We start from the raw sequence: 144,179 nt of genomic DNA on the forward strand, positions 1-144,179 counted from the left end.
AAAATTAGATCTTGTGTATGTTAAGTTGTTTACTGAAGAAGCCCTAGTTTTGATGGAGCTTTTGGCTAATACGTTTGATTGTTTTAACCAGTATCTGGTTATATCAGCTTCTGGTGGATCATTAACCAGTATCTGGTATCATATCAGCTTCTGGTGGATCATGTTTAAAACAGCTGTTCAATGTTAGCTAAACATTTTATGGTACATAAAATGCATAAGTGAGTTTCTTTAAGAAAAGAAGTAATTGGAAAACACTTTGAAAAATGAAGGGTTCCTACCTGGAATGTAAGGAGGAGACATGAAAGCATTTGTTTTGAGTTTACTTAAGGAGGTTTTGGATCTAAGTCCAGAGATAAATGTACAACTAAATTAATCTTAGTAACATGACAAGAAATGTTTTCACAACTAGAAATCTCTGAGGATGGGAGATGTAATTATATTAAATGTTTTCTTATGTCTTATTGATGGAATGGGTCTTGAGACAACACTAAAAGTGAACATTTATATTAGATTGGTTGGCACAGACAAGGCTGATTCATCCATTATTCTGTAAATCATAAGGAAGCTTCAGGCATTCAAAAATATTAGTCCTAGATACTAGGATCTGCAGACATCCTGTAAAAGGAACGTAAAAATGATTCTTCTCCTCATTCCGGATAAAATAAAGGGTTCCTGCATCAGTTTAATTTGGGAACGAATGCCAGTTGCTACATTCTGGGTTGTGTTGGAGACTGGCTCAGTTGGGTGTTTGTGTGTAGTATGTTTAAGTGCTTCAACTATGAGTAACAAATATATTAAAAAAAATAGTCCATGTCCATATTATTTATTGGCTTTTTATTTAGTTATTACAAATGTGTATGTGAATTTAGTGCTGTTCATTAGTAGTGAATTGACAGCATGGGAATTAAGTCTTCTAGCCATGGAACAGATTTAGTAGAAGTACAAGTTTTCCCCTTCACTACCCAGCCATTGTACTGCAACTTGATCTGAAGAATCCATCCATCCATCCAGATGAAAAGGGCAGTTCAATCTCCATTCCAGTTCAGGCCTTTGAGCCTTTTTCCATCTGCAAGTTCTGGTGGCTGTGTTCATGATGTGGTTTTAGATGGAGACCCAGCCCATTTCACAGAGGTCACAGAACAGCTATCTGATGATAATTACTTTCCCTCACTACTGTTATGGGTTCCACAGTATTATTACCATAGCCCATTACAGTGATCCAGCCCATACTTTCAAACATTCATTTTTTTTTCATTTTTTTTCAAACATTCAAATTTTTTTTCTTTCTCTTCAGAGTTGCAGGCCTGTAATCTGATGAGTTCTAGCTCAGCACATATATGCAGTAGCTGGCCACCCTCTAGTAGATCTTATTTTTATGCTGGTATTGGAGTTGAGGTTGTTGGGTGGATGTTACATCCCTCTCACTATTTTCTCCATTTTGCAAACAAGGCACAACTCTTGCATTGCACAGGTAGTAAGCCCTACTTTACCAGTCCGCCTATGGACACTACTGGAATATGGTGTCAGGTGGCCTTAAGGAAGACTTACATGCAACCAATGGACCATTCCAGTGATGGCGTGATGTGACATTATGCCCATCTTTATTTGCTACAGAGGTCCCAAATGCCCACTTTTTTTGTACTGTCCTCACAGGCCACTGTGTTATACAGGCAACCTGTGACAGATGAATCAGGATGGATGGAGGGCTGAGCACTGGTGGCAGAGAGCAAACTCTGACTTCCACTAAATGTGACATATAGTGGAAAAATGAGAATCAGGAAGGGGGAGCTCTCACAGCATCAGTTAAGGAGGGTGGGGCATGGCAGGGAGGGACAAACTGCTTACGTAAACCAGGGAGAGGAAGGGGAAATGTTATTCCATGACTATATTAACCATGAAGGATGAGTCTCCTGCTACATACACCAATAGCCTCTGTTACGTCCTAGTCAGCATAACAAATCTGCTGTATGGCCAGCCTGGGGACTATGATGTCACTGTAATGAGCAAATCATTAAGTGTAGAACTTGCAGGTCATTGCAGCATACAGGCTTAAAATAAATGAGCTTTCTGGCATGTAGCACATCTGCATTTAAAGCAAACCTTGTTTTAAATTTTTTTTTTGAAAAATGCACTAGACCCTTTAATGAATTGTGCCTTTGTGTCAGGCTTTGAGCCAGAGAAAATGCTGTACCACTGGCTTTTCAGGGAAAGACCAAAGTTATTATTCATGGGTGTGGGGCAGCTACTATACACTGCTTTGAAGTGAAACCTTTCAAAGACAGTTTAAAGCTTCAGGTAAGCCACATTTATTTTTTAATATAAAATGTTCTCAGCCAGTAAAACTATGTGTAGCGTGTCAGTAAGAAACCTTTAAAAGGAACAGTTTTATCAGAGGCAGGGAGAGGTGGCTTCCATGAGTGGTTCACTTCTGTGGGAGCTGAGAGTAGCCTCAACACCTTGCGGAATCAGGCTCTAGGTCTAACTTTTCCATATGTATTTGTATTTATCTAGAGTGAAATGCACCCCTGAGCAGAGGGCCAGCCCAAAGTCTATGCCCATGGGTCGTGGTAGAAACACCTATGGAGCTCTACGTTCCATTCCAAGGATAGTGTCTTTGGACACAGAAATGCCATCCAGCAACCTGCTGAAATAAGTCTCTGTGATGATCAGATATGCTTGGGGAGGTTCCCCTGCTCTGTCATAGTACCTTGAACTTCCTGAGATCAATATCCTGTTGTCCTGAACATCACTGCTTCAATACGGTGGTGTCATTTTGGTCCCCTGCTGGGTGAGTAGTTGCTTCTGCAAACCAACTTCCAGGAGCATCAGATGAGCATCTGACAAGGCCCTGCTCCCTACTCATGTCCAGGCCACCTGGCCAGTGGCTTGGCATGAGCAACTCTAAGGCTTGTAACTATGATAACAACCTTGCAGAACCTCCTTGTGTGTATGAATGAATGTGTGAATAAATAGGAGATTGAATGGAATGTTATAGCTATAACTAACTGCTTACTATGATTCTTTCTGTAGTCACAATAAATGTGGTATTTTGCCTTTTCCCCTTTAATAAGATCCTGCTGGTTTTTATTTTATTGGTATAACAGAAGGTCTCTGGTTGTCTGTCATGGACCCTCTTCATGATAGCAGCAAACATGCTCTGCTGTCTGAAAGTACAAACACTAGATCTCAGCTGGGGCGTAAACACCCTCCCCTTCTTCCAACATTTCCGGGGAGATTTGGAAAGAGTATTTGGCTGGTGAACTTTTAAATTTTTTTGTTTGACTTTTGAAAAATGTACAAAAAATGAAATGTGGTAGGCGAATCCAAATTCTTCAGTCTCTCTCTCTCCTCTCACTCTCTCACACACACACCCACCCACCCACTCTTTACATCTCAGGAGCTGCATGAACATGGGTTTCCCAATAGACTGAAAGATCCATTCATGGATTCTAAGCACATGTATCATAGCATCATAAATTAAAGATGGGAGAAACCCATTACGTCAACTAGTCCATCCCCAGAGCACAAGATGGTTCAGTCTATTTTTAAATGTCCTAATCGACAGAGCCTCCTTTGCAGACTCTTTCACAACCTAACAGATTTTACTGTTGGGAATTTTCCTTATACTTAGTCTACTCCTTTTTCTTAATTTCATCCAAATATTCCCAGCCAGATTATCTGGTACCAGGCTAATTCCTCCCTTATTTGGTATTTATACCCTTCAAGGAATCACAGCCAGATGTCTCTTCTTTAGTTAGCAGTTACTATGTCTGTTCCTACACAGAGGGGAATCATTGGAAAAAGAAACACCTGTAAGACAGCAATGGACAAAGAGAGGCTTTGGAGAGCAAATCAAATATGAGCTTGCAATGTAATATGCAGTAAACCCAGACCAATGCAATGCTGGCATGCATGAGGAATTATCTCCTGGAACAGGGAGCTAGGGAGTGGTTCTATCCATCCAGATACTATTATAATGTGATGAGTACTTAGGGCTTGTCTTTACTACTGTGCCACATCGGTGCAGCTGCGCCTGGTGACCACACACTATGTTGAGAGGAGAGCACTCTCCCATAGACATAGGTACTCCACCTCAATGAGAGGTGGAAGCTATGTTGGTGGGAGAGCATCTCTGCTGACATAGCATGGTGTAGACACCACTTTAAGTTGATGTAACTTAAGTCACTCAGAAGCATTTTTTTTTCACACCCCGGAGAGCCGTAAGTTACAATCGACTTAAGTGGAAGTGTAGACCTACCTTGAGACCTTCTGTCTGGAGTGACAGTACCTGAAATATCATTTTCAGTTTCAGAAAAACCTTGCCAAAGTGGGGGAGTTTAGAGAACAACAATAAACATGGGTGGGCAAGGGGCAGAAGGGATTTATTTATGAGGAAGATTAAATATGGTTTCTTCTGACCTAATAGGTATTTGGAATATTAACGTTTAAGGTAGCTCTTCACCCAGATTATTATGTTGAGACATGAGGAGAAAAAATAAAAGCTCTCTCTATGCTGCACTGCAGTGCAGACTCTGGGGTGGGGGGGTGAATTGCAGAGCACCCTAAACTGTTCTGCTCCCACTGCTCTATGTGGAGGTTCCTAGCATGAACTAAAAGATAGCTGATCCTGGTTGAAAGAGGACTATGCTCACACAACCTCGGTACCTTTCATTTTGCACAAGCAGCAGCTACATAGGGCACTTAGAGCACAGCATGCTAGTAGTAAAGATCTTAGAGTAAAATATGCCCAGCTTGGCTAAGCAACAGCCAAGTGGGAAGGGCATGAGAACAGTTACATAGTGTGTGGTGTAAATATCCAGGAGAAAGAGGAAACATTTGATATAATGAACAGTGTATAACGAAAGGTAATGGGAAGAAATTAAGAAAGGGAAAACTTAGCCTGAACACAGGGAAATCTTCCTGCCAGTGAGAACTATTAGGGGTTGACAGATCTCTCAAGCGAAGTAGTGGAATCCCCATTGCCTGGCACCGTTAAACTTCTACTGAACAAAGCTTTAGTACAACAACAAGCAATTCTGCACTCCCAGCAAGATGACATAATAGGTTTTTACTATATCTAGATTTTATAATTCATCAGTAACATTTCAGTTTCTTTGATCTGTCTAAAGGCAGTTTAAAAATCAGGTAGATGTGGTTAAGAAATCCAGTGAAATCATAATGTTGGGCAACCTTATTAAAACAGGGGTGTATCACAACATATTCTAACATGGTTTGGTTTTGGCTTACATCTCTGATGTAGGTAACATGGCTGCCTTAATATGGTTTGGACTGGTCTGCATAAATAAAAAAAAATCCATGTTATAAGACAGTTGGAGCATTGTAACGGGGTTCCCCAGTTACACAGTTGTTTAGATAATTCTTTAATTATCAAAGTGAGGCAGCTGGCAAATGGGAACTTTGATTGATGTCTGCCCTAAAATACAAATTAAGCAATGCCTTGATATTTGGCTGAAGCTGAAGTACAACCACCATGAGCATATAAAATGGCATGACAGTCACAGATACAGCTAATTCAAATTAATCCGATAAAGCAGTTCTACTCAATACTTCATTGTGAAACCAAAAATTTAGATTTTCATGATTGTAAGGAGAGATTTAACAGATTTTGTTGATTAAAGCCTTGAAACACTGTTTGATTGTTGGAATTTGCTCTGCAAATGTAGCTACCCTGCAAATGCTCACCCGAAATAATATGACAAAAAGAATTTAAGCAGTGCTATGCTTAGTAAGCACAGTATCACAGTACTTGTGTTTTAGGAATACTGGAAGCTAAAAATACACAAGGCTCTGAGCCATTAAGAGAATCACAAAAATCAGAACAGGATGTAATCTATCCCACACGGTCAAAAAAGTTCTTTTTAATGTAACCTTAATGGAAATATACTAACATTCATCTGGTATGAATGACTATTTAGGCAGATTAAAAAATCCAAAAAGCCACTAACTGATATGTGGTTACAAATGAGCATGCCCCCAAAAAGTCTAAAGTAAATGATCCATTCAACAACATTCTCAGGTCTTCCAACTAATTTCCCCTTCTGCTACTAGGCAAAATGTGCACTTGAACACCAACAAGATTAATTTATGCTGGGTTGTATAAAGAGCAGTTGTGGGACCTTTCAGCTATGCTATAGTCTCCACCAGAACCACAATCATTTTATTTGTAAATGAAGGAGCATATTTGGTTTATAATACCAACTAGCCAGGAATTTGCTTGCTAACATGGGCATTTTATGCATGAATTAGTATGTTGAGTGCCAAGTAATTTTATCCTAAAATATACTATTAAAATACAGTATGGAGAAGCAAAGGTTTTGCTAGATCAAATTATTAATTGACTCATGATTTCAATTCCAGGGGGTTATTTTATTCTTTGTCACACGATTTTTATATAGTAAGGGGTACTATGACTCAGAGAAGGAAAAATTCAAAGTTATAGAGTTTTCTTTATAAAAGAAAATAGATAGTAAGTAATGGAAGTGTTAATGTGAAAATCTGTTCTCTTACTACTTCATACAACTGAAATTAATACCTTTTATATGTATGAAACCCATTTACCACGGATTCGTCTCTGGTTAGACATAGTTCATATCCCAAATCAATAGGTGGATTCTGTTTTCTTATCATAGATAATCCAAGCAATTTATAGAAATATTGTCCCCCAGAAGTAAGTCCAAGAATCATATAGGTGCCAGCTTGCCTTGAGAAATTCAGTATCTGTTGGAGATTCGTCAACAAGTTACTTCAAGAAGCTATTGGAAGACTATTCACTTAAAAAGAGAGGTTACTTACCTTATACAGTAACTGGAGTTCTTTGAGATGTGGGGTCCCATGTTTATTCTTTTTGAAGTGCACATGCACCTGGAACTGGAAGATTTTTCACCAGCCGTGTCCATTAATCCACACCTGAGACTTCTTCCTCCTGGTGTCCAAATTAAGGGTATAAAGAGCAGTGTGTGCTGACTGCTTCTCCAGTTTCTTCTCTATCACAAATAATCTTCAGGGTGAGGATCTGAAGCAGAGGGGAAGGAGGGCAGGTAATGGACTACATACTGGAACCACACATCTCAAATGCCTGTTACTGTACCTGGTAAGTAACTTCTTTCTTGTTTGATTGGTGTGTATTCAGTTGAAGCGACTCTCAAGCAGTGTTCGCTGAGCAGGAGGGTGAAAGGAACCCTGCTGTGCCACGGATTGGAGAACCATTGATCTGAAGGATGTGTATGCTGTAGAAGCTGATACCAGGCTGTCATGTCTTGCTAAGGTACCCACAGAGCCCCAATTTGCTACTCTACAGCCCTCCAGAAGGGGAACATCACGGAGTGAAGCTACCAACATAGCCTGGGCTCTGATCAAGTAGGATCTCACACCTTGTGGGGGAGAGGTTGCAGCAGGATGCAGCCTGAGTTCCATTTAGAGAGTCTCTGTAAAGAGATTGTGATTCCTCTTATGCATTCAGCAGAGACAAATAATTTGGGAGAGTTCCTGAAGGGTTTTGTCCTTTGCAGATAGAATGCTGAAGTTCAATGGCCATCCAAAGAGTGGAGTTTCCTGTCTGTCCTGCTGGCATGGGTTTTCAGATAGAAGACAGGCAGGTGGATGAGCTGGTTAAGATGACATTCTGAGATTACCTTCAGAATAAATTTAGGGTTTAACCTCAAGGAAACTTTAACCTTGTGGGAGACTGCACAGGAAGGGTCCACCATGAGACCTACTCTTCTGACTAAGGTGATTACAACCAGAAAGGCAACCTTCACAGATAGAGGAGCAAAGGAGCATGAGGCTAATGGCCTGAATGGAGGGTTTTTAATACTGAAAGAACTAGATTGAGATCCCATGATGGTATAGATTTCAGCATCAGAGGTAAGGTTCTGTCAGATCCCTTCTGAAATCTCACAGTAGTAGAATGGGCCAAGACCAGAGGGTGAATGGCACTGCCAGGCGTACTTGCAAGAAGCTAAAGGATAGCCCTGACATTTTTAGAGATAGGAGTTAGTCCAAAATAGTAGGGATTTCAGAATAATTTGGGGTCATTTGATGATTCTGGCACCAGATACAGAATCTTTTCCATTTTGCTGTGTCACATTTTCTTGTGAAATCTTTTCTCTTATTGCTAATGATGGATTGCATAGCTTCTGTGCAAGACCTCTTAGATTCATCAGCCATCCAAACACCAAGCTGTTAGCTGGAGAGATGCTGGGTTGGGATGGAGGATCTTGCCCCTTTCCTGGGTCTGGGAAGTACTGGCTGGGGATGTGTGGGCACAAGGACTACTGAGGGATGCTGATGAACCAGAACTGCCTTGGCCACCATGGAGCCACTAGGATCTCCGTCACTGTGTCTTGTTTGATCTTCATCAGGACTCAGGTAAGAGGGGGATGGGTGGAAATGCACATGTCAGCAGTTATGATCATATCCACTCTGGATTTGTGGCCCTTGACTCCTGGATGCTTGGAGTAGGCCAGGCATCTCTTGTTCTCTTGAGATGCAAAAAGATATCCCATGGCAGAAATCCCTACTGTTGAAGGATGATCTGGACTTGTGAATTGTGTAGTTTCCACTCCTAGTCTATGGCGAGAGCTCTGTTGGGGCTGTCTGCCAGAGTACTGTGAACTCCAGAAGGGGCTCTGCTAAGATGGTGACCTGGCGATGGATGCACCAATTCTAGAGATTGACGTCTTCTATGCAGAGGTAAGTCCCTCCCTGTTTGCTTTGTTGATATAATAAACTACTGTCATGTTGTCCAACATGATTTGAATATGTAGGGTCAGAATAAATGGCAGGGACCATTTGCAGGCTTCATGTACTGCCCCCAGTTTCAGGTGGTTTGTGTGCAACTTGGATATTCTTGGGTTCTGTGCTCATCTAGATATGCTCCCGATATGCAGGGAGGCATATGTAATCAATTTTTTCATGGACAGAAGGTGCAGGGGTGGGGAGAAGGAAGGACCCCCCCACACACACACATTCTCCCATCAGCTGAATGAAATCAGAATGCTGTGGTGGAGACAGACCTGTTTGTCCAGACTGTGCTTGCTTGGCACATAGATTATCTGCAGATAACGCAGACAAAATCTCACAGAGGGGCATCACATAAGTGCACAAAGCCATGTAGCCTGGAAAGACAAGGCAAGATCCCACTGTCAACTGAGGGCTCAGTCAAAGATGAGTGATGAGATCCTTCATAGCTTGGAACATGTCTTGAAGTAAGTATGCTTTGGCTCTGATAGCATCCAGAGTCATTCCATTGAAGTCTATAGCAGGTGTGGCCAAACTTACTGACCCACTGAGCTGCATACGACAATCTTCAGAAGTTTGAGAGCTGGGGTGCACCTGCGAGGTCTTGGGGCTTCAGCCCTGCTCCTGCTGAAACCCCAACCCCCAGCAGGTGCACCCCGCTGGGCAAAAGCCCTGAGACCTCCCTCTCCACTGGTGAGAAGCCCCTACCCCACCACCCTGCTGCAAGGGAGGGGTCCCAAGCTCCCATGCAGTCCGGTAGGTTGAGAATGGGGGGCAGGGGGAGTGCCTAGGGGGGTTCCACAAGCCTCACTTTATTGGGAAAAGAGCCGCATGTGGCTCGCGAGCCACAGTTTGGCCACCTCTGGTCTATAGTCTGCATAAGTGGTCTTTTCTATGTTTACTTGGAGTCCTAACCATCATGGCTGGGATACGGTTGCTATCTGCAGTTCTTGAGGACTTCCCTGTGAGCAGCCAGTCATCAAGGCATGGTAATACTGACATATCTTGATGATGCAGGTGAGTTTCCATGAATGATGATGCCTTTGTAAACACTCTTAGCACCGTCAAAAGGCTGAAAGGGAGCATTCTGTACTGGTAGTGATCTAGGCCTATGGTGAATCATAGGAACCTCCTGAGTGCGGGTGGATATCTGCGTAGAAAAAAAGTGACCTTCAAATCAAGAGCTGTAAACCAATCACCTTTGTATAATCCCCTGAATAAACAGGCCAGCGTGATCATTCTGAACCTCAGGCAGTGGATGAAGATGTTCAGTTGACTAAGATCCAGTATAAGTCTCCAGCCCCTTTCTTGGGGATGAGGAAATGTCTTGAGTAAAAGCCTTTCCCCCTGGGTTGCAGAAGCTTCCAGAGGGAGCAAGGCTTCTAATTCCTGTCTGAGCATCTTCTCATTAACAGGATCCCTGAAGAGGGACAGGGGTAGAGTTTTTTGAAGAGGGATAGACAGGAATTATTTTGTGTTACTGGCAGTGATTATCTCCAGCACCCATCTGTCTGATCCTATATGGCGGAGGAAGAGTGAATTAAGTGGCCAACAAATGGGGGTGAAGGAATCTAGTCTGAGTGGATTTGGTAGGAGCACTGATTTTCTGCTCTCAAAGGCCACATCAAAAGGACATCTTGCAGAGAGACTGGGGATGACAAGAGAATGAAGGGAGAACATTTTGCTTACTGAACTGCATTCTTTGGTATTTCCTAGGAGTTCTGTAAGCCCTCTGGTAGCAAAATGGTAGGGGAGCTAGTCATTGTCTGTAAGTGCTGAGATAAAGATATCCAGAGAGCAAAGCAGTGTTCTTGAGTGCTTGACGGTGTGTAATGATTCATATTTGCTCATTAAGTTTATTTCCCTCAGAAGTCAGATCCTCCGTGGTGGATTGAATTTCTTTGGGAAATCCAGAGAATTGGAGCAACGAGGTCTGCTTCATAACCATGGATGCTTCCATCGAGCAGGAAGCTGTATTTGATGCGTCCACTGATGGAAACCTGGAAGGCAGAGCCGGCTATCAATTTACCTTCTTTGATGATTGCTTGGAATTGACGTCTGTGTTCTTGCAGCCCTTTGTTGGTGAATTCCAGAAAACATATCTTAATATCATGTGTGACCATCAAAGCCTTGTAGTTTGCTAAGCAGAACTGTAAACTTGCCAAAGTTAAGCTCTTTTCCCCAAAGAGGTCTAGACATTGGCCTCTTTGTCTGTGGGTGTAGATCTAGGTTAGTGCTGCTTGTTTCTTTCAGTGACAATGTGCATGTAAGAGTTTGGAGCAAGGAGGGAAAATATGTATTCCACCCCTTTTAGCTGGTACAAAGTATTTTTTCTTTGCTCTTTTCAGAGTGAGCGCACAGGTGGCTGGAGTGTGAGAAACCATGATGACCTATTCTAAGATGACCTCACTGATTTGCAAGTGCCACTGTATGAAAGACCCGCACTCTGCAAGATATTCAGTAGCTTAGGAGGGGTTGGCTGTGCTTCCTTGAGGGGGATCTAGAGCATATTCATGATTCTCCTCAGGAGGTTCTGGAATTGTCTATAGTAGTTAGGCAGTGATGGTGAGGCTGGCATGAGTGCCTCATCTGGTGAGGATGATGATAACCCTGCAGGGGCAAGTGGGTCCAGCTGATCAAATGGTTCCTGTTCAAGAGCATTTCTGAGTTGAAGTTCCTCCCCCCACCTAATCATCATCAGGATTTGGAACATCTCATATCTGGATCCCAAGGCCACTGGGAAGGTGTGAGACACTGTACCTCAGAATGGCACCCTGCAACCCCTATATTCATTATTCATATACGGTTGTAATATTTCATACAAAGCCTGCCATGTAAGCTATCCTATGAAAGGTCATGATCTGCTGAAGCCCATTCTGTCCAAATATGTATAGCATTAGTGTGTATAGAGCTATGAGATTATGCTTTATGGTTCTTAATAAAATGCTGTAAATTTGCTAGTAGCATGCCAAGGATCCCTGCCCAGATAGGTGTTGACTGTCCATTAATCATCTGAGAGACTCAAGTAGGCAAGCCCCACATAATGGGAACTGATCCATCACTGAGACTCAGGGGCTGCTTGTTCACTGTAACTCAGCAAAGCCCACCAGGACATGCCTGGGCTAGTGTCTGCCAGGCACATGGGCCAAGGGTATAAAATAAGAAACAGTGCAGCATAAGGGGGACTTTCTCCTCTACCACCTATGCTGGAAACAATCACAATGCCAAGATGATGACGATCAGCTGAGGAGACTGGTCCAGACTTCAGGAGGGAAGTCTGTGCATTAAGGACTATAATATCTAGCGGGTGAGACTATTACTTGATTCAAATTTTGTTTAGTTTCTAGAATACAGATTAGGTGCTTATTATTTTCTTTGGTGAGCATCTTGATCCTTTTATGCCTACCACTTAAAATCAATTTTTCTGTAGTTAATAAACTGGTTTTATATTTTGCCTAAAACAGTGTGCTTTGCTTGAAATGCTTGGGAAACAAGGCATTCCACTGCCTGTGGGTCTGATCCCATAGGTGTGCTCCGAGCTTGCAGACAGGCTCGGGCTCCCAACAAAAAACATCCAGTAAAGAGCAGGTTGGGAATTTTTGTACGTGTTCCAACAGTCCAGTGGCTAGGACACTCACCTTAGACACGGGGAGTCAGGTTGAAATTCCTGCCCAGACTTATTTTAAAGCAGGGACTTGAACTCATATCCACAACCCAGTGCCCTAACTACTGGACTATCTCAGACAGGTTGGGCTGGATCTTTTGCAAATCTCCCCTGCTGAAGCTGCTCTACTTTGTATAAAATAGTTAAATACTAATTGGGCACTAAGGAGGAGTAACTTCATAGTTGAGTGGCTAGTACACTCTCTTGGGAGACCCAGCTTCCAGTCTACACTCGAGTGAACACAAGTATTTTATACAAAGCAGGAGAGATCAGAAAAGAGTAGGGTTGGAAGAGACCTCAGGAGATCTAGTCCAATCCCCTGCTCAAAGCAGGACCAACTAAATCATCCCAGCCAGGGCTTTGTCAAGCCAGCCCTTAAAAACCTCTAAGGATGGAGATTCTACCACCTCCCTAGGTAACCAGTGTTTCACCACCCTCCTAGTGAAATAGTTTTTCCTAATATCCAACCTAGACCTCCTCCACTGCAACTTGAGATCATTGCTCCTTGTTCCATCATCTGCCGCCCCTGAGAACAGCCTAGCTCCATCTAGATGGAGAGAAACCCTCCACTCAGAGGACTAGATGACAAGAGGGAAAATGACCAGTACCTGGACAAGTTATTGCCAAACAGTTCCCAGTAGTTACATAATAAAGTGAAGCCTAGCATCTTGTGTGTCTTCCTGCAGTGCCTGGAACAAAGGATAAATGGAATGACTCAGGTAACCACAGGCTGATTAGCTTGACATGGATATCAGATAAAACCATGGCAAGGTTAACACAGACACAATCAGTAAAGAATTAAAGGATGGTAGCATACTTGATACCACTTGCCATCATTTAATGGAAAATAGGTCTTCTGAAACTCATGTCAGTTTTTTTGCTTATGAGTTTGGTTGACAAAGTGCATTAACATAAGAGACTTCTGTAAGACATTTGACTTTGCACTATACAAAGTCAATACATAATAAGTGGTCAGGCTGATGAATATTCTCTTTTGATGATTTGCATTCTATCTCATGAGGATGCTTTTAGTGGGGTCTCCACAGTGATCTGTTCTTGGCCCAATGGTATTGAATATCTCTATCCGTGATCTGGAAGAAAATATAAAAGCATTGCTGATAAAGTTGGGGAGTGGAAAATAATCATAAGGTCAGGGCTGTTCTGCAGAGTGATCTGGATCACATGGTAAGCTGGGGCTTACTTGGAGAACATGTGATTGTAATACAATTAAATGTAAGGTCATACTTCTAGGAAGGGAGGCTCTATATTGGATGTCAGGAACTCAGAGAAGACTTAGGGAGGACATAGTTGACAAACAGCTGAACATTAACACAGTGTGATGTGATGGCTAAGAAAGCAAATGCAATCCGTGCATGTATAAATAGAGAAACATCAAGCAGAAGTAGGAGGGTGTTAACACTGATGCCATTACTACAATACTGTATCCAGTTGTGTCCACACTTTAAAAAGGATGTTAACAAATTGGAAAGTATTCAGAAAAGAGATAAGAATGACTTCCTTACAGAACCTAATTTACAGGAAGAGATTAAAAAAGCGCAATCTATTGGATTTACTTAAAAAAAGGTTCAGAACTTACTTGGTATCAGTCTATAGTTACACAATGTGAAGATTTCTGATACTAGACTCTGAAGATATTGCTAGCCTGAATTTGTCTAAGACGGAATTTTTAAATCAAGGTTGGATGTCTTTCTAAAAGAAATGATTTAGCTCACCCTGAAGTTATGGCCTTGATGCAAGAACCACTTATTGAAAGTCTTTTGGTCTTAAAATCTAGTAACCTGATGGATGGCCTTTGAGTGTATTCATTTTAAATTAGCCAAAAATTGTGTTAAAATACTCAGACTGTGGGTTATTTGCAAATTGTTCACACCAACCAGACATCCTTAATTTGCACAAGGAGAGCAATGACTGGAACATGTTAGGATGAATAATCATTTGTGCTAAAATTAGTGAGACATTTGAGATTTATTAACATTTTAAAATGCTCAGCAGCCATCCAAATAGTCAGACAGCCTTACTCCAGGAATATTTGAGATCACTTTCACTATTCAACTAGTTGTAATACTACAGAGCATGGACAGAATATTCTCTTTTTGATAGCGATTGATAACTCCCTTTAATGCTAAGGGCCATATTCCTCTATGTACTGAGAAGCAGAAGAGGGAAAGTACAAGGCTTGTGTATCACTTAAGCCCTCCTCTGTGTGAGGAGGAAGGAAGTGACTTTTTCTAAAAGGAGGCAAGGATGACTATATGACTCACAAATGGAAAACTCATGAGTTGTCATGCCATCTCTAACTCACCAAAGAAAGGCATATTCCAGAAGAATAAATGCATTTTTCCTTTTATAGCAGACTTTGTTCAGTATTTTTTTTTTATTAAAAGAGCACAAGATCAAGGGTTTTTTTTGTTTTATATTTATTAAAAGGTTCTGACTGATTTATAATCTCTTTGAAGACAACAGTTCTCCTATTAAACTCTTTCCTCATATGCACATATCTCTTACTTTAAAATAACTGCTTGTCACTTTGTACATACTCAAAAAAACCTGATTTTTTTCCCCTCAGAGGAAATGTTTACACATTTTTCATTCAGAATATGGAGCCCTATAAAACAAAGTGAACACAAAAGTGTTAAGTCAAATATTGGGCCTATCAAACTCAGGTTTCCTGGTATCAGACTATCTGGTTAGCAAGTGGTGTCTAATCCAACACAACTGTTAATTGTTGCTGACTATTTAAAATGTTGATAAGCTGCCAGTTACCATTCTCTGTGTCATTCTGATACAGAACTACAGTTCAAATGTATGTTTTTATATACAGCACCAAATTGTCTCCATGTGCTTGTGTCTAACACTTTGGAAATTCCAAAGTCCACAGTGGTGAAATCACAAAGCTTTTGCCATAGACAAAGAACTGTTTGTAGTGAAAGAACATACATATCAGCTACATTCATATGATTATTTTATTACCATATATTATGTTTTACAAACATTGCTGAAGGTTAGTAAGAACACTACAAAAAACATACCCTAAGCCAAGAAACGTACAGCATGGCATGTGCAGGCATCGCAAATCAGAAATAAGAACTTAAAGCAAAACAAGCCAAGAAAACTGGTACAAAAATGGGTAATAATACTGATTAACAATGGGTTATATCTTATATCATAACAGAACTGGAGGGCTAATGAAGACATTCAAAATTTCCTGTGCACTTTTGAAGTAATTTGGTGTAGATTAATAGTTCACTAATACACAGTCAATCATGGGTTTGTTGTAGGCACAGCTACAGAAAAAAACTGATATTATGTATAACACAAAACTAATGTTTATAATAAGGTAGTACACTAGTACTGCTGCTTCCTTGGCACTTAGTGATAGAACAAGAAGGTTTTGGTTTAGCTAGACTGATCAGATACATTTTTATTTATACTGATGTAAAAATGTACATTATCCCTTTGAATCTTTCAGTTTTACAGAATTTATATAACAGATTGTCAAATTCACTCTCTTAAAAAGTGATACACTAACTAGAAATGCAAGAAATTGGTTAAAACTTACCTTAAATTAAAAATTTAAATGTTAAAATGTGAATCCAGATGCTATTAAAATCAAAACTTTTTGTTTTCAGCATGAGATATCACAAAGTTTGAAACTTTTAAAATTTTAATTTCATGTCCCAAGCCAATTTCTTTTTAGGGCTTTCCTGAATAATGAAGAGTATTAATACAAGTTATTTCCTTGACATCCGTTTCTCCCTTGGTAACTTTATTTAAAGGAACTGGTAGAGTCATGCATCTGAAATTCTACAACTGAATTTGATATTCTGTCTAGCAGATCATATTACACTATAGAAGGAAATGAGTTTTACTTTTGGAGAGTGTGTTTCAAAGAAGAAATCAAAGAAATGGGATGAAAATCTAATGCACAGTATTTAGCTTTGTAGTTATTTCAGTGCAGATTGCACAAATGGTGGAATGAAAGCTCCCGCATCATATTTTCAACAATTTTGCAAAATATTCTCTCTCCTCAAGTTAAAAAACTCCAATAGTCCTTGTATTAAACAATATGAACATCAACCAGGAGGAAGGTGGTTTATTTTTGTTTCCTTTTTAACAAACTGCCTACACTGTAATTTATATTTATACATAACGAATGTAAACATTTCATCTTTATATATATGATGTAACACTTTAAAATTAACTGTTTTAAAATATTTTACAAAGACATTACATATGAACAATACAGCACACAAGAGTATGCAATAATTTGAACATATACACGTTTCTGTATTTTTCCATTATGCTACTGTTTTGCACCAAACATTGGTGTCTACAATTCTAGCAATTCTCTCAAATAAAAAACCCAAAGCAATATTTTTAGCTTTTCTGAAAACAAAAAATACAAACATCTTTTTCATTACTAGGATAATCTCTAATTTGAACTAATTTTTTTTTCAATTTTATATTTTGCACATAGCTCTTTTCAAGTGGGTTCACAAATGAAAAAATGATCACTTTCTTTAGAGTGCAATTTATCAGGGATAACATTTAATAATAGCAGACCCTCCCTTCCCCCCTGCAATGTTAAAAACTGCAATCAATCGAACTTTGACCATCAGTGAAGACATTTTTTTACAAAAGTAAACCTCAATACTATTTACTATTGAGACAGCTCTTCCCCCATAATTTAAAAGTTAATCCTTTTTGATAACCATTCTAGTGAAAGTATTTGCATAGAGCAGCCTTGTTCTTTTATTTCCGAAGAACATTACAAGTGTTTTAACACAAGATAAGGCACATGTTTTTCAGCCTTGAAAATCTGAAACTAATCTTGAGGAATCCTCCCCCATGCAAAATCTCTGTTTTTACCCTGTTTTACCTGAAGAAAGCAGATGTGTAGTACAGAACAACAAAACCCTTTACTTGAACTAAATGTAAAACATTTACATCTCCAGATAAGTGTTACAACTCTGCAGACTCAGAACTGAGTCTAATTCGAAACAGCAATAGCTAAAAACTTTATAGAAAAAAGAAAGCCAATAGCACTGTATATGTTACTTAAAAGTTCACACAATGTCGATGACTAATTTATGGTGAATGTTTTCCACAACAAGCTTCCTTTCAGAAATAAGGTAGCTAAGTTGTGAGGCACTTAAGATTGTCAGTAAAGGAGGAATGCAATGGATTTGTTTATATAAAACCTCAAATTGCATATCAAATCCTTGTTTTAATCCATCTATTAAAGTGCTAGAACTGGAAATTAAAACAAAAGGAGCTAAAATAACAAGCAATTAATCAAAGGAAAAAGCTTAGTATGCAGTAAAAAATAAGTGCTTCTGATGCTCTTAAATTTAGATCATTCTTTTTAAATTTCAATTTTTAAAAAATAAAATCTGGCAATAATTCAAGCGTGAAAACATTTTCCTTTGTGCCATTACTAGGTAGGTCGTCAAAGTGCCCATTTATTTTCTAAATAATAAAACCATTTACCTTATCTTATGTTCTACAACGCGATGTATGTAGTACATAATCCATATTGCAGCAACATCACGTTTTCAATCTGACTGACAACAGCGCATGCACACTTTTAGTCAAAGTATAGTTCCTATTCCTTCCCCAAAAAGTCAGGTTTTGGTTTACATGTCCTATTGGTATATAGTGCAACCAGCCTCAACTACTCAAAATGTATTCGGGGCTTTTAAGCCCAGTGTCCATAGCCTTATCAAGCTCTCCTTCACAGGCCAAGGTGACAGCCATCAAAAACCACAAATGGGATATTGGCTCTGAATTACATAAATCCATTGGATGCCAAATCTGAGAAAGGTCTGGATTCTGTTGGATGATGAAGCGGCTGAAGGTGTGTAGCAGTCTGTGTGTTATTGATGACATCTAACTGAGAGGGATATGCTTCATGTAAGTTTATTTCACCGAAACCATTTTGGAACTGGAAAAAAAAATTACAAGGATTATGGACTGCTTTCTTTAAAAAACTTCAAAAGCATTTAGTAAAATGCACAAGGAAGATTAGAGATTCCTAATCCTAAAATAAAAAGGGACTCTTTCTGCATTCTCTGCCTAAGCTTCTGGTGGTGTTTACCCGCCCCCGCCCCCCAAAACCCCACTACAATCCTGAAAGAAATGCTTCTTCTATAGGGGCAGAAACTAGTCATAATCAGCTAACCTAGCTCCAGGTCCACAAAGTGACTCAGGTGCCTAAACCCAAGATTTAGGCACCACTGCAATCCACAAAACCCACGATAAGTGGCTATCGAACCATGTAAGTGTCTAAACTTACTTGAGGACTATATTTTTTTCTGTAAAAGTCCCCTAGGTGCCTAAGTTTCTGTACGTGACTGGATGCCTATCTCAGACCTAAGACAGGACTAGATCTTAGTTCTTTGAAAGTGGACTAGTCCTAACTGGCACATTAATGAAAAGTTAATGTGCATCAGCATGGTACCCACCACAGCTAGAGCACAGTAGGCTAGTGCAGAGTAGATTCATACCTTACTGCAAACTAAATACGCTTGTAGACAAGCCCTTTGCATTATGGCTGGGGCCAATAGAGAGATACAACATGTTGGGATGGGTAAAGAGGGAAGTACAGACACAGTAAAACAGTCATGTTTAACATAAGCAGAAGTCACAGCACAGAAGGCAAACTCATGGTCCTGTCAACAAGCCTTAAGTCTATAAGCTACAGGCAGGGATTGTCTTTACTACAGGTGTGTACAACCTCAAGCACAGATGGATCTTGACCCTTAATTGAGGCCTGTAGGCACTGCTGCAATACAAATAGTAAATTAACCATCACCACACTGGGTATGTCTGATATCTAAAGGGAATGGTCTAGCTATTTCTTTTTGTTGAACTCAGTAAAATATTTCAATCATACCTTTCAATAAAAGTTTTTATGCGATACCCAATAAAGGATTAAAAGCTTAATACTGTATACAGAAAAATCCTATACTGTGTCTGATAGCAACTATGTGTCACCTTATGAATTGGACATGTGAATCCATGAGAGCTATCTATGGAAAAGAAAAGAACTCAGTCCCCCAATAATACATTTTTCATATTTCCATACATCTCAAAGATTACCCTAGTCAGGGGCAAGAACTGCTTTTGCTTAGGACAGAGTTTGTGGACTTATGTTTTTCCCCCACCTCTCGTTCTTCCCCCCAAATTAAGATTACACAAAGATCACAGACAATATTTTAGGATTATGAAAACTTTTCTGGCATCTAAAATTAAAAAGGAGTTGGCCGTTCCAGAAATTCTGAAACTGGTTCTGAAGAATTAATTATCAAACTTCTGAAGTAGTAAAATAAGCTTAGTGGTTTTTGAATGTAAAGCATTCTTAATGGCACAAGACTCAAGTATTTCATTTTATAAATAATAGATATTTAAAATGTTAAAAGTTTATTTTCCCCTATATCCTCAAGACTGTTTGGGGGACTTTTTTTTAGAAAAATATTAATAGGGGTTCCTATATATAAATATATTTTGGTTCTGCACTGCAAATCTGCGGTCATTTTTTAAAATAAAAAATTTTCAGTATGCCTTGAAACTTGTTCAGTTCTAACTTTTTTTTAATAGTAAATACTAACACTGCACATGTTGCATAATAAAATCATAATAAATCCTGATTTCTGTGGTCAGTTGCAAACAGAACACACTGGACTAGTGAGAGAAATGGAAAGTTAAACAAAGATCATGGGCACAATCCTACTTTTGTTGAAGTTAATGGGAGTTTTGTCACGGACTCCAATGACAGAAAGAGCAGACACCTAGGTCTTGAAAGTTTCTCAAAATCAGATTTTTAGTGTGATTTTTTCCCCTCACCTCAACACTACCAATTTCCTTGTCAAGAATGTTACAATTTCAAAATCCACCTAAGGTCCTATTTTTGAGTGTGTGGTGGTGGTCAGCTTTTATGGTTCTTCCGTGAGTGCGTATTCAGTTCACTTATAAATTGGAACGTACCCCACTTAATGCAGTTGGGTTTTTTTGAATGACTGACGATGATCATCACCATATCTAACAAAATCAAGTGAGAGTGCTGAATTTTTTTTATTAGTCTTGACATACTGCATTTCAACAATTCTCTTCAAAAGCATTCCCCCTCACCCCCTGGATTATTTTAATCATTTATATGCAAAAAAATCATTATATGCACAAATATTCCATATATTAGTGGAAAATAAAGCAAAATACTTTAAAAATTACATGAACTCTTTACAAACTAGCCTTGATTTAACAGGGCATGAGGTGCAGCCAAATTAGTTAAGGCCTGCCTTAAAATAGCACATACTTGATACTACAAGCCATGCAAGTGTGCACAGCTCTTTTCACTCTTGAGTTTCTAATGACTACCGGCAGTAGCTGTGGATTTAGCTGATTTTCTGACTGTGACAAATCCTTCTGAGAGTATTTCTCTTTAGAAATATTCACAGAATCTTAAATCAGAGATGGAAAATATCTACTAAGTCACTAGGACAGGATTATTTCAATGTTTTTTACTAAATCCATTTTGTGGTGAGATCACTTAGTAATATGTGCATTGTCTGGCAGACTTTGCTGAGCATATAGTAGTAATTAGTAAGGGGGAGTAGTCCCTGTTTACTAAAAGGACACTGGTCTTACAACCATTGGAAGAACTTTCCAAAGGTTGTGGTAGCTTCTTAATCACTAGAAACTTTAAAATCAAGTTTGAAGATTTTTCTAAAAGACATGCTCTAATTTAACCAGGAATTAATTCAGAGAACTCCTATGGCCTGTGTTATGCAGGAGGTCAGACTAGATATGCTCAGTGTATGACTACACTGTGATAAAAACACCCATGGCACTGAGTCTCAGACCCCAGGTTAGCTGACTCATGTTCATGAGGCTCAGGGGCTACAAAATTGCAATGTAAACATTTGGGCTCAGGCTGGGACCCAAGCTCTGAGACACTCCCCACTGCAATTTTATAGCCCTGCAAGCTTGAGTCAGCTGCCCTGGGCCAAACATAGCTGTGCCATGCATCTGCATGGCTTTTATTGCAGTGTAGACATAGACACAGCAGTCCCTTCTGGACCTTAACTACAAATCTTGTCATATAGAAACTAACTAGGGATAGAAGGATCATAAAAAGGGTAACTGACACAAAATGCTTGTCCATACACTTTTTCCCACCTGTTTTATTACTGTAACCATTGATAACTTCTCCCTATCTACAGTAACCATGTCTCAAATTCATTTTATTTACAGTCATGGTTTTGGAACGGAACTTATTTCATGTCATTACGACTACAAGTATACACCCATTTCTCTCTCACATACACTTGTTTGGAATCATTCACTCTTCTGACAGCCACAGTAAATATAGACATGACATAAATATATTTTAACATAAGACTGTCCTGGTTGCTCGTCTCCCTTTGATGCATTAACATTACTACAAAAAGGTGAAAGCAGAACACAGTATTCTAGCGGTTTAACCATTTTCATGGACTAACAACTAGATTTAATTTTAACTATTTATAATATCCTATTAAGTATGACAGTACATTTTGTTAGTACTGTGACAATCCACTAGAGTACTCTGGCATGATATCTTTGCTGAGGAGCGGGAAGAGAAAAAATTTCAAAATGAAGTTACAAAAATGGGAAATAATTAGAATGGCTATGAGTATTATAGTGAGAAATTAACAACCTACAAGTTAAAAAAGAAAATTTAAATTGGTTATTAAAAATAGGCATCAACATAACAATGCTCAAGAGTATGTGTGTAAATGACAATCCTGTACTATTGGAAGGAGATTAACTTGGATGATGCAGGAGATGCTTTCCAACACTATTATCTAGGACTATGAAGGATTAATAGCACCGACTAGAGTGAGACACAGTGCAGCCAAGTGTTGTGTAAGTTTCCTTACTGAACTTTGCCAAAGTATAGTCATGCTATTCCAGTCATGGGTCTCTCAAGCAAAAGCTATTAACCTTGCAGAAGCATGCTACATTTTAAAGGAAGTTTTATAATTTTATAATTATATTTTATTTAATTAATGAAAGAATTAAGAAACGTAACAAGTCTTCATTTTCCTTCTGATATGATGTAATATAGACTGTACATTTTCTGATTGTATTCTTCTTCCTTGCTCTGTGTATGTTACATGCCAGTTAATGCTTTAATTCTGCAAATACCTACACGCATGTGCACAAGCATTTGTAGGATCATGGCCTTAGAATGTACACTCTTTGGAAAAAGAATCATGCCTTTGTATTTTTGCTGCTATTACAGTCAAATGATTGTATTGAAATTGGAAGGTTTTTTTCCAAAGCTGCTAATGTACTCAATTCTACCCAGGAAGAATTTTGCTGAAGATGTCCTCTAAAGAATGGCTACACTATTTTAATGTGTTACATTATTTTGTTTTGCACTCTCCTTGGCAAAATATGGATATGGCTACCATTTTCAATGTTCAGATAATTCTTCCTTTCTGTTGCATATAAACAAAACAAAAAAGGTAGAGAAGACCTGGGTTTTTAAATCAGTAACTTGAGGAACAGGAAATAATTGTTTTGACCTTTTTCTGCTGCCGTATCATTCCTCTTTCACTGAGGTGCAATATAGCTAGTGACTTTGCACATTCAAAACAATTAGCACATAACTCCTAGTTTAAATCAGTATTCAGTCTGGTTTTGCTTGAATGTGCCCTAAAGAGCAAACTTTTCTGTAGCATTAAGGTATGCTTCTGAATAACCTTTTAACCCTTTTAACAGTTTTCTCTTTTGGAAGTTTTTTAAACTAAAAATTGTATACTCCTAAAGAAAGGAAAATTGTGTTTTTATAGATAGGTGTATCTTAAAATAATTTATGTTCATGCTCTGCTTAGAACTTCCTCCACTAAGATAATTAGTCCCACCAATCAAGGCCTAACCAATATTTAATTTTTATTTTTGTGTGTATGCCCTATTTATGTAGCTTGTGCTAATTTTTCTCATATTCTTAACATTGCTCTAAACGCTGCAAAAGAAATACTTTAAATTTTTACAAAAGTACATGTATAACATATTTATAAGTCTTAGTTCTTAAAAATGTTGTGGTATTTCATGAGTAAAATATGTATAGGCCAGTTTCTCAACTTAATGGTGTACCACATGTTGCCCCACAGTTTGAAACCACTCTCACAATACCTCCACATATGTAGGACAGGGATTCATATGATTCCATGCAAGTTATGTAAAATCAAAATTTGTATGTTAATGTGGTCTTTAAAATATATTAAATTAAGCAGTGAGATTCTGTTGATTTAAAGAGAAGATTTGTATTTTAAGAATCCAAACAATGAAAGTTTACCTTTCTTATTGTAAAGTAATGAATTGACAATTAAATGTGCCAGACAATTGTACAGTCACCAATCTATTTACCTACAAAATAGATACACACATACTCCAAGCTTCTGCCACACTTCTCAGCCTTGGCCTGGAAGAACTAATTTTAGGTTTGAGAGGAAGCATATTTTGTAAGTATAAGTTTGACAGAGGTAGAGGTTCCTGTGATATGGACACATCCCCTGGGACCTGGACTGAGCATGGCTCATGTCAGGCTAATGAACAGAAGTTACAGTACCTCTCATTCATTACTACAACTGCATCAGTTTCAGATCCAATGACTTATAAGGTCTGTATCCCATAAACCATCTAGTTTCCTGCTAAAAACTATTAGAACATGGAAGAAAATTTAACAATGCCCTTTATCATACCTTATTTAACAATAGTTGACCCTCCATCATAGAATTATATTGCATTTGATCCATAGGGTTGGGTTGAGTTTCTGGAACACACTGGTACATAGACACAGCACCTGCATAGCTTGTTTGAGGAGTTACCATAACTGGCTGAGAGTTTATTCCACACTCTTGATTCTCGGGGACTTGTTGTGAACAACTGAGAAAATCCTCCATGCTTGAAGAACCAGGATAGATTGATCTGTCAAAATGTCCAATGGGGAAATCTATTTGGGTAAAACTAGAGAGCTGTGCTACAGGGGTTGTGGGCTGTTTATAAGGCATAAACTCCTGCCTACATTCATGAGGTGGAGGGTTGACTTCTGATTTGTAAGCGAACTCTTGAGTAGTACCATGCATGTCAGAAAAAACATATTGCACTGGCTGCTGCTGTGAACAGCTAAAAGGCACACTACTACCAGAGTTCCAATTTGTGAACATCCCATTGACTTGCATATACTTCATCTTCTGACATAACTGCTGCTGCTGCTCAACCACTTGTTTTTGGTGCTGATTAAGTTGCTGCTTATCCAAATGTTGCTGTACCAAACAGACAGAGTTCTGAACCGTTGTCTGTTGCTGATGGCAACCTGAATACAAGAAGTCAGGCTTATTATTTAGAGAATCCTCAACATAGGTCAGGATTTCATCAGTTATGTTGATGTCTCCAATATCATCCACACAAGAAAATTCAGCTTTAAAAAACTCCTCATCCTGCTGAATACATTTTATATCTTCAAAGTCAATACCCAGACTTCTCATGATGTTGTACAAGTCACTATTTTTATTATCTTGAAAGAGCTCTGCACTGTCCTCAGTAAGCATTAAGTTGCTTTCCTGGGGACAGTTGGTTTGTTCCCGTTTCAGGATGTTATTTCCAGTTGGTAAGAGATTATCTTGCCAGTCACTGGTAACAATGTTGCCCAATTCATCGGTGGTGTCCGTAAACAAGTTTCTCTCAAAAGAAAGTTTATCTGAAGCGGGAGGACAGAGATATACAGACTCATCTTGTCTTAACATGACACCCAGAAGTGAGTTTGGATCAACATATTCTTTATGTAGTGTAGCTTTGGCAGGAGGTCCTTTCACCTTGGTGCTTTTAACCTTTGTCTGCAAGGGATCCATTAGGCCAGGCAAAGGGAAAGTTACCTCATACAACACAGCCTCACCAGTTGCAAACATAAAAGGCACCATCATGTTTCGCTTCCGTAAATGCTCTTCCCCTTCTTCTTCTCTGAAATTGACAAAAAAAATACAGTACTTTATTACAGTATTGTAGTAATTACAATAAAATAGTATAGTTTGTTTCCTCGAATTGATGCATTAAAAAAGTGAACTATTCTATTTGTAGGCACTTGAAAAGTGCCAGTCATGAAGGAATCTATTAAAACTTAACTTTAGTGGGTAAAATGAGCAACAGATCTTGGTAGAAGGAGTTTATTTACTGTAATACTTCTACATAGGTTAATCAATATAATGTGCAATTCAATAAACCTAAATGACATACTTCATATTCTACTATTCTTGCCTTGCTGGGAGTATGGATCTTTTCAGCACTGAATTCTCTCGATATTTTTCATTTCTCGTGTCAAGTAAGTGTTGGGTTTGTCTGGATGATGCTAAATAATAAGTGGAATGGAATTCAGTAGGTACTCTACTCAAGTTAATTCCTATGAGTAATATATGAGGTCTCTGCAGCTGGATTTCTTCCAAGAGAAAAAGGGAGAAAAATAGAGGTAGGGTGGATGGAACAATTTTGTGCCTTTGTTTCATTAAATTTACTTCCTGAGAGGAACACCATGGCATCTGCCATAATTAGTGCTACATACAATTTGAGATTTCAAGGGAGGGATTTACAGATGGAATTACTGCAACACTGGCAATTTTTAACTCTTTTAAAGAAAACAACAACAAAAAACCAAAGCTCTTTGCATCAGGTAGAGAACATTCAAAAACAAAAACATAACCCCCAAATCCCTGCATCTTAATAAGATCTATGTCAGATGGTAGGTTGGTTATTTTCAAGCTAAGCTGCCATATTGTAACAATTACTTACGTAAGAGGTCTCTGTGTTGAAATGATATAATCAGGTCTTCCGTTTTTGTAGATCAGGCGTGCATTTGCTTGAACCCAGGCCCATCCATTTTCTTTGGTAAGAAGTCTAAACACAGTCATGCCACTCTCTCCAGTTTTTATCACTAGAATTAAAAAGGTCAAATATACTGCTTAATATTTTTTCCAATTAAGAAATAAGCAAGAAAACTTGGCATGTTATAAAAATAATTCCACTTCAAAAGCAATTTAAGTCTCCAATTACCTACTAGTATAAAAAGTACTTAATAGTATGTTTCCATATTACAGAATTATGTTCTCCATAAACCCATTGACATACAATAACCGAACCCATTTGGACCCAAAAAGTAAAACAAAAACAAAATGAATATATGATCTGCCTGCCAAAAAGCTTTACCTAGGCTATGGGTAAATACAAGAACAAAAATCACAATGAATTCTAAGATATTCATATGACACTGACAAACCAGCACAGTTTAAAATGAACTAGCCAGTCCACCTGCGTTTAACCTTTAAAGGCATGTCAAGAGGCACTGCAATATAATCAGGTCAATTCAGTGTGTGCTAGTATCAAAGCGATATTAAATGGGCTAGCAGACACCAACCCATTCAGTTATGTTGATAAGAGATCAAGGAAAATGTTGATGGAATTGTTTTTGTCTGAGTGTATCCTGTACGCAGTCAACCTTAAGATCAAAGATATGTATATACAGCATGAAATTAATATTACCTGCATTGTCTTCAATTATCTATCTCTGTTAAAATGAGTGGCCGGCAATTATCTTATATAAATCAATGTAACTTGATTATTTCTGTATGGATGGGAAGTAAAAGGTTAACTTCAAAGCAAGGGTCCTTCGTTTAACAATGGAGATTCACGAGCTGTCTGCATTACCTATTCTTGCTCAGCAGGCGAAAACCCATGCTGCAACAGTGACACTCACCAAGCTGTTTGCAGCTATAAGCAGCAGCACTGGGAATGATCCTGCCTTCTCTGATCTGCTGAACTCTCAACTGGGGAGTTTTGAGCCATTGGACTGAGATCCCCAAAAAGCTAATTTTGGGAAAGCCCTGAGACTCTTACCGCCATTAGCAGACATTACATCTCTGCTATCAACTGGGCTCATATATTCTGATTCAATTGTAATGTATTTTATCTGCTTTTAACCTTTTTAGTAACATTTTATTAATTAATAAATCTGTAGTTAGTTTACTAAGGATTGGCTACCCGCATTGTTTTTTGGTTAGAACCTGAAGTATCCAGTAACCTGAGGTGAGTGACCAAAACCTAGTGTGTGTTAGTTTTGGTTTTAATAACCTTACACCAGAAAGTCCAGTTTGGCTGGGTGGTAAGTAGGGGCTGGAATGCCAAGGGGAGATCTGCTGAGAGTCACTCCAGACACTAACAATTCAGTACAACCCCCCCAGTATTTAATGGCACCGTGGTCCATTATCTCACCAATAGCAGGGACTGCTAAATACAACAGCACATAAATGACAAAATTCTAAACTCTGTTCTAGCACAGTGGTTCTCAAAGTAGGGCCGCCGCTTGTTCAGGGAAAGCCCCTGGCGGGCTGGTTTGTTTACCTGCCGCGTCCGCAGGTTTGGCTGATCGCAACTCCCACTGGCCGTGGTTCACCGCTTCAGGCCAATGGGGATTGCTGGAAGCGGCATGGGCCGAGGGATGTGCTGGCCGCCCTTCCGGCAGCCCCCATTGGGCTGGAGTGGCGAACCGCGGCCAGTGGGAGCCACAATCGGCTGAACCTGCGGACTCGGCCAGTAAACAAACCAGCCCAGCCCGCTGGGGGCTTTCCCTGAACAAGCGGCGGCCCTAGTTTGAGAACCACTGTTCTAGCAGAAAGGCAACTGCAAATACAAAAACACAAAATAAAATGATCACCACCACCACACACAGGGCATTTGCTTTGAGTCAAGGATGGAAAATGTTTAGTTGTTTTAGATCTCTAATATGATGAAAATATTATAACAGTGAGTATTTCGAATAGCAATTGTAGCTTTCAGATGCTATCTCAAAAAGTCTATCTGCCACTGCTTCATCTTGCAGTCCAATTGTCACTTTTATAGTACTTACAGTGATGAAATAATTGCACAATTGCATTGTGTCTAGACACAATAAATAATTTCATTCCTAGACACAAACTGAACTGAAAATAAAGAAGTAAAAGTTTGTAAGAGTCCCTAATAGAAAAAATCTATTTTATAAGGAGGCATTTAATATACTTCGCACCAGAGTGGGGAAAACCAATGAGAAAAAATTATTCCATCTCTTCCCTGAACCTTCTCCCATTTTAAAAATTTTAAAAAACCTCCCATCTTTTGAGGTTCTGAAATGTTTGAGAGAAATTTCCCTTCGGTGCCACCATTTTCAATCCTGGTCTCAGCCAGAAATTGGAAGTAATGAAGCTACCTTTGTAATATTTACATTCATTGCATGATCGGATTTGGGTGGGGGTGATTGAGTGTGCCACCAAATTGTTCTTTAAGGCTCCCAAACCTGCAAGCTGATCTGCGTGGGCAGATCTGACAGATTATTAATGGGGCTCTGAACAGACACAGGGGTCCACTTACACATGTGAGATTTCACAGGTCAGGGAGGACTGTGTGCCTACTGGTCACCCCTTCGGTATATAGAGTGGGGGATAGCTAAACAGTTTGCTTTACAAATGATCAGTGGAGAGCAGAGTCTAGGTGATTTACTACAGATGTGTAAGGGGATAGCAGGAAATTATTAAATATTACCTCCAAAGAAGAGTAAAAGAGACAGTGCCTGTAGATCATAGAAAGTTTTCCTGTAAGAGGCTAAATTGAGAACTATCTTAAAATCCATCTCCCTAGGAGAAGTTGTTGAAATAGCAGCAGCTGGGTTGTGGAGAACAAGAACTGTGAACAGCAGGACATGACAGGAACCAGGATATTTAACCAAAATGGGTCCAGATAGGAATATTAAATATTTCTTCTTCCAGTATAAACTCTTATATGCAGCAGAAGGACATGTATAAAGAAAAGTGTTTATTTTGTAAATGACTAGATTAATTTTGCTTGTGTTTCATAACATTTAGTATAAATGTAATCTTTGCTTTGTTTTAGCAGCCTGCCTTACACAGATGCCAAATTACACTTACTTCGGATATGATTCTCAGCACAATAAAGCATATCAGCTGCATGAAGAAACTGATATCCTGTTCCTCTCATACACAGCTCTGCTTCAGTGTATCCCAGCACAATTTTTCCTCTGTAAGACAAAAAGGAAAACAAACTGTAGCACTACTGATGTATCAACGTACAGTATGAGCACAGGAACTAATCAATCTGGGCTAAACATTTCTGCTACAGCAGAGTATGTCATCAGTATTTACAATAAAGATTTATACAAGATTTTAATGCGATTCTTCTTACAAAATTTAGCAAATACATCATGAGCCATAAGGCCTTTATTATTTACCTATTTACCTTCAGAATCCAGAAATGCTTCCACAACATGAATTGGGATATTCCAAAAACAGACATTTAAAGTTAGGCTCCTAATTCTGTATTTTGTTACATATGCAAAGTGGGCTAATTTTCAGAATTACTGTGCATGCAGTAGCTCCCACTTTCTGCAAAGGGACCCCTAGTCTGCTTGGCACTTTTGTGTGTGTGTGCGCGCAAATCAAGCCATGTTTTTACTGGTAGGTGCCTAAATATGGCATTACATTTCCTTGCTAGTTAGAGAAGTATTCTAGGCAATTTTCTACATCTATTCTAGTCAAAAGTGTGTCCAAGAATATGCCACTTATGTGACTGATGAGTCTGGGGATGCTCATAGTGCAATTAGGTGGTTGCTCAGAGCAAAAGGAGGCTGGCACTGTGTGCTCTTGTTCTGCAGCACACAAGCCCATGTCGTCTCTAACCTCCCACTTCTCTTAAAAAAAATGGAAGCACCTCCTTCCTCCAGTTATTAAACACCGCTTCTATCTCCTGCATTTCACGCCAGCTGCCACTCACCCGAGCTGCTCAATATGGGAGTGGACGTGAACGCCACTGTACTAAAGGGAACACAGAAGAGTTGTGCTGGCAGTAGCACCATGCTCCATAGCAGTCAACAGGATTCTATAAGAGCCCTTCGCGGCCACAGCAGGATCAACAGGATATTATCAGGAATGGGGGAGGAAGAATGGAAGAGGCAAGAATTTTGAAGGAGCTGGGAGTATCTCCCAGCGACTTAGACAGTGGAAAGCTCAGTGGAAGGAAAGACTAGGGAGGAAGACATCTGGGGCACAAATTGAAGATGCAAATAAAGGAAGATGCAGTAGAAGGAAAAGGGAAAGAGATGTGGATTAAAAAAAGAGAAAATAAAAAGGAAAGGAAACAACAGACAAAATAAAGAATAAATGGTTTGTGAATGAAAAAAAGAAAAATGGGAGATGGAAGGTAAGACAATAGAATAAATACAAAAACAAAAATGGAAAGAGGAAGAGATGAAGTTAGCAATCTCATGGCTAGTAAAATTTTACTTCTCTTTTATTTATTCACATATTCACTTTTCTTTATTGGGATTAGTAGTAGTTGGGGGAACATGGGAAAAACACACTCATATACTGACGAAAGGGTGGAGGATAGTCTGGCTGTACATTGTGCAGCATGGGTTCAGGGGAATCTGACCAGGGCTACCCAATCATAAATGGAAGTGAAGATTTAAAGCACTGACAACACTTGAAAATCTGACCTCAGAAAGGAAGGGAGAAGGGAAAAAACTTAGGAGAGGCCAGAGGATTTTATCTTGTAAGAGGAATCAACTTAGTGGGCTTTTTGCCATGCTTGGGGCATGGTTGTGCTACTTTGATCTAGAAATGTAGTAGGGTTTATTTTTTTTTTAAATGAAGAAAAAAGAATGGTTTGGGAACTGGTCCAAAGCACTGTGAAAAATAGTTATTTCATGTGGTTAATTTCTGTAGAATTTCGTTTCATTTATAGCTAATTTGCAATAAATCACATTTCCATAGTAGTTTACATCTATTTGAATTGAAAAGGTGTAGTGGAGGAGCAGGAGGAGGAGGAAGTGGTGAGAAAGATGCTTTGATCTGGGTGAACTTCATCTTCATCAATGGAGAGTATTCTAAATCATCCCTCCCAGGGGTTACCTTTTATCTCTAATTCATAAAAATACTTCTTCAGAACAATTTTTTGTTTTGATAATGCTCAGGAGACAGGTATCAAAGAGTTTCTGAGCGGATACCCATAGACAGTACCCCTTCTATCTACAAGTGCTTTATATCTTCCAGCAGTGGAGGAGAAAAACCTAATGATAAAATACTACTTACCACCCGAATACACAATCACATCCAATGCTCACCTAAAGGTACCCATTTAAACACTTTAAAGGTGCAGAGATCCATTTCAGCTGCAAGTGTACAGGGAAATGTAACATGCTACGTAGATGACCGTGTACCTACTTTGCATCACAGCCTGTAGGTGTGAAGTCCAGTTTGTGCTTAGTTCTGAAAATGAAGTTTTTGGTTCGTATCTCAAGGATGGATGGAAGCTGCAGTGGGGTAGCCACTGCAAATAGAGCTAGCTGAGGAGAGACAGGAGAGCCATCCTTCCCTTTCTTGTTCTGTCCATGAAGAAACTTTAATCTCCCTTGAAAATTCATGGCCTTCAGATGAGGAAAATATATAGTGATGACAGAGATATTTACAATTCAAACTTTATTTATTTATTTTAAAAAAAACACCTCTCTGAAAAGTGGCAGATTTTAACTTATTTTAACGTCCATTAAATTCATGCTTTGGGCCTTGCTATTAATATATATATATTTTTAAATAGAGTTATGCTGCTATACTTAGATGTCTGTCATTTAGAAATCTATTACCCCATAAACCCATCTCAAAAAGCAAATACAGAAAACCCAGTGTAAAACAGAACATCACTAGTAAAAAAAAAAGCTGAATTGTTTTGAACCCTATGTAAGCAGAGATGGATTCAAAGAACCTTTCATTTTATTCCTAGGCACCATTACCACCATTCTCTAGTTTTATACACTTTAGGCAACAGTGGAAGCCTTTATATAATTGTATACTCACCAAGAACCCAGATGAATTATCCAGGAGGCACCGTAATCTGCAGACGAAATTTCTTTCCATAAAGGAAGAATTCTCTGGAGGAAGCTGTTCTGGCTTATAATAGGCTGCTGGCTGTGAAAAGCCATTATCTCCTACAGGAAAAGATTATTTATAAGGGTTATTTTTAGAGCAACACCTAGTCAAGGCTATCTAAAACAAATGATCTTCCGCCCCATAAACAAAATCGCAGGTCATGACCTGAACATGAACAATGTAAATTGGAAACATCCTCAAGACCTACATTGACTGTACCACTAGAAATGGTTTAAATATCAGTTCTCTTGATAGGATCGTGTTTAACTGTTTATCATACTGTAGAATTGTGTCTAGCACACCTCCTAGTTGTTCTTTAGTAGTCCTTTTTTTAGTTTATGATTCAGATTTTGAAGCAGTCTTGGAAAATTAGATTTCTCCATGGGGAGTGTCCACACTGCCTTACAGGTGGGATTTTCAACAGGGAGTTTGGCAGTCAACTCCCATTTAATTTCCTTGGGAATTAGGCACTTAACTCCACTGAGTCCTTTTGAAAATCCTACAGCATTTCCTGTTCACGCCTAGTATTGCGTTAAGAAATCACAGCTCTCTACGCATCTAACAAAATTCAACAGGAAAAGTGCCACAGATCAGCTGCTCTGTTTGTTGTGCATACTGCCACTTGTTAAATGCTTATTTTTATAGAAACAGTCTCATATTCATATATTGTGATGTCTCAATAGCATGTGCAGAACAGAAACAACAAAAACAGCAAGATTTGTTATGTACAGTGCTGATCATGAAATCAGTGTGTCATTTTACCCATCAGAAGTGTGTGCAACTTTAGGATGTGTAACTGAGGTGGTAAAACGATACTGTGTTAGCAATTTAGGATAACTATTTGCTGTTGAAGTGACATTCAGGCATTAATTTATATTTCAACCGTTAAGGTCCAAGAAACATAATGCAAAAAACACTGCATCAGTAACCTGCAAACTGATCATATGATCTGCATGATGTTACACATTACAATTACTGTACTATGTCTGTTCAACGTTAGTTAATGAAGTACTCTCTGCAGGCAATACATCCCCCCCCCCCCCATTCATATGCATGTACAGGTGAAATTGAGAAAACTGCCACAGTAAGAACTACAAGATCTCTTGTAGTTGTAGATCATCCCACCTGATGATCACTTTAGATAAGCTATTACCAGCAGGACAGTGGGGTGGGAGGAGGTATTGTTTCATATTCTCTGTGTGTATATAAAGTCTGCTGCAGTTTCCACGGTATGCATCCGATGAAGTGAGCTGTAGCTCACGAAAGCTTATGCTCAAATAAATTGGTTAGTCTCTAAGGTGCCACAAGTACTCCTTTTCTTTTTGCGAATACAGACTAACACGGCCGTTACTCTGAAAGATCTCTTATGCCGTATATATGCCGTAGCTTTGGAGTTGTGCAAACAGCTTGATTAAAATAAACTAATCAGGTGCGTAAAACCTACACAAAATTTGCTCTGGCATTTACTCTAATAGAAATTCAATAACTAACAGTATCAATGAAAAATTACACAAAGTCAAGTGAGGGAACTGATTTTGATGTATGAAAAAAAAGCCAAACATTAAATTCCAGATCTCAAGCAAGATCTAATTTGTTGTTTCTCATATATCAAAAGTAATAAAGTAAATGAGTTGCACATTAGCTACAGTACCATTCTCTCACACTATTTTGGGAGTAATTTTAGACAGTCTTGAAACACTGTTCGACAATCCACATTTAACTATCCATGGTACAGCTGCACTCAAGAATGTCTGAACATTTCTTCTAACTTCCTTAGAAATAGAAGAGACACAAACGTACACATTGGCACTTCTTTTTTGGATCCAGTGATCTGAAAGGTCATGAAATCTGGACTCTAATTTCAAGGCGTTAAAAAAAAAAACACCTTATAATTAACTATGAATGCCAAAAACGGCAATATGAACATTAACACTAACAACTCAGGTAATTCATCGAAACATTCTGTAACAGAAATCGACATAGCGTAACCTGAATAGTATGGTCTGGGGTAGTCAATTGCTGTCCTGTTATTTCTTAGACTTAATCTTACTCTTAGTACTAACACAGCAGGCTCCCTCCACAGCAGAACTACATCTGAAATTTTGAACATATTTCATGAAAACGTGTTAATAATCCAGATTACCACGCTATACACACAATTTACAATTTAAACGTGAAATGTTTGTACTACACTGAAAACTAATGGTTTCTAACAGAAACTAAATTTTCTGATTTACACGTCCAGTAAATGGATGGCTAGTTGAATGAACTCTTCCTTTCCATTCTGCCCTTAATTCCAGCCATGCCTCACAATAGGTAAAATGTTTGTTCGGTGTCCATAGCAGTTTTATTCTGTTGGTCACTAAAAGTACAAATCAAGACAAATATATGTATACGAGATGACTGAATTAAAATGCTTTCACTAACATTTTGGGGTCCTCGTGATCATAAAAGTGACATCTGTTTTGTATCTGAATTAAATAATAATAAAAAAGACCAAAGAGCCGAAAGTTGTATTTTCCCAATTTACAAGTAATCTGGCATGAAAACCGTTAAAATTTAAAGTAAACTAGAAAGTACTGCATAGCATTAATATTCCTGCTCTGTTCTTGCATTACTTCCATCATTCAAGTGAAAATTGATGCTGAGTTAAGCTATTGTCTTACCTTTTCACACATTTTCACACATTATTTATAAATTGCTCTGTGCTGTTAAAAGGCATTTTTAATCTTGGAATGCTTTTTCACTCTAAAGTAAATCACTCTATACAAATATGTCTTCTGACAACAGCTGTTTGCTAAATTAAGTCCCAACACTAAATCAAAAGACATGTTCACTGTAGAATGTTTTCAGCTAGATGTATAAATTGATCCAGATCTGGTATAAACACTATAAAAACCTAGTTGAGTCACAAACACAAATTAACTGTTTTGTACTAGGCACAAGAACAACTGTGAGGCACACTGAGCTTTAAATGAGCCAAGACCATAGGTCAAGGATATTTGGTCTTCTCCTACCTAGCTTAGTGGACATTTATCTTATTAAATATTTAAGTATGCCATCTGTTTGCAATTGAAGAAGGTTAAAGGGAAATTGGAAAATTTTAAATCAAATTTCCTTATGTAGGTAGATTGACCACAATATGGGTTATTCCTTGTTTGCTGGATTCAAAGTAGAAATAATCCAATAATAAATAGGAAGAGGGGACCTGGCCCACACATTTATAAAACTACAATGCCAAAATACACTTCTCCAAAATGTTTTCAACCTAACAATGGTCTTTGTCCTCTTTGTCATGCAGTTTCAATGGTGAAGGCCCAAATACCATTTTCATTGCTATAAGAAGAGCAGTACGAAAGCCTTATTAAAGCTCAATCTAAGAGTATCACTGAAGCTAGTATATATGATAATTCAAATATAACTTTTGGATAGTTTTCCAAATAATACAAATTGTAAAAATGTTAGCACCAAAGAAAGTATCTCCAAACATGATTCAGTTGTGGGTGGTTGTGCTTTGAGCAGGGGGTTGGACTAGATGACCTCCTGAAGTCTCTTCCAACCCTAATCGCCTGTGATTCCATGAAACCACATGGTTACCTGGATACTGACTAGTTTGGTGGCTTTACTAGGAAGGATTCAGTTCCTTTGTTATTACAGGAAGCCAGCCATAAAGGCAGCTCTCCCAGTCCCTATAGGTAGGAGATATATTACTCACTAATTGCTTCTCAATCCAACAGATCAAATTGGCACCTACCCCATGAGGCCAGTTAGGATAGTCTCTGGTCTTAAGGGCCATCCCTCTTGTGTATTCAGCTACCTTTTGTTCTTTTGCCTGCTCCCACCCAGGAGGGGGTGCACATGGGAGAGACTTCATATATGTATGGGGAATAAAAAGTCACTCTTCCACAGCCACCAATGCACTTTTCCAGTGCTAAGATGTGACAAATGCACTGATTCAGCCATCACAGAAGATAGGTCAAAAGTGCTAAAAAGGGATGTCACACAATTTCAGTGACGTCCTAACTGAGCTAACAAATTTGATGTCAAGCTCAGTATCAGGAGAGGATGTGTAATAAATGCATAATTTCATGGAAGGGACACCGCTTCATTTAAAGAGAGATGATTAAGACCTTTACTCCCTCCTGACAGAGATCTTTAGATAAATTGATTGGTTGTTATGTGTGTTCCTATCCTCAGTTTATGAAATAAAATCACATTTGGGCACTTTTGGATACATAGTATCCATCCTAGGCATCACATTATTTCACCCCAATATGAAATTAACAAGTAGTGATGCGATGCACAAGGCTTGGGATCTGCACTTCAAAACAATGATTTTCCACCTGTAATTTTCATTTAAAGTGAAACTAAAATCTTGTTTATGTAAGTGTCATGTTAAATGCTATAAATGGTTATCAGAAATAAGAATTTATTATTCAGAATACAAATACATGAAAGGCAACTAAGCTAGCTGATTGCATTCTCACCTTGTATTCTCTCTGCAGAATCTGAAGGTTGTGCAGGGTTTAACGCCCAATGAAGCTGATGCTGAAACTCAGGTCTGTCTTCTGTATGAATCAATTCAAATACACTCTGGTGTATAATATCAGACTATACACAAAGAAAAAAGTTGAGAGAATAAGACATCTCTGATGACGGTACCAAAGTAGTCATCTTATTGACTTCAATGACATGACTGGTTGCTGAACTGGATATTACAATCCATCTCACTAGAGGTACAATATCATCAATTTGTATTTAAGAAGAAAAAGTTTCATTAAATCATTTGTAAATGCTCAAAAGAATCTAGTCTTGCCCATTAGAATTGAATTCCTTCTTGTTATATTTTGGTTTTCTTCTGACAAAAGCTCAGCATATCTTAATTTATCAAGGTTTTACTTTTCAGTCTTCATTGTCCATGACAGCCTAACAGAAATGTAAAAAAGAAAAAACAGCTTTGCCATATTCAGAAATGACAATGGTAAATACGTCTCCCTCTTTTTTAAAATAGGAGATGAAGTTTAGACTTGAAATTAGACCAACGTTTCTAACTATCAGAGGAGTGAAGTTGTGGAATAGCCTTCCAAGGGAAGCAGTAGGGGCAAAAGACCTAAGATTATGGAGGAGCTGGTATGATGGGATAACATGATTTTGGCAATTAATTGATCTTTAACTATTCACAGTAAATAGGCCTAATGGCCTGTGATGAGATGTTAGATGGGGTGGGATCTGAGTTAGTACAGAGAATTCTTTCCTGGGTATCTGGCTGGTTAATCTTGCCCACATGCTCAGGGTTTCAGCTGATCGCCATATTTGGGGTAGGGAAAGAATTTTCCTCCAGGGCAGATTGGAAGAGGCCCTGGGGGTTTTTCGCCTTCCTCCGTAGCATGGGGCACAGGTCACTTGCTGGAGGATTCTCTGCACCCTGAAGTCTTTAAACCATGATTTGAGGACTTCAATAGCTCAGACATAGGTGAGAAGTTTATTGCAGGAGTGGGTGGGTGAGATTCTGTGGCCTGCATTGTGCAGGTGGTCAGACTAGATGATCATATTGGTCCCTTCTGACCTTAATATCTATGAGCCTAAGATGAAATGGATTTTTTTTAAAGCACATTCCAGTTTATATAGGAGCAAAATAAACACAGTGCCAGTCAGGACTTGAGCACAGTTGCGCTAGGAGACAAGGTTCCGAAGAAACTCACAAATATAAGACAACTATAAACTATGAACGTTGGTTTTGTTTGCCTGAAATCTTTCCCTGTCTAAGGTCCATTTTTATCTTTAATTATTAAACTGCCTTATCTGCAGTAATGGTGACTAAGAATGGGACGTGAGCCAAAAATTAAGAACTTCCTGCATCAGGGGGTGAGAAAGAATTGAAGGAAAACTTTAAAGCTAAGAAAATAATTTCAAAAGCAGGATCAGTAAATTAAGATAAATTTCTGTGCTGTAGGTTCTCTTAGAAAAATGTTTGTTTTCTGTGGTACCAACCATTATATCAACTCACAGTATCTAACAAAGACATAAGGGATATAAGATGGTTTTGGCAGAAGCAACAGTTTAGCTCAAACTAATTAGTTCTTTGATTTATGCATGTTTTATAAAAAAAGTATATATATATACACACACAGAGTATAAGTTTTAAACAAACAATTTAATATTGGTACACAGTGATGATGATTGCGAAGCTTGGTTGAGGTGGAGGAGTCAGAGGGTGGGATATTTCCCAGGGAATGCCTTACTGCTAAATGATGAACTAGCAATTGGCTGAGCCCTCATGGGTTAACATTCACACTCTACAAGGCAGGAGGAAAGGAAGGAGGGTAGACAGAGCCAGAGACACACACCCTGTGTGCGTTTGAGAGACAAAGATGCACTTTTCCCCTTTAAGTATGAAGAGTGGGGTCAGAAGTACACTCTTTGTTAAAAGAAAAGGAGTACTTGTGGCACCTTAGAGACTAACCAATTTATTTGAGCATGAGCTTTCGTGAGCTACAGCTCACTTCATCAGATGTTTACCGTGGAAACTGCAGCAGACTTTATATGATTTCTGTGTGTATATAAAGTCTGCTGCAGTTTCCACGGTAAACATCTGATGAAGTGAGCTGTAGCTCACGAAAGCTCATGCTCAAATAAATTGGTTAGTCTCTAAGGTGCCACAAGTACTCCTTTTCTTTTTGCGAATACAGACTAACACGGCTGTTCCTCTGAAACCACTCTTTGTTAACTAGCTCAACAAGCTGAGACCTGACTGCAGCTGCTGCCTAAGACAGCAGCTCCCTCTGTCCATGTGTCCCCCCTGCTCTATGGAAGATGGGGTAAGCGGGGTGCAGGAGCAGGGGGGAGGAAGACACCCTGACATTAGCCCCCCTCTTCTTCCCCTCCCCCCCACACAGCAAGCAGGAGTCTCAGTCTCCGGGAGAAGCTCCAAGGCAGAGGGCAGGAGCAGCACATGGCAGTGGGGGGAGGGACAGCTGAACTGCCCGCAATTGATAGCCTGCTGAGCAGCTGCTGCATAGGGAACTTAGGGGAGCAGGGAGCTGATGGGGGGCTGCCAGTTCACCCTGGTTCCAACCACCCACCAGGTAGCTCCAACGGGCTGCTCTTCCTGCAAGCAGTGGACAAAGCAGGCAGCTGCCAAAAACTTAGAAGGGAGCATTGCACAACTTTAAACGAGCATGTTCCCTAACTGATCAGCAACGTAACAACGAAACAACGTTAACCTGGATGACTTTAAGTGAGGAGTTCCTGTATATCCAGCACCCCGCAAGACTGAGATCTGTATTAATCCCAGGTGGTGAAGAGATTAAGTACAACTGTACCTTCCAGATATCAGTACGATCATTTTCCACGAAACAGGATTTTTTTTTATTCTGCAGCACAACTTAATTTGTTTGGCTTATATATTAAGTGATATTATCATTAAACAAAAACTCAGTTCCTTCACTTACACAGTGAATTGTTTACAAAAAAGGTACTATACTTAAGAAAAAGAAAAACAAAAACTCAAAGGAACTAAAAAAAACCCAGTAAGCTAACCCAATATATAATTAAACTAACCTTAAAGCATATGTAGTTCATTTTATAAAAGTTTCTATTGAAATTACCTTTCTAGTGAATTACATACCATTCAGCTCCGTAAATTGTGCAGCATTTCATATGACTTCAAACATTTATTCCAGTACAGACAATTTAACTGTGAAAGTTCCCTGACTTGCTTAACATGTTGGAAAAATATTCCTATTTTGCTTGGTGCAAGATCCCTTCTCTACTATATCAGCTAATACTAAAGAAGTATAGTACCAAAGTAATCCAACTCAAAATATTCAATTTAGAGATTTTCCATGTAAATTATCAAAGACTAAATATGAGCACTGAAGCTTTAGGAAATTAAAATCTTCTAGAAATGAATAAAAACTTGTCAGGGCTGGGGAAGGGAGTAGTAAGAGGAAAAAGAAAAAGAAAAAAAGACATACTTGCTGGAACCCCAGATAGTCCTGGATGGTCGAAGAGACATAAAAGACTAGCGCATCTGCTGTAACAACCAGCACAAAGCCATTTAATGCCTGGAAAGAAAAAAACACCAAATCTGTTAGCTTGAAAGACAGAATTCCAGATTAAGTAGTGTTTCCATAAATTCCAGTGTTCCTATAAACCTACTGGCTGCTTTTTCATCTCCAGCTTTAGTTTGAACTGCAATGCATTAAAACAAAGTATCACTTTAAAAGAAATAAAAAATTTCCCTACTTACACTGTTAGACAATTAAGTCCTGATTTTACCAGTACCTTACAAAACTATGCAATTCTGTATAATTCTGAATCTGAAAGAAAAGATTTCATATAAAAAATCTTAAGTACACATTTCTGCATATTGACTTTTTATGCAATAGCTTTAGAGCCATCCTCCTCCAAGCACATAACACCACCACCTAGTTCCTATCTAGCACTTTTTATTATTGCGCAAAATAATAATGTAGAGATGTGTTTTTATAAACTGAGAGGACTTGGTGCTATAGTAATGAACTGTAGTTAAGGATGCAAATATTTATCAAATAACTTCAGAGTGGAAAACTAACAGGCCACTCTAATTTCAAAAGAAAATAAATGCCTGAAAGCCAGGAAATTAACTTAAGTTACATCTTAAAACCTCAGATATTCAAAAGTCCATAAATGCAGGATTAAGATAATCAGGTCACCTCTAACTCTGTCCATAGATCCCTCCTACCCTACACCACCAATCACAAGATAGTCATACCTCTTCAAATCATGTACTGACGATGACTCATGCACCCCAAATAGGTATATGGTAAGTGTAAATTAATTTCTAAAAGGTTAGTTGAAATACTATACTTATACAGTCTATATATTTGAGTTTAATTAATTCCTGATGAAACACCACTAAGGGAAAACACTAAAGTAAGTCCTCTGAAGTTATTTACACCAAGGATGAATTTTGTTCTTGATGTGTTTTTTTTAAATAAAGTCCCAATAATAGAAGAAATAAGGCAATAATGCAGGGTTAGCTCAGACTGCATAACAAATTCTCAATTTTAAGTGCATAACAGATAAACAATTTAAAAATTACCTTTTACTTATTTATAGGCTTGTCCACACCACACTACAAGTACCACAATGAGTGAGGAATTAAAAATAAAGACATAAATACATAAAAACAAAACAAAAAGAACACATTATCTCAGAGTTTTAACCCCAAAAGGGATAAGCACAAAGCAGAAAGAAGTTCACTAGTAACTTCTCTAATGCTACTGATTTTTTGTTGAAGATGTTGAGTTACTATGGTAATGGGCAGTACTATAAAAACCAATATAGATCTAGTTACAACACAATTCTCCCAACCAACGGGTGGTGCAGATGAAACTTTAGTAAGGCTTAGATAGCCCAAACCTTTTACAAAATTAACAGATAAAATCCCATATGCAGTACAAAATGGAACCAAATCTATTTTACTTATAGTGCATAGAGGCCTCACATGGAGAAGCAAGTAAATCAACAAGCTCTATATGATTAAAAAAGCATTTTGCAGATCATTTAAAATATGCAGCTGAAAACCTCTGTACTAGCAGACGCTGCAAGCAAACAATGTTTTTAAAGAGAGTTTCCCCTTTATGAAGAAGTAGACAAAGTGGCTCCTTATTTAAAGTCATGTAAAGGGTAATTTATCTGAGCTCACAATCAATATGGTTCACAGCAATTGTTGTGACAGCAAACAGAACATTTGTGACTTGGCAGCTCATCTAAAAGGTGCTGATTTACTTCCATGGATTCCAGTCAAGATTTTAACAAAAGGTTGGCTCAAGGGACTGAATTAAGTATGTTTTGCCATTTAATTACCATAGTTGCATTTAGAGTTAGACTTTGTCAATGTGTTCAAATAAGCATATTTCAAAACTTTGTTTAGTGTGAAAAATTATTATTTACAACTTCTGGATTACAAAGTAAATGAACGATAAAATACTGTCATGTTTACAAACTAAAGTAAGAGAACGAATCTCACTACAAAGAATTATCCACCACCCCTACCCATTTGTGGTCCTCGGCACAACTGTTATTTCATGAATTCACCCTCCTAGGGTGCATTTACTACTTCAATTTGATCTTCCCATTACCAGGGTTTAATAAGGTCAGGTTAAATAGTCCATTAAATTACCTTTTCGAAGACTCTCTGAACACCTTACATTTAAAAAAAAAAATAAAAAATTCAGAAATGTCACGTTTAAAAACTTTTCAAAAATGAAGTGCCCTCCACCTATAAACAGGATATTGCAGTTCTAATCCTGGAAGAATAAGTGACAGTATGAGTTCAAAAGAATCCAGAGTTAAATTAATAGTACAGTCAATCCAAGAGGTCTTCAGATCTCATATAGCTGTCATTTAGTCAGCTATGAGATATATGTAAAGTGCCTTTGTTAAAAGATAATATAAATTAAAAGGGAATACAGTGCAAAAATGTCATGGCCTTTGTTTGGGTGCTCTTTTGATTTGATTTATACAGTACTAATACACCTAAAATTAAAAAATGCTGTAAACTGTACAGTGATTAAATTCTGGCCCAGCAGCTAAAATTAGTAATTTTAGTAAAATTAGTAATTCTGGCCCAGCAGCTAAAAGGTAATTCTATACCTTTTCATCCAGAAGTCAAAGAAAGATTCTTTGCTCACTGTAATATGAAGAGGTCATCTCTCCAGTTTGGAGCAACATATTTTATAGTAAAAGGAAAAGGAGTACTTGTGGCACCTTAGGGACTAAAAAAATGTATTTGATCCTAAGCTTTCATGAGCTACAGGATGAGCTTTCATACTCCTTTTCTTTTTGCGGATACAGACTAACACGGCTGCTACTCTGAAACCTGTCAGATTTTATAGTGGTTCTGATGCCTAGTTCAGAGAAAAATGGCTGTTCATGCCAAAAATGGGTTATGTTAGGTAAGTGGCAACTTCAGTTTCTATAAAATACAAAATAAGTCACTTTCCCAAAGCTTTTATTAGAAAAATAATACTTAATATTCTGTAAACATACAGGTGCCCTACATAAATTTGAACTCTTCTATTTCTTGTTTAGTTACAACAGTTTAATCAGGTCATTTATCTGTTTTTAAAAACTGGATAAAACAAAACGAATTTCACTTTAAACCTAACACCTGGATGTCTCTAGTATAAGTAAGTCCTTTATGTATGGGTGTGTTTTGCTCCTTAAAAGGTAAACTGGTGGCCTTAATACTTCCACATTTGTTCACTATATCTGCTTAGAGTTAAAACAATAATATACTGAAGTACCTTCAATTTTGATTAGCTTTTCTAGTCATTGAGGACATTACTTTTCATCAATATTAATTTATAGTCATTGTTTAAGGATTCTCTCTTTCACTTTCATTTTTTTTAGGGATTGTTTTCAAGACGACAATATCTAAGACAGTATAGACAGAAACAGCGGTAAAGAAAGGGAAAATGTTGGGGGTCATCTTTCTTGATGTTCCTATTGAAAAAGTTGGTGAAGAGGAAACGCCAATTTTTTAAAAAGACTCCGGAGGCAATCCTTTCAACTTCTGTACCAGGCAAATTGGTTGAAACTACAGCAAAGAACAGAATTATCGGAAACAAAGATTAACACGGTATGCTGGCAGAAGAGCCAACATGGCTTTTTTAAAGGGAAATCATGCCTCACCAATCTATTAAAATTCTTTGAGTGTCAACAAACATGTAAACAAGGGTGATCAGTGAACAGTGTACTCGGACTATTACAAAGCCATTGTCAAGGTCCCTCACCAAAGGCTCTTTAAAAAGTAGGCAGTCATGGAATAAGATGGAAGGTCTTCTCATGAATCAGTAACTAGTTAAAAGATAAGCAACAACGGGTACGAATAAATGATCAATTTTCCACAATGGAGAGAGGTACAAAGGGATCCCAGAAAACGGGGTGACTAGGCCAAAAAATGGCAGATGAAATGTAATGGTGATAAGTGCAAAGTAATGCACATTAGAAAATATAGCTCCAATTATACATACAAAATGATGGGGTCTTAATTAGCTGTAACCATTCAAGAAAGATCTTGGAGTAATTTTGGATAGTTCTTGGAAAAATCTGCTCAATGTGCAGCAGCAGCAGACCAAAAAAAATAAAAAATAAAAAATAAAAAACAAAAAAAATGTAACAGTATGTTGGGAACCATTAGGAAAATTATATAAAGTCACTATATAAATCCATGGTGTGCCCACATCTTGAATACTGCATACAGTTTTGTTCACTCAATCTCAAAAAAGATACATTAGAATTGGAAAAGGTACAGAAAAGGGCAACAAAAATGATTAGCAGTACAGATCAGCTTCCATATTAAGATAGATTAAAAATACTGACCAGCTTAGAAAAGACACAACTAAGGATGGATATATATGTCTACAAAATGATGAATGTTGTGGAGAAAGTGAGTAAGGAAGTACTCTTTACCCGTTAACATAATCACTCAATAAAATTAATTGGTGACAGGTTTAAAACAAATATAAGGAAGTACTTCTTCAAACAATACACAGTCAGCCGGTGGAACTCCCCGCCAGTGTATGTTGTGAAGGCCAAAGTATGGGTTCAAAAAAGAATAGATAAATTCATGGAGATTGAAGGGTCATTGATGGCTATAAGCAAAGAAGGTGAGGGACACAATCCCATGCTGCGTGTGTCCCTAAACCTTTGGCTGCCAGAAGCTGGGACTGGATGATCAGGGATGAATCAATAGATAATTGCCCTGTCTGGTTCATTCTCGCTGATGCACCCTGCATTGGCCACTGCTGGAAGACAGAATACTGGGCTATATGGACCAAGGGTCTGACCCAGTATGGACATCTTATGTTCTTATAAATAAAATAAAAATATCAAAATTCAAAGTAGTATATAAAAAACCCAGTCTCGTTCACAACACTTCCCCCTGCCTCCACCTACTCCCTGATACTAAAAAAGTGAATCACAAATTTTAGGTTTTACAATGTGAGCTGAACTTGTATTGCCAAATTTAGGCTTTTTCAAACCACCAGAGAAGACAGGATCTTTCACTCTATACCACCACCTATAAACATTTAAGTCACAGGAAGTACTGCCTAGAGCAGCTCAGCAGATGGTATATTTCATTACACAACTCGAGAGTGTAAGTTTTAGACAGCTAGGTCCAAGATCACAAATTATTATAGGTTTTAACCAATACTTTGAACTACACCTGGAACCACATAGGAAGTCAGGACTGGGTCCAGAAGACTGGTGCTCTGTGGTAACAGGCTGAACCAAATGAGACAAGATGTCGCTTTTTATGCTAACAAGCTTTTCAGTCATTGAAAGAGTACGACCAAGTGACATGTATCACCAGGGTCAGATTGATACTTTGTGGTCCCCACACCGTCCCTGGTGGCTGGGCAACTGCGGGGCCCCAGCTCCAAGCTCCCTCCGTCTACAGGGGCCTGGAACCAGCCGGGAGCTGCGGGGGTGCCCCTGCCAACCAGTGGCAGAGGGAGCTGTGGGGTACCCCCACCGTCCACAGCAGCTCAGAGTTCCTAAATGCTGCGGGGGTACTACTTGTAACTTTTAGGCACCCCGCCGCGCCCTCCTCCCCCAATGCCTAGTGTCCCCTGCACACCCCCTACTGTCCAATACCCCAACACACATAGACCTCCCCCACCCTACACTCTCCAGAGCCCCCTCCACAAATCCACTCTCCCATGCCCCGCCCCACGGCCGCACTCGCCCGTCCTGCTGGGAAGTGTCTGTGTCCGCCGGGCTGAGCGAGGAGTGCTCCAGCAGGGCTGTGTGGAGCTGTCTCCCTCTTAGCTGGCCCTGCCCCGACGGGACCCGGGAGCAACAAAATTTGAATTTTTAGGCACCCCCTCGGCAGGCCTACAGTTCCTAATGGGAAATCGGCCCTGTGTATCGCAGTAATTTGGCTTTGAAAATGCACCCATGGATCATCTACATCAGACAAACAATCCAAGCCCCACAGCCAAATACATATGGATAAAAATTGTTCTAAACTGTATAGTTAAAAAAAGCAAAACACTGTTCCTAGACTCTTTGAATATAGTTGTTCCAAAACTGATGAAATTGTAGCGCTAAAAGTTTCATAGGTATCTCCAAAGAAAGACATTCTCACAGCCCTTTCCCCATTCCTTCTAGTATTAATCCAGTTGTTCAAAGAATTTGGGAAGAAGCCCCAGGGAAACAGACAGTTCTTTCTATAAGAACTATGTTTGATCTTTTGGTTCTTTTTTTTTTTTTACCAGAGAATTGTAGCAGTTCTTTTTCTAACCTTTAGTCAGCACTATTCTCTTTAATTGTTTTGCATTCCCTTCAAGAAATAATTTTGCATTTCTGCTTAACAAAAGAAAATGCTTTTTCTGTCAGATCTGTTCTTTATACAGCTATGCTGCTTTCTGTTTGTAGTCCCATAATCTTCTATATATAAGGACGTTTGTCCCATTATTTTACTGGGAACAGACATTTTCAGTTCCATGATGGCTTCTTCTGCAATCCTCTGGTAAGATCAGTCATGTGAATTTTCAGTAAGTGTCAATGGTTCACAACTTTTGTTATCTAATTCCGTAATACCCAATTATGTATGTCATATGGGCCTGCTGATTTCTACATTAGTAAAAAACTTGGAAAACTAATACTTCCCAACTGGCCAATTTCTGCCTTTAGAATTAAACAAGGAAAGATTATGCATTACAGCATCTATAATGTATTTGTCCCTTCCCCTCACTTCTTATGTTTGTTCCTTACTTTCTCACTCACATTTTTAGTCTGGGAACAAGTTCCCCTTGCACTGGAACTGAGAAGAGAGCTGAAGGCTGTCTTCTGAGGGCTACTTTGCAAATTGTGGTGTAGGGGGGATTCTGCGAGTGGGACTTCAACTTGGTGGAGTCTGCTGGGGGTGGGGGAGGTGGAGCCAGAGCCACAATGCATAATGTTGCATAGACCCTGGGCAGGACAGCTGCCCATAGACAGCCAGGGACAGAATACCATAGTTTAGACAAACCCACCAGGGTAATAAGTTACATAGGCAGTCACTTCAGCCCCTAGATCAGCCCAGAATTTGGAAGGTTGCTTTTAAATGTCAGCTGAAGCCTGAGCTCTGGGACCCCATGAGCCTGCGTTAGCTGATCCGGGCCAGCCAGCGGTGTTTTATTGTACTGCTGACATCCCCACAGAAGCACAGCATGGAATCTCACCCACAGCATCTTTTCTGGATTTTCCATTAACTCTTTTTTGCTTCTAGAACTTGGTCTCATTGCACCAAATTACTTATAGTTCCTCATTCCTCTAAAATTTGGAGAGCACTCTCCTATGGAGGTTATGGAATCTTCACTATTGGAGATTTTTAAGAACAGATTAGACTAACACCTTTCAGAAATGGTCTAGATAATACTTAGTCCTGCCATGAGTACAGGGGACTATACCAGATGACCTCTCGAGGTTCATTCCAGTCCTATGATTCTATGATTATTCCTTATGTGTGCCACTTAAAGGTACAATTGAAGCCCTGCTTTGTATTGTATTCAATAACTAGCAATGGTATCTTATGCTATTATTCACATATTCTCCACCATGCATCTTTAAATAGGTCCACATCAGCCTCCTTGATCAGTTAGAACTATTTTTTTCTTTTGTTTTTAACACTGACCAGTTTAGCTTTATTAGTTACCCAACAAAAATCTGAGCAGAGTTTTGGATCAGTGTGGTATTCTGTGGTTTTGAATACCTTAAGAGTTGATATAGAAAATTTCCATTCTTGAGTTTCTGCAGTCCAGATGGTTTTTAATAGACACCTACTGTATTTTCTCCCTGTTCATTCTATTATAAGCCAAGTAATTTAGCAACAATTGAATTTACAATAGAAATACAAATCAAAACTAATTACAACGGCACTTAGAACACTATAGTTGTTCATAAAACATGGCATGCAAAATAGTTTGAACCCAAAATAAATTCAAACATCTTGAGTATGAAGGTATCAAAAATATAAAAAGTGTTCTACAATGTGCTTTTAAAAAAGTAATGAAATGTTTAAATAAATTCTCAAGTTAACAGCCTCTAAGCTGGGTTACAGATGGCTAGCATTTTAACCCTCCATCAATACAAGGCATGGTTTTGTGTATTTGTTGGGCTTTTTCTTATTTTAAATAATCTGTTAGAGATTAAGGGGTAAGAAAGAACTGGAAGACTATTGGCTGACAGCAGGAAAATAGCCATTGCTATGCTGGATCAGACTAGTGGTTCATCCAGTCCAGGAGCCTGTCTCTTAAGTTAGCTAGTACCAGATAACTCAGAGGAAGGTTCAAGAAATCCCATAATGACAATTACATAGTAATTTGACTATAAGAAGTTTCGTCCTAAACCCCATCAGTTAACTTTTGTAAACGTAACAAAAGGCCTTTCTTCAGCAATTATTATATCCGCTGTAAAACATACCTGTAATAAAAGTTCTCCTTCTAGTAGATGTATGCCTTCTCCAGGCTTAGTTGTTCTGCAGCTGTCCTGAATGCCATTTATCTCAGGTCTGGTACAGTTGGAAGATTTTAATGCAACTATGGAAACAAAACAAAAAATAAAAATCAGTTTTTCTTTGAAGGTCTTAGTAAGCCATGAAAGTGTTAAACTGTAGTTAAAAAACAAAACAAAAAAAACCACACACACAATGAAAAGTTCTTATGTTTTAATACCTTTGTCTGTTTCTATCCTCTCAAAGGCACAAAGTAATAATATGAAAAACAACGTAGATTTTTCAGGTTTTGTAAAGGCTATTTACAGAGTAGAAACTTACACTGCACATCAATGGGACTTTTTTAATAAATCAAAATCTAGTTGTCACAATGGCAGTTTCCTGTTTTGTTATTTAAGACATTTATTTTTCACCACCTTTGCAATATGCATCTTTGCAATATGTGGCAGTTTTCATTTAACATACATTTAAGCATGTGTTTATATGTAAGCACATGCTTAAGTGTTTTCCTGAACTAGGACCCCAGTCCTGGTGGACATCAGGGCATAAATGAGAGCCAGCTACCTGAGTCTCTATCTGGATAAGACAAAAGAGAGATTGGTAGGCTGGGAATAACAGATGGATGATTACGTGGAAATTATATCTGCTGCTATTATTGAGGTTATACATCTGCAACTTATTCCCTGAGTTCATATCATCAGGTGTCATTCACCCTGTGGAGAGAGTGGAATTCCATGTTTAATTAAGATCTGTGGGCCAGGGTATAAATTTCTAGCTTTCACATATGTGAGGATAACCTTCCAAATGCACTGTTGTCTTCCCAAGTCTACAGAAGAGGGTTCCGAGAAATGATTCAAGCATTGGAAAAATTGCTTTATAGTGAGACTCAAGGAGTTCACTATATTAATTTTATCAAAAGTCTATTAAGGGGTGACTTGGTCATGGCCTGACCTACATGGGGAATAGAAACGAGGAGTCTTCAGCGTAGCATACAGAGGTATAACAAGATCTAGATTCATCGATTCCAAGGCCAAAGGGATCACAGTGATCATCAAATCTGACCACCTTCATTTACTAGCTGGAAGTTACAGCTAGACAAATTCAGACTTGAAATAAGGTGCAAATTTGTAACTGATGGTTCCAGTGGTTGGTTTCTATCTATTAAGGGTAATGGTGGATTCTCCATCACTGGGAATTTTTAAATCAAGGTTGGATGTTTTGCTATAAGACATAGTCTAATTCAAACAGGAAAGGCCTATGGCCTGTATTACGTAGGAGGTCAGAGTAGGTGACCACAATCATCCCTATAATCTCCAAATCATTAAATGACAGACTGTTTCATCTTATTGTAATTTGACTATCCAACTCCAATCTTCCAGCAAAAAAGAAATCAAACCTGATCATTCTTACATGGATTTAAAAGAAAAAAATAGAAAAAATAAATTATGCACTAATGTTTACATATTAAAAAAGGAACAAACAAGAGCACAATTAATGTGCTTCTCTGCAATTTACTTTTAATGAAAACCTTCAACAACTTTACAAATAGCACAAAAATAAATCATCCAAATTTTCTTTTTAACAATTGAGCTTCAGGCTAAGCACTTTTCTACTTTCATATGAAGCTAAACTGTAAACATAAGCTATGCAAGCGGGTAAATACAATTTATAATATCTGCATACAGGATTCTTTTTATATAAGAAAATAGGTCCTATTTATAATCTCAAACTTCACTGGTTGTCACGTAATCCTGGATTTATCATCCAATAATAAATCACCCTACCATTGCCAGGAATTTTCCAATGCCGGTAAACACTAAATCCTAGATGTAGTAGAATGAGGTAGTGACCTTTTCTGGCTTTTCTAAAACACAGCAGCTTCGTGATTTTGTGTGCATTTGTCTTGAGTGTGAAATGCGATCTGCTCACACTCATACCAGCAAATGTAAAAGATATTAACTTGATTCAGTTTGTACTATGTCTACAGAAGACAGCAAGTTAAATACAGACACTTTATAGGAGAAGTAATTAAAATGCCCATGTTTAGCAACCATAACCTCTTATCTTTAATTTTAAGTATATGGAGGAAATTGAGTTTAAGTTAGATAAAACTGTGTTGTAGGTAGATGCTGACTTAAATGGTAAATGGCAAATTAGTTTTAAAATCAGATGTTTGCATAGCTAGAAGTACCCATGAAAAAATGAACTGGCTCTTTATTTTCGCAATGGAATTTCCACTTTGAGAAGCCTTGTTTTTTGGTATATTCTTGTACTGCTTGAGATAAAAGAATCTTACAGAATCAGAAGTCAGACACCACAGAGAAAAACACCGCATAAATTGTAGCCTCACCTATCATAACTGTAACCCACTGGTTATGATTCAGAAGAGAGAGGCATGTATGGGGGCTATCACAATTAAAGAGCAGTTGCATTTTTGACCCCTCTCTGATTTCTGAGTACCTGTCCTCAAGCGTTAGGCCCTGTGAGCTGACTTAACTCAGCATGGAATCCCATAAGTCTCAGACTTATAGATTGGGTCCCCAGACTACAGAGCTCTGTGTTCCAATCCTGATAACTCACCAGGCTCAAATGGATTCAATACCTGCAAGTCTTCCCTTTGGGAGGTGTGGCCAATGGTTAATACAGTGACCTGAAAACTTCCATAAAGCAAGTTATTATTTAATCTTAACAGTAGGAACACAAAGCATAAGAGAAAAAGTATTTAAAAACAATGAAAGCCCTCACATACCTATCTTCCCAGTGGCTTGCCATCCCTTGAAGGCCCTAGGGCATCCATTTCCTTCAGATCCCTGGCCTCTACAGCAACCCCAACCACCATTCTCCTTCTCCCTCAAGAATGTCTCATGTCCCCACCAGCAGCCCTTTATCTTGCTTCTTGGGCTTTTGATACTCCTATGATTACAAACTGTGATTCTCCCCCTTAACAAATTGGCCTAGTGAGCTCAACAGGAGGTTAGAAGTCAGATATCAAAGCAAATGAGTATAATATTGTCCTTCAAGTGCATAAATAAATGGGTGGCACTCTGAAGATATTTACCTTGTTCGTGCTGACTCCTTGTAGTCCGACCATAAACCCCTTACCACTGTCAGACAAGCAGAGCCCTATTCCTAAGTGATTACAAAGCACCTCTACATCCATCACAGAAGCTTCGAAAACTGATCAGATTTAAAGGCAGTCCAAACTTATGTGATAGTGAAAAGACCTCCCCCTGTACTGTGTGGAGTCAGATCCCTCGCATCATTTTGGAAGAGAGTCTACCAATGCCGAGATATGCTGTAACGTGTTGTACTATGGCAAAATTCAATGATGGATGTACCACCTTAAACTCTGCCTGCTCTGTACTTTTAATCAGAAGTAACAGTATGAAGACATACTCCTCCTTGGAAGAATGACCACAAGGCTTTTTGGTTAGTAAAACAGGGTATTGCTTATTTTGCCCACACTTATGCGGAGAAGATCCAGAAAACCAGAGAAGCAGCATGGTTTGATGGACTGGATGAAAATGAATCTTAAATTACAAGCTCAGCTCAGCCCCTGACTCAGCATCTGGGTATGTTTCTGAATTTGTCTCCATTTCCCCATCTGAAAAAACCTACCTACATACCTGACAGGGGATTTGTGAGAAACTTTAGCACCAAATCACTAATCTCAGCCTCTTGGACAGATCTCATCACCTTTGCAGTAGCTCAGACAAGCCATTTTTTGTTTCAGGCAGTCCTAAATTTGAGTCTAAATACTTAATTTGAAGAAAGATATGTTCTTGCAAGGCACCAGAAATAACCTCTAGGAATAACAGAATTGTGAGTGTTGAGTGGCTGAAGAAAACAGAGGCCTTCAGTCTATGGAAGTCAGTCAGGATTAAACAGATCTCTGATCTCAAACTCTTCCAAAGCCAGAAAAGCTTTGTGAATGCAGATTGATCCTACAACCATTGGCTGAAAAGCTGAATGACAATCATACAAAACCCCTTCTGTGAGTTGAGCTTTTTCTTATTATTGCAGATGAAGATGCAACTAGAGGCAGCCTGACTACTCGCACTGAGGTGGGAAGAAAAGTCTTAAGTTGCTAACTCCTAATTGAGCATTTTTAGAAGTCATTGCCAAGTTTCTGCTTAAGTTTGAGTCTATGCAATTTTACTATTAGGCAAATGATCTATTCAAGCCTAAAAACGTATAAGGCAAGTATTACATCAATCACAAGTAGATCTTTAGCGCATCACTCATGCAGCCCTGGAATTCAATACAAAAGAACTTCCCAGAACTGTTTATCATCAAATTTTGGCACAACTCTCACAATTTGATAAAAAAGGTCAAAGTTATAGTTAGAGCCAGTTTAGTCTGTTTCATAACCCTTTCAATAGTGTCATCAGTTCAACTAACGATCACTTTTAAAAATGCTCTGAAGAAGGGGAGGTTCTTAGTTGCTTGAGTAACTACCACCAAACACCCAAAATAAAGTTAATCAATCAAAACCAGGCTTATTTCAAAAGACCTAAAGGAAGACACTATTTGGAACACTGAGTTAATATTAAACAACTGCTTAAATCATGAACATACTTTAAACAGTTTATGCTAAGTTTGTTTGTTTTTGTTTTTTTAATTTAAACTGATCTTTTCAAGGTGTTCCAGTAAAGGCTATACTAAAAATTGATTTCACATTAAGTACCAGGCTGACTTGAGTTAAATCAGCAAGCAGGAAACACTGATTTAAATCTTGATTTACATTTGTACTTTTTAGTTATTTTCCTAAAGCAAGGTTGATCATCATTGGTTGTTACCTGTTAAAAACACATTGATCTGCAACTACATATGGTACATTTTGCTAACCAGGAAGACAGAATGTATCAATACACATTTACTTAAGCAAAAATATATATTCAGATTCTTAATTTTTTACTTTTTGTAGTATGCTAGAAAATGGTGAATGATGCTTTTCTTAAATTTTCCTTTGTAATTTGTGACAGCTGTACGGAAATTAGAATCCAATTAAAAATCCAAAATTAGCATTTTAAAACTGTTTTTGTTAGTTAATGTGACACAGAAGAGGTATTTGTTATTAATATTAAATGTGCATGAGAGAAAAATAAGGTTATCAAAACATTTTACACTTAACATTAACTGTTTTATTGAATAAAAAAGTACTCTATAGCTAATGAATTGAATGATTGTTTCTGAGCAGTCCTTCAATATTTTAGAACTAGCACATCTCATCCTTTCACACCTAATTCCTATTCACAGATAGAAAAAAGTAAACAATTTCCTGCTTTTTCGACTCACTCAAATTCTTAAATTTGACTGCACTAGTCATTGCATTGAACTAGTTCAATCAACTGAAATGAAGAAAATGTGCTCTCTGCACCTAACTTTAGCACCAAATATGTACTGTAATTTTTTAAATTTCATTTATATTATTTTAACAGATTATAGTGATGGTGATGGATTCTCCCGTAGCTTTGACAGATGAGCATTCAGCTAGTATATTAAGTTCTGGGTTTATTTGTTTTTATGGCTTCTCACATGGAAACCAAGTCCAATCCACGATTTTCAAATGCAGCTGCATTTGGTAGTGGGAGGGTTTGAGGCATCGACCTAATGATGCACTCACTCTCTTCTCAAGCAAAGACTTTGCGTGCCACTCCTCAAAACTGGACACAGTCTTATGATGCATACTTCTCCAACCGGGGCTATCCTGTGCAACTTATCCCCCAAGTTTTAATGTCTATCTTGCACACTTTGATGGTGGCCTTCAAGGAGTCTTTGTATCAGAGAATGGGTCGCCTCTTATTGTGGGTTCCTATGCTCAACTGGCTGTAGAACATCACTTTTGATATATGGGAAGCCTCCATGTGGATTGTGTGTGGACCAAAGTTGAGCTCTGATGAGCATGCTCTTGATGTTAGGGGTCTGGCACCTCTCAAGGACTTTGGTGTTGGGGATCTGTCCTGGCACTTGACACTGCAGATAGATCTTAGGCAGTGAAGGTGGAAGACTTCCAGCTGTTTGATGTGGCTTTGGCACAGCGTCCATGTCTCAACCATAAAGGAGAGAGATGAGTACATCAGTGTGGTAGACTTATCTTAGTCCTGAGGCAGACTTCATGGGCCCTCCAGAGCCTGCCAAATGCCAAACTGCCCTTTACAGTCGCTGAATGATACATATAACATGGTGTTGCTGGAAAGCACGCTACGCAGATAGCTCTGTCAGGAAATTCTACTAAGTGACAATGGGATCATGATGCTTGTGATCTGGTTCTGGCTGGTACACCACCTCCATCTGTTTCAGGATAATTGTGAAACAAACATTTTGAGGCACAGGTAAAGTGATCCACAATAAGATGAATATCCTCAAAAGTGCATGCAATGAGGGCACAGTCATCAACAAACAGCTCTCTTGATAGCTGTTTGATTACAGTAGAACCTTAAAGTTATGAACACCAAAGTTACAAACTGACCAGTCAACAACACACTTCATTTGGAATTGGAAATATGCAATCAGGCAGCAGAGACCAAAAAAAGGCAATTACCGTACAGTACTGTGCTAAAGATAAACAAAAAAAAGAAATTTAAAAAAATACTCACAAGGTAAGGAAACTGTTTCTGTGCTTGTTTCATTTCAATTAAAATGGTTAAAAGCAGCATTTTTCCTCTGCATAGTAAAGTTTCAAAGCTATAATAAGTCAGTGTTTGGTTGTAAACTTTTGAAAGAACCATAACGTTTTGTCCAGAGTTATGAACTTTTCAGAGTTACGAACCACCTCCATTCCAGAGGTGTTCGTAATTTGAGGTTCTACTTTATGAACGAGTTTCCATAGGCTCCTGTGATTCACCATGTCAAAGCCTTGGTCAGATCAACAAACACCAAATGGAGTTCCTTGGCTCTGTTCATGAGCCTTCTCTTGTATTTGTCAGACTGCCAAAATCATGTGCATCCACAGCCAGCACAAAAGCCACACTGACTCTGCATTATAGTAATTTTAGGTCTAAACAGTTTGTCATGTTTTCAGATTTAACTTTAAATAGTTTTTTTTTTAAATTTATTTATATTTTTAATATATATCTCCAATTTTATTGAAAATAATTTTCAATCTCCCTTGTTAATAAATGTAAATCTATAGTGTAAAACTATAGTGTATTAGGTAGGAACATGCAACAATGTAGGAAATGCAAAAATTAAGGTTGCATGTGGAAGCTAAACTATGACCCCTTAACTTAGAGATGTATGGAGCATTTTGAATTACTCTCTACTGCTGAATCCATGTAAGACAAAAGGAGTTTATGAAAATACTTTAATATACATATCTCATCATGGAATAGGAATTATAAATTCTAATTTTATAGTATGAGACAATATATTCATGTAATGTTTAAAAAAAAGTTACGTAAATGAGTTCCAATAGTTCATAGATCAGGGACCCAATCTTATGGGGCTCCAGGGGCTTCTGTATACGTTATTTAGGTTAATCATTCTATCTCCCAATGGGACTCAGTGCTCAGTCTAGAAGATACCATCACAGATGCTTAGTTTTGCAGTTCTCAAACTGTGGATTTGTGTTAACAGCAAAAATATTTAAAAATAAATAAATATACAGAGGTGAGAAATCACAGACCTCAACCCTATTGTCCTGCTGCAAATTTGTGTACACAGAGTCAATCCCTTACCGCTCTCTAAAAAGTGCAAAATTTCAAAAAATACAATGAATAGAAGATTATTGGGGGTGGAATAGATCTGTACAAGGAGAAGTCTGGAGATAACTGTGAGACGGGAGGGACAGACAGTTGAAACAATAGTGAAACTGCTGAGCAGCATATTAAAAAGTCTTGAGGTCTTTCTGAGTGCAGCCTTCTTTGATTTGAGATCTACCATACCATTCTCTCACTAAAAGGGAAAACCTATAATGGCAGCAGGCCGTAAAAGAGACCCAGTTTGGGAATAAGAATCATTCAAGAAATATATGCTTGCTGAGGACGTTTTAAAGGAAGTCACACCAGTGAACTGGTGAAAGTTACCAAAGCACTTGGATTCAGAGACTGTTGAAGTGATAATCTCACTTTTAACAGCAGTAATTTCTTCTGCCGGTATAGACAGAATATTTTCTTCCTTTGGAATAATTCGTTCTAAATTGAGAAAAAGCAGGAAAGCTTGTTTTTCTTTTCCAGATTATGAACAAACAGGAAAATGAAGGCGAACATGACCGAGTTAGCTGCAGAACCCAATATTTTAAGTTTCTCATGTTGACCTGGCTAACAGTCCATTTAATTTTTGTTTTTTTTTTTTAAAAAAAACTATTTTAAACAATTTTAACAAAAACCAATCTGATTTTAAAAAAACTTGAATGTTTAAATTCAAAAATTCATGCGCTTGTTTTGTTAAAATATTATATATTTTCTGTTGAAGAAAAAAATCCAGAATCCATAATAATGTTGTTTCAGTTAAATAAAATAATTTAAAAGTCTGTCTGGTGATGTTCTCCTCCCAGTACAACATGGCAAGAAAATCCCCCAAATATTAATGATTAACCTGCTGAACTGGAGATAGTTCACCTCCCAATGACTTCATAAATATCTGCTTCATTTACCTTTGGTAAATGAAATAACCAATCATTCATTTTCTGATATAGCTGTAAAACTAATCTGAAAAGTTTTCAAAATAAATCACTTTAAAATGTATAGTGTGTACATTCTAAAAATGAAACCTATATCTATCTCTGAGTTATAACCTTAATACATATTATTGACAACAACCAACAAGAATGCACTTTTATGTAGAAAACCATGATTAAATCAAGTCTTCCTGACTAGTGATTTAAATCAAATCCACCCTGATTATTTGACTTAACCTTAAAGTGGAGTACAACACACTATTTTTTGTTTGTTTAAAACTTCCACTCATTGCATATTGCAATGAAAACTTCTCAGTAGCAGCAGCCATGTTTTAATATCGTCATGATGGCTTCCAATTAAAGGTAAAGGAATCAGTAATGAAAGCAATCAGCGAGCCACCTAAGGCATAACTTTTTGATTCTGGACATGTGCCTGCCTGGTCTGTGAATGGACTGTATAAGGTATAGTTTTAAAAATAAGGATTGGTGGGAGGAGGATAGAGGTCTCCCTCTTGAAATTTTGTCATTGGCCAATAGGTGGTCAGTCAAAACTACATGGGCTGTGATCTGATGGGAGGGAAATAGAATCAGAGACCTTCGGGTATCAGTAAGAAAAGACAGGTTGGAGCCCAACAGTGTTAGTGGGCTTGGAAACAAACACTGTGTCCTAAGAGTCTTGTGGCATGGCACAGAGGCTCCTGAACTTGCTTCCAGCTAGTCTAGTATCAATGAAAGACAATGACAGTCTGAGTCAGTTACTGGGTGTCAGAGCTGGGCATCATTATTTATTTCTGGAATCACCCATAATGTGCTAGACACTTTCAAAAAGTTATCTGGCTTTTTACTGGTCCAAATGGTGAAAGCTCCAGAAATTCACTTTGGGGGAATGAAGGGTGTATCACTGGGCATGCACTTACAGAATTCAAGAAAAAGTATACGGTTCCAACTAATCCCTCTCTCAATCAGCAGCATAGCTTCTCAGCTACTGCAACTGGGGTTTAAACTGAAATGTCTGCAATATATGTGCAGTCCTGCATTTTCATTCACCCAAAACATTTTTTTAAAAAACCTCCTCTAAAACTGAGTAAAGCACATACTCCTCAGTGAACACTATGCCCATGCCTTATTATTTTTATTATAATAGAAGTATAGCCAGTTATGAGCACATACTCTACTCAGAAAAACAAAACAATTTTCTCTTTGCAAATGGGAAACATGTATTTTGTCACTCTTCCATAGTAAAAATTGCTAGAGAATTTGTTCAAACTTTGCAAAAAAAATTCAAACTCAGAACAAAGAAGGAAAATTTTAGCTCTAAAAGTGAAAGAATCAGATATTTAATAGTGTGTGAACACAGAGGGTTTCAATGGAAACGATTTTGCAATGTTGATTATAGGGGTTGTCACTAAAAACAAACACTAAAATAAAGCACTATTTGGTTGCTAAAATAAAAAGTGCTTTGCATATTTGCAGTTTAGTCAGGATAAAGCACTGCCAATATTAAGGTTTTATTAGTAATTGTTGAACGTTTTAGAGAATACAGATAGAAACAGACTTACAAAACAAATAAAATAGTAAATATTTTCTCAGTATTGTCTTGAAAATTACTCAACATACAGCTACAGAAAACCCCCAACGTCCCGAGTGCTTGAACTTTAAAAACATGTCTTCGTACATATTTTAAATTAACATGGAAAAGGAGTAGGCACTCTTTAAATTACTTCAGAGTCAGCAAAAAATACTCCTTGACTTAATTCATTATATGCACACTATACACACACACACACACACACACACACACACAGAGAAAACAAAATAGAACAGACTCATGACCCAGGCATAAAAATATATTTTAAAACTGCTTACATTTTCATGAAAGCTGACTACTAATAGTTTTTTTGTGGTGCTTTAGAGTCATATACTACTAATGGTTTAATTTTAAGATAACCTTGGGTCAAAAGAAAATGTAAAATTAATATTTTTTCTTTAGCTGAAATCAAATAGACTTAATTAATTTAGCACAAAAACTATTTCTGTCATAAGGAAGTCTGTTGCTTGCCCTTTCAAAATTTACGTGTTTGTGAGCTCAAACCACTGCTACTTGGTTTCCAAGTCTATGGGAGGAACATGTAGGTTTATAAATCAGAAGACAAGAGACAAGAACTTGGCAGAAGGAACCACCTTCCCCACCCCCACCCCACTCCCCATTGAATTTCACTGGCTAAGACCAAAAAGCAGCCCACAATTTCCCAGAAATTACATTTCAAGATCACAAGAATCCCAGTAATAACATGCATTTTTACTAAACAGAACTCAGAGAACTCTTGTGTTTCATTCTATGTACAGTATCCTCATTTATTAAGTATTCTACTTGATATGGCTTAGTAACACAAATGAGGAAACATTAATACAGGGGTTCTCAAATTGGGGGTCAGGACCCCTCGGGGGTCATGAGGTTACTACCTGTGGGGTCACGAACTGTTAGCCTCCACCTCAAACCCTGCTTTGCCGCCAGCATTTTAATATATTTAACAGCATTATAAAAGTTTTTTTCATTTATTAGGGGGGTTGCACTCAGAGGCTCAGGTGAAAGGGGTCACCAATACAAAAATTTGAGAACCACTGCATTAATAGAAGTAGAAAAGCCTTTTTAAAAGGTTTTGATTAACTACTCTATACTCTTAGAGAGCTAATAAGCAACCTTATCTTACAATGGTCACTGGTGCTTTTATTTCCCAGTCTTCCCTTCTATACTCTGTTTTTCAAATTCTCATTCTTTATTTCATCTTAGTATTGAAAGCTTACTCAAAGATGTATTTCCATATCAATAAGACGCTGTAATATATTCCACCTTAAAAACAGGCACAATGTTGGAAAATTTTGACAACTGCCTCTGACCAAGATTATAAACACTTCTTTTCTCATATTAAAAGACATTTATTTACATAGGTAAACCAAAAGCATTCAAATATACACCATATCTTCATTAAAAAGCTGAGATTTCAGTCAAAAAACACTTAGCATTAGACTAGTAGAGAAGCGACAGGTGGGAGATACGCGTTAATGTTTTCCTGTAATGACCAGAATACATACATCTGCTAGTACATAACTACATGAGGGTATGTTTTGAAAGAGAGGGAAAACCAGAAGCATAAGCTCCTCCTTTCAAACAACCTAAGCCAGTGGTTCTCAACTAGGGCTACATGTGCCACTGGGGGTACGCAGAGGTCTTCTGGGGCCACATCAATTCATCTAGCTGATATTTCCCTAGTTTTAAAACAGCCTATATAAAAAGCACTAGTGAAGTCAGTAAAAACTAAAATTTCATACAGTGAAATGTTTATACTGCTCTATATATGCTGGAATGTAAGTACAATATTTATATTCCAATTGATTTAATAATTATATGGCAAAAAAAGAAAAGCAATTTTTCAGTAAGTGTGCTGTGACACTTTTGTATTTTTGTTGTTTGATTTTGTAAGCAAGTAGTTTTAAAGTGAAGTAAAACTTAGGGGGTATGCAAGACAGATCAGATTTCTGAAAGGGGTATAGCATCTGGATCTGTTGAGAGCCACTGACATAAGCTATCTGCAGACTTCTCATATTAAGATGCTTCAGCTGCCTCAGTACCCTTTCCTGCAGTGGAAAATTTCTTAGTTAACACAACTCAGACAAAAATAATCTTCACTCACAAATGCAGCACAACTAATTCTTGGATGAAACATTGCAAATGTTACAACACACAAGGTTGGACAGAAAGTGAACCTTATTCAAATAAAAGTATGGGCTAAATTATTCAGGCAGATTATAAAGTAAATTTCTGAATCAGAACTTCGCCAAGACAGCAGGGTTATAACACCTTTATTTTCATGAAAAGGGCCACAGATATAATAGCTACAGACGGTCAAAGAATAGGTTTTAGACTACATGTAAAATACTGCAGCTGACCATGAATGATAGAGCAGTGGTTCAATATTGACTCTGAAAAGAATGCTACTCAGAGGCCTTCTACATGCTTCCCAAGATACACAAACAAGGCAACCCAGGCAGACCCATCGTATTTGGCCATGGTACTCTTACTGATATTCAGACTCCTATAAATTATTCACCACACAAAGGGCCAGCTTCCTACAGGACACAACCGACTTCTTCCACAAACTCCACAACATAACAAGCTCCCTCAGAATATCATCCTTGCCCCCATGGATGTCACCTCCCTGTACACCAACATCTTTCACAATAACAGCTTAGCTGCCTGCCTCAAATATTTACAAGACAATGGACAACCCTCAGATATCCACCCCAGACTCATCCCTTTCAGCCTCACCCATAACAATTTTACATTCAAAACACACTTTGTCCAAACCATGGGAACAACCATGGGTACTAGGATGGCTCCCCAATATGCCAACCTCTTCATGGGCTACACTGAAGAAGAATTTCTGGACAAATGCACCATGAAACCAATGAAATACCTGAGACATATCAAGGATATTTTCATTCTCTGGACAAACGACTTGAACTCACTCAGAATTCCACCACAACTTTAACCACCACCACCACCACTCACCCATTAAAGTGTGTCTGGAACATTCCCACACCAACATCAACTTCCTGGATACTACTATCAGCTCCAAGAACCGAACCCTACTGACAACCGTACGCAAGCAACTCCTGGATCACCACACCTATCTTCATGATACAGTAACCACCCCAAACAAACCCAGAAATCTTATCTCCAGCTGGGCCATCAGACACCGCATAATATGCTCCGAGGAGAAAGTCTGTGATATACACTTTAACACACTCAAAACTGCCTTTGCTAAACAAGGACACTCCACCAGAAAAGTAGATCGCAGCATGGAACAGGACAACCAAATACCCTGAGAGAACCTGCTTCAAAACAGAAATAAAAGCCCCTCTGACTGCACACCCCTAGTTGTCACCTGCCACACCACAATGGAATCCATATGGGGTATCAAACAACTACAACCCATACTTGATGAGGACCCCATCCCAGGAAAAAAAAATCTTTTGAGCCCTCCCCCCCACCCCGTTCTGGCCTTCAAAAACCAACAAACCAACCCCCCAGCCTCTTCAAGTTCATCGTCAGAAGCAAGTTCCCCACAGACCAGACACCAACTCAAAGCGGCACCAGACCCTGCCAGAACAAAAGATGCAAAACCTGCAGACATGTCTCCACCACTAGAGTGATCAACACACTTTTCAAGATCCATGGATCCAAAATCCTATCACATGTGGTATACCTCATCCAGCTCACTAAACGCCCTAATAAAAACTATGTGGGTGAAGCCAGACAATCACTACACTCTTGAATGAACTCACACAGGAAAATGATAAAAGGCAAAAACACCACAAACGGTGGTGAACACTTTTCACAAAGCAATCATTCTATAGCTGACAGATTTTATAGCTGATCCTCAAAGGAAACCTGCACAACACTTCCAAAAGACAAGCCTGGGAGCTTAAATTCATAACTTTGCTAGACAATAAAAATCATGGACTGAATAAGCACTGGATTTATTACAGAAATCTATAACCCACTAACCCAGATACAGTAACAGCTTTGTTATCCGGTATGTTGGGGCAATTAGTGTCAGTTAGTCAAAAATTCCAGTTAACTAAGAACTATTACCAATGGAGGGAGGGAACTGGGGGTATGGGGTCTGGGACGGAGTTTGGATGTGTGGAGGCTCAGGGCGGTTAGGTGAGGCGTGGTAGGGGTTTTGGGGCGCCAAAAACTGGTGGCACTCACCTTGGGCAACTCTCTGAAAGTGGCAACACGCTGCTCCTAGACAGAGGTGTAGCCAGGCTGCTCCGCGTGCTGCCTCCACCTGCAGGCACTGCCCCTGAAGCTCCCATTGGCTGTGGTCCCCAGCCAATGGGAGCTGTGGAGCCAGCACTCGGGGTGGGGTGGGGGCAGCACAGGGAGCTACCCAAGGTGAGCACTGCCCGGATCTGGCACCCCAAAATGCCAGTTTCTAGAGCTTCCCGGGTGGACGGAAGAACCCAATGCACAGCTACAGACTAGGGACCGAATGGCTAGGCAGCAGTTCTGCGGAAAAGGACCTAGGGCTGACAGTGGACGAGAAGCTGGATATGAGTCAGCAGTGTGCCCTTTTTGCCAAGAAGGCAAATGGCATTATATGGCATTACATACATAATGGGATGTATAAGTAGGGGCATAGCGAGCAGATCGAGGGATGTTATCGTCCCCCTCTATTCGACATTGGTGAGGCCTCATCTGGAGTACTGTGTCCAGTTTTGGGCCCCACACTACAAGAAGGATGTGGATAAATTGGAAAGAGTCCAGCGAAGGACAACAAAAATGATTAGGGGTCTGGAACACACGACTTATGAGGAGAGGCTGAGGGAACTCGGATTGTTTAGTCTGCAGAAGAGAAGAATGAGGGGGGATCTGATAGCTGCTTTCAGCTACCTGAGAGGTGGTTCCAGAGAGGATGGTTCTAGACTATTCTCAGTGGTAGAAGAGGACAGGACAAGGAGTAATGGTCTCAAGTTGCAGAGGGGGAGGTTTAGCTTGTATATTAGGAAAAACTTTTTCACTAGGAGGGTGGTGAAACACTGGAATGCGTTACCTAGGGAGGTGGTAGAATCTCCTTCCTTAGAAGTTTTTAAGGTCAGGCTTGACAAAGCCCTGGCTGGGATAATTTAATTGGGGATTGGTCCTGCTTTGAGCAGGGGGTTGGACTAGATGACCTCCTGAGGCCCCTTCCAACCCTGATATTCTATGATTTTAGGATTCTATGAAAAGTGCTGGATAACACAGCTTTTACTGTACTGCTCCCCCACCCTTTCTTCCCTGTGACTGGAAGAGTGTTAATAGAGCGCTCTCCTGTTGACTTAATTATTCCACCTCCATGAGAGGCGGTAGCTATGTCGGCAGGAGAAGCTTTCCGGCCAACACGCCGTCTACACCAGCACTTAGGTCGGTGTAACTTACGTCACTCCTGGGGTGTGGATTATTCACACCCCAAGCGACGTAAATTATACTGAAGTAAGTGGTAGTGTATACAAACCTTGAGTTAGTTTCCCAGACCTGAAGAAGAGCTCTGTGTAAGCTCAAAAGCCTGTCTCTCTCACCAACAGAAGTTGGTCCAATAAAAGATATTACCTCACCTACCTTGTTTCTCTAATAGCACTGGCACAGACATGGCTACAACTACACTGCAGGCATACATATATATGCCTGAGTCACTTGCCGGTCTCCCACTCAAAAACTAGACTTCTCCTGACATTGTTAGTTTCAGATTGACAATATTAGAACAGAAGATAGCATGGCTGCAGGCCAAATATATAGGTACTTGAAAAAAGGAAACAGATAATAGAAATATTGTTGCTCAACCCACAAATTTCCACATTAGCATAAGTAATGTTTTATACAATGGAATAGAAAAATCAGACATTGCCTAGATACTTATATTTAAGTAATCAATTTTAAGCAATTAAAAAATGTTGCCAGCGCAAGTGTCATTATAGCAGTCACAGTGGTAAATGAAATACTTGTATTAGAATACAATAGAATCCAGTTATGAAACAGTCAAGAATATTTATCAGAATAGAGAGGAAGCATGGTCCAGTAGTTAGGGGAGTAGCTTAGGACTTAAGAGTTCCTACTTCAGCACCAACTGCCTGGGTAACCCTGGGCAAATGACTTAAGCTGCTCTGTGACTCAGCTTACCATTTGTAAAATGAAGATAAAAAACAGTTCTCTATCAAAATTATACCAAAAGTTTATGTAGAGAGAACAATACAACTTTTTAAGCACTCTTGGTTAATTTGGTGAGCTGCACTGAACAATGTATTATGAATGGTTACCTTGTGCCACATGCTCTCAAAGAAACTGCGGAATCACCTGATCAACATCCTCTACAGCAAACAGGGAAAGATTAAGAATGAGCTCTCAAAAATGGATACTCTCATAAAAAAACAACCTTCCACACAAACTTCCTCGTGGCTGGACTTTACTAAAACTAGACAAGCCATTTACAACACACACTTTGCTTCTCTACAAAAGAGAATTGTTTTGAAAACACTAACTTTAAAGCCAGTAGTATACATTTCTTTAGGGTTACACAGAAGCAGAGCCATCTAACGCTGCACCCAACTCAGTCTGCAACAGAGGTTCCAACTACACGTGTGGACATTCCCAACAGTTATTCTGTGCACAAGAAGGAAGAAACAAGAGAAATCTGGTCCAAATTGATGTGTAATCCTTTTCCACCCAGTACGTTTTTAGTAGTTCAACATCATAAAAGTTGAGACAGAATTATAGAAATGCATTTCACTTAAATGTATGAACATAAATGATCCCTCTGGGGCTTTTGATTTTTTTGAAAATGAAAGGCATTCATAAAAGCTATGAACATAAATAGTTAATGTGGTTCTCATCCCTAAAAAGCAAACATAAAACAGGGAATACTGTTATAATATGGGAGTCTGCTGTGGCTCCAAGCCACAGCACAATAAAGGATTGCATAATTCAACAACAAAATATATAGCGTTTGGCACATTAGTGTGGATTTTAAATACTCTGCCTTTAAGATACTTTTATCTAGCATTCCAAGTTTAATGTAAAGTATTTACAATTTGTTATGGTTCCACGGCTAGCTGTGCCTTTGTCCTCTCCTATCAGGCTCTCTGTGGGCACCCTTTCCAATAGACTTCTCTGCGAGTGGAATCCCCATAGTTCACTCCACTTTTCAATTTTAGGTTACCAAACTCCTGTTTACCAACTGTGTTTCCTTAGCAGGCCAAACTGGATTTGGTGCCTACCAAAGACTGGCCTTTCAAGTTTGCAATCAGCAGGTAAACACTCCAAAAAGCTTCTGTAAAACAAAGTATATACTTACCCATAAGAACACAGCAATCATAGAGAAAAGGATTAAAACAACAACAAAAGGTCTACACATCTATCATCTTAGTGAAAAGCTTTGCATTTCTCTCGTTTGTTCTCTTTTTTAAAAACAATATTTATGGACTGTAGACTAAGTAAGCTTCTTTTAAAATATAGAACATATATAATTTAGCAAGTCACTTCACTGAAAGTGGATCTTAACATTTACCATTTTCATAGAATCATAGAAGAATCGAGTTGCAAGAGAACTCAGAAGGTCATCTAGTCCAAGCCCCTGCTCAAAACAGGACCAACACCAACTAAATCATCCCAGCCAGGGCTTGGTCAAGCCAGGCCTTAAAAACCTCTAAGGATGGAGATTCCAACGTCTCTCTAGGTAATGCATTCCAGTGCTTCACCACCCTCCTAGTGAAATAGTTTTTCCTAATATCCAACCTAGACCTCCCCCACTGCAACTTGAGACCATTGCTCCTTGTTTGGTCATCTGCCACAAGTGAGAACAACCTAGCTCCATCCTCTTTGAAACCCCCCTTCAGGTAGTTGAAGGCTGCTATCAAATCCCACCCCCACCCCGCTTCTTTTCTGCGGACTAAATAAGCCCATTTCCCTCAGCTTCTCCTCATAGGCCATGTGTGCCAGCCCTCTAGTAACTTTCGTTGCCCTCCACTGGGCTCTCTCCACATCCTTTCTGTAGTGGGGGGGGGGCCCAAAACTGGACACAATACTCCAGATGTGGCCTCATCAATGCTGAACAGAGGGGAATAATCACTTCCCTAGATCTCCTGGCAATGCTCCTACTAATGCAGCCCAATATGCCATTAGCCTTCTTGGTAACAAGGGCACACTGTTGACTCATATCCAGCTTCTCGTCCACTGTAATCCCCAGGTCCTTTTCTGAAGAACCGCCACTTAGCCTGTCGGTCCTGAGCCTGTAGCAGTGCATGGGATTCTTCCATCCTAAGTGCAGGACTCTGCACTTGTCCTTGTTGAACCTCATCACATCTCTTTTGGCCCAATCCTCTAATTTGTCTAGGTCCCTCTGTATCCTATCCCTACCCTCCAGTGTATCTAACCTCTCCCCGCAGCTTAGTGTCATCCGCGAACTTGCTGAGGGTGCAATCCATCCCATCATCCAGATCATTAATGAAGATGTTGAACAAAACCGGCCCCAGGACCGACCTCCTGGGCACTCCGCTTGATACCGGCTGCCAACTAGACATTGAGCCATTGATCACTACCCATTGAGCCTGACGACCTAGCCAGCTTTCTATCCACCTTATAGTCCATTCTTCCAATCCATACTTTTTTAACTTGTTGGCAAGAATACTGTGGGAGACCATATCCAAAGCTTTGCTAAAGTCAAGGTATATCTCATCCACCACTTTCCCCATGTCCACAGAGCGAGTTATCTCCACATAGAAGGCTATCAGGTTGGTCAGGCATGACTTGCCCTTGGTGAATACATGCTGTCTCTTCCTGATCACCTTCCTCTCCTCCAAATGCTTAAAAATGGATTCCTTGAGGACCTGCTCCATGATCTTTCCAGTGACTGAAGTGAGGCTGTAGTTCCCCAGATTCTCTCTCTTTTCCTTTAAAGATGGGCACTACATTTGCCTTTTTCCAGTCATCCACGACCTCCCCCGATCGCCAAGAGTTTTCAAAGATAATGGCCGATGCCTCTGCAATCACATCAGCAAACCCCCTCAGCACTCTCGAATGTACTGCATCCGGCCCCATCGACTTGTGCATTTCCAGCTTTTCTAAATAGTCCTTAACATGTTCTTTCACCACTGACGGCTGCTCCCCGCCTCCCCATACTGTGCTGCTCCAGGCTGCTGCACTGGAGCTGACCTTGTCTGTGAAGACCGAGACAAAAAAAGCATTAAAGTACTTCAGCTTTTTCCACATCTGTCACTAGGTTGCCTCCCCCATTCAGTAAGGGTCCTACATTTTCCCTGACCCACCTTCTTGTAGCTAACATACCTGTAGAAACCCTTCTCGTTACCCTTCACATCCCTTGCTAGCTGCAACTCCAGTTGTGATTTGGCCTTCCTGATTTCACACCTGCATGCTCGAGCAATATTTTAATATTCCTCCCTAGACATCTGTCCAAGTTTCCACTTCTTAAAAGCTTCCTTTTTGTGTTTAAGCTCACTGAAGATTTCTCTGTTTTCTCACTTTGTAAAGAAATATAATTAATGACGTATTAGGAATGTAAATATGCAATATGTGCATCATCTGAGGAACAGCATTCATCAAAGATTTTGGCTTTTATAGGAGAAAAAGGATGACAAACTAAGTTTACAGTCAAAATTCAACTACAGTTTTAGTTGTAATCAATACGGTAGTATATATGAATTTATCCGAGTACACTGTCAAAAGCATAGTTTTATATATCAAAATCATTATTTTGTATTCCTAAGGATTGGATCCAGAAAGTTTTATTTTGGCTGCTTTGCTTTATATTTCACTTTTAAAATCTGGTCCATGTCCATATCAACTGCACTCAGATTGCTATTTGAGTAAGTGCAAATCAACTTGAATTTTAAGGGTGCTGCCATTCTTTTTGTAATCTTGCTGATAATACACAAAAAAGCAAAGCAAATGAAACAATCCAAACATGAGGTTTCATTTCACTTGCCACAATGAACAACACTCAAGGGGGCAAAGACAGATCTGTTCAATAATTATATATTTTAGTAACCCGTTCCAAATGCTAAGAATATGTGGGATTCAGCCAAGAAGAAAAATAAAAGTAATAGGCGTAGTCAAGCAGTTCCTCACAAACTAGGTATAAAGTTATCTTTAGACAACAGTTCTTTAAAGTCTCTATTTAACATTTCTGCTGGATACTGAGCCCTTGTATACACTGCAAACTTATATGGATATAACTATGTTGCTCAAGGTGTGGAACGCCCTGACTGATGCAGTTATACCAACTGAACGCCTGGTGTAGACAGCGCAATGTCGATGGAAGGGCTTCTTCTGTCAACAGAGCTACAACCTCTCGGAGAGGTGTAGTACCTATGCCAAGAAGAGAAGCTTTCCAGCTGGTGTAGATAGCATCATCACTAAGCGCTGCAGCTGCACCACTGTGCTGTAAGTGTAGACAAGCCTTAAGTTAATGTATAAAAATCCATTTCAGAAGTGAATAGGAATATGGTTAACATGCAAGAGATACATTTTCAAAGAAACTACACCTAGTTTTAACCCACAACTGCTATTTAAAACGATAATAGCACAAACAAAGCTATACATAATGCTTCTAAATATTTCACTGTCAATTTCACTTTGTTGGTTCTATAGTCCTACAAACACCTTTAAAAACATTAACAATGCACTCTATTCCACTGTTTTTTCATTGACAGTGAAACAATCCAACCGGAATGTTTAATTACACTTATTTATTCACTACTTATAATTAGCGAATGGAAATTAGGTTTAACTCCTTGATTTAATATTTAGAGTTTTTTGCTCTCAAACTGACTGTCAATACATTTAGAGGTATGAATTTAAAAAAATTAAAAAACAATGGTGTTCTTAGAACACTAAAATTTGTTATAGTACAAAGAAAAAAGATGGCGTAAGTACATACAAGATAGTCAGGAAAATTGCATACAAATAGGAAAAACCAGAAAGTGAATATTATAATAGGAAAATCTGCATTACTTCCTTCCCTCACTCCCATGTCCAAGAATCTCTCTTAATTAGTGTCTGCGGCTATATCTACACTGGAACAAAACCAAAACCAAAACCAAAATAAAAAAAAAAAATCCACCCTCCATCAGCAAGTCTCAAAGTCCAGGTCAATCAACTCAGACGTACGACACAAGGATAAATATAGAAGTGCAGACCTTCCCACCTGGGCTGGAACAACAGCTCTGAAGTCCAGCAAGGTGGTGGTAGGTTTCAGAGCACAGGCTCCAGCCCAGGCTGAGACTTGCTATCATGGGGGGTTTCTTTCTTTTTTACAATGTAGATGTACCCTTTAAAGATAATAGCTCCTAACACTACTTCCTGTATAGAATTATGAATTGCTCTCTAACTTACTCATGGGTTCAAAATAACACTTATTTCCCAGTCTGAAGCCTTACTGAACATTGTGCATTACATACAACACTTCAGGATGGTCTAAAGCACGAGTAGACACAATTAAGTCAACACTTCCCAACTTTTAGCACACTTGGCATCTACAGTTTTTCCCTAAGCTTAAAACAGGAAACGACTGCAGCGTCTCACAACAGTACTGGCAAATGAAGATTTTCTCATGGTGACTTATGTACTGTAAAAATCTAAGTTTGATTTGAAGGAGAGCTGAACTAGAGGTCAACAGCAATGCTGATCTAGCAGAAAAAACAGAACGTGGAAGGGACGAGCCCTTTCTACAAAACCCTGTGTTTATTCTCCAGATATAAACCTAGTTTTGTTTGCAGAGAAAAGTGGACCCTTAACTGAGAGCCTGAGCACTACAATGTTTACAGCGTTTGTACTTTTAATGCACTTAAACCATGTTAAGGGGCAGAAACTTTTAACTGCATTCCTGGCTCCCAAACTGCTGTTTCTGTAAGAAAGTTTTTGATAGGAATTTAAAGACTGAATGTTGCCATTACAGTTAGTGTGTCAGCTAAAGTTATACCAGTTAATGGCAGGAGTTCCCTAGTTAGTCCAGTAAGTGTAAGAGCTTTTGATGTGGACAACACACATGCATGGAATTAAGCAGCAAGCCATCACTTCTGTTAAAAACTTTTAGCACGAGACGCACTACAAGCCCATCACCCATTCTCTCCTATATAAGGTATTTAATTGGTTCCAGTATGGGGATTACAAGGCTCCATACCATATAACCCGTAACTGGCACCTGGGTTACGGGGCTCCTTGTCGTATAACCCATAAAGCAAGGTAGGCTCTCCTTAACCTACCCGTTAGGACTCAACTCTCTCTGCACCCTAGCATTTCCCCTCCCTGCCCCCTCTCGCCCCCGAGGTCTGACCTCGGGCCACAAAAGCCACAAGGTCTTACCCTATCACATCAGCCAAAGGCCCATCAAGAAAACCCCAAGTCTTTTACCTCTGGGAACTGTTCATTTTATTCTCTCAACCAGCTACAGGGGGTGCCAGCAACTAGCTTGGTCCCCCTTTCTGCCTGGTATCACAACTTGACTAGAACAGATTTAAAGGAAAAGAAAACTGATCAGCTATTTCCGTACGTGGTGGTGGGGGACGTGGGGTGAGCCTCTGGATTTCATTAGCTTGCAAATAAGAAAAGAGTCATGTCATTTTAATAAGTTACACTGATATGCCCTCCTGACCTGCAGGAGACATACAGCATTTGATGAAGTAATTACCCAGTACTACACTAGCAGCTGAAAATTCTTCTAATTTGCCTCTAAATATATATATAGATGGTGAAACAAAACTACAGTAAGGTTCCTAAAACACTGTAAAGAACTTTGCATAAAAATCTATTCTCACTATTACATTTTAGTACTTTAGGCAAACATACTATGACTTTTTATATTAGTCCTTTTCATACATTTTAGTCAATTCATTTGTCCCTCTTACTTGACATCAACAAAGAAAAACAGGAAAAACTTGCATCGTTTCAAAGGAATGGGATATTTTAAAATTTTATAATCCTTCTGTTAAGGTAAAATAAAACTATTTCTTGCTTAGAACGGAAGCATGACTAGACCTTATATGGACAGCCTATAAAATTGTGAAAGACTATCACAACTGAGCTGCATAAATGGATTTTTAATGCAGAAATCAATTATCTACCATTAATTCTTGTGACAAAATATGGCCACCAAAACCATATAATAGGGGGGGAAAAAAGTATGTTCAATCCCTTAAAAGACAATTAAGTCTTGTAGAACCATAGTGATAGGCTAATAGCCATTCGGAAGGAGTAAAGGGTATGTCTACACTGCACACCCCTTGTGGCGGTGCATAGAATTCCCATAGCTACATTCCACAGTGAAAAGCGGACTACGTCCACATTGTGGTGTGTAGTTACATACATCAGCAAAACGCTCTGGCAGAGGGGGAGGCAGTAAGGAGATGCCAGAGCCTTTCCTCACAATGGGAGAAAGACTCCGGCAGGTCCCTGTAGTGGGGAAAGGCTCCCACAGCAGCACACTTCACAGCTAAAAACAGCAGTTTAGATGGGAGACACTGCTATTTACGCCTTTGTTAGGGCATGCAGTGTATGCCAATGTAATGTTGTAGACAAAGGCAAAAAGCTCTGTTTTTCTACGGCTAAAACAGAAGTCCCAGATACCTTTAACAGAAAACTAGGCTGTGGGAGCTGTCTCCCAGAAAACGTACTTCAGGTTTACCAGGGTGAGGTCCCTGCATGGACTCTTGTTTTTCCACAGGTAACCTTTCCCAAGTCAGCTGAAAGAGTTGTCAACTTATCCTGTTGAAAACATTAGCTATCATACGATCACTGCCTCTATTTTGTGGCTGAAGAAAAATACCGAATATTTTTCTTTCAGACCATAAATATCGATCATAAGCCGGTTAGTTTATAAGCCTGGCTGGAGCTGCTCCAGATTATCTCTATCTTTGGCTGTATTTATAGGATCAGATTTGTTTTCCTCCTCCTATAGCTAGGAGCAGGTAATCTACCAGGGCAGGGCAGGTTGCAGGAAACACAGGTGCCAACTTCTTTTCTAAAACATACATTTAACATGGGTTAAGGTAATTTAATGATAAAATACACAAACTAGACAGAGGCTTTCCTAAACAATGCTTTCCATTAGAATCACAAAAAATATGCTTGGATGTCTGGAAAATTCAGTAATAATTTACTCTTACATTTATGTACCCGACTGCATTTCCTCCCTCAGAACCTGGTGCCAGAACACCCATTTATTTCACTCCAAACCTTTATATAAAAAAGGTATAAAAACCATAGATGGTACCTTTCTGGAACCAGTGCAACTGACGTAACACAAATACTATATACAATGTGTTGACATTCAACTTATTTTCTTAGCAGGCTTTCAAACAAAACTGACCCTGTGGACAAATGTAACAATTTTCATTAAACCACTTCAGTAATAACAAGGAAAAACAGTCAACCAAACAAAATCTACCCTTCAGAATCACATTCAATTACTTTATGAATTTTCTGCAAGAATAATTTGTCATCTGTCAAAATACAAAGGCAGATTTATTGGCTGGTTTTCATTTGTAAGTCTAATTAGTTATATGGTTCATCTTGCCTGTTCCGTTCAACATTTATGGATAAAACTTTATACATTTGGATAACTTCACTGTGTTGAATGTGTCTCTATTTCATCTTTTAGACTTACCAGTCACTGAACTGATTACTTTTAGTTATATATAGGTAAGGTGGAAACGGTTACTTTTAGAAAAAGTGCACTGAAAGATGTGATCATTGTAGATTAGATAGTTTCATCTATGTTTTTCTTGATAAAAGTTCATTATTTTTCTTGAATTGCTGGAAACTATGCAAGTTTATAATTTAGATATGGATTTCCACAAGAGGAGGAATTTAATTTACTTGCATGGTTATTGGTAAAAAAGAGTGGCACCTATCAAAGTTTTATTAGGGCTGTACAATAATAGGCTTATGACTGCAATAATAATTTCATCACAAATGATGGTACTAATTGGGCTCTCCTGGTCACCTTTGCTCCCCAGCTAACTGGTACATTCTTACATATTAAGACTGTCAAATGAGCCACACGATATGCCAAGCATTAACTTACTAAGTAAAGGAGCAATAATCCTCCTGTATTACAAGGTACTTTTAGCACTGTAAGTGATCTTTGCTGTTTATCTCTCTATTGCTATAAAAAGTATACTTTTGAAGGCAAAGGAAGCATTGCCACAACTTGAGATATTACTATTAATGTTATAATTTGCATTCTGCCCAATACAGAGACTTCTCGTTTGATCCATATAATGCAACCATAGTTAGCTTTGTTTCTGTCATGAATTGTTATTAGCACCTAATAATAATAGAGCAGGGGTTCCGAAACTTGGTTCGCGGCTTGTTCAGGGTAAGCCCCTGGTGGGCTACACGATGCTTTGTTTACCTGAGCGTCTGCAGGTACGGCCGCTTGCAGCTGCCAGTGGCCGTGGTTCGCCGTTCGGCCAATGGGAGCTGAGGGAAGCAGTGGCCCGGCCCATGCCGTTTCCCACAGCTCCCATTGGCTGGGAACGGTGAACCGCGGCCACTGGGAGCTGCAAGCAGCTATGCCTACTATAGCTAGCAGCCCAAAGGAGCTTGTAAATCAAAAATAAGACAGCAGACCAACCTTTAGAGAATCAGGGGAATGAAGATTGAGAATTTCTCCAAGAAATTGGAACGGGAACGGCGAACTGCAGCCACTGGGAGCTGCGGGCGGCCATGCCAGTGGATGGTAAATGTAAACACTGTCTCGCAGCCCACCAGTGGATTACCCTGATGGGCCGTGTGTGGCCCACAGGCAGCAGGCTGCCCACCACTGGCTTAGAGGAACAGATCAGATTCTAATAAAAGTTGGAGATAGAGCAGGAATCTTACAGATATTGTTGAAAAGCTTTGCAGAGGTTATTTGACAGATTTGAAGGAGGAAAGGTAAGTTGTTTGTGAACTAATATGGGTCAATTACCCTATAATTCTTGAAAAAACCTGCTAATTTATTACCTATAAAAAGTTCCACTCCTCACCCGTGCACACTTTTTCTTTCCTCCCTATGTCCATTTACAATCCTTGATCAAATGATCCTTTCCCAGTAATACATTATTTTGTTTGTAGTGGTGAGGGGCAAGATTAGCACAGTTGGATTCCTTTTTAAGATGTCATATGCTCAAGAGGAAAATTAAAGGCGAGAAATTTTTTCATTTTCAACCTGAGGTGTGCAGACTAGGGCAATGCACCAAGACCGGGCAGAAGTCTATCTAGTTCAGTCCTGCCTCCAACAGTGGCAAGCACCAGAAGTTTCAGAGAAAGGGGCAAAAACCCTTTAAAAGGAGGCTTATGGTGGGAATTGTCAGAAAACATAAGCAGAGCTACCAGTCTCACTTCCCCTCACCCCTCCCAAACACCTTCATCTAATCAAAACTGATTGGGAAGTTTTCAATTAAATGGTTTCTCTTTGATATAACTTCTTCACTAGACTGTACCACTTTTGATAAACTTTTCGTCAGGAAATGGTTTCCAATGTCCAGCCTGGAATATCTAGTCAAAATAAGAGAGACAACACCTGTCCTGAGAACAGCTAATAGACTGCTATCTAAGCACACATCTGGAGTTGAGAGACCCAGGTTCAAGTTTCTGCTCTGCCTGATTCGGACCTGGGACTTGAACCTCAGTCTCCCACAACCCAGGTAAATGCCTTAGCCACCAAGCTGTTAAGTGTTGCGTGGAGTGGATCTGTATCTATCATTTTGATCAGAAAATTCATCCTATACTTAAGAAACCGTTCCCAACAGGTGGGGGTTTTTTTGGTTTGTTTTTGGTTTTTTTGGTCAAAATTGGTACACTCCTAAAAAGAGTATGTTTTGATGAATTAGCATTTTCTGACAAACCATTTCAGTAAAAATCTCCCAGTGAGCTCTATATCTGTTGTCAGTAATAAAACTAACTTGTGTACTTCTCAGCTTCTGTGGATGTCTCCCCAGCTCTTAGTTTAAACACTCCCCCAAAATATATTTGTTTTTTGTTCCAGCAGTCTGATTCTGTTTTGATGGAGACTGAGTAGGCTCCTTCTTCCCCAATTGTTTCCTACTGCCTAATAAACTTAACCCCCCTTTTTAATTTATACCATCTTATCAATCTCACTTAGGCTTTATCTATACTAGCAACTGAACGACAAAAGTTGTCATTCAGAGGTGTTAAAAAAACAGAAAAAACACCACGAAAGACCAAGTTTATAGACGAAAAGTGCCAGTGTGAACAGCGCTTTATCGGCAAAGCTACTGCCACTCGTTGGGGGTTTAAGGTTTTTGTCGGCAGGAGAGCTGACAAACAGTGGCTACACTGCGCACCTTTTAGCAGCACAGCTGTAACGACACAGTCACGTTGCTAAAAGCTGCAAAGTGTAGGCAAAGCATTAGACTTGAAGTCCTTGTTTTGCTCCTCAAGCCAATTCAATGTCTAAAAAAAACCCAAACAAAAAAGACCCTCCTACGAGATTTTTCTGTATCTACACTTTTGTGAACACTTTCGTTTAACAAAGCAAAAGGAGAGTGTCTGAGAAGGAAACCACTTGTCTAGCACAGTGCTCAGAAGTCCAATCAGCCACAATCTTCTCCTAAATGAGTATTTCTTTCTAGATCACTGATATAGGAACTTCAACAGCAATGCAACATAACAGCTTATTATGAACTGAAACTCTATTTAAATCTTATTACAAGAAAAAAATGTTAGTCACCTGCAAAACAGACATCCAGTCATTCCTGAATGAAAGAGTAAGTTAAAGGCACTTCAAAAGTTTTGCTTTTAGTTAAACCACAAAAAAAATACACAAATCAGATTGAATATACTTGTAAGATATTGTTCAGTAAAAAGCTGTATACTTGTTTTTGTGCAACTACCTGCAACAGAGTCAGATTTTTAGCCTAAAAACCAGACATTTAAATCAGGCACTGGATTTCTTGCGAGTTTGATGGAAGTTTCCAAGACTGTCTGGATCTGCTAAGATGGAGAAGAATGGCCAAGAATACAAGACTTGGGTTTCCACATGGTTACAAACCTGAGAATCTTTCTGCCACCAGAACTGAAAAGAATTGTTATGACCATATCCCCAGTGCTGAGATTATTTGAGTCATGCCACACTTGTAATTGAATTTGGCACCACCAGGTTGTAGACGAGTATTCTAACTAGTTTGCAAAAAGAAAAGGAACACTTGTGGCACCTTGGAGACTACCCAATCTAAGGTGCCACAAGTACTCCTTTTCATTTTGAGAATACAGACTAACACGGCTGCTACTCTGAAACCTGTCAACTAGTTTGGCATTTTGTGCCAGTTTCACCCTCAGTAGGGAATGCTTCCTACTATGTATGTATAATACAAATTTTTGGTGATAAGTGATTTTGAATAATCATATTTATAGTGCATTTCTCATACTATATCTTTTCCTCTATTCTAAATATCACTGAGTCAGGTCTGTAAGGCAAAGGGCAGTTCTATCCAACTAAAATCTCATAGTTCCCCGCCCCCCCCGATTTATAATTTATACCACAAATAACTGCAACCGTCATTGATGGTTTACAGAGTAATGCATACTGAAGTTTTAATAACATGCTGCACTAATATTATAATAAATGGTAGGGGAAGTGAATCACTTTCTTTATATCACCACCAGTAACTAGAACCTTATTTTTACAGAGAGAGAAAAAAAAATGTAGCAGCTATGAAATTCCTCTGTCATGTAAACCCACTGACAAGACATGACTGAAGAATTAACTTTTGACTTTTTTTTTTCCCCCATGGAGTGTATTTTGGGATTTTGCAAGCTTTACTAATGCAAATATTCTGAAAATTCCAAGGGCTTTATAAAAACCTGAAGCTACAGCAGGTGTTGTAAATATGTTCGTCTGCAGAATACTCTTTCCTTTGACTCACTCCTAGAAGGACACAAATCTTGAGTCAAAAACTGTCAAAGCAGGTAAGTATTTTAAATATATTTATTTTTTTAAAATGTAAAACAGGTGAAATTCACCTATGTGCTGAGGACCACACAAGGCTCATATACAACTGAAGCCCTTGCAATATGGCTTACATTGAACTTCACTGGTGCATAACTCTTGCACACAGAGGAGACTTTCATTTAAAATGAACATTATGGACACTGGTTTATGTGTGGGGGTTTTTATGTAACTAGTATTAATAACTATCGAACTCTACAATTAATGCTTATTTAAGGAACAGTCTCCATTAAAAGGAGAACATTTATCACAATATGGTAATTAAAATAGGAAACTAATATTTTGGATACCATTTGGTAAGAGTAGTGTTCATTTTTTAATCATTGAGAGTGTGTAGTACTGCTAAATGTAGTATTAGTTTAGATCTGGTATCTGATCAAGTTTGCAGTCACTAGATTTTTTTCAGATCTATTACAAAACTTCAATAAAATGTACAAACAAGAATAGACATTAGGGCAGGCAGAACTACTCAATTCCTTTGAGGGTTTTTTTTTTTTTTTTTTTTTAAAAGCTTTCCATGAAGAGAAAGAAATTAGGATTTCTATATGCTGCTGCAATATAAATTCATTACTGAATGAGGATGTGTATTACAATATACCATGTATTACCTTGAACAAATAAATCATTTTACCTTTCTGTAACTCAGTTTCTTTGTTAATAAAATAAAGATATTTACTGTACCACACAAAGGTTTTGTGAGACATAAGCCATTTGCTGTTGTAAAGCTTGTTGAAATCCTTGAACTGAAGGTGCTACAGAAACTCAACATGTAATTTTTACTGGTCTGATTTTTCAGATGTGCTGAACACCTATACAGTCACCACAGCCTACAAATACTCACCTTTGAAAGGAAGGTCATTTATGGTATCTGAGTTTTAGAAACACGTACTATACCTCTTAGCCCAATCAGAGGTGGCATCCAGCAAATACGACTAAAAATGATTAAATTGTTATTTACAAAGTAAGCTAGCTGTAATTTCCTAGAGCAGTTTCAGATAACCCTTTTTGTCCAAATTTAAAAAGATTACTTCATCTCATTTTAGTCTTAATGGTAAATTTTTGTTTTGAACAGAATGCCTTGTGGAAAAAGTTGCAGCTATTCTTGGATGGCTGAAATCTTTTACCTTGGGGTTTGCTGATAAGATATGTGTTATGAACTAACCCATAACTATTTACTACTTAGCTAAACTAATACTTCTAAAATCTATACATATAAATTGATCTAAAAGTGTTTATTAATGTTTTTGATCATCTTAATTAATGAAGTACTTGTCTGGGATTGTTCTAAACTTTTAAAATTTTTCACAAAGCAACCACTTTTTAACCAGTAACAGCTTCATTAAAACATTTACTGAGTAGCAACTGTTTTAAGGGTTGAAGTTTTTGTTTCATAGGGAAATAGATTGTGTTATAAATGGCCAGAGTTATAAACTACAGAGCTCAACCATACAAGCAAATGTCTTATTTCCTTATCAGAGTATAGATAAAAATCAAAACAGGAAAACTCAGACATTTCGGTTAACAAGTACGTGTGACAGGAAAATGCTGAATCATAACAGAAACGCAAAGCATGAAAAGGTGTTTCAGCCTTAACTGCTTATTATATCTTTAAAATTACATAAGATACTAGCATTTTTAACACTATTAAGTGTTTTTCCTGCCTTCTCTTCCTCCCCGCAAAGAGTGATCTTTAGAATTACAAGGAATTCTTTTTAAAACAGTATTCAACGAAAAGTTCAAGGTGTGATATCCTGGCACAAAGTCAATGCGGAGTTTTGACATGGAATTCAATAGGACCAGGATTTCAACAAGGATCTTTATGTACCATGACATTTTAGATTTTAGACACCTCTTTGGAGTAGGGGCTGTCAATTATGATTTGACCAACAAGCACAAGGAGAGCTAACCTGGTTGTGTTTTTAGGTGCTACTATAATCATCAATGCCATGGAAGTAGAAGATTTTCGTAGCAGCATTTTGGTAATATTGGACTGAGGCAAGATGAGAAATGAGGTGCAAGAAAGGGGACTACAGTAATTGACACAGAAGATGACTTAGAAATAGACAAGGCTGTTTGTGCCTGAAGAGGAGATACTTTGGAAGAAGCAACAGAGCTGGAGAGAGGCTGGATGTTTGAGGGAGGAAAGAGTATGAAAGAAAACAGGTTGTAAGCTTGGGTGAAAGGGAGAATACTTAATTTGTCACCAGTGAGGAAAGGAGAGCATAAGGAGTGTTGTGGAACAAATTGAAAGGTCTAGTTTTTACAGCATTGGATTTAAGAGGGCATCAGCATATGCTAGTGCTGATGTCAGAGGCAGTAAAGTGTCAAACTCAAATAAGAAGAAACAAATCAACTTGAATTTAGGATGTAACTTTAAATTTAATCAATGAACCCAGGAAATTAACTTTCAAAAAGGGGAACACAGTCATGGGACTTTAGGCCTAACAACCTGAACAGTGCCTGTAAACAAAGTGTTTATTTTTAAAACATTTCCAGAATTACAAATAAAATCCAAAGCTGTAACTAAGAAAGGAAGATGAACAGATGCTAATATAAGTCGAGGACTGCTTGCTAGGAACAGCTCTTTGGGCTTCCTCTACAGTGAGGAAGGAAAAAATAGAGTGTGAACCTCCTACCCGCTTAGTTTGCTCATTAGGCTCTCTGGCTCCCGCCTAGGTAAAAAAGAGGAAATCGAGGGGCTACTTACCTAAGGAGTTTATGAAGTGCTTACAGTTCTTTTATTTGGAATTTATGTTTCATTCTTAGAAATAGTATTAAAAGTGTTATGTAACCCTGATCTGGAAGTCAGGCACAATACGAATAGAGGAGACACTTCTTCTGGAGGCTTTTGTTCTGGTGAGAGAGGCTCTATTCCACTCCAGCATCATATTAAAGCTATCCGGATTGGAGCCAACCTGGTGAAATGGCAGCTGCAGACTGGACAAGAGCTGGCAGTAGAGGACGGTGGCTGATTGCTGTAGGCTAGAGAAAGTCTAGGCTGTACTTGGTAGAGGTGGACCAGAGGGGAGACTGTCCATATTGCACCCCTTTGACTACTATCAAGTTAAACTATATTTGAGAATGTGGTTTAGATTTGTGATGGGTGTGCTTTGAGTAAGTGCCTTAACAAATAGCTAATACATAAGGCTAAGAGTCTGTCACATATTTTTAGTAAAAGTCAAGACAGGTCATGAGCAATAAAGAAAAATTCATGGACGTCCATGACCTGTCCGTAATTTTTACTAAAAATATCCCTGACAAAATGGGGAGGGAGAAGGCTCCAGCACCCATGGCTGCTGCTGGGGCTCTGGGGTCACCCCATAGCTCCAGAGGCTGGGCAGCTGCAGGTCCCAGTTGGAAGCTTCATGGCACTTCGCAGCTCCGCACTGCTACAGGCTGAAGTCATGGAGGTCTCTGGAAGGCATGGATTCCGTGATTTCCACAACCTCAGTGATAAAATCGTAGCCTTACTAATAAATAACAAATGGAACTGGAGAAGCTCCTCGCTCTCAGAAGTGTTTGGTGTTGCTGAATTTCATTTTAAAATTCATTTTTTTTTAGCCCAATATAAGTAGTTGTGTTTCAGGTTCCCACAAGACTTGTGTGCACTTGTAAGAGCAAAAATGATACACTGTTAAAGGTGGCCAAAGTTTTAGCTTTTGATTTCCTGAATCTGAAGTGCAGAAGTGTGGGAAATCATCAAATCGGGGCATATCTAGTGGGGTTCTGCAGAGACTGGTACAAAGCCTGATACTATTCAACATTTTCATCAATGATCTGGAAGTAAATGTAAAAACATTGTTGATAAAATCTGCCGATGACACACAGATTGGTGGAGAGGCAAATAATGAGGAGGGCAGGGCAGTCATACTGAGCAATATGATCATTTCATAACCTGGGCCCATTCATACAAAATGTGTTTTAGTACAGACAAATGCCAAGTTATCCATCTAGGAACAATGAATGCAAACCAAGCCTACAGAGTTCAGGGCTGCATCCTGGAATGCAGCGACTCTGAAGAGGACTTAGAGGTTATAGTAAACAAGCAACTTAACATGAGCTCCTAATGCCATGCTATGTCAAAAAGGACAAGGCAATCCTTGATGTATAAACACGCTTAGTCAGCAAGATGACTTTACCTCTGTATATGGCATTGGTGAAACCAATACTGGAATACTGCACCAAGTTCTAGTGTCCACATTGTAAAAAGGATTTTGAAAAACTGGGTACAGAAAAGATCCACGAAAAATATTTGAGGGCTAGAGAAAATGATTTAGTGACAGATTTAACCAGCTCAGTCTGTTTATCAAAGACGATCTGAGTGGTGGCTTGATTACAGTGTGCAAGTACCTTCACATGAGATAATCCTGGGTACTAAAGGGCTCTTTAATTGAGGATAGAACGGCATAACAAGAACCAATGGCTAGAAGCTGAAACCAAATACATTCAAATTAGAAATAAGGCACACATTTTTAAAACAGTTAAAGCGATCAGCCACTAGAACAAGCTACCAAGGGAAGCGGTGGATTCTCTACCTCTTTGTCTCGAAATCAAGGCTGGATGTCTTTCTGGAAGATATGCTTTAGTCAAGTACAAGTTATGCTTTAATCAAGCACAAGTTATTAAGCTCAATACAGGGATAACTGTAAAATTTAATGGCCTGTGATATACGTAAGGTCAGACAAGTTCTAATGTACCTTTTTGGCCTTAAACCCTATGAATGTGGGGGAAAGGTGGAGACCTGAACCAATTGTTTTATATATTTTCAAAAGGACCCCAGCAGTAATCCTAGACATCATATTGAAATCAGCCCTTTATACAGTCTAACACCTGACAAAAGTGTTATATCTACCAGTTAAGCAGCTAAAGTGGTGAGATCGCTCATGATGCTCTTAATAGTTTCATTGTTACCTTGTGCCCATATCTGTTGTACACATCTATTGTCTCTTATCTTAGATTGAAAGCCCTCTTGCTGATGAGGAACGATGAAGTCATCCTACACTAAAGAATGTGTGTGTTAATTATTACATTTCAGAGTAAAATTAGGAAGTGCAACTTTAATGAAAAAACACCTTGAAGTAATTACTTTATGTTGTGCTGGGCTTGCCAAAATCACTTGCATAAGAAACTAATTCTTATGCATATGACTTGCATAAGAAACTAATTCTTATGCATATGACTTGCATAAGAAACTAATTTTCAACAGAAACTTTCTTCAGTGACAGCAGAATACTGTCCAATGAGCAACAAAAAAAAAGAGTGCCTATTAAAAACCACAGGAATTTATAGGAAAATGAAATAGACACCAGTCATATAAGCAACATGCTAATGTTTCTAAGATATTTTGATATACATATCTAAAATTACAATTCAACTAACAGCACAGTGCTTTTGTATTATGCTGGCAACATAGGCAGCTTGTTCCAAGTTATGCAACTGTCTCACCCTTATAATGAATTTAATTATAGATAATGCAGTCAACAACTGCCTTTGGATATTTTTGGTTATGACTAGTGGGTTACTTGTTCTCCATTCAGATTGCTGGCAGCTCATTACGTGAATGTGACCAACTGCTGAATATCATCAGACTTAATTATATCATCACTTACAAAGCTGCAGTGCCACTTGTTTAGATGAAATAAAATCATCATCACTGAGGCAGGCACAGGAGACTACCCTCTAATTATAATACTGTAGAAATTAAGTGCATCTTCTCAATTAGTTCTGCAATAGAGTACCTTTTTACGTAAATCTGCTGAGTTCAATGGTTTCTTAATTTCAGGACTATTGGAATGACTCCCACAACTTTAATTATGGAAGCACTACTGCATCTCCTTAATATCTGAGAAGCAAACAAGTACATTAAAAGCTTCTTGCCCTCAATCTTTCTCAAAGCCATGGCTGAACAGTCTAAAAGTTAAATAAGATGATCTTTTATACTTTATTTCTACTTAAGATGACTTTTTTAAAAAGTATAAAAATAGTTCCGTCTTTCACAGATTTCCGTCTTCAGAAAACAGACATCCACTCTGGATTATTTAAACTTGGAAAAATGCAAGTGTTTTCTTTGAAAAAATATCTATTGTTACAGCAAAAAACTTGGGTTTCCTTTCAAGCAAGATCATATGATTACACGTTTATATTTTACTTTCCGCAGGAATTCACATACACCCCCATTTGCATCCTGTTATTCATTTAACGTTTCCCTTCACTTCAGCATGCTGTGTTAATAACATGACAATCACAATGCTAACTTTTGCATTTAACAGGTTTGTTTTATACACAGAGTATTTCAGCTCACTGCACAAAGATTGGTTCTTCTTCATATTCTATGAGACACTATAAAGGGCACCATTGTTTTAAACTGCACTTTACATCAGAAAAAACTCATGTGGTACAGAAATCCTGACCTTTTCCTTTGGTGGATCAATCTTTGTTGCAACTAGGGTGACCAGATAACAAGTGTAAAAAAATCAGGATGAGGTGGGGGGTAATAGGTGCCTATATAAGAAAAAGTCCCCAAAATCGGTACTGTCCCTATAAAATCAGGACATCTGGTCACCCTAGTTGCAACTTCTATAATAATACACACAAAGTCTTTTAAACAGTGAAAAGATTAGGGTTGTTCCCTACTCCTAATATTGCATCTGTCTGAATCTTAGACAGTTAGATTTATTTGTACTCTTCACTTTTATTAGTAACTATAGGTGTAAACCTTTAAATACTTTGAGACAGATTCTGAGTTACCAACCACACAATGCTCTTAGAATGTCTTAAAGACATATTCAGTCAGTCGGTATGTGAGTCTTAACAAAAATGGTACAAAAAGCCCTATGCTCACAATTCCATCCGGAGCGATAAATGAAGACACCTGTCACAATTTAAGATGAACCACCACAAAAGATGAGCAATATTCTTAACACAGGTCTTGCTTCTCTTTTCACATCTAACAGAGTTTAAACTATAGAATAAATGGGTGCTATTTACAAAGACTGTGTTGAAGACTAGAAGGTCAGAATTTCTTTGTTGTTCACTTAGTTGCTGGAATTACAGACTGCCAAGCACAACAGGATAAAAATTTAAATGTTTTTTTTTTTAAATCCTGTAATGTAAGGAACTGTTTTTTTTATACACACACACACACACACACAGATGCAAATTTGTACAAAAGAGCCTACACTCCATTTCACATATCACAAAGCCCTTCATTTATAAAAGTAACACTAATTGCCCTGTTGTAGGACTCTACAAAAAAAAAAAAAGTGTTTATTATTCAGATTGGTTAAAGACAATGTTTTATTAGCCATGTACATATCTCTATAGTCTTCTCTAACAAAGAGAAATGTAAGTAAAACTACAATTTATTTTCGTCACCAGAGATAGTCATGAACATTCCAAATGTGCAGAGATTTACACACTTCAGTAGAAATTAGATCAGACACTGTTCAGATGACACTTCCTCCTCCCCTCTATTCTCCTCAATTAGGACAAGGAGTTAAATACCCAACTAGTTGAGCCAGAGGAGTTTACCTAAAGTCTGTCTAACAATACATGAAAGGAGTTTGAAAACTTTTTAAAAAACATATCAAATGCAACAAATAGCAGCCACACTAGCCTTTTCAAGCTTTAAAATCCAAATAGTGTGAACTCTACTCCTTTATTGGGAAGCCGCAAGATATTCAGTGATAAAACACACGTTAAGCTAAGGTGAGCAGAAAGAGGGGTAAGATTGCATAAAAATAAATGTTTGCAACAGTAAATCACCAGCATAAGAATAATAGGAGTTACCTGGATTTCATGAAAAATACCATTTTTCAGGGTTACCATCCTTATAGTATAGTCAGATATCCTTAAATTTGTTCTTAATAAAGATAATCTATATCCAAAAATGATTCCTCTCTTTTCAAATTTATCTCCCATTATCAATTTTTTCAAGACTTCTTTCAGGACACCTTAATGTTGTACAACGTGCACAAATTTTTCAAGTCTCAGATAATTCTAGTTCCGAATATGAAAAAACTAATTCAAAGTTACTGCTGTAACTTGCAGTACATGCACATATTTCTTGTAGCTTGAAAACAAACAATTCATATTCACCACAGACAGGCAAATTAATCAAAGCTCTGCTAAAGAACCCACTACTATTCAACAAGATTAAATACAAAGCATATACCTGCAACTGTTCATCTCTAAATATAGTACAATGTGCTGAATATATATTGTTGTGTGAAATGACTTTCATCCCAAAAGATGGGATTTTCTGTTCAGTGATATACAACCCTGCTACAAATCTGGATCTATTTATAGACATGTTACATCCAAAAGTGCATGCAGGCTTTTTTTGGTGCCAAGAAAACTATTTCCAATTAATCACTTGAATGGATGGAAACTACCTCTATATCCAAGCTAGTCAGACACAACCAACATATATGAGACAAAAGTAGGGGGCTGAATATGAGGCTTTTGGCATACTACTATACTGTGTGAACTTGGATTAAGACCCTGAAGTCTGTGCAGGATTCACAAAAATCCTGGGCAATAACAACAGCAACCTCAGCACTCATCTCTGGACCTCGAAAGACCACATAATGTTCTTGAACAGGCAGAAAACTGCAAAAACTGCACTGGGAAATTCTGAAATCTGGTTTTGCCCTAAATCAGGACAAAGCCAAAATCCTGGAATTTTGGGTGAAACAAAATATTCAGAAACATTTTGTTTTGATGAGGCTGAAGTGTTCTGTTTCAACTTCTATATTATAAATAATAACAAAAGTCAAAACAAAGCATTTCTACCTTATCAAAACGAAGCATTTCAAAAAAACTGCTGTGAAAGTTTCAATGAAAATTGGTATGTCCTATGAGATCTTTATTTAACCTAAACAGCATTTTCTAATATGTCATAGACCGGCTGCCCCCCAAGCACTCTCTCATGGCCAAGGATGGCATAATGCCTCAAGTAGCCGAGGGGTGGCCATGTTAGTCTGTAGCCACAAAAACAACAAGGAGTCTGGTGGCACCTTAAAGGCTAACAGATTTATTTGGGCATAAGCTTTCGTGGGTAAAAAATCCACTTCTTCAGACACATGGTGCCTCAATTTCCCTTCTCTCACAGGGCTCCTCAATAGCTCACCACCATAGTCCAAAGGTAATATACACACTCCACTTCTGGTTTCCAATTTATTTAGTCCTAAGGCACTGGCCGTCTAGGCCCCCACCCCAGTTCAGGGTCTCTCTCCTTGAATCAAAAGTCCCCAGCTCTCCTTCACAGAGCTGGGTTCAATTCAGTTCTGTCTCTCAGTTCAGTGTGTCTCCTTCCGAGTCAGGAGTTTGGTCTTCCAGGACCCAATCCAACTTCCTTTACTCTCCGCTAGAGTCCGTCTCATTCCCTGAAGCACGCACTTGCTTCCTCAAGCCAGCTACAGCTTTCCAAACTTCTGTTGCACTTGGGCCTCCTAGCTGGAGTGCTACCAGCTTCCACTTGAGCTCCCTTCCACAAAGACAGACTCCAGGAGGAGTCTGTTCCTCCTTTATCTCCCCAGCCCTCACCTGAGTTAACCACATGACCTCATTCATGCCTACCTGGAAAGTTGAACTGATCTTAACACAGGTGGGTTGAGGCACCATTTCCCCTTAAAGGGGCCAGCCCCCCGTGATAGGATGAGAAATTGTTCCACCAAACTTTTCGACAACCTGTAGTGCTGAACAAATGTCATATGCTGTACTATCCTGATTTACCACAAAAAGCACTGCATCGACTGTTTACTCAGAAAAAGAAAAACAACACCTCAACTTTTTTTAAAAGGACACTTTGCAAAATTTACCAGGATTAGTTACCAATAATAATATACACACACACTATATGTGGGACTGCTAACAATCAGTCAAGACAACCTAGAGCAGTGGTTCCCAAACTGTGGGTCACGACCCCGGCTCCATTAGCAGATAGGGTGGCAGCAATCCCGAGTGGGTGGAGAACAGCATTTTACAAAATACGTGCAAGGTCATGCCTCATGGAGGATGCGGTTTTGCTCAACAAAATGGAACCCTCCATACAGTGTGATCTCGCACACAGTGTGTGCGTGCAAGGCCATGCTGTGAGGAAGACACCATTTTGTAAAGGAAAATGGCACCCTTTATGCAGTCTGATCTTAGGTGTACAGTGTGTGCAAGGTCTTGCTGCATGGAGGATGCCATTTGAAAATGGTGTCCTCAGTGCTGTCTGGTGTCACAGAAAATAATACATCTGAAAATGAGGTTATACAGAGAAAGTGTTTGGGATCCACTGACCTAGAGGAAGTACTTTGATGAAAAGAAAAAGGCAAAACTATTTGGAAGATAGACTTCAGTAGCATGATTATCAATGGTAGTGAGCAATCATATCTGACCACATTACACTTGTAGTGTGGTGTTAAAGACAGACGTTAAAATGTCACAAAATTTTGCTGAAAAGGCTTTCAACTAAAAGATTAGCGCCATTTTAAGCTCAATTCCTATATTAATATGGATGATAAACTTTAATTTTACATGTAATCAGAACTTCAATACTATCACAGCAAGTGATATAACAATCAACCATTTTTTTTGTGGGCATGGTTCTTTTGCACTGCCGCAAGAGAGCCAGATTCTGGCCACAACTGGACAGATAAGAATTTCTACAGTACGGGAAGCTCTCAGCTGGCATTAAGCCAACCACCCCACTTCAGCCAAGGGGGCAGGCCAGGGAATGAAGGAGCAGCACAGAGCTTTGTTCCACCAATTCTCAGCTGGTGTGGGGAATCGTATGTTGTTGGCCCAACACAGAATAGCTCCAAGAATGCTATAACTCAAACCAGAGCCAGGGTCAATGCAGACCGGCCCACAGAACTAGGGAATCTTAACTAATTCCTTATGTTTCCCTCTCCCCTCCATTTTCCTTTGCCAAGCACAGCTTGAGCACAGGAGAGAATATGCCTCCATCAGTTTCAGTAATTAGCTTCCTCAAGCATGTTAGATGATAAAACAAATTATGTGATGGGGTTGCAGGTGTTCAATCATTTTATTCATAACAAAATTATCTTTGCAGCATCAAGGAAAACATTCAACTGATGGGAAATCCGTCTGAAAAAGTGTTAAGTGAGGAAAAGGTCTGGAAGACTCATTAAAGGTAATATTGCTTCGAAACGCAAGCTGATGAGTTAAGTGAAATGTAAATAGATACATTTGGTTCTCAAGAAACTGGACAACTGATTTTGTACAGTTACACTGTACCTCGCTGCACAACTTGACATGTCACTGAAGTATAGATACATTCAACAATTTTAAATATGAGAACAGGTGAAAGTAATATACAGCACCAAACAGTATTTTAAAAGCACTCCAAGAGAAATTAAATCTTAATCTCTTACCATCAAAGAAACTTTTGGCTCTCAGGTAACTCACACTAAGCCTAAGCACAGACAGTTTATCCAGTTTGGCGATAACATCTTGTGGGAAAGGCAAGAGGCTAGCCAAGCGATCTAACTCTGCATTCAATCTGTCTCTGTGTCTCTTGGATGGATTGGACTTGGCTCCTTCAGATGGGGACGGCTTTACCCTGTGGCAAAGACAAAACACAGCATAAACGCACATTTTTTTCTCAAAATGATCATATTGTCTTAGTAATTATATATATATTTTTTTTAAAAAACAGAAAGGTAGTAAAGCTTTGCCATTAAACTGATGCCCACCAGCACAAATCTTTTACATTTTAACATGTAATATACTTCCCCAAAAGGACTTGCACATTCCTCAGCAAAAATTAGCTTAGATTGAAGCTAGGAAAAACATACGTCACGTGGGCATCTAAGAGCCCTGTTCGCGCACCAGAGCATTTAGTTAAAAGTGTTTGAAAGTTTAGAGATACTTAATAATAATCTGTTCTATTGTTCAGAAAAAATAATTAAATGTCACTTGGAATGTGCCAAATACTTTATAGTGTACATTAATACTGGTATTTCAGTATGAATATTCTGTGTAAAATTGTACTCTCGCATTTACACTTGTTCACTTTTAGTGCAACATTTCTCAACATATGCTTAATTTTTGTACAGTTTTTTATTTTCTGCTCAACACTGCAAGAGTTCTAACAATTTGCTGGACACCAACAGTAAGATGGCCCCTGCCCCAGATATCTTGCCATCTGGGAGAGAGACAGGTCCAAGATATGTTGGGGAGTTCCTGAGGAAGGCGTCACTATGAATGCTTGTAATGAGATTTTGAGGGTGGGAATACGTAGATCAACTCATTAAATCCACTTACAGTTCACAACATACTGAGCACTAAAATACTCTTCAACTCTTAACTAATCACAACATTTACAGTAAGTATGGCATGACAAATTGGTGAAATATACTATCCAAAACAAAGCAATAGCGTTCTTCTATGAATTATATTACGGTGTTAATGGAAACTAGAAGCAAGATTACATAAACACCCACCATAAATTCCTAGTGCTCACTCCAAAGTTTCCTACATGCAAGGCTGTGAATAGGGAACATTAATCTTACCTGAAATCATACTTGATCATTAGAAACAAATACATTCTGAGTCTTTCAACAGATTAGAAAAGCTTATTTTAAGCATACCTGGCACATGAGCAAAGCTAATTACAAAGGGATCAATCATTGATTCATTTTTGTGTAATAAATTCATAAAGTCAGTTTGCTACTACTTAGATTACCTTTACATGAATGTTGGCTGTGTATGATATGCTGTCTGCAAACTCTGTTCATGCCTACGTGCTTCATTTAGTCCAAGTAGTCTTGGCAGTATTTATTTCTAAGTATTGCATTCAATCAAATGCATATTTTTCACTGGCTAGAAATTTAAAAAACCTCCCGTAATGAAATTTAGATACCACTATGTAAAACGATTTCATTACTTCCAGTTAAATGCATGACAGACAGAACTGACATCAAATAGTGAAATACATCATGTGTTTTTAGACTTCTCTTTCTTCCAGTTCCAACTACTAAGTATCTGCTGGAGGGGGGTGTGGGTTTTTTTTTAATAGAGGGGAAAAAAATTGTTAGTATTTATTTAAATCTAAACCTTCCAAATCTACTTTTAAGAATCATGTCTTCTTATACCCGTATCACTTGTCCACTACCTCTTGATTGGGGAAAACTTGAATTTGTCTCCTTAACTGTTCACTCTTACTATGAAAATGATGTTGTGTTGCTGTTATACACTGAAGGGGTGTAAACACTCCCCCCTTTTCTTACTCAGAGTTTGTAATCTGATAGGGGCTACAGTCCAAATGTTGACAACACACACATGAAAGCCCCAGGAATAACAACCATCATCACACTTATAAACTCACTGCCATTAAAGCTAAGTTTGTTGCAGATGTAAAGGGTCAGCTTCCCCACCGCTCTGATGGAGGTTAATGGTACAGAAATGGGCAAAACGGAAGTGATGGACATAATTTTCATAACCGTTTTTATTTTTCCATTAAATAGAGAGTATATCCAAAACAAAAACAGCACACCGTAGATGGGTGTGCCATCAATTACAATATACAGTGAAATAAATCTGGTTAAGGGCAGTATTAGAACTACCTCAATTATGAACCTTGACTTTCTGAGGGCCACTCTGAGCCCGACATCTCTCTAAGGCCATTTGATGTCAAGATACCTGCAGCTCACCACAACCCCAGATATTAGTTTAGAAGTCATTCTGAAAAGCTTTTGTTCAGATAAAAGAAACCAAACAATGTTTACTTATTCTAAGGAAGCATTTGTGTACCCAGACCATGACAACTGGAATAATTCTTTAAAAAAAACAAAACAAAAAAAACAGCCTACACAACAAAAAGCTTGGATTTCAATACTGGCCAAACAACAAATTATAAGTCACCCAACATTTCCTTAACAATCCCTATTAGTAACACTAAGCCTCACTGAGTGTGAGTTGTTAACGTGCACTACTATCAGTTAATACAGAGCCAGATTAAAACACTTATTTCTTGAAGTACAACCATTGGATTTACAGCAGGACTGAACTATCCCACTCATACACTTGTACACTTTTAAGTCAATCAACCAGGTCTACTATTCCTGCATAATAGTTTGTAGCCTCCGATTCCTGGTAGTCAGGCTTTGTCTACATTGGACTTTTGTCGGTAAAACTTCTGTCATTCAGGGGGGTGGGAAAAAAAACAAACCTCTGAACAGCACTTTGTCACTTTTGGCCCCCCTGCCTGGGGCAGCACCACAGCATGGCTCAGGTGGGCAGAGGCTTCAGTCCCCACTCCTGAGGTCATTTAGTAATTTTTGTTGTCAGAAGGGGGGTCACAGTGCAATGAAGTTTGCGAACCCCTGGTTTAGATAGAGGGTGCAGCACTCTATGCATTACAGCAAGTTACCTGAGTGAAATTTTTGCGAATACAGACTCACACGGCTGCTACTCTGAAACCTGAGTGAAACTGAATGCTATGTCAAAATTAATCCTTGTATATGTGCTTTATACAAAAACAGTCCAGAAAGCGGGGGCAGATTTTCAGATTGTTAAAACTACTTTAACAGTAGACTGCCCTTCCAGTCCTGCTACTCTACTCTACAGTTTAGGTACAACTGTAGATCTGAATAAAGCGAATGGCCAGAGGTCCTTGTTTAGTTAATATCTATTACAGCTGAACTAAAACCTTTCAATATTTCAATTCTTGAGAGGCAGACGAAAGTGCGGTCATAGAAAGTCAAAATAAAAACAGAGTTGTCAAAGCATGATTTGAACTGTATTTTCACTGTTCTTCTATGCCGCGGAGTCTTTAATCACATACAGTCTAAACTCACACATAGTAAGGTATTTATTTTTTTAATACACACATATACACACACACACACACACACGTACACAATATATACATACACAATAAAACCAAAGCACTGTAGCCTTAATTTTTACCAGGAGGCCAAAGCAGTTCTGGTATATACTTCCTAATTTAAGAATAAAAGCAAATTAAAATACAATTTTGAATAAAATCAGTTGCTGAGCACCTAAAGATAAGTGAATATTAGCAGGGATCCTAAAAATCTGTTTTACACAGAAAAACGCAGAAATTGCGTTTTTACAGAGAATCTTATTTTTTCACAAAATGAAAAAGTAAACACATAACTATTAATTATTTTACACTTATTCAATGCGCACAACCTCCCCCTCGTGATCTATTTTTGAGTACATTTTAAATTTACAGTGGAACCCAGTTTATTCGTTCTAATTGGGACCAATGCCAGATCGAATAATGAGAAATTGGGATAATCAGGAGAATTGGCAAAGAGCTTTCTATCCCTTATTTTATATGGGGTGGGAGGGACTCGGAGCTGCAGCTGCCCACAGCTGACCACCGGATCCCCCAGCTACTGTTAGCCCGAGGCTGGAGAGCTGGATAATGGAGGCTCGAATAAATGGGGTTCTACTGTATATCAATAAAACATTGTGTTCAAAGGATACTTATGTATATTGTGGCTAGGGAACTTGAAATTCAGTGTTTCATTTTAAATAGCAAAAAACCCATGGATTTTTATTGTAGAATTTTGTTCATTTGGTTTTTTTTGGTCATGAAAAAAGGGATCCCTGAATATAATGCACAACTGTTTTACCCCTCAAAAAAAAAAAAAAGAGAGGGCCTTGAAGGAGATTGATAGCACAGGCATCTGTCATATAACTGACAAACTTAATCCTTGGGGTAGTATGTGCTGCAGATGTTTTTCAACCCATCCTTAACGTTACAAAAATGGGGGTGTTATTTCTGTGCATTATTATTTAGGGCAGACAATTCAGGACGTGAGAGAAATGTGTCAGGTACATACATCATTATTTTATTTTAGAAATGAAACCAAGCAAGACATTTTGAGGACCGTGAATAAACAGCATTGAAATGGACATAAAATGCATGGCCATCGAAAAAACTCTATATTTAAAACAAAAAAGCCCTTCTAAATTAAAATAGGATGTCGTCTCCCTATAGTCTCAACCACATATGCAAAGACATGTTTTTTTCCCCAAAAATTGTTATTCACACCACATCTGTCTATTACCAAAAGTGAGGCATGTTCACCATTCTCAGACAATACCACTTCACTCAGAGGAACTGAAAACTAAGCATGATTTACTTCTTTTATTCTCCCTACCACCATATTCAACATTAATAATACACTGGTTCTGATGTGTGGGGTTGGAGTAAAGAATGATAGGATGGATGTTATCTCATCTCTGTAGACTGCTGACCCCTTTATTTGAAGTTGGGGCACACCTGTCTCAATGGTGCAACAAACCTGTTTTGTGGTTTGCCCTCAGGGGGGTGACAGAACCAATGAGCTTCCAAGTAGCTTTAAAGGATCAGGAAGAGAGTTCCAACTCTTCTGTCAATGGTGTGGTAGGACCCTCAGTGCATCAAGAGGTTATTATGTGTGGGGTTGTGAGCTGTCAGCCTCCACCAAAAGCCCCACTTCAACTCCAGCATTTATAATAGTGTTAAATATATATTTTAAAGTGTTTTTAATGTATAAGCTAGAAGGGTTGCACTCAGAGGCTTGCTCTGTGAAAGGGGTTATGAATACAAAAGTTTGAGAACCAAGGCTGTAACCTTTTGTCCTCCGCTAGGGGCTATGTCTCAACACCAGCCCACTCTGTTGGCTTCATCTTAACAGATTATTTTGATTTAAAGACTGCCTGCAACAGACAGAGCAAGAGGAGAGACTACTAGAGTACTGACAATGGAAGTTTTGTGCCAAGTTCAACAGATTGCAATATATAGCTTTTAAAATCATATACCGTGGTTGCGCATGAAGGAAAGAATTTTCTTTGCTTCCCAACATAGTGTCTTTCGCTATATTTAGAAAACATTCTTAATATGCTATGTAAATTTTCTTTTTAATGTCTCTCTGAAAGAAGCAGAGTACATAATAAATCTGAAATTAAAAATATGAAGTATCTTAAAATGCTATCTGCTACAAACCATCCATCTAAAGTACTGAAACCGTAAATGAATGTACATTGTTTCTAAATAGAAAGACTGTATCCCCAGGGTGGCCAAACTGTGGTTCGCGATCCACATGCCACTCTTATCATTGAAGTGCTGCTCGCAAGCCCCCTCTGCACCCCTCCCCACATTCTCCACCTACCAGTCTGGGGGAAGAGCTTGGGACCTCTGCCTTGCAGTGGGGTGGTGGGGTAGGAGCTTCTGTCCACTGGGGAGGAGGGTTTCGGAGCTTCAGCCCTGCGGGAGGGCACCTGCTGGGGCTCAGAGCTTCAGGAGGAGTGGGGCTGAAACTGGGCTACCAGCAGGCATGCTCTGGCTCTCAAACTTCTGAAGATTGTCATATGTGGAGGGCCAGTAAGTTTGGCCACACCTGCTGTATACTAACTCTTTATATTAAGTGCAATGACAGAGAAAGAAAGGTACCAGAATAAGCCTGGAAAGTGAACACCTATCTACACATGAAGAAAAAGCAATGACAGGGAAATGATCTCTATGCTGCCTCTTGAACCACTGTATATTAATCCTAGCCTGAAGGGTCACCCAGACAACCAAATAAAGCAAACATTTTTCAAGTACATTGTATATGGAGAATCCATGTAAGTAAGCATTGGACAAAGCCAATCACTTATATTTCTTGTTCATTTTTCATTATCTAACATGCAATTAGCTTTAACTGGCATTCTAGTTTGTGTATATATGGCAATTAAACTTCTTAAAGCGCCCCCACACCAACATACCATTTTCCCACTTGTTGAAATAAAATACACAATAAGCACTAAAAAAAATGTTAAAGTATATTAAATACAAAATATTTTGAGCTAAAACATTATAAGGATTAAATATATATAAATTCATAACATCAGGGGAAGGGCATTAAATGTACATAATGATCTATTTACAATGATCTATTTAAAATCTAACTTCTGTGGATCTTGCATTCCATCCTGTTTGGCATTAAATGAACTCTATGGCTTGTTATGTATAAATGAGATTCCAGTGATTAATAAAAACCCAGGAAAATTGATAATTTGAATTCAATGTATATGAAAAATAAAAAAGATACAAGCCTTGGTAAATCTTTGTTAACACCCATAGGAAAATGACCACAGGGGGGTGTCCACATCATTCAATCAATAAAAGAGAAAGAATTACATGGAGGAAAATAAACATAAAAGTAGAAAAGGTTCTAAGAAACTGTGTGTGCCCTAATGCATAGCAAGATTTAGTTGGGTGTAGGTGGTGAAATCACACTTTGTTTACCATGCATTTTTCTTCTTTAACAAAAGACGTGGATATTCCTACATTTAAACTATCTATTGTATTTCTCCAAAAATGCAGTCAGTATCTTTTCCTTTGATACACATTAAAGTGATAGGATAGCTCTCTACAGAAAGGATTATATTTTATACTTTATAATGTCAGGGTAATAGCCCAAGATTTCCTGTGGGCTTCTGTCCTGTACACTGCAGATAATAGGAGTGTTTTTTTCTGAACTGGCTTCAAATTATTACCATGATTTTCAATTAGTTATTTTCCAGATAAAAATCAGAGTTTTTCCCATTTAGATTTTCTTGTGAACATTACATCATTATATAGATGACAAAAAAAGTTGTTCACACAAATGGGTTGTCTGTATTACAGACAATATATCACTCATGCTCCACTCAGAATTGTGGATACAGCAAGTGAAGCACAAATACACAATTCAACACAAATTTACTCTCTTCCTTATATGAAAAAAAAGTAAAAAAGCTACATTACCTCACTAAACATAACAGTATGTCAGCTCTTCTATTTTAAACTATTTTTTCAAGAGGTTTGAAATTTGCTTGGAAAAAAGCTAACTTCAAGGCAGTTATCCCAAAAGTGTCCTATATATTAATTTGAGGAGAATCAGAGGCAAACTAGATCTTTTTACAATAATTAACAAGCTTCATAACTGCTTTAAAAGTCAGATCTGATAATCTGCTGTTACTATAGCATTTTCTCTCTTTTTGGCCAAGAGTATGAACTATGATCAGTTTTTAACTGGGCAAATCAGAACCCTCAGGCCTGCGGATAATGCGTCTCCCAGGACTGCTATCATAGTATAAATGCAAAATCAATGTAAAACTAAGCATAAAGAGAGGGAAATAAGTATGGTACACTGAACAAATAGAAATTAAGCCTGCACAAATTATTGGTCAATCCAGCTGGGTAGCAAATAATATGATTAAAAGGAGGGTTTTGTTTTTTTTTTAAATCTGTTATAGGTGAAGCCAAAATTACAGCCAGATTAAAAACAAAAATATTTACCTTAAATTAAGAAAGGTTTATTTTTCCCTTTCAGTCCTAAAGAGAGAAGTTATTTTATGACAAGGACACCTCAAGACCAATATTAAACTTTTAAATTTAGTTTCCACCCATATGTTGATAGACATAAAAAAGAAAATATTCAGATTCAAATAAGGTAAGTGTGGCAAATTAAAAATAAAGAATATTAAAGACTAAGCAGCTTGAAAGTCAGACATTTTTATATAAAGGTACAAAAACAGAAACAGTTTTCAGATCTGACCAGAATTTATTAGGAAACAAAGCATTAAGACTACTCTGATCAGAAAGAGTGAATAGCTACACAACAGTTCCTTAAATGAAGATTTCTGTGTACTTTAAAAAGGATTAGTCTAAGAAAGTATGTAAACAGAGCGGGGAAGCTATCTGTGCTTGCACACAGCTGTAGAAAAAATAAGCATTTCCTATATACTTGTATATCTTGAAATAGGGCAAATATGTTCTTTCTAAAACATAGATTTATATTGTTGAACTGTTTTAACACTTCTATACGTTAGCATGGAAGAGGCTAGCCACAAGTTATATTCACATTTACTGCAGCTTCTGCAGAGCATTGGTAGAAACCATCATTTATATATATTGCTTTTACTGATTTATTCACTTCACAAACATAGTAAAATTTCATTTAAAGCAAAATACCCATTTGTACAAATACTTTAATAGCAACAGCTGTGATTGAACACACACTCAATTAACTGATCTAAAACAGGGAGCTGAATGATATAAAGGAACTTGCTTACACGCAGTGTCCCAAAATGTTTTTCTCTTTTACTAGTATGTTACAAGGAACAACTCTTTCAAACTTAGTGTATGATTTTACTTTTTAAATACAGTTTTTTTCAGTAATGCTATTTGAAAACAAGTGCAATTAAAAAAAGAATAAAAATGATTTTTGGCCATGAGTCAATAAGAAATAAGCTGCTGGGGGGGAAAAGCAGCTAATTAGACCACTTATAAAAGCAGCTAATGTATGCATCTTTATGTAATAGATAAATGTAAAAGTTAATGATTTCCTCTAGGCTGAAAGTCATTTCAGTTTAAAGTAGTTCTTTTAGTGAAGCAGGTACAGCCTTGGGCCCAATCCTATCTATACTTGGGTAATGTAATTAGCTTTACTCATGCAACTAAGGGTTTTCAAAATTAGGCCCTATTATAAGAGGTAATTTTTTTTCTTTTTAAGATGTGGCAGTAATTTCTGACTTTTGTGTTTGTTTGGAGTTAAATGAATAAGTACCATAAAATATAATCAAACTGTTGACAGAATAAAAATATTAAGAAAAATTGTTTTTTAAATATTCCCAAACAGGATAACACGATTATACATAATCTACTGTCATGCCCTTTGTTGAAATGTCCCAGGCACCTTGTCAGAGACATCCACATTCAGAAACACCACTTCAGGAATGTTACATTTTAGGGGGGTCCAGGATCTGATGTGTAAGACTTCATACAGAGTTGAAGTAATAAAATGTGCTTTATTAGTTAAAAATCACAGTACCGACTGTGAAATACTCTACTGCAGAGAGTGAATATTAACCTACAAGCCCATCCAAATGGGGACAACCAGTCAGGGGCAGTGCACCCAGCACAATGTGCTTTCTGCACAGACTCCCACCACAAGTCCTAAGCAGCACAGCTAAGCACTGCACTATGATCAGTAAGACATTTAAAAAGCTGCATTTGTCATTTAACTACTTTTAACAATTATTTTAGCTGGTGGGGGGCTTTGTAGCCATCGCTAGGGAACTGCCACCTTAAATGCCTCCTAGTCTAGATCAGGTAAACCAGCCACAATAAAACCTAGTTATTTCTTCTCTCTCTCTTTCTTTCTTTCTTCCTTCCTCCCTCCCGTCCCCAAGCCCTCATTCTGCCTTTTAATTACCATCCTTATACAACTGGGTCATCAGTGCCTGTTAACAACAGGTTTCAGAGTGACAGCCGTGTTACTCTGTATCAGCAAAAAGAACGAGGAGGACTTGTGGCACCTTAGACACCAACAAATTTATTTGGGCAAAAGCTTTCATGGGCTAAAGCCCACTTCATCAGATGCATGCAGTGGAAAATACAGTAGGGAGATCATATATATATATACACACACACACATATATATACACACAGAGAACATTTTTTCATGTTCTCTGTATAGATCTTCCTACTGTATTTTCCACTGGATGCATCTGCTTTAGCCCACGAAAATTTATGCCCAAATAAAATTTTAGTCGCTATAGTGCCACAAGTACTCCTCGTTCTTTTTGGTCACAACAGGACTCCGAACATAGCTAACTACAGACTTCCCTGTGGGGGGTGGCGAGAGGAGTCTGAAAAGGGACCTCCTGGATCCCCACAAGTCGCGCGCACGCCCAGCGCTGCTGCCGGGGCTCCCAACCCAAAGCCGCCGACAGACAAGAAAAGCCCCCGCGAAAGGGCACCAAGCACTGCAGCAAACAGCCCCCTGCCTCTGGGGCCGCGTCCCCGGGCAAAACCCAAACAGCGCCCTGGACAAACAAGGCAAACCCGTAGCTGCCGAGGCCCACGTGGAGCGAAGCGCAGAGCCCCGGGGCTGCGCGGAGGCCGGGGGCTGCGGCAGGAAGCAGAGGCGGGGGCTGCAGACACCCACCCGGCGCTGGGCAAGCGGGGAGCCGCTGCAGAGCGGACACTCCGGCTAGAGGGAGAGGAGGCTGGGGGCGCAGAGCGCAGCCAGGGACCGGTTTGGGTGAGCCGCTGACCGCCCCGCAACGACCAGTAGCGAAGCCGGCCCGGCAGCTCACCCCACCCCACCCCGCGCCCCAGCTCGACTCTTACATTTTCTGCACGGGTTTCCGCCGCTTGCGATTGGCGTAGGTGATATTGGGGTTCATCTTGCTGCTGCTGCTGCCGCCGCCGCCGCCGCAGCCCCCCGTCCCGCAGCCGCCGCGAGTCCCCGGCGAGCCCGCTCGGCACCGCAGCCCGCAGCTGCCCGGCCCTGCCCGTCTGCGGCGCGGCTCCCCCGGCCGAGAGAGGGCGGGGAGCCCAGGTGATCAGCGCCGGCGACACCCACCAACGTCTCTGTGCCCCCGGAAACAGGGGCGGCCGGGGCTTTCCAGCTGCCGCTGCCCGGCCGCCGGCAGCGGCGGCTTCTCCTGCCTGGAAAGGTCGGGGCCTGGCCACCACACCCCGAGGCTGCTGCCGCTGCCGGCGGCTGCGACGATCCCTCTGTCCCAGCGCGGCTGCCGCAGGCCGGGCAAACGTCTGTCGCAGCTCGCCGCCCCCGGCCGCTGCGGTCTCAGAGCCAGCCAGCCTCCCCCTGCTCTCCCCGCCCCGCGGGGGAGGCTCCGCCGGCTGCCTACGTGAGGGGGTGGCGTGCGCCGCCATGTTGGGTAGGTCCCGCCCAGCGACAAGCCGCCGGGACGGGGGAGGTGGGAGACGCGGGCCCCGACGCCCGGCAGAGTAGCTACCGCCGTCAATGAGAACAACAAGGGAAGGCACAGAAATCAGGGCATTTCCCGTCCAGACAGGCACCGGCGCTGCCTGGGTGCACGGGGAGAGCTGTGCGCCCCGCATCGCCGCTCCTCACCCCCGCCTACATTAACTCGGGGGCCGCCCGCCGCTGGGACAGCAGGTGTGAGCCCACCGCAGGGAGGAAGGAGCAGGGTGCTGGTGAGGCCTGGACCTGCCCTGAGTGGAGGAGGAGGAGTGTGGGGGCGGCTCATGCCCTTCCCTACGAGCAACCCGTGACTGCACCTATGAAATTCTGCAAGATAAGAGCCCAGGATATGGTTACGGTCTTGCTAAGGGGGAAGGCCATTATCGGTCTACATTTTAAAGGAAAAACAAAATTACAAGCGACGTGGGCTGCTAAAGTGCTGCTAAGTCCCGCTGTTCAGTCAGAATCATCATGCATTTTGACTAGGGCAGTCAACCAATTAAAAAAAAATAATCATGATTGTGAGATTAAAAATATCATGATTAATTGCCGTTTTGGCCTCACTGTTAATAATAGAATACAATTTATTTACATATTTTGGTTGTTTTTACATTTTCAAATAGATTAATTTCAACTGCAACGCAGTAATACAAAGTGTACAGTGCTCACTTTATATTATTATTTTAGTACAAGTATTTGCACTGTAAAAGATAAAAGAAACAGTATTTTTCAATTCACCTCATACAAGTACTGTAGTGCAGTCTCTTTAGCGTGAAAATAATTCTACATTTTTAAGTTGCACTATTATTTTTACATAAACTGCACTCAAAAATAAAACAATGTAAAACTTTAGAGCCTACAAGTTCACTCACTCCTACTTCTTATTCCGCCAATCACTAAGACAAACATGTTTGTTTATATTTATGAGAGATAATGCTGCCCACTTCTTATTTACAATGTCATCTGAAAATGAGAACAGGCTTTCCCATGGCACTTTTGTATCCAGCATGGGCGGTATTTACATGCCAAAAATGCTAAACATTCGTATGTCCTTTCATGCTTCAACCACCATTCCAGAGGAGATGCTTCCATGCTGATGACAGGTTCTGTTCAATAATGTGCCAAAGCAGTGCGGGACTGATACACATTCATTTTCATCATCTGAATTAGATTCCACCAACAGAAGGTTGTTTTTCTTTTGGGGGGGGTTAGGGTTCTGTAGTTTCTGCATTGGAGTGTTGCTCTTTTAAGACGTCTAACAGCATGTTCCACACCTCGTCCCTTTCAGATTTTGGAAGGCATTTCAGATTCTTAAACCTTGGGTCCAGTGCTGTACCTATCTTTAGAAATCTCACAGTCACCTTCTTTGCATTTTGTCACATCTGCAGTGAAACTGTTCCTAAGCTGTAGCTCACGAAAGCTTATGCTCAAATAAATTGGTTTGTCTCTAAGGTGCCACAAGTACTCCTTTTCTTTTTGCAAATACAGACTAACACGGCTGCTACCCTGAAACCTGTTCTTAAATTGAACAACATACGCTGAGTCGTCATCGGAGACTGCCATAGCACAAAATGTATGGCAGAATGTGAGTAAAACCACAAAGCCAGAGATATACAATCCTCCCCCAAGGAGTTCAGTCACAAATTTAATTATCACTTTTTTTTTTTTAAACAAGTGTCATCAGCATGGAAGCATATCCTCTGGAATGGTGGCTGAAGCATGAAGAGATATACAAATGTTTAGCATATCTGGCATGTAAATACCTTGCAGCTCTGGCTACAAAAGTGCCACGCGAATGCCTGTTCTCCCTTTCAGGTGACATTGTAAATAAGAAGTGGGCAGCATTATCTCCTGTAAATTTGACCAAACTTCTTTATCTTAGCGATTGGCTGAACAAGAAGTAGGACTGAGTGGACTTGTAAGCTGTAAAGTTTTACATTGTTTTGTTTTTGAATGTAGTTATGTAACAAAAAAACTACATTTGTAAATTCCACTTTCATGAGAAAGAGATTACTACTAGATTACTATAGTACTTGTATGAAGTGAATTGAAAAATACTGTTTCTTTTATCTTTTTACTGTGCAAATATTTGCAATAAAAATAATATAAAGTGAGCACTATACACTTTGTATTCTATGTTGTAATTGAAATTAATGTTTGAAAATGTAGAAAAGCATCCAAAATATTTATAAATTTCAATTGGTATTGTATTATTGTTTAACAGTGTGTTTAAAACTGATTGATTAAAAAATTATTGTAGTTAAGTTAGTTTCTTTTCAGTTAATCACTTGAGTTAACTGCAATTAATTGAGAGCCCTAACTTTGATAATTTTTTCTTCCCTCCTCCTCATTTTCATCTTTTCATTCGCTACAGCTCAGCAAGGTTCTTCTCCCCCTAGGTAACAATACAGTTTGTGTCAGAACTCTGAGGCAGGGGCAGAAATCTGCCAACGTAAAACAAAATATATACAAGTCTTTGCTGAAACAAAAGCCCTGCTGACCTGTAGGGAGAGAGAAGAGGAGTCCAGTCCTACTCCCATTGAAATCACCTGTAAATTTCTCAGTAGTTTCAGTGGAAGTATGACTGGGCCCCAAGGAGGGAAATGAGTCAAAGAGAAACACGTTTTCCCTTTTAGCAGCTTGGAGGGAAATTTTCTTTGCCTTTGGATTTCCCCAGCACTATTCATCTTGGAGTTCTCTACTTCAGCTACAAGGAGTGAGAAGCTGAGGCAATGTCTTTTTTTGTGTGTGTGCTGGATAAATGGCTTAAATCTGACTACAAGAACGAGCCAGAGTGTAAGGGGGAAAAACAGCCAGTAACAACAACTGCATATTCACTCGATGGTTATTAAAAACAATACAAGATTATGCAAATCCTTCTATTTGGATTGGCTGATAGATGTAATTAGCTATAGTACAGGTATTAATATGCTGTGTAATTACTGAGAAATAATGATACAATGATTATGCTAATCAGACAGCCAGAACCAATCAATGCATGGAATTCCATAACTGCAAGACTGCACAGTTATGTTTCAGTAATCCTACAGCTTCCCTGTAGCTGATTGTTGGTACAATATTTGTTCAGTATTGACAGTATGAAGAAAAGGAGTACTTGTGGCGCCTTAGAGACTAACCAATTTATTTGAGCATAAGCTTTCGTGAGCAACAGCTCACTTCATCGGATGCATACTGTGGAAAGTGTAGAAGATCTTTTTATACACACAAAGCATGAAAAAATACCTTCCCCCACCCCACTCTCCTGCTGGTAATAACTTATCTAAAGTGATCACTCTCCTTACAATGTGTATGATAATCAAGTTGGGCCATTTCCAGCACAAATCCAGGTTTTCTCACCCCCCCCCCCCACACACACAAACCCACTCTCCTGCTGGTAATAGCTTATTTAAAGTGACCACTCTCCTTACAACGTGTATGAGGTGGGCCATATCAATCAAGGTGGGCCATTTCCAGCACAAATCCAGGGTTTAACAAGAATGTCGGGGGGGCGGGGGTAGGAAAAAACAAGGGGAAATAGGTTACCTTGCATAATGACTTAGCCACTCCCAGTCTCTATTCAAGCCTAAATTAATTGTATCCAATTTGCAAATGAATTCCTATTCAACAGTTTCTCGCTGGAGTCTGGATTTGAAGTTTTTTTGTTGTAATATCGCAACTTTCATGTCTGTAATCGCGTGACCAGAGAGATTGAAGTGTTCTCCGACTGGTTTATGAATGTTATAATTCTTGACATCTGATTTGTGTCCATTTATTCTTTTACGTAGAGACTGTCCAGTTTGACCAATGTGCATGGCAGATGGGCATTGCTGGCACATGATGGCATATATCACATTGGTGGATGTGCAGGTGAACGAGCCTCTGATAGTGTGGCTGATGTTATTAGGCCCTGTGATGGTGTCCCCTGAATAGATATGTTGGCACAGTTGGCAACGGGCTTTGTTGCAAGGATAGGTTCCTGGTTTAGTGGTTCTGTTGTGTGGTATGTGGTTGCTGGTGAGTATTTGCTTCAGGTTGGGGGGCTGTCTGTAGGCAAGGACTGGCCTGTCTCCCAAGATTTGTGAGAGTGTTGGGTCATCCTTCAGAATAGGTTGTAGATCCTTAATAATGCGTTGGAGGGGTTTTAACATCAGCCACACTATCAGAGGCTCGTTCACCTGCACATCCACCAATGTGATATATGCCATCATGTGCCAGCAATGCCCATCTGCCATGCACATTGGTCAAACTGGACAGTCTCTACGTAAAAGAATAAATGGACACAAATCAGATGTCAAGAATTATAACATTCATAAACCAGTCGGAGAACACTTCAATCTCTCTGGTCACGCGATTACAGACATGAAAGTTGCGATATTACAACAAAAAAACTTCAAATCCAGACTCCAGCGAGAAACTGTTGAATAGGAATTCATTTGCAAATTGGATACAATTAATTTAGGCTTGAATAGAGACTGGGAGTGGCTAAGTCATTATGCAAGGTAACCTATTTCCCCTTGTTTTTTCCTACCCCCGCCCCCCCGACATTCTTGTTAAACCCTGGATTTGTGCTGGAAATGGCCCACCTTGATTATCATACACGTTGTAAGGAGAGTGGTCACTTTAAATAAGCTATTACCAGCAGGAGAGTGGGTTTGTGTGTGGGGGGGGGGGGGGTGAGAAAACCTGGATTTGTGCTGGAAATGGCCCAACTTGATTATCATACACATTGTAAGGAGAGTGATCACTTTAGATAAGTTATTACCAGCAGGAGAGTGGGGTGGGGGGAGGTATTTTTTCATGCTTTGTGTGTATAAAAAGATCTTCTACACTTTCCACAGTATGCATCCGATGAAGTGAGCTGTAGCTCACGAAAGCTTATGCTCAAATAAATTGGTTAGTCTCTAAGGTGCCACAAGTACTCCTTTTCTTTTTGCGAATACAGACTAACACGGCTGTTACTCTGAAAATTGACAGTATGCTTAGTCCTGTACAAAACAGAGGAGAAAATATAGACCTCATACTGATGAAATTGCGATCTAAATAGCACAAAATACACGAGGCAATTATCAGTCTTTTTTGGTGGCTCAATTGTTTACCTCTCAATCTATGTCTGAGGCAAAATATAGTGAAGCCACTATATTGATTGGAATTTGCTGCCTCTTTTTCATTTTATTTTAGCAATCAAAAGTAAGTTATAAAATTATGTTTAGAAAAATATATATATGGCAAATAAAGCTTGCAGAAACTTAGTTTAAATGAAGTATTACAGAAGAAAAGGTGTTTCCTGAGCATAAGTTTGTTCTCATCTCCATTAGTTTTGTCATATTCCTAGCCAAACAGACCTATTTCTCCACTCAAATTGATTGCCATGTCCATGATAGCTGTTTCCTATTTACCACCTTCTACTTCCTCCTCAGACCCATTCATCCATGTCTCTCTCCGCACAAGATCTTCCCAAGATTTTTCAATGAAAAGGTGAACAAGATGCACTATAAACTCCTTCTTTCCTCGTCTCCCACCTCTTATACCCCTTTCTCTTTCACCCCGTGACCAAAACTGAGGTATCTTACCCGTTGTTGTCCTTTAAACCCTCTATCTATCATGAGCCCCCCCATTCCTTTCAGCCTACTAAACTCCAATACCCCCCTTACAGCCTTCTCCCTCCTTAACCTTTCATTATTATCTAACTCCTTCCCCTCTAAATACAAGCATACTGTGATCTCCCCCATCCACAAAATAAATTCCTTGACCCAACCTACCTCTCAAACTACCACTTTATCTTCATTCTCCTCTTCAACGCTAAGCTGTGGTTACAATCATTGCCTTGAACTCCCTTCCCAACTCTTCCCTTGATCTCTTCCAGTCTATTTTCCACATTCACTCCATTTAAACTGCTTTCACCAAAAAGTCTCTAACACCCGCTTCTCAGCTAGGTCCCAAGGTCTGTATTCCATCCATGCCCTTCTTGACCTCTTCGCTACCTTTGACACTGTCAATCACACCCTCCTTGTCATCCTTCATCCTAGTCTTCTACAATTCTGTTTTCTCCTGGTTCACCTGCATCTGACTGTTCCTTCTTCATCTCTTTGAGTGAATCCTCCTCTCCCACTGTTTGTAACGGTATCACAGAGCTGTGCCCTGCACCCCTACTTTTATCATTCTTATTTTTTTTCTTTTTGGGTGATCTCATGTACTCATATGGTATCATCTGCCATGTCCATGTAGACAACTCTCAAATCTACCTCTATACTCGTGCCTCTTTCCATCCAATCTGGCATCTCAGTCTCTCTTACATTGCCTGGGTGTTTCACAATCAATTTAAGCTTAAAATGTCCAAAGTCAAACTCCTTATCATCCCTCCAAAACCCTGTCTACTGTGCTTTCTCTGTCACCATCAGTATCACTAGCATTCTCCATGTTACTCAAACCTGCAACTGACTCATCTGTAACCCTTGTCCTACTTATTCAAGCCACATTCAAATATCTGTTTCTTCCAGCTAGCATAATGCAAGCTATAGAAATTAATCCATTTTAGTCATGGTGGGGAGAACTAAGCACATAGGAAATGGGTAGGGGAGAGAGGTCCAAGGTGAATTTAAGCCACCGTTGTGCTCCCCGTATGCTGGGGCTATCTTGGGACATATCTGACTTATGTTCTATTCTCCATGGAACCTGAGAAACAGAGAATTTCTATAGTGTGGTGGGCTCTGGTCACTCCCTTGACACACACCCAACTCAAGGAGCAGGGATATGGGCTGGGAGCAGGGCCAGGCCAGAACCTTTATGCCACTTCTGCACTAGCCAGGGAGGTCCTTTGTTCAAGGAGGATTGTCAAGAGCCATTTACAAACACTTTTAGTTCCTTTTATACTCCCAAACACTGTAAAAGACCCTTAATGTAACCAAGAGCCAGGCCCAGAAGCCCTAAGCTTATTGAGTCATCTGGGATGTGGAAAGAACCTTTAATTTTAAAAATTAAAAAGGAAAAAGATGTGTATCTAAAGATAGAAAGATTTCTCTCAGTGAAGGAACAAACAAGTTTACTGATGTGTCTACTACACTGTACTGTGTTGCTCTATGACTATTTCCCTTATAGAATCTCTTATAATAGTTAGATTGCAAAATAAGCAACTTTTGTGTAAGTTATATAGTCATGAATTTTTAAGATAATCACACTTCTGTGGGCACAGGAGAAAAGCAGTTCCCATATGCCAATATTTAAAATAATGTCTGTTGTCTTCAAAACTAAGGGCTTGTCTTCATTACCGCAGTAAATCAACCTAAATTATGTGATTCCAGCTACATAAATAATGTAGCTGGAGTCAACATAGCTTAGGTCGACTTACCCCAGTGTCTTCACTGTGCTGCATCGATGGGAGATGCTCTCTGGTCGACTTCCCTTACACTTCTCGGAGAGCTGGAATACCGGGGTCGACCGGAGAGCGCTCTGCCGTCGATTTAGCAGATCTTCACTAGACCCGCTAAGTCGACCCCTGCTGCATCGAATGCAGCAGCGTGGATCTCCCCAGTAGAGAAGACAAGCCCTAAGTAGCATACTTATGGAGAGGAGAGGTATGGGGTAAGCGGATGGGAGAGCACGACGGGATGTATAAATCCCTCAGTAGTGCTGAAGGAATTAAATACTGGGCCCAGATAACCCCGCCCCTGCAGATGCGCAGAGCATGTGTCAATTGGAGAGGAATCTTAAAAGTGAGCAATTCAGTTAGAAGGGAAGGAAGACAGATCTGTCCTGAGGACTCCTGAACCAGGGGGCTGAAGACACCTTATTGGGAGGAAGACAACTGCCTTAGTTGTGTGTGGAAACCAGAAGCATTTGATCACAACAGTAAAATCATTAGGCCTATCAACAAATAATGAGCAACATATGATTCAGGCGCTGCTGTACCAAAAACCTGTACACCAAGATACATCAGTAATGGCAATTATTTTTATTTTGTGCTTTAAAAATACTGCTGAATTACTTTGACTAAAAAGGCTTTCTTGCCAAGTAGGCTTCTAACTTTGACAAAATGTGTCTTAGAGAGTTTAACACAAGCTTACATTTATGATGTCCCACTAGTGGGCTGCAGTTTCCTTTCTGCTCTCATTAAGAGGCAAGTGTATAACACACAGCAAGATTAATTATATAAAAATAATTATCTAAATTAGAAATGATAAAGTAGTTAATATCCTGGTGTTTCATTTCTGTAACAACAAACCTGAGCTAATTTAACTAATTATAGTATAGGTTCATGAATTTTAACCTGACCATGATTACCATTATAGTAAAATTTTGTTAATTGAAGTATCACAAACTGCAGGTAATGTATGAATGACAAACATTGTCTGTTTTCTACTGGAGTTCATATGAAGCCAAACAAGTAAATATCCAAAGTGAGAATATGGGGAAAATGACAATATAGACATAGAGATACAAGTCAGATGAGCTAATATCTCTGATTGGACCAACTTCTGTTGATGAGAGAAACAAGCTTTAAATAGTAAGCTTGAAAGCATGTCTCTCTCACCAACAGAAGATAGTCCAGTAAAAGATATTACCTCACCTACCTTGTCTGTCTGATATCCTGGGGAAAACATGGCTACAACACTGCATACTGTATAGATATAAAGATGTAATCCATAGGGACCAGCCCTAAAACCTAACTAAACATTGGTATTTTATAATATGGTAAGTGTACTCAGTGTGTTACCTACCTGAGAGGAGTGCCAAGAAAGAGTGACTTGAAGAAGATGAATTGAGGAAACAGCCTGCTTAGGAACAGAGAAAAACAATTCTCAGGTATCAGAGTCACCATGGAGTCAAGTCCATGGATCCGTCAGTTCTGAATAACTATTTTGTTTAAAGGCAGGTGTAATTGGAACTTTTGAAGATGATAACTGGGACTCTAGAAGAGAAGATACTCTTTAGATAGTAAACTTTTTGGGGTGGGGACCTTCTTTTGTGTATGTGTAGTACCTTGTACAGTAGGGCTACTCTCTGGCATGGATGGTGGGTACAGTGATCCATGGTGCCTGGGATAGCCCTCACTGCAAATGCCAAGGTCAGGGCAGGCTGAAAAAGGAAAAGCAGATTCTCCCAAAAGTGGTGGTTAGCACTGAAGTTAGACTCACCAATCAATCACAAACTATGCTCCTGATTTCCCACACTGGTTATTAAGAAGCTAAAATAGGAATCACACACACCCTCTATTGCATTCCACTTCTCTGGCTCCCAGTCAGAACATAGGTCCAATACAGTGAGAAGTTATTTAAAAATTCTGCTCACTATACAAAATATTCTTCTGACCCCAAAGGGCCAGCCACATTACCAGATCAATATTAGTTTGGATCTTATCCAAAATAGCATTCAGCCAGCCAATCCTTTAGTATTTAAAGGTTTATTAGAAAAGAAAAGAGTAAGGAGAGAGTTGTTCAATGGCAAAGCAATCAGATACATGCATAAGACTTCACAGAGCATATATCAGGTTCTTAGCAATGTTGGTGAGTATGCTAGCTTGACAGTCCCTCTGGAACACATCCAAAGCATGGATGGGTCATTCAGTCCTTTGTTCAGAACTTCAGTTTGCAGAGAAGTTATTTCAGAGTTGAGGAGCAGGATTGAAGACAAAATGGAGGTGATGCAGCTGCCCTTTAGTGATGTTTCCCTGTGGTGTTATCTGGACCAGTGATCTGCTAGGTCACTCCAATCCTTGACTCTGGGAGCCAGCCTTACCCTGCTCCGCTGTGAGAACCCCCACTCCTGTGCTGTTCATGCACAGCATCCAGCACGTAAGCTGCTTGGACTGTGCAACCAAATGACACTAGCCAATATCTCCGGTCTCAGACACAACCCTAGGAACCTCCGTCTTGCAGTGTCCAGTTATGCCCATTAGACGCTGCAAGCTTATATGAGTTCGTCAATTTAACAAAGAAATTGATATGTACCAGGCTTGTTATCCCAAGGGGAGTCCCTGACATGCTTCAAACCAAATGCACTGCTTCAGATAAAATAAACAAACAGATTTTTTAACTACAAAGATAGATTTTAAGTGATTATAAGTCAAAGCATAACAAGTCAGATTTGGTCAGATAAAATAAAAGCAAAATGCATTCTAAGATGATCTTAACACTTTCAATGCCCTTACAAACTTAGACGCTTCTTACCACAGGCTGGCTGGTTGCCCTTCAGCCAGGCTCTCCCCTTTGATCAGCGCTTCAGTCTCTTGTGGTGATGCCTGTAGATGGAGGTGGAAGAGGGAGGAAGAGCTTGGTAAATGTCTCTCCCTTTTATCATGTTCTTTCTTTCCTTTTGGCTTTGCCCCCCCCTTCAGAGTCAGGTGAGCATTACCTCATCTCAGGCCCAAACTGACCAAAAGAAGGGGGTGACTCACTCAAGAGTCCAACAGATCCTTTGTTGTTGCCTAGGCCAGTGTCCTTTGTTCCTGTCAGGCTGGGCTGGGTTTGTCGCATACATGTCCTGAAGAGGTGTGAACTGCCCCTCTGCTCTTGGGGAGCTTTTGCCTGGGTTTGCTTTAAGCCATGAGGACACATTTTCAGCCTCATAACTATACACATGAAATTACAACGTATAATATTACTATAACAATGATTACTATAACATTACCATAACAACAATGCTCAGTACATCATGAGCCTTCTGAAGACACCTGACATGACAAACTTTGCATTAGATCCCACGCAATCATATTATAAGGATGAACATGGGGATATAGGGTGTTCCCATGAGGTACAGAATGTCACACCTCCCCCATTAGTTAACTGCAAGAGAGTTAGTCACTGACTAGCTCAAAGGCAGTTTGTGTTATAGTTCTCTAGGCATCCAGCCATTAAGGCCATGAGGCAGTGTGCCTTGGTTCCCCATTCACACAGGGCAAACCACGTTTTTTATGGTTTCTCTGCTGTGATAATCTTTAAACCTGTTTACAGGTATTAATTGAAAAGTAGTATTATCATATGGTTAAACATCCATGTCAAAATTCTTATCCACAAAACTTTACATTAATACCAAAATTTTTATCACAGATGGGTGTATACTTTCATCACATATGGGTGTATCTTTATAATACCACACCCTCTGTTCAGATAGTGTAGTTTGGTTAGTTTGTTCATTACCCATCTTGTCCTTTGACTCTCTCCCATGTAATCAGTCACTGGCCGCCTTCTAATCCACATATCTCTACAGCAGAGGAATTTTCAACTGCCCAGCTGCAGCTAACATGATTTTCCTGATTCTTTGCATCACTGGACAATGAGCTGTACTGGTTTCAATGTGGACTCTCAATGTTTATTTGCGAAGTGTGATTTCAAGAATTAGCTGTACGGTAGAAATTAGACACAAACGTTTAAGAGAGTATATATATATATATAGTATATATAGAATATATAGTAAAGCAGATAGCCAGACTATTTTGTTGCTTGCTAATTCAAATTATCTTTAATCTCGGGGTCAATGTCCAGACTAATGTGTACTAATCAATTAGTGAAGTTAGTGTCTCCTTTTCTATCATTTTCTGAAGGTTTCTGCAGCAGTCTATGTATTCAAAATAGAATAAAGAGTCCAGTCTATCATTTAGTAATCCATATAATTTCATCAATAGTGAAATTTCCAAAGTATAGTAATGTATATCATAAAGTAGACCATAAACTCCATAATGAGCTAATCACATTCCAGGCCTCTAAAGTTGACCTGAAAAAAAGAAAAGAAATGTTTTGTCCTTTAAAAAATTTCTATAGGATATATAAAGAAAAACTGAAAACACACTGTGAGAATCATCTGTTTATTAAAGCTTTTGTTCCATAATCAAAGTGTTTATATATTGTGGGGTGGAATAACTAAAAGAGACTTAAGAAAATGTGCTAGCATCCAGCTAATACACCAACGCAATTTCTACACTTCTTTTTCAAAAAAATCCAAATATTAGAATGTCTGGAAATGAACAGTTAAGAGAGTCAGTCTGTTCTGTAATTAATTACTATATTGCATCATTCAGTCTTACTCTACCTCATTCTCAGACTCCATGCAGTGTTTTTGCTAACAATTAAATTACAGCATAGGAAAAAAGATGGGGAAAAAAGTGGGGGAGGTTGTTTGTTTTCTTTTTCTTTTTTTTTTTTTTTTTTTTTTTGTCACTGGGTATCTTTGAGAATGAGTCTAAAAGAACCCTGAGGTTACGCTCCTCTTTCTTTGAAAACCAGAGGCCAGGTACTCTGAGCAGGGAGGTCACCGCTTCTGTTAGATTGTCATACTTCCTCTCTCTATTTAAGGTCAATGCTGTTTTCTGAAGATTGAGTGTGAGCCTCCTATTTTTCATCTGGTCTCCTAATTCCCTCTAGACTACAAAATCAAGAAGACAATATTATCCATGCTAAATGAGAAGATGATGTAGATCTAGGAGTCATAGGTATATTAACAACACTGTAGCCCATAGTGTTTTACCCAATGGCCTTATAAATATGTGGAACTACAAATAATGAGTCTGTTCATCATATTTTTCTTTATGCTGCTGATAGAGCTCTATTAATTCAGTATCTTCTGACCTGAAATTTTAGCCACAGACAACAGATTCAGCAATATCTTTAGTTCAAAGACAAATTGAAGAAAACAGATTATTTTAACAGTTCGGGTGGATGCCACTGTATTCCTGCTATAAGTGACAATCTCCTTTCAGATAATTGAGCATAGATCTGTGATGACTTCTATCTCAACATTATGACTTACAAAATAGTTAATATATGCAATAACCAAAGATCTAACTAGATAGGCCACCTTCAACTTTCCGTTCTTAGGATGTATCAGTGTGATAAAATGAATATGTTGCCCAAATGGTTGCCTTTATGTGAGTCTATAACTTATATACAATATATAGCATTATTTTCTATTGTGATCTTTTGTGACAATTTGGCAGCATACGCAGACAAGGAAGTAGTGGGGCACCTTCATGGCTGCTTTTGACCTGTGGACTGAGACATCTCTCATCTTTTCTCAAAAATGCACTGTCATTCAGTTACCGCAATATATTAATCCTGATAATTTTCCCCAAGGATGCTCATAAATTCATGTAAAAACACAATCATGAGAAATTTCTCAAAAACACTTAATAGTAAGGAACTTTATAAGCATTTAAATGTATCATATCTGCTTTTATTATGGATTCGCTCTTAGGATTCTCCTGTGAGGGAGAGTAGTTTTTAACATACCTGAAGTTCTTCAAAAAGTTGCATTCAAGGGATGGGAGTTGAAAGGAGTGACTTTGTGAGAGAAAGATTCCCCACCATTGGGTAGGGGCAAGAAGTAACTAGGATCATGCGCATTGTAACATTCCAAACTATCCCAATAACTACAGTCTGGAATTCAGCCTTAAAATTCATTTTGTCATGCAAGAGGTTTCCTGCCCTCAAGGATGGATTACATTGAATAACAGTGAGTTTGTGTGTATATAAATAGATAAAAGGTCAAAGCTTTCATGCAGTTGGATAGAAATTTCAGACCCTAGGACTTCAAAGTATACATTTACCTCCGGAAGTTAATGAGACAGTCATAGACCTTCAGAGGACAAACCCTCGACTGCTAGAGGTACCCAGAAAGCAACTGGGAAAGAGAAACCAGGAGCACCTTTAGGGAGGGATCTACCTTTTTACTAGCTGGCTGAAAGACAGATGACTTTTTCACATGGCTATGGAAGCTTGTCAGGGAGAGGCTGATAAAAAGCTGGGGAGTCTGCCAGAAGGAAAAGAGTTCCTATCTGCTGTAGCTGTGGCAAGGTGGGACCCTGATGGAAGAAAATAGTGACCAGGAGCTGGACCCCATAAAGCCAGGATAAATTAAACTCAAGGGTGGATTAAGGTTTTGTGGGGCCCCTCCCCATCCCTTCTACCTGCAGCCCCCCTCCCCGTCCACTCCCAGTGCTCCCATGCCCTGACCCCCCCCCTCCCAGTGCTCCCATGCCCTGCCATGGCAGGAGCACTGGGCAAGCGGGCAGCTGGAGCAAGGCAAGCCCCTGTGCCACAACCCTGCTCGCCGGCAGGAGCACTGGGAGTGCGGAGTAGGTCGGAGCGCTGGAGCACCTATTTTTCTGGGGCCTTCCAATTGGCTCAGGCCCTGGGCACGGGACCCGTTGGCCCAGTGGCTAATCTGCCACTGATTACACTCTCAAGTATATAACAGCACTTATATACTCTCAAGTGTATAACAGCAGTATTATCTCTATGCCCATGCTGTTGGTAACACCATAAAGTGTCTGTGTTTGTTGGCTAAACATCTTGTGTCCTGGATTCTTTGAACCAAGACCCATGAACCCATCACACATTCCTTCAAGATATACTTCTCAAGACAAATGTTTTGATCAACTGACTGAAAGATTAATGTTGCTGGATAAACAGCTTTTTCAGCAGTTAAAAATTAAAAATTGTATGGCCACTTTTCTCTTCATGCACAGGAGTAGACCCATTAAGACTTTCCTGATAATCAGAACCTCTTTGAAATGATTTAGAATGGTGCAACAGCACACCCAATTCTTCAAGAATGTATGTCTCAAAAGCTGATATGTCTTGCCACACAGGGAACTGCTTTCCCAATCAATATTACTTCCCCAAATAAGTGTGTTACCTTTTCTCTTAACTAAAAAGATTTTCATACCTACTAAACACAGGTCAGGACATGATCTGTATTACAAACAAATGGATAGACTAAAACAAATGTATCTAATATTTCAGAATTGATTAATATGCTATATGTTTAACTCATATATTTTAGGATTGTCTCAACTGCTTAATTATTGGGAAACAGCATTTGGATCAGTCATGGATCCACAGGTCTGATACTCTGGGACAGTCCCTGGGAGGACTCCTTTAGTGTTCCATATCACTCTTTCACTAGGGTTAGCCACTTGGCTTCGCATTCTCCTTGGTCTGAACCTAAATGCCTTCAGCACCCCTGCTTCACACTGTGAGCTCCCTCCAGCAACTCCTCCTGAGTTGGGCACCTGAGAGAGACTTGTACACCCACAGAGAGCAATGCACCCTACCTTCAGCATCTGTAGTGATTTTCAGCCAGTGTTGTAAAAGCAGTAGGGTTTATTAGATGTCTGGAACAGAGTGTAAAAAGTCCTTGGTTAGCACAGAGAGCGGAAAGTTACAGCATGGTCTATCTTGGTCAACCAAGAGCCCTCTGACGACTCTTTTGTCCCAGTTCAGGAGAGACTCAACCTTCGAGCAGCCCACACTTAACAACCCCCCACCTTGCCGGTCCACAGTCCTTTGTTATTCATGAGCAAACATGGCTGGCTTCCTGCAGAGGGGTGGGCCATCCAGTATCATCAGTTGCTAGGTACCAAATGTCCAGGCAATTGGAGTGGCCAGTGCCTTCTGACTCTCCATGGACATGGGGCCTAGGCTGCAGTCAGCTAGGTATCAGTCACACCTGTATCTCTGATCTCTGCAGAGAGTAAACAACCCTTTCCCACCACCTAGTTAACAAAACAGCATATAGTGGAAACTGGGTCATACACAGTATTCAAACAAAATGTTACAGAAAATTTCCATTCTGTCACAAGAAGTATTAGTGGCATGGTGCAAATGACAATATAGATACCTCTGTGTTGGGCACTGGTTTTTTTTTTTAAAGTCTAAATAGATAAATAAGGACAGATAAAGACGGAGACCCAAATGGAGCAGGGGTGGAAGCCTGGGGATGGATAAGGGTATTAGAAGTGGAACTGCCTAGCCAGGAACAGAGCACAGATGAAGAAAGAGTGAAAGAACAAACTTCCAGTGCAGGAAGTCAGTATAGGTTTGGAATTGCATCCCATGACCTTAGATTATAGGGTAGACAATGCATAAAGAAAACAAGCATGGAGGACAGGGGAGAGATGAAGTGATCATCGAGTCAGAGTGAAGGGTGATTGCGAAAGAGAGGATGGGGAATGACAGTAGTTGAGGATTTAGAGAAATTTGACTCCTTAGGAGGCTGAAAAGGAAGAAAAACCAAACAAACACTAAAGAAAAGAAAATATAACATAATTTCAGTAGAAGCATACAGACTGATGGAGACTATTATTTCACTCACAGAGCTAGATTCAAATAGGAAAGCCTGCACAGGACCTGATAGAGACTCCCACTAAGGCAAAGTCTGCAGTAGGGTGGTTAGTAGCAACACAAGCTGTTCCAATCTCCACAGCCAGTCAGTGCAGTCCAGAAAAAATGGAGGCTGGGGGAAGGAGGAACAATAATTTGGTGGTCAGGGGACGATCTCCCTTGGTAGCACCCATCAGTGGCACTTTAATGGCAAAGATCATCTGGTGAAACTTAAAAACTGCCCTCCCTCAGTAGAACCTTCAGGGGGAGGCATGCATGGAAAAATATCTGCCTCTCCCCAGGTGTGAATCCCCCTGCAACCAGCTAAAAACAATGGCTTTGTTGTAAAGGAAACTTGAGAACAAACTAAAAGGGTGGGGTATTTTCTGCATATACTGTGTATCACTGCAGCTGTGCGACTGTCGCATTTCAGTGGAGACACTACCGAAGCCGACAGGTGACAGGTTCTCCCATCAGCATAGGTACTCCACCTCCCCTGCAGCATTAGCTATGTTGAAGGGAGAATTCTCCCATTGACCTAGTGCTGTCTACGCCAGGGGTTGGTTTGGTTTAACTGTGTCGTGTCAGGCTGTGGATTTTTCACACTCATTTCGACATTGTTATACAGACCTAGTTTCCTAGTATAGCCTTGGCCTAAATAAAGGTCTGGCTGTGACTAGCGGATATTCTTCTATGGCCTTACCAGTAGTTGTTACAATAACAACATTTTTTACACAAGTGATTAGTGACATTAATCTTGATTCTGAAACTGTTGATTATTTAAATTAATGCTAGTCAGATAACTTCTTCTGGTCCATTCCAGCTTTATTGTAACTGCTGCCTGTAATCAGTATAAGCTGCATGATGTATATGTAACAAGCCATACTTCACTGATTAATATGTGCTGACATTCAAACGGAAAAGAAAAAATAATCTGAACTCTTTCTAATGTCAACCAGCATTCTGTATAGAGACGTGACTTAGAGCAGACTTTTCAACAAATGGACATCCCCTCATTGCCAATGCATTCCTGATTTATGTCCAAAATTTTTGGAAAAAGTAAATATAATATTTCTGTAGCCATTAATGATTTTATTACTTGTATGCATTTAATTGACTTCCTTGGTATTCAAATGTCCTAAGAGCAGGCAGTATTACCAGTATTTAGAATGTTGTACAACTTTCAATTTAATTTCTTCCACACTGAGGACATGACATACACATACACACAGAAACACACACGGATGCATGCGCATAATATTTATAAAACTCACATATGAAAATGAGAGAAATGATAAAATTATCTTGGAACTGTATTCCTTATTATAACCCACACCACATCCCCCTGATTTCCTGCATGCAAAAGAATTCCACTCTGAGTAGTTAGATCACATGCATCTATAAAAAGCATAGAAATTATTTGTGTTTAGTCCAGTAGTATTTCTCAATCCCTTCAATCTGTGTAGCTCAACATAAGTACAGAGGCACACAGATGCAAACAAATCTGTTCTTTTCAAGCTTGTTGCTTAAAAAAAATAATCAGACCAAGTGGGTGGCCCTACCCATGTTTTCTCTTGTAACTGAGATCATTTTATAGGTAACATGAGGTGAAAAAGCATAGCTATTATCCCCCTGCAGAAACCTATGGTATCTTACTTCTAATTCCCCTCATTCCCAGAAATAATTTATTTAAGGCCAGATTCTGCTTCTCCTGCTCACAGTGAGTAGTAGTATCTTACTTTGCCAATAGTCCTACTGAAGTTAATGAGACTACTTAATGAGACAAGGAGTAGAATACTACTCAGTGTAAAGATGGCAGGATCCAGTGCTTAATGAGTACTTTTGCAGTTTAATTACATTAGTTGGCGCTTTGCTTAAGGGTTTCTGTAACAGTTTCATCAGCTGTCTCTTCCTTTACTGATTTCTGCCCATAAACATTTGTGAAAGTGCTCACAACCAAAAACAACTGCTGGCTTTCTTTTTTCTTCAGTCTGAGCATAGTGCTGTTGTGTTTTAGAAACATAGAACTGGAAGGGATCTCAACAGGTCATCTAGTCCAGTCCCCTGCACTCGTGGCAGGACTAATTATCTAAACCATTCCCAATAGGGGTTTGTCTAACCTGCTCTTAAAAATCCCCAATGATGGAGATTCCACAACCTCCCTAGGCTATTTATTCCAGTGCTTAACCAGTCTGACAGTTAGGAAGTTTTTCCTAATGTCCAACCTAAACCTCCCTTGCTGCAATTTAAGCCCATTGCTTCTTGTCCTATCCTCAGAGGTTAAGAACAAGATTTTTTCTCCCTCCTCCTTGTAACAACCTTTTATGTACTTGAAAACTGTTATCATGTCCCTTCTCAGTCTTCTCTTCTCCAGACTAAACAAACCCTGTTTTTTCAATCTTCCCTCATAAGTCATGCTTTCTAGACCTTTAATCATTTTTGTTGCTCTTCTCTGGACTTTCTACAATTTGTCCACATCTTTCCTGAAATATGGTGACCAGAACTGGACACAATACTCCAGCTGAGGCCTAATCCATGTGGAGTAGAGAGGAAGAATTACTTCTCATGTCTTGCTTACAATACTCCTACTACTACATCCCAGAATGATGTTTGCTTTTTTTTGCAACAGTGTTACACTGTTGACTCATATTTAGCTTGTGATCCACTATGACCTCCAGATCCCTTTCCGCAGTAGTCCTTCCTAGGCAGTCATTTCCCATTTTGTATGTGTGCAGCTGATTGTTCCTTTCTAAGTGGAGTACTTTGCAGTTGTCCTTATTGAATTTCATCCTATTTACTTCAGACCATTTTTCCAGACATTTTGAATTTTAATCCTATCCTCCAAAGCACTTGCAACCCCTCCCAACTTGGTATCATCCGCAAACTTTATAAGTGTATTCTCTATGTCATTATCTAAATCATTGATGAAGATATTGAACAGAACTGGACCCAGAACCGATCCCTGCAGGACCCCACTCATTATGCCCTTCCAGCATGACTGTGAACCACTGATAACTACTCTCTGGGAATGATTTTCCAACCAGTTATGCACCCACTTTCTAGTAGCTCCATCTAGGTTGTATTTCCCTAGTTTGTTTATGAGAAGGTCATGCGAGCCAGTATCAAAAGCCTTACTAAAATCAAAATATACCACGTCTACTGCTTCCTCACTATCCACAAGGCTTGTTACCCTATCAAAGAAAGCTGTCGGGTTGGTTTGACATGATTTGTTCTTGACAAATCCATGCTGACTGTTATTTATCACCTTATTATCTTTTAGGTGTTTGTAAATTGATTCCTTAATTATTTGCTCCATTATCTTTCCAGGTACAGAAGTGAAGCTGACTTGTCTGTAATTCCCCAGGTTGTCCTTTTTTCCCTTTTTATAGCTGGGCACTATATTTGCCCTTTCCCAGTCTTCTGGAACGTCTCCTGTCTTCCATGACTTCTCAAAGATAATTGCTAATGACTCAGATTATCTCCTCAGTCAGCTCCTTGAGTATTCTAGGATGCATTTCATCAGGCCTTAGTAATCTGAAGTGTTTTGCAGTGTTTTAGGCAGTGTTTTGGGAACTGGACAATCCTTTTGCAGAAGTTCAGCCCCCATATTCATGTGAGTTTGCATCAAATGAGATTTTAAGATTTGTTAATCTCAAAACATTTTAGTATCAGTGCTTCAGTGCTAACTTTTAAATATGTCCAAAAACTCTTCTCTTGCCAGTCACCACATTGCCATTCTATATTGTTCTCTAGTAGTAATCTGAGTGAAATACTTAATTGTGACAAGTTAGTGATGTTGTAATAATTGTCACAATGACCTGTTATATAAAATTATTTAAGAAAAGATATAAGAAGGAGGCAAAGACTGAACTAACTTAAACAGAATGGGTTTTACTGACACCACTCAAGGACTCTGATAAGATTAGGACTAGTAAACAAGAGGAGTGGAAGTCAATGGATCAAAATTGGTGCTTCAGAAATTAGGCCTTATTGGTGGACAAAATAATAAGAAGATGGACCATTCCATCCATTGCCCTTCTGGGGGCCCTTGAAAAGAAGCTTTGGGGGAGAAAAGGGGAACTTTTTACTTTCACTGCAGCTGCAGTGGAAGTATAGTTTCTGTGACACCAGATTTCGATACTCCAGTGGGAATGCTTCCAGTGGCACCAGAACAGGGAGGGCCAGGGGGCCATGCCCCCCCTTTTTACCAGCTGTAAGGGCGAGCAATGTGGGAGGGGGGCGAATGGAGAGGAGGCATGGGAGTAGGGCCTTGAGGGAAGGGGTGGTGCGAAGGCAGGGCCTCAAGGGGAATGGGTGGTGTGAGGGCGGGGGCTTGGGGAGAAGGGGTGGTGTGGGGGTGGCACCTTGGGCGCTGCACAGCACAGTGCAGCACAGAGGGGTGCGGGGCCATGTTTCAGGTGCCTATGTCCCCCCCCACACACATACTTTTAGGGCACTTCTGCTGCTCCTGTGCTTGACCACCATTGCTGCACCAGCTTGGTAAATGTGAGCTCCTGCTTGGTTTTCACCTCTCTCATGTATTCCTTTCCGTTCCCTACACAATCTTCCTCCTGCCCTATCTCTCTCCACTTTTCACCTCATCCAGAAATCAACTGCACTGTATGGCACCAGCATGGTGGAGATGAGACAGCCTGTCCTTAGAAGGACCAGAGAAGAACCAACCAGATGATGTCCCTGAATGGAAGGTTAGCCAAGGTCCCAGCAATAGCTGTTATGGCTGACCTACCAGCCTAAAGCATCCACTCATGACTGACCAGCCACACAGTATCCTGAGAACATCAACAAAATGCTGTATTTCCCCCATCTTTACGATCCTCTCTCTTCTCCCCATTCTTTGTCTGTATGTTTGGTCTAAAGCAGGAAAGTGGCTATCATTTCCAACCCAAAATAAGTTTGTCAGAATAAGAGACTTTACCCAATATTCCTTCTATAACAAGAGACTTCCAAGGGTTTTGATTAAGCTTGTTTTGCATAATCACTCAATTCCAGTTTCAATGCTTTGTGCCTTGATTTATTTCTTTTCCATTTGTGTGTTTCAATTAATAGATTGCTAATCTTTGGCATGAATATCATAATGTGTTTGCTTTGGTCCTAAGCAGACTAAGTTCTCTGTACACCAAACCCTGAACCTGCTTAACATTGTTTCATGTGGGACAGTGACAAGATTATGTTTGAAGGAGTAAAAAGTGCAGTCTTATGGATCAGTTCAGGGAGGGCATTCTGTAAGTAAAGAGTGGCATGGAAGAAGGTACAGAGACAAGCGTGAAAAGCTGTAGATGAGGCTGGCAGAGCAGAAGGGGAAATAATGATGCAACAGGAAACACGATCGATCAGATAAGTAGGAAATGTCAGAGATATGAAGTGCCTTGAAGGGGAGGGCAAGATATTTAAATCTGATGTGGTTGGAAGGGGAGACTGGGTGATGTGTTTTGTGTGAATGAGAGATCGGAGGAGAAGTGGGCATGAGTAAGATCAGAAAATCCTTCTTTCCAGCATCTTGTTGTGCATTATTTAGCAGTTCTAAAGGAAGGAATGTTAAAAGCTGGTAATTTCATGAATACACACTAGAACTCCTCTTTCTTTATTAAAAAACTTGTTTTCCTGAAACATTTGCTATGGATGTGATATTACAATACACTGGCAAAGCCAGCAGATTGTGTAAGCTCTACAAGCTGAATCTCAACAATGCAAACAATTTATATGTTCAACTAGCGAAACTGTCATGCTCTTCAGGCTGAATATTAAGTAACTTACAAGGAAGCATGCAGCAAAGATGCCTAATTAAAGATCTCTGTTAGCAGTGCTGCTTGTGGAAATCACAGGCACTCAGAAACTGTCAGGGAAAGTTCCACCAGGCCACGGAAAACCTCAGCATAGGTCAGGACTCAAGACTAATGAATTTGGGAAAGCAAATGAAATGTGTACACACCATCAATTACTTAGACTGTAAGTTCATTGGGACAAGGAATAGGGTTGTGAAAATTAAATATTTTCTGGTTCACTGGAAAATCTGAAAAATTGAAAAAAAATGCATTTAGGGTCAAACCAAAAATTATTTTTTTGAAATGTTCAGTTAATCAAAAAATTGATTTTTTTTGTTTCAGTGTTGAACAAAAATTTTGTTCAAAATTAAACATTTTATTTAGATTTAGAGCATTTAACATTTTAATGATTTAAAAATATATTTGAAGGAAATTTCTGAACAAAAAGTCATTTCACACTGACAACCTGAAATATGTCATGTCAAAAATGTCAAAATGAATCGGCTGGAGTTTTCAGAATATTTTAAAAGACATAAACATATTGGTGAAACCGACCTGAATTTGCAAAACGTTTCAGTGTTGTTCCCCTCCCCAAAAGCTTCAGACAAAAAATTTCACCCAGCTTTAACATGAATCAACTTTCTTTTGTTGTGTTTGTATAGTGCCTTGCACAATAGGAACCTAGTCCAAGGCGGTTCCTGCTACCACAATACAAATAATAATAACATCAACAGTAATAAAATAATCATCGAATCCAGATAGAGAAACGTATTGTACAAGCTCTGACTGGAGAAGAGCTCTCTAAGGCCCCGTCTACACTGACAAGTTTCTGTGGCGTAAAGCAGCTTTGAGCGCTGTAACTCCCAAGATGTACATGCGGCCAAGCCACTTCGTGCGCAGAAACTGTGCAGATGCAGTGCTTTAAAAAAGCCACCCTGCCAAGAGGCGTAGAGCTCTCTGCGCTGGGGCTACAGTGCTGTGGTGCCAGCATAGACACCAGGGTGATTACAGCGCTGCGATTGGCCTCCGGGAGGTGTCCCACAGTGCCTGTTCTCACCTCTCTGGCCATCGGTTTGAACTCTACTGCCCTGCCCTCAGGTGACCAACTGTCATCCCCACCCCCTAAATTCCTTTGCAAATTTGGAAGTCCCCTTCCTGTTTGCTCAGTGGCGCATGCAGTGGTCTCAGGGCATCTTTCGAGGTGGCCATGCCTGCTCCACGCACCAGGCGATCCCCCGCTTGGAGCAATGCCGAGCTGCTGGACCTCATCGGCATTTGGGAAGAGGAAGCGGCACAGTCCCAGCTGCGCTCCAGCCGTTGGAATTATAATAGCTACGGACAGATTTCTAAATGCATGACAGAAAGGGGCCATGACCGGGACACGTTGCAGTGCAGGATCAAAATGAAGGAGCTGCAGAACACCTACCACAAGGCACGAGAGGCAAACCGCCACTCCGGTGCTGCGCCCACGAGCTGCCGGTTCTACAAGCAGCTGGATGTGATACTCGGAGGCGATCCCACCTTCACTGCGAAGGACCCTGTGGATACTTTGTTGGCTCATGTGCCAGTCAAGAGCGGACTGAGCCAGGAGGAGGCAATCTTGGATGAAGAGGGGGAAGGGGACCCAGAGGCAGAGGATGACTAGGAGGCCAGAGATGCATGCAGTCAGGAGCTCTTTTCTACCCCGGGGGAGCCTAGCCAGTCACAGCAGGTGGATCTTGGAGAAGCGCAAACAGGAGAGGAGGCCCCTGGTAAGTGGATCTGATTTTGGGAATTGCTGAAGCGAGTTGTTGGGGGCAGGAGGGTTGCAGAAAGCCAGCTCGTCTCCCACCGCATGCCTAGTCTGAGCAGCAGAACAGGCTGTTGATACACTCCCTCACTTCACGGGAATCTCCCTCAGAGACCTCCAGGAAATTCTGGTGGAGATACTTGGCAATCTGCTGCTGCAGGCTCCTTGACAGAGCTTCTTTGTTTCTTGCTCCATTAATAGTAACTTTCCCGTGCCACTTTGCCATGACAGGTGGTGATGGTGGGGGGGGGGGATCATTGCTGCACACAGGCCAGGGTGGAAGCCGCAGGCTTGGAGAAGACCCTCCCTTGATTCCCTGCTCACCCTCAGCAGCAAGATATCTTCCATAATGATCACCTCCTGTGGAAAGTGTGGGAACAGGAATGATTATCAGGCCCACCCTACAATGCTGTCTCTCCCCAAGAGTCATGTGTACAGCAGGGTCCGGGAACAGTGATTTATCCTGCCTCTGTGGCTACTCACCATTTTGGGGGTCTTGTGGCTCATGTGTGCTTGCCTGGGGTCAGCCAGTTAGTGACAGGTGTGTGAGTACTGGCTGTGGTTTAAAGCACTGAAACAGTGTTGTCTGTGTTGAAAACAATACTGCTTCTGTAAAATGTTGCATTTAAACTTCACAGAGATGACCTTGGGAGCACAGCCTCCCTCTTTGTTATCAGCAGCAGAATAGCTGTGCAGAATTAGAAAGCAGTCAAGAAGAACTAAGGAGGACTTTCTCTGTGAGATTATGATGCACTCCACTGTGGAGAAAAAAGAATTGAAGGAGTGGTGGGACAGCGAGAAGAGGGACCGAAAGAAGAACATGACACACCAGAAAGAAGCCACAGAGCAGCTCTTAACAGTTAGGGATCACCAAGGAGACACGCTCCAGGTGATACCAGCTCTTCAAACTGAGCAGCTCCGTGCCCGCTCTCCCCTGCAGCCACTGTCGCAAAACTCTTTACCATGCGCCACCCCCCCCCCCATACACACACACTGCCAACACACTCTTATCAACCTCCTGGCTCCACTCTCTACCTGCAGTATTCCATTCCTCCCTCCTCACAGTCCAGCAGTGTGGACGCCCACTACCCGCTGCACTCAACACCCTTATATCTGCAGTTTGGCCCTGCTGAAGTACAGCACCCGCTGCATTGTACTCCAAAGGAGAAGGTTGGGTATGATCCCTGGACATACACAAATCTGTAGCTGCCCCAGGACCCCTCCTCCTTTTGAGACCTTCCCACCCTGCCCCCCCACTGTTGATTTTTTTTGTTAGACTCTCTCCGCTGGTTGTTGTCTTTCAATAAAAGAATTGTGTTTGTTTGAAAGCAATCTTTATTCTATTAAGTGAAAGCAAAAAGAGCACTGCAAAGCAACATACAATTATGTTAAGGCCCCTTCTTGCATCATGTGCACCCATCACCTCCTAGCATTACAAGCACTGCAATCCTGAGCATAGCAACACATATTAGTCACTTTCAGCTTCAGACTGCTGCCTCAAAGCATCCCTGATACTTATGGCCCCGCGCTGTGCCCCTCTAACAGCCCTGGTCTCTGGCTGTTCAAACTCAGCCTCCAGGCGCTGAGCCTCTGCTCTGAGTGAAGCTTTCACCCTTCCCTTCACAAATATGGTGCGTACAGCACATGGCTATAAGCATAGGAATATTGTCATCCAGCTTCCCATACAGGCATTGCCAGCAGGCTTTTAAATGGTCAAATGCACTCTCCAGAGTCATTCTGCCCTTGCTCAGCCTGTTGTTGAACTGCTCCTTGCTGCTATCAAGTTGCCCGTGTATGGCTTCATTAGCCATGGCATTAAGGGGTAGGTGGGGTCTCCCAGGATCACAATGGGCATTTTGACTTCCTCTACAGTGATCTTCTGGTCCGGGAAGAAAGTCCCCGCTTGCAGCTTCTTGAACAGGCCAGTGTTCCAAAAGTTGCGTGCGGCATGCATCTTTCTGGACCAGCCTGCGTTCATGTCTGTGAAACACCCATGGTGATCCACAAGCACCTGGAGAACCATTGAGAAATACTCCTTGCGATTAATGTACTTGGTGACCAGGTGGTTTGGTGCCAGAATTGGAATGTGCATGTTATCGATCACCCCTCTGCAGTTAGAGAACCCATTTGTGCAAAGCCATCCACAGTGTCATGCATGTTGCCCAGAGTCACGGTCTTTCAGAGCAGGATGCGATTAATGGTCCTGCACACTTCCATCAACACGACTGCAACGATCGACTTTCCCACTCCGAACTGGTTAGCAACCGATTGGTAGCAGTTTGGAGTAGCCAGCTTTCACAGTGCAATCGCCACGTGCTTCTCCAGCGACAAGGCAGGTCTCATTCTTGTGTCCTTGTGTGGCAGGGCTGGGGCGAGCTCATCACACAGTCCCATGAATGTGGCTTTTTCATGCGAAAGTTCTGCAGCCACTGCTCATCATCCCAGACGTGTATCACGATGTGATCCCACCACTCAGTGCTTGTTTCCCAAGCCCAAAAGCAGTGTTCCACTGTGGTCAGCACCTCCATGAATGCCACAAGCAATCTCGTATCGTAGCGAATATGCTTGGTGAGATGAATGTCGCACTCCTCTTGCCTTTGTATTTTAAGGAATAACTCCACTGCCACTCGTGACGTGTTAATCAGTGTGAGCAGCATACTAGTCAACAGTTTGGTATCCATTCCTGCAGCCCGAAAGAGGCAGGGCAGGGTGCGCAGTACATAGACCATCGAAAGATGGCACCAAATGTGAACGGAAGCTCAGGGATTGCTGGGATGTGAAGCAATGCATCACGGGACATTGGTACAGGACCCAGGATGCCCTGCAACCCCTTCTGGCTTCCCACAAGTCTTAGCGACAAAAGAGAAAGAGGTGCTCTGTGGGATAGATGCCCAGAGTGCAGCACTCTGAATAGCACTGCAAGTGCCACAAATGTGAACACGCTATTGTGCAGGCAGCTGACAGTATGAACACACAACAGAGGTTTTCCTTCGATGCTCTCTGAGCGGCACTGTAACTTTGCAAGTGTAAATGCGTCCTAAGTTAAATGGGTTATAGGTTCACATTCACTGAATTTTGCACTTCCAAGAGAAATTCTCTAAAGTCAACTCCTCCCGCTCATTTTACCCTCATGGAAGCAGAAGCATAGAGATGGTCATGGAAGCAGAAGCATAGAGATGCTTCTTGTAGACATCTAAGGTCTTAAGGAGAGGTTCTAGGATCTGTTGAGGGGAGCTTGAGAGATCAGCCATAATGGAGGGAATTCACCTGTTTCCCATCTGTTTGAACAATCTCAGCTGATGTTTTCAAGCTTATGTAAGAATTAGCTAAGCTCTGCAAATGCATCAAACCTCAAACCCAATGTGAAGTTCAAGTAGGCTTGAGGTTCGGCTTGAGGTTCAAAGCAAATATTTCACACAGCTCTAGTATTAATCAGTGGTTAGTTAATCTAGTGTGTAGGTGAGGGGGAAAACTAGGGGATGTGTTTGCTTTATAGTTTAGTGATAGTGAGCTCAAATCATATGAAAGCTGTATTTTTATTTTAAAAAACCTCTTATATTTTCAGTACACACGTTTCCATTGCATGTCTATACTGAATGGGCTTTGTCCAGAGGCTGATTTTACACCAGTGGTTTCTCATCATACCTTTCAAGTGTCCTGTGTTCATTTGAACTACCAGTCTTTCCATTCTCTTTCCTGCCAACCTGCCACTGAATCAGAGTATAAGATCCAATGCTTCCCACAGTGTAAGATCTGCTCCAAGGCATCTCTGTGAGCTCTTACATGCAGAAAGAGAAGAGTACACATCAGAGAAAGTGAACAGAAGTGTTCATACGTGAATTGAATCAACTGGAAACCTAGGGATGTTACAATTCTGTCAGGGTCGTCCCATGTCTTACAAGCCTAGCACACAAGACATTTACCACAGTCCCAAAATATCTTCAAAGATGATGCAATATAGTCATAATGAAGCTTGCATCACCAACAATACCATCATACAGTAACACAGGGTAAGCATCTTGTGAAGTAAACATCCGAACCTCATGGTGAAGTGATTTTGACTTGGAGAACAAAGTCTAAAAGATGTTCTGTCAAATTTCAATACAAAGTACATGCATCCTTACCAACTGAAGTCCCTGCAAAGTCCTTTAGAGGAAATAAAATAACAAACAACTACAAATATTATACAATCTTATTGTAAAGTGAAAAATACACAATAGCAAAGTAATGATAGGAATTAGGAGTCAGAAGGAAGACTGACAACATTAAATATAACTAACTTCTAATATTAATGTTGGGAGGGGGATGTCCGAAGAAGCCTTAGAACAACCTCCCAATGAAGCAAAGAATATGATTAACTTAATGATGATTAATGTAAACCTATATTCTACTGTACAGTTAGGACATTATGGAAAGTGATAAAAATGAGATGGCAATGTTCCACTAAATATTGAAGGTAACATCCTGATACCATTAAAATCAATGAGACCCAGGCCATTCACTTTAATAGAAGCAGAATCGGGCCATAAAATAGGAAGGGGGGGAAAGAGATCACTTAATATACATCGCAGGATGCCATTGAAAGGGAAAGAAAGGTAGAATTTAGTCTCAAAATGAATATATGCACACTATTTGCAAAATCTTGCAGAGAAGATCCATGTAGAAGAAGGCACGAAGGGCAGAGTGGACAAGAAAAGAGGGTGTGTAATGCTGTAATTATGATGATCCTTAGTCTTGGCAGAAATGTTCTTTTCAGGAAATATTAAAATCTATGGAGGAATAAATATGGCATAGAGGGTTGGGATGAAATGGTTATCTACTTTTTTTAAAAGCAAGGACACTGAAAGTGAATGTACTGTAGCTAGTGTGATGCCCTATCCACTGGACCACACTGCTCTTCTAGGTCTGTGTGAATTCAAGGTGCTGATTCCAATTCACCTAGCTCCCACTGTGGGATTCATTGGTTTGTTCCATGTGCCTACTTATTATTTCAGTGATGCTACTACAACTCATTGTCACGTCTGTTGACTCCTCAATGTGCAGCAGACCAGCAGCAGACTCGTAGGTTTTGCACTTGCTTCAAGTTCAGATTATGTTTAGGAAATCAGAGCCAGCTTCTGTTCATAGTTTGTGCTGCAGCAGGACGCCAGACTGCAGTGAGTAGGTGTTATTTCTCATATAGCAATTCATACATAGCCTTAAAGTCAATTGTCCCAAACCATTTAAATTTCAGATGGCTTCAGTTTAATTAAACATTTTGCATATAACCCAGGAAACACAATTTCTGGTAGAGTCCATGAACTAAGTATTAAGTATAAAATGAAGTGTCTGAATGTTCAACTTGGCCTGGAAAGTTTATTCACCTTTCATGCTTTTGACTTAACTGGTAGAAAAGTCTCACAGTACAAGAGCAGATAGACATCAAAATGTTTAAAAAAAGATTTAAAGAAGAAAAGAAGTGTCCTAAAAAGCATTTTTGTCTAATTAAGCTCCATTACAGTTAACAAAATGTTCACTTCAAGCTCTTAGCTCATTAGGTCTCTGCTGTCCTTTGGCTATATCTAATGCCTTGGCATAATATGTAATTCCCTTGGGCTTAATGAGCTGAATGCTTGATATAGCACTGCTCGGCATAGCTACTATACCTAGTCCTATAAATGTGAAGATTAATTCTTCCTCATATAAACCATGATGTGTAAATATCCTCATTTCGAGGATGGTGGTAACTTCTGTTCTTTAAGTATATTTCAAAGGTACCAGTATGTCAAGAGGCAAGAAGATTTGTCTCAGTAACCTTTACAATCACTTAAAATACAATTTCAAACACAGATGCGAAGTTCTCCCTTTGCAAAAAGCTACTGTAATACACTCCTACCCAAAAGTGGACTTAATATTTTGGATTCTTTATCATAATATTATAGGGATTTTTTACATTCTGAATATAAAATTCAGAATTAGTATTAGAAAATGTTACAAATAAGAAAAAAATTAATTAGTGAAATGGAAACCTGCACAGCTAATCATGCTTTCTAAACCAAAAAGAGTTCATAAAATGAGTTTGCATATGATGCCTTAAGAAGCATTTGCAGCTATTATGCAGTAAATAGCAAGATAAGGTATGAATGACTCTACTTACATTTCTTTACCTATGGTAATTCATTAACATGTTGATCAAAGCTACTGTGCATGAAAACAATTTAGAGTTGTGCGCTATCTAACTGAAAAGAAAGTCCTGATTTTTTTAAACAAATATAATCATAACAGTAAATGTTTACATTAGTGGAATACATTAAACAAATCTGTTAATGTTCTATGACCTCTGGCATTCTAGTAACAAACTTGCAAAGTCTCACTTAATTTTGGATTCATTATCTTAAATAGATTGTAAAAACAGTCTCTTTTCCTGTGCAGGTAAATTATGTAACATGCTCCAAATGGGACAGTTCCAAGAGAAAGATTAATCCGTTAAAAACAAAATTTGCTACGTGCATTAGCAATAAGATGTTAGATTATTAGAAGTGAAAGTACGTATTTGAAGTCTAATTTCCTTTCCATCATTTATAGTCTCTCTACTTTTTTCAGATTTCAGCGAGCCTTTACTATGGAAAAAATACGGCGGTAGTGCACGTGAGTTGACATTTCAGGGTCTCAGTTATTAGCATGACCCTGTTTTAGTCCATCTCTCATGTTTGTCAGTGACACTGTGTGGAAAAAAACCCACTATTTTATTCGTATTAAATTCTGTTACATTTTAAAAAAAAGAAAACCTACCTTTTAAGGTGTAAACAATGTGATAGTATTCAATTATTTATTATTATTATGACAAAACCAGGGGAAACAAACAAACATGAAAGGAAAAGAATGAGAAAAAATAATTAAACAAGCTCTGGTTCTGGAAGTTTGTCAGGTTTCTTCATTTTCCATCCTTCCTGGTTCTACTCGGTCAGAGTCCATCCAAGATAACTCTCACGGCCATTGACAAGACTGGCAAGCCAAGTTAGCATTCAGATCCACAGCTATTCTTTCTTCAGGAACAATGCCAGTAGTTACTGTGTTATGATTTTAAAGATTCTTAATTCATAAAAGTTCCAAGAAGAGGTTCAATCTTTCAGGTTACAGTAAATTCATTGAAGGCATCTGACTTGGTGTCTCAAAAAAAATGTTAGAGCATGTCTGGGCCACAACCTTGGTTTCTTTATTTTTCTTTTGAAAAACAGAAATATCCAGAAACTGAGAAGATGTTTAGGAACAAAAAAAAGGACAAGTAGGAAAGAATTCTATAAAAATTTGAAACAGTAAAATGGTCCAAAAAGATATGATGTTACAGCAAGATGATAAACAGACACAACATTCAGCAAGACATAACAGCTAGAAAAGGCTCAGATGAAAACCCTGGATCCAAACATACCCAAACTTTGGAGAAATTAAAATCCAGATCTGAACAATGAATGCTGGGCCTATACATCTAATGTACTTAACCAAAAACACTGGCTCCAATCATGCTCATGCTTAGGGGGAAATTGGATCTGAATTTTGTGATTTAGGCCCATTTCTAGTAAAATATAAATCTAATGGTTATTTGAACTCTAAAATGTTAGCATTGTCACTTAATAACCATAGATTCCACAACCCCACCTCTCAAGGCCTTGATTCAGGAAATCATCCCTATTCAGGAAGGGTGCTTAAACATGTGCTTATCTCTAAGTGTACGCTTTGGCCTGTAGAAGAACATGGTACTTAGGTACATGATTTCCTGAACAGGGATGGACTGAAGAACATGCTTGAGTGTTTCTTGACTTAGATCTAAAGTTTGCAATGTATTGGATAGTATTCCAATTAATTTGTGAATTGTCAAAATGAACATACTATACTGCAAGGGACCATGGCATAGGCAGTCTGGCCTAGCAGTCACAGCTGGGTTGAGGTCTGTCCACCAGGGACAGGAGTCACCAGGAAGCAGTTGGACGAATCACAGTGCAGGTCCCATAAACAAGAGTCAGGGTCAGAGTCAGGCCGGGTGGAAGACAGACTATCGGGCGGTACCAGGTTAGAATCAAGAGGCAGGAATCTGGGTCAGAGACCAGAGATCAGGACACAAGGTAAAGTCTAGCATTAGAGCAGGCCAAAGTCTGAAAAGTTGCCCAGACAACTTCCTGGGCCAACACCTGGGGTTAAGTATTGGCACTTGGCCAATCAGAGGGCCGCAGGGTACTGTTACTCTGGATCTCATGGGAGGTACTTCCTGTGGTGCCTACTCTTTAAAGTGCTCCCTTGCTGTACCTCTGTATGATCTTCCAGTAGCCCTGTGAGACTATCAGCCACCCCAGACTTGATGGACCTGGGTTCTAGGCCATGAGTCCTTACAAACATACCTTTTGCCCCACATTACAAGAGTCATCTCTATCTCTGGATTAGAAAAGATATCACTGTTTTCTAAGACAAGGACAAAATTAGTAAAATTATTTTTTTGTCAAACTCTCCCCTTCTTTCTTCCATTCACAGGAAAGACTGGGTATGGTCAGTCTCTTAACTGAAAAAAGAAAAGGAGTACTTGTGGCACCTTAGAGACTAACCAATTTATTTGAGCATGAGCTTTCGTGAGCTACAGCTCACTTCATCGGATGCATCTGTAGCTCACGAAAGCTCATGCTCAAATAAATTGGTTAGTCTCTAAGGTGCCACAAGTACTCCTTTTCTTTTTGCGAATACAGACTAACACGGCTGTTACTCTGAAACCTCTCTTAACTGAGAGGTGCTCAACACCTGTAATTGCCACCTCAGTATCTCTTGGGTTAAACCTTAAGAAGAATAACTGACATATAAGCAGTGGAAATTTTATTTAATCACAGTAGTTAGAGCTCAGAAAGACTGATTAGAGATCTGAGAGTCCAGCCCTCTGCCAAGACAAGGGACAGTCCCCAGAGAGAGTGTTATCAGATAATAAAGTGATATAGATCAGTGGTTTTCAAACTCTTTTTCTGGCAACGCAGCTGAAGAAAATTGTTGATGCCCACGACCCAATGGAGCTGGGGATGAGGGGCTTGGGGTGTAGGAGGGGCTCAGGGCTGGGGGTGCAGGCTCTGGGGTGGGGCTGAGGATGAGGGGTTTGGGGTGTGGGAAGGTGCTCCAGGTTTGGCAGAGGCTCAGGGCTGGGGCAGAGGGGTGGGGCATGGGCTTACCTGGGGCGGCTCCCAGTCAGCGGCACAGCAGGGGTGCAGAGGCAGGCTTTCTGCCTATCCTGGCATCACAGACCGTACTGCACCCTGGAAGCGGCCAGCAGTAGGTCCGGCTCCTAGGTAGAGGTGCGCAAGTGGCTGTGCGCTGCGCTCATGCACAGGCACCGCCTCCACAGCTCCCATTGGCTGGTTCCCGGGAGTGCTCGGGGCGGGGGCAGAACACCAAGCCCCATGGCCCCCCCGCTTAGGAGACAGACCTTCTGCTGGCTGCTTCTGGAGTGCAGCGCAGTGTCAGAACAGGTCGGAACTAGCCTGTGTTAGCCGGGCAGCACCGCCTACGGGACTTTTAACGGCCCAGTCGGCGGTGCTGACCAGAGCCGCCGCGACCCAGTGCCTTCCATTCCACAACGCACTACTGGGTCGCAACCTGCAGTTTGAAAACCACTGATATAGATACCTGAGATATGCCAAAATACATGCAGTATACATAAGTCTAATAAAGAAAGAATATATACCTCTTACAATGATTTTAAGAAGTAAAACCAAGTAAAACCAACATTTTCATATATAGCCACAAGATCCCATTAATGGGCCCATGTTGTGATAGGCCACGCTGTTTCAAACTGCCCAGGGTTGTCACCTGATCTTGTTTATGCAATAAACCATGTAACTGGCTGTGACATGTTCTCAGATGACTTTCTTATCCAGGCAGTTTATAAAAACACAACTGAACCATGGTAGAATGATGGGTTGTTGCAAAATAAATACAGTGCAACTTCATTAACTTGATATAAAGACGAAAAAAGCAGTGTATAGCAAGGGAAAACCGATTATTAAAAAAAATTTACGTTTGATAATCAGTGGTTCTGCACTCCTCATTTTAGGCAAGGATCATGCAGGCATTGACTCAATATATTTGTGTAGGTGTCTATAAGTAAATTTTTGGTAGTGGTATGCTATGGTCTTAAATATGTGAATTCTGCCATTTTCCTCCCTACTTTGGTTTCTACAGTTGAGGATTCCTCGCACTCCCTATCTCTCCCCCTGTTCCAAGGTCATGCAGGACCAGGTCAACTGGTTTTCAGCCTGTAATTAGCCTTTATACGTGTGAAGAGAAAGGAGATCACTGCAAATTAGAATCAGGCCCACCATGTAGGTGCAGCATGAACAGCATTCCTGTAACATCCTGTCAAAAAACTTCCAAGGAGCAGCTTAAATTACAATTTTAAAAGTAACAGTATTGTGCTCTTGGAGCGTGTCAAAAGAATGTTTTAGGTTGCAAAGTCAAGCACTCGATATAACCAGATTTACAATTCCCTGCACAACCTTAACTCATGTGTCCATTCTGTGCTCTAAATGAGGCAAGGTCTCCTGTGTCAAAAATAGTATGCAACCATGTGGTTAAAGATGGTATTGTAATGCATATGCACAAAGGAGCAGAATGCCTTCTGTGCCTTTTTCTGAGCCCTGTAGATGCCAGCCTGTAGCCCTGAGCCTCAACAGCATGCATACAGAATCCTGCAGTGGGCACTCTTGTTATTTATAGGTTTTAGCTTATGCCCCATCATACTGATAAAGTTTACTGAACTAATCCAACTGCTGTTGGGAATATAGTCTTGGCAGATTATAGAGGTGGCCACTTCAAATATGCATAAACTCACAATTCTGTAGTTCCTCAATTCTGTAGTTATACTGAAACTTGGCTAGGAATGATAAATATTCCAGGAGAAATATGTGAGAAAAAGAGAATATACCAAGTATTCTTCAAAGGCAATGACACTGGCTTCTGGGACAACTGGCAAGAAACAACTGCCTGGAAGAGAAAGCGCAATTGGCAGTGATGAAGTCCACAAAATTAAGAATGAATTTGGCATAGAAGTTAGTCATTTTGAGAAAAGAAACCATCTGGGAAGTGTTCTCTGGATCTGGCAGCTGGTGAATGGCTGCTCTGTGTGGAGAAGAGTGGTACCTTTGGGAAAGACTTGAAATAAACTGGGCATCAGACTTAAAACTAGAATTTTGCAGGACTGGAGGTGACTTTGTATGGATAAATGTATGGAAAAGCTAGAACATATGATTGTTGTGTTGGAAGCAATGGCAAACCACATTGTGCCACAATAAAGTGATAAAAGAGGACACCAGGAGTATCAGTGAAGGGAAACATTATAATTTTCTAAAACCCAATTTTGTATCAAGCTGAGATAAAAAAAGCATTTCAATTAAGCAAGATAACATGTCAGTGATGAATACACTAAGATTTATATTATTTAGTTCCAAGAGAATATGGACATAACTCTGTCACATGGCTAACTTACTAGAAATATTGGACCCATTTACAACAGCAGTCAGAAGCATTAATTTGGGATCTGCAATATTGAAGGGAACTTTAGTAATTATTTTAATGTAGGGTGAATGGCTCTGTCCACTGGTGTTAGATAAAAGACACTTGTGAATAAACCACAGTTACTTAATCCCTAGCCAGCCTTTCCCTTGTCAGCAACAAAATGCAATTTAATTAATCTAGTCAAGAGAGAGCTGAACGCATTATATTCTTACTACTGCCAAAATCACCCTTTTGTAAATTGTTTACATTTTGAGTAAGTGTCATCCCACGGGTTCTTGTTTTAACATTCAGTAGAAGGCTTTGAAGGTCTTCCCTGTTCTATTACATATTACTACTGTTTTTATATTACTACTGCATTCTAAATAAAAGCAGTCTCTGCAGTCCAGAGAAAAACAGATAAAAAGGATCAAATTAACTGTTTAACACTAATAATGGGCTACAGTATATAGCAATGTACAGAAACAAAAAATCAGGCCTGAGAGAATATAATGATGAAATTGCTATAAGAACCAACACATAAGTAGATCTAGAAACACCAAACTAAAATTATTGAATGGTGATTGCAACATGTCTCTATCAAATTATAAAGTAGGTTTTTATTACTCGTCATCATTGGAAATATAGGCCATGTCCACACTATGGAGCTAAATCCAAAGCTACACTATGGAGCAGCAGCATGGATTTAGCTGGTCAGGTGAAAACATGCTAAATCACTGGGAGGGTGCTCCTCCTTCGATTTATGTACTCCACCTCCCCGAGAAGCATAAGATAAGTCAGCAGGAGAGCATCTCCCGTCAACACAGCACAATAAGTGGATCTAGAAACATCGACTTCAGTTAGGTTATTCACATAACGGAAGTAGCATAGTTGAGATCAATTTATCATGGTAGTGTAGACCAGCCCTTTGTGACGTAGCCTCAGTGTCTAGAACCACAGCCTGACCTGCTGTTAGCTTCCAGGAGGGACAAAGGAGCCTCTAAGCTAAACACTCAGCCTTTCAATACTCTCATCAGATGAGCCTTTACATTCCACGTGAAGTCTCCATCCTTATTGCTTCAACTGACTTTTCTTCTGATGAAAACTTCCAGAATGTTCATCATGGGCAACTGGTATGTGACCATAATAGCATTCTTTGGTACATGCGCCCAGCTATCACCAAAGGGTTGAGCCTCCAACATTTATATTGGCACTTTCCTTTATTGGGAAAGTTTCTATATGATATATTTGGCAAGTCCATAATTCCTCTAGTACTTATAATTCACTCGCATTACCACTTCCTGTAATTTCTGGATATCACCTGGGTTAATGGGCATGACAGATCAGAACTATAAGCTTTGTTATAAGGCTGAAATAAATAACTGGTTTGAAATACAGGCCTACTAAAAGGGTTTGGTTGTGCCTACAATTACAAAATTATACAGACTGTAAAGGTCAAGAAAATATAATCATGAAGAGCTAATTCAGAATAAATAACAATTCCAAACCTCAGGCCAAATCTCAAACCTTACCATTTTAACAAAATAAACTCATCCCTTTCCCTTTTAAATTTTGAAGTCATATGGATAATTATCCCCTATCTCATTCCTTTGCTGGAATCAATTTTAGCACTTGGGTAAGTATGATAATCTCTCACAGGCCAATTACAGCCTTTTTGCAAGTAATGGAATTTTCAATTAGTTCAGGGGCAAGACTCCAGCATGGAGAGTGCTGCAATTAAACTGAACAGCAAAACCAAGCCTGGCAGAGGGAACGGCAAGCCTTCAAGCTCCTCCTAATGTGATAGCACGGGAGTCGGGAATCAAGCTGAAGACACTGAGAAAGCCGGAGAGATAGTTGGGATACAGAAGGATGTAACTGTGTGTCAGAAGAATGAGCAGCTGTGATGGGGGAAGGATCAGGTTTAGTGGGCAGAAGAGAGGATTAAGAATGGAAGATAACAAAAAGAAGGTAACACTCCAAATATTTCTATAAGCATTTGAATGTTTGGGGCTTATGCAAGTTTTTGAGGTTAAGCCATCACCATTAATATCAGAATGAATTAATTTAAAGGTATCTGGAATTTGGAATCAAACAAAACAAGTAAATACAGCCATTTGATTCCAAGATCTCAAAAGGGCCGGGCTTGATGCAAAAAAATGGTAATAGGATAAGACAAGATTTCCATTTTTACTTACCAAAAATGGCATTAGCCACACATGCACCAGAAACTTTGAAAAGCACCAATGTCAGAGGCAGTCCTCCAGCTTTCTTTTTCCCTCCACCTACTTAAAGACACAGTATGCTCTAAACCTGTCCTCTAACCACAGTTTTCAGTATGAGCAAAGTACCCTCTAAACCACTTGGTTGTAAAACTTCAGCATTACCTTCACAATACAGTGCTTCTTTGCTACTTTGTGCGGCTTGGATTTGGCCGACACCAAGAGCATAGCATAAGTTAGGCCAACTCAGGAGCTGCTTTTACTAGTGGCAGACTCACCCAGCCACCAGTGAGCTGTTTTGCTGCCAAAGAGAACCAGGTGCATGCAGTGATCAGTTGCCCCATCCTGCCTTGGCAGCCCTCCTCCCAGCTGGGGACTATGTGTGAGTGATGGCAATATAATGCCACTTCCATCCTCCCTACATTGACGCAGCATAGGGGGAATTCTCTCTCAGCCTATAGCATCCCCTTTTATAGTGGCCATGCATGTTTAGGGACCTGAGTGGAGGGCCAGAATTGGCCCCAATGGTTCCATATTTTTATCTACCCTAACTTTGCATGGGAAAACAGCATTTGGCCCTAAAACAAGTTAAAGTTACTTAAAAAGCACATGTGCAGCATGAGATAAATGGAATATTTTGTGCAGGATTATTGAGAAATTATTTATTTCCTGTTTTGTCTATTTTAAAATGTGTATATAATTGCACACACACTGAGCTGAGATTAGCCTCCCAAGCCAGATCTGTCGTCTTCTCTACAGTGTTGCCTTTATATGGCTGATTGCTTCAGCAAAACACAATATATGACCTGTGTCCCTCTAATTCAGCCCTCAAGTTCTCTATTGTAGAAAAATCACTCCTTGGTTTTCTGAAGAGCAACAATTGGCATATACTCTTAAATTGCATTGTATTGTCTACTGTAGTAACTGGGAAACAACAGGAATAATACTATAGGGTTTCATGAAGTCTGTAATACAGCTATTTGGGAGGCTGGATGGCTCAGGAGCAAACAGACCTTTTCATCTTCGGGTCAAATCTAGAATTGGCTCATAGGGACAAAAACTTGTTACCAAGTCTTTTCTGCGGTCAGTCTAGTTCCTATTTGACAGGTGTGGACATCTTAAAATTCTCCATCTTAATTTAGAATCATAGAAGATTAGGATTGGAAGAGACCTCAGGAGGTCGTCTAGTCCAACCCCCTGCTCAAAGCAGGACCAACACCAACTAAATCATCCCAGCCAGGGCTTTGTCAAGCCGGACCTTCAAAGCCTCTAAGGATGGAGATTCCACCACCTCCCTAGATAACCCATTCCAGTGCTTCACCACACTCCTAGTGAAATAGTCTTTTCCTAATATCTAAGCTAGACCTCTCCCACTGCAACTTGAGACCATTGCTCCTTGTCTGTCATCTGCCACCACGGAGAACAGCCTAGCTCCATCCTCTTTGGAACCCCCCTTCAGGTAGTTGAAAGCTGCTATCAAATCGCCCCTCACTCTTCTCTTCTGCAGACTAAATAATCCAAGTTCCCTCAGCCTCTCCTCATAAATCATGTGCCCCAGCCCCCTAATCATTTTCAGTGCCAATATGCATATTTGGAAGGAGCTGTTCTGAGTCACGTTTATCAGCTGCTGGTGATAAGCACCTGAAGAGAAGTCTTGCAGGTACCAGCTGCAGTTTGGCCTGTACTGTTAACACAGCTGGAAACAGGGACACTGCCACCCCAAGATCCAGTCTCTGAGTGCAGGCGGGGTTCCACCTTCAGAGAAGTGAAAACAGAAAAAGTTGTCACCTCTGTGGTAGGAACAGGGGGTGTGGCAGCCTGGTAATCCCATCTCAAGTGGTGTGAACTATGGAATGCCACTTTGGGAGGAGAGCACGTAGGGACCTGTCACTTGGAAACAGTGCCACAGGAGAGTGAGAGAGAGAGCGATCACAGGTGCAGCTCCCCCCCAGGCTGTCACAATCAGAGTCAGGCATATTAACAATGCAATGTGGGAAAGCTTGCATTGCTGCTACATGTAGATAACTAAAGGATTCATCCCACAGAGCTGTCAACATAGCGCCTTTCAGAGACACTAAATTCAAACTAATTTATTCTTAAAACATAGCTGCTGATTTTACAGAACTGGTCAGCTTTACAGACCACTGCATGCATTTACCTGGAAATATTTCATGCCTTCCACTTGGAAGAGACTATAAAAGGCAGCTGCCTCATATCCATTTTGTCTTCAATCCTGCTTCTTACTTCTGGAGGAACCTTGCTGCAAACTGAAGCTCTGAACAAAGGACTGAATGACCCATCCCAGCTGTGGATGTACTCCAGAGACTTGATTTGAACCTGCAGTTTATTCCATCACTGCTACAAGCCTGAACCAAGAACTTTGCCATTACTGTATGCAATTGATTCAATGTAACCAATTTTAGCTCTCGTTTATATTTCTTTCTTTCTAGAAATAAACCTTTAGACTTTAGATTCCAAAGGATTGGCAACAGCGTGATTTGTGGGTAAGATCTAATTTGTATATTGATCTGGGTCTGGGGCTTGGTCCTTTGGGATCAGGAGAACCCTTTTTCTTTTGCTGGGGTATTGGTTTTCATAATCATTCATCTTCATAATGAGTGGCTCTGGTGGTAATACTGGGAACCTGGAGTATCTAAGGCAATTGCTTATATGACTTATGGTTAGCCAGTGGGATAAAACCAAAGTCTTCTCTGTTTGGCTGGTTTGGTTTGCTTTGGTGTGCAAAGGAACCCCAGCCTTGGGCTGTGACTGCCCTGCTCTAAGCAATTTGTCCTGAATTGGTACTCTCAGAAGTGTCCCACCAAAGGCAGCATCGTTACACACCTATACACTGTTTCTACCCAGTCTTCCACTAAGGTTTGTTATCCAGACAATCAGTTTAACACTAGAATTTATAACCTTGGTATTTTCAACAGAGTGAGTCATGTGGGTCTCCACAGATGTCACACCTCAGAACTAAAAACTGTCGTTGTCCTGGCATTTCTCGACATTTACACCACAGAAATGTTTAACCACTTGATAGGGGAGAAGTTACTATAATTTGTTAATATGATAAGAAGCTGACGGAAATCCTACAAAGACTGAAACCTCTAGCTGTCATTCTAATACTAGTTCTCACTGGCATAGCTGGATAGAGTTACCCAGAGCTGAAACTGGGCGCACTACTTTTGAAACTAACAAACTCCTGCTGCAGTGCAATTTGTCCTCCCCCTTATCTCTCTGGACCCTTGTGGCTTTTTAAATCCATAGGTTCCCACACCCACACAGACCAGCTAAATGAATCACTTTCCTCACTGTGAGTTCCCCTATGTCTAGCAAGATTTAAAAATAGATTGTTTTTTACAGAAAGAATATCACCAGTCACATGGCAAAATGAAATAGAAAAGTGCAGCTAAAGAAGTAAGACTTCTCAGAATGTTACCAGTGCCGGATTAACACATAAACTAACTAAGCTACAGTTTAGGGCAGGGGTTCTCGCACCATTGTTTGTGGTGGCCTCAGAATGCGGCCACCAGCTCTTGCTGGTGGTCTGGTGGGGGAGTAAGGAGGTGAGTGGCAAGCCACAGCAGGGTGAGGAGGCGGGCAGGAGACCAGGGCTGAGAAAAGATAATTGCACTTGTAAAATTAGTATTTCTATGAGTAAGTCTGCTATCAGTCTCCTAAGGCAGGGCTTCGTTGGTCAGCTGTTACTGGTAAAATTCTGACACTGCCATCATAATTTATTTAAATAAATCAGCTCACGGCCGATAAAATTGGGAAAAATGTGAGGTCAGAGAGGGCAGTGTTGTGAAGCAATCCTTCCAAACTCATACTCGTATGGGCCTCGTCCTAGGAGCGACGTCATCTATAGTGTCCCCCTTGGCTGGTAATAGATGGCTGCCATCTTTTGTTTACGGTCCAGCACGTGCAGTCGTATAGTGCCTTCGCCCCTGTTTTTCTTTGATTTCTTAAGTGCTAGTGTGTTCTTTCTTCTTTTGATCTGATACATATGTATTTTAGTGCACACGCCGCTTTCTGCTCCATGCGCTATCCATGTTTCACATGATTGAGTTTGCAGGTGATCGTCTTATGGACTTGGGTAGAGTGGATCTGAGCAGGACAAATTTGTGTTTGCTTCCCTCCATCAGTTTTGGGAATCTTCACAGTAAATGTCAGCAAGTGCTGATGAAAGGATAAAAAGAGGGCTTTGAGAGAAATGAAGGAAGATATACATATATATCAAAATATTCTGAGTACTTGGTGAACAAGTTATTTCAAACTATGTACATGTATGATTTATAGGCTATTAAATATTCATTATATATGCTTGAATATAGGCTAGTTTTTCTAACTTTCTCAATGCCTGTCTACAGATTACCAGTCTTTTTTCATTATTATCTTTTTTCTGATAAATTCTTTATTTCTCTTTCGCGCATCTAGTTTGTTGTCACTCTGTGGGTTCTAGATGTTTACTCGAAATTAATTAGTGATCCTGGGGGAGACAGAGGAGAGAGAAGCGAATGCGAAGAGAGATGTCTGCCTAGAAAAAAGATGGGGATTTTCTGCTTGGTGGGTTTGGAACATGCAAGATAATATTTTATCATAGGCAGTATGCTATGTAAAAATTCTTATGTAGACTTATAAATCACATATGACAAGGCTGATTCCCCACTCTGGCATTTCGAGTGCAGAAGTTGGGGGCACACAAGAATTCTAAAAATTAATATTGGGCACTCCAGGCTTGTATTAAACTCCCAAGGTTACAGTTTCTCTCTGACCTTGGATGGGTAGATGCTGCCAGCACGCAAATGCAAAAAAACCCTTTGAAACCAGAAAGGCACACTTGGGAATTCCTTCCTGTGGGGTACCCTCAAGTCCTTTCACCCACCCACCCCAACCCCCCGGGGAAGAGCTGAGAAAGAAAAACATAGGAAATCAGCTGTTGCCTCCAGCTAATTTAACAACATATGCACAAACCTCTTAGGACACCAAAAATCCAATCCTGTTCTTAACAAAGGTAAATTTTATTAAAATTGAAAAGAAAGAAAATACATCTGGAACTTAGGCTTTTGTTAGATTTAAAAAACCCACTTACAAAATTTAAATATCAAGAATAAGCTTCTTGAGGGAGGTCCAGGTTAAAGGTTACAAGCAAAACGAAAAGCATTTGGCGTTAGCACAGAGGAGTCCACTAGCCATAAGAAATAAACAGAAATAAACCCAATTGCGTCTTTCTGGACTTACACATTTGAAGTTCCAAATAAGTAGTTTTACCTTTATGCTCCTGTAGGCCCCCATGTTGGCTGAAGCATGTTGTAGTGTAACATCCAAAGGAATTACTGGAATTATGAATTTAAATTATGTAATTTGCTATTGTATGGTTATACCAAAAAAAATGTTTAGAAGGAGAAGTGGTTGGAGGGGAGTGTAGTATTTGGGAATGGCTGCTTATGAGGCATGGTTCCTTTTAGAAACCAGGACACAGAGTCTGGAAAGGGAAGAGGAGGAGCCCCAGCAGGTCATGGAGAAAGACCTAGAGAGAGGGTGCCCATAAAATGTCTCGCATAAAAGTTTGTTCTTGTTTGCATTTAAACTTGAGTGGTCTACAAGTTATTGGAATGCCACATCGTGTGACACTAAGTCAAATGCCTTACAGAAGTCTAATTAGATTACATCAACACTATTACCTTTATCAATCAAACCTGTAATCTCATCAGAAAAAGACCTCTAGTAGTTTGACAGGCTCTATTTTCCATGAACCCATGTTGATTGGCATGAACTATATCAGTGGTTCACCACACTGCATTTTGTAATTTTGGGGAAGCCATCATTATTCCTGCTTGACCCTCCCCCCTCCAGCCCTAGCTCTCCATCCTCTCCCATACCCTCCATCCCAGACCTCCTGGTCCTTGTCCCCAGCCCCATTCCTCCTCCTTCC

At 39.7% G+C, this 144,179-nt stretch overlaps 1 protein-coding gene across 1 annotated transcript; it reads right to left on the reverse strand.

The window, feature by feature from the left end:
- Nucleotides 1-15,391: 15,391 nt before the first annotated feature.
- Nucleotides 15,392-100,762, reverse strand: AHR (aryl hydrocarbon receptor). The gene is made up of 11 exons (XM_073333784.1): nucleotides 100,260-100,762; nucleotides 89,512-89,699; nucleotides 48,910-49,025; nucleotides 40,425-40,514; nucleotides 36,936-37,059; nucleotides 32,377-32,507; nucleotides 31,747-31,949; nucleotides 29,437-29,546; nucleotides 26,276-26,417; nucleotides 24,196-25,453; nucleotides 15,392-18,389 (listed from the first exon to the last, which is right to left on the reverse strand). Exons 1-11 carry the CDS (start codon nucleotides 100,313-100,315, stop codon nucleotides 18,234-18,236), a joined length of 2,574 nt encoding a protein of 857 aa, XP_073189885.1. The 5' UTR covers nucleotides 100,316-100,762; the 3' UTR covers nucleotides 15,392-18,233.
- Nucleotides 100,763-144,179: the final 43,417 nt, after the last annotated feature.

This window comes from Lepidochelys kempii, chromosome 2 (genome assembly GCF_965140265.1).
Source record: "Lepidochelys kempii isolate rLepKem1 chromosome 2, rLepKem1.hap2, whole genome shotgun sequence".
NCBI classification, from domain to species: Eukaryota; Metazoa; Chordata; order Testudines; family Cheloniidae; genus Lepidochelys; species Lepidochelys kempii.

What these genes read in the sequence shown, in the direction of transcription:
- AHR (XM_073333784.1), bottom strand. Translation starts at nt 100,315, where the DNA reads ATGAACCCCAATATCACCTACGCCAATCGCAAGCGGCGGAAACCCGTG. An exon ending in AGCCAAAAGTTTCTTTGATG is followed by an intron (nt 49,026 to 89,511) that starts GTAAGAGATTAA and finishes TTGTTTCCATAG; the next exon opens with TTGCATTAAAATCTTCCAAC. An exon ending in GTCAACTATTGTTAAATAAG is followed by an intron (nt 18,390 to 24,195) that starts GTATGATAAAGG and finishes TTTTTTTTCCAG; the next exon opens with TTCCAAAATGGTTTCGGTGA.